Source organism: Bolinopsis microptera, chromosome 3, assembly GCF_026151205.1.
Source record: "Bolinopsis microptera isolate Bmic1 chromosome 3, MBARI_Bmic_1.0, whole genome shotgun sequence".
In the NCBI taxonomy this organism is placed as follows: Eukaryota; Metazoa; Ctenophora; class Tentaculata; order Lobata; family Bolinopsidae; genus Bolinopsis; species Bolinopsis microptera.
The window spans coordinates 15801351-15943279 of record NC_087074.1 but is presented as its reverse complement, the minus strand read 5'-3'; the positions used below and the strand labels follow the sequence as shown (position 1 = coordinate 15943279).

Sequence of the window (141929 nt, the reverse complement as noted above, 5' to 3'; positions counted from 1 at the left end):
CATGGTTCGGATTTCCTCTTTGAACGCATCCCGCTGCTTTCCCATCTCGCTGAAAAACAATCGTACTGTAAGTTATCTCTCAGTTTATTAACAATATAACTAATAATCAGCAGTCAGGTCCCAACTGGTGATTAAATCCAAACTAGCCATCTCCTGACGAAACGTTAGAATACCTCTGGAAACTGAGAGATGGTATTCTGAGTTCTGACCACTTACATCTCGACATCATTTTTCTCTTTGATGAGCTGGTTCCTCTCTTCTGTTAACTTTTCATACCTCTGTACATCCTGCTCTTTTTCTTCCTCTAACTGATGGTTTAAGAAGATAAGACAAATGATTTGTTAAGCCGTAAAAAGGTGATTTAAGGATATCGTATGTTTGAAATACGGCTAAATTCCAAATCAATTGCTAGTAATGAAATTACTAAGTAGAATGTGTGACGAAACACAAATGACCTTTTAAAAATCTGTACTTAGTCTGTGTTAAAACTGAGTTAAAACTGTGTTAACCTGTGTTATCTTCTGATTGAGATGCCCAGAAGTAGCAGTGAGATGCCCCAGCTCTGTGTTGAGGGCGGCTATCTGCTCTGTATTTGTGCTACTAACCTGTTGTCCTCCTCGCTGTGTCTGAAGTTATATCCCAGTTTATTTCCACCAGTGTTGGATATTGATCTACTTGCTCAGGATAAGCCAATCCCTGGCTGCTCACAATTAATTACTCCTTCATAATCGGATCATTTCTGTCAATGGGTTTTCGTAATCTTAAACATCTAAGGATAACATCTAGGATAAGTCTAGGACTTAGGAGTACATTTGTAGAACGTTCTACAGTAAAGTAAACAACTAGACGTTCACACCAGGGACACAATATGTAACAATATGTTTCACACGTGGTTTGGTTTTTAGCTGTATTTTACAGGGGATGAAGAAATGTAGCATGTTAAATATGTTAAATATGTTAAATATGTTAAATATGTTAAATATGTTAAATATGTTAAATATGTTAAATATGTTAAATATGTTAAATATGTTAAATATGCACAGTGGGCTGTGAGTGGGGGTCATGCTAGCATAGGGTATTTTAGACCACCACACATGCCCCTAACTTTGTTTCTAAGGTAATTTGGGTACAAAAATACGATTCCAATCATTTACAGGGCCGAAAATGTCTCAGAAAAAATTTTTGGGCCGATTTTGAGCAATCTTGTAGTCCAAAAATAGGAGGCTGATCCCAGGAAAAGTTGTTTTTTTAGAGGTTTAATCAATTTTAAAGCTCTTTTATGAACTGTAAACGAAGGACAGCTATCTTAGGAACTCGAATCTTTTTGAATTATGAAAAAATATTGATCAGAACAAAAGTTGTGCCCATTTATATGACCAAAATTTTCTGAAACACCAAAATTGTTCCTGTTATTTTCAAAAATTTCGTTTAAAATCACGATTTTTTGGATTTTTATCAATTTTAACTATAATAATTGTGATATTTTGATTTTTCATCCATATGCATCTGGTCTAGGATGCAAAAAATGCCACAAACATGGAGAATAACTAAAATATGTCAATTTAATAGCAAAATTGAGCTCATAAATTATCTAAAAATGCAGCAAATTTTACCCAATTTTTGAGTTTCTTAATTTTGTAAACAGAGTTGCCCAAAAGTTCCCAAAGTGATTCTTATTGCATCTGATAGGGAATTGTCTAAGCTTTCTGATGATACCATGCATTATACCGAACTATTGCAAACCAACAACGATTTCTGTCGTTAAATACCCCAAAAATTGCCTAAAATACACGCCATAAAAAAGGCGCGGTCAAAAATCAGGTGAAAATGTTAAAGTCACACAGTTTTTTTTAGATGGCTGAGTATTCTTAAGTACTATACTATATTTCAATTATTAAAAACTGCCTTGATCAGGCATTTTAGCCCGAAATAATAAATATTAGGCAATTTTTGGCTAAAAAAGGCAAAATTTCTTGACAGTGAAAAATGCTATTTTTTCACGCGACGCCATTTTGGCATCTTGCAAAGTTTTTAATTACGGTTTCTTGCATGAAATCGGGCTAGCGTTTTACAATAAGGAAAGCTTATTTTCAAAGAAATTTAAGAAAGTCGATTTTAGGCCTATGCTAGCATGGTAGCCCACTGTGATATGTTAAATATGTTAAATATGTTAAATATGTTAAATATGTTAAATATGTTAAATATGTTAAATATGTTAAATATGTTAAATATGTTAAATATGTTAAATATGTTAAATATGTTAAATATGTTAAATATGTTAAATATGTTAAATATGTTAAATATGTTAAATATGTTAAATATGTTAAATATGTTAAATATGTTAAATATGTTAAATATGTTAAATATGTTAAATATGTTAAATATGTTAAATATGTTAAATATGTTAAATATGTTAAATATGTTAAATATGTTAAATATGTTAAATATGTTAAATATGTTAAATATGTTAAATATGTTAAATATGTTAAATATGTTAAATATGTTGAATATGTTAAATATGTTAAATATGTTAAATATGTTAAATATGTTGAATATGTTAAATACGTTAAATATGTTAAATATGTTAAATATGTTAAATACGTTAAATATGTTAAATACGTTAAATATGTTGAATACGTTAAATATGTTAAATATGTTAAATACGTTAAATATGTTGAATACGTTAAATATGTTAAATATGTTAAATACGTTAAATATGTTAAATACGTTAAATATGTTAAATACGTTAAATATGTTAAATATGTTGAATATGTTAAATATGTTAAATATGTTAAATATGTTAAATATGTTAAATATGTTGAATATATTAAATACGTTAAATATGTTAAATATGTTAAATATGTTAAATACGTTAAATATGTTAAATACGTTAAATATGTTAAATATGTTAAATATGTTAAATACGTTAAATATGTTAAATATGTTAAATATGTTAAGTATGTTAAATATGTTAAATATGTTAAATATGTTAAATATGTTGAATATGTTAAATACGTTAAATATGTTAAATATGTTAAATATGTTAAATATGTTAAATATGTTAAATATGTTAAATATGTTAAAGCTCGATATGATTGTTGAGTGATTGTTGGGGCCATGTTAGATAACAATATGACAATAATGAAATGACTGCTCTGACCCTGATATGGGAACATGGGTTATAGTGGCTGCTGGGAGTGAGTCGTGACAATGACTGTTGTATGATCAGGACAGCGTATCTGATCACTTCCTGGTAATCTGTCTGAACTTCCTCCAATAACCTTATACTCTCTTCCATAGCGGTCATCTTCTGACTGTTCTCCTCCTTAGATTCAATTATTAGGTTAGTTCATACTCATAGACTGGTGGTATTTCAAAAGTGATCTATTTAAACGAGTGCTACAATCGTTGAAAAGGTGGGTAATATATTGGATATCACTGCTGAAAGTTCCAGACACCTCGGTAGCAGAGATCTTGTTGCCCAATCTTGAGGACAATTCTAGAATCTCTGTTTTGTAGTGCATCGTCAACTCCTCTAATTTGACCTGTTAAAATAACGGAGTATACTGTAAAGGATATATAACTAGACATTTAATAAGTAAAATGTGCAAATACGATACCACAGAGCAATGTTCTGGGTGACCGACCATAGTTCTACCACAGTTGTTATTTGTATGGAACAGAAATTAATGAATTTGATTCTGGTTTTCATAATAGTTAACATTAGGAATGCCTGAGCTTGAGTATTTAACATATTATTAAGACCACCACGATCTGAACAATAGAACTGCTTTATAACGTAGTAGACATGCTGTTGCATACCTTGAGTTCTTGATTTCTGGACTCAATATCACGTATCTCATTCAAATATCGACATTCTCTTCCGCTCCACTTTATCTTTAGATATTAGTATTAGTAACCGAAAGCAAAAATAAGAAAAGATATCATGAAAACATCTCCTCGTATTAAAGTACACATTATAATAAATAGTATACAAATGAATAAAAAATCGTATCTAATAAGACGAAAATCGTTCTTGTACAATGATTCAATTGTATTAAAAATCTAAGGCAACACTTACCTTTTCATTCTCCAAACGCTCATTAACTTTTCTGATATTCAACTCCTGAGCTTCTTGTTTGTTTACAGATTGGTTCAGTTCCTCTCGAGAACTCTCATGTTCGGTCCTGCAATTATTTATAAAATTATTCTAAAAGGAAAGAAACTTCAATGTGATTTTCCAATAATCTACCAATACTCAATAGGGCCTACAAAATTATCCGTGGAATGACATATGAGCCAATATCAGCTGCATTTTTATGAACTTCTAAAGACACACTGAATTGGAATGTCAGAGTATTCCATAACCATGGTAACAGCACGGTAGTTTTGGTAACCATGGTAACAGCGCGGTAGTTGTGGTAACCATGGTAACAGCGCGGTAGTTGTGGTAACCATGGTAACAGCGCGGTAGTTGTGGTAACCATGGTAACAGCGCGGTAGTTGTGGTAACCATGGTAACAGTGCGGTAGTTGTGGTAACCATGGTAACAGCATTGTATGTAGTTGTGGTAACCATGGTAACAGCGCGGTAGTTGTGGTGACCATGGTAACAGCGCGGTAGTTGTGGTAACCATGGTAACAGCGCGGTAGTTGACTGCCAGCTCGAGCGGTAAACAGTACCTATCAAAAGCGCAATGAATTGGACAATTTCTACCAAATAACCGTCTGAACTCTGAAGCAACGTAGATTACCTTTTTTGATTGTTATATGAGACCCGTGTTTTGTTTTTAACTTTCAGCTCCGAGGAGGAGAGAAAGTTATTTGAGGAGAGCCGCTCAGACATGGTCACCGTATTGTGTAAATTATTTAGTTATCTTTATACAATATCTTTGTCGCATTGTAGCGGGGTAGTAAATACAGTGTTTCGTTTCGTTTCGTATCTTAACAGTTTGCGTTAAAAACTTTATCTTAACAAAGTAAAACAAAAGTTCAGTTATTTTTAGAATGAAATGAACTTTTAACATGCCCAGTAATTCCTCAATATATTCCAACTAAAACACAGTAATTACTCAATATATTCCAATTAAAACTATTTTTTGCCAAATAAATTAAAAATTTGCGAAACGAAACAGATCTTTGTCAAGAAATATCAAGTAACCCTCTATTTTATAAACAATATGTGTTTTGTAACCTACAGTTAAACATTTTGAAGCGAATTACGTGCCATGTTTATCGTATTTGGGTCACTGAAAAGAAACATGAACAATGTTAAAATATCATCAAACAAATCATCATTTGTTTAAATTTCAAAAAGCAGACCTTCAACATTATAACTTTCACATTTTCCAAAAACATACTAGTCGTTATCATGACACTGAATCTTAAACAATCAACCAATGATTTCGGCCTAATTAAACCCAAATCCAGTACCCGCTCTTCATTTCAAGTCAATTTGTCCATCTCGGGATTTTAAATTGGGATTTGGGTCATCTTTAAACTCAGTCATTACCCAGTCTGTTTCTATGGGTAATTACTCAGTACCTACGCATATGCATCCTTCTGTTTAAGGATGAAATTACCCTCCTCCGTAAAAGGACGATCTTGAGTGGTTAAAGCTCGATGACTTATCATCCCACCATTTGAGTTAGCGTAGTGGTAAGGGGAACGATTGCTGCCCGATGAGTGGGGGACTTCTATAGGCTTATCATCTGTGCCGTCAGGGTTGTAAAAAATTATGTTATTTCTAGCTGATTTACCTCGATCCAAGCCGAACCATTCCTCCATCACTTCACATTTCTTCAGATAGATCCTTGTTCCCAGACATTCACAAAAGCCCTTACCTTTCCTGCTGTCTAAGTATGCGACGAAAAGAAATTCCAAACAGCATATGGTAAGTGAACACCCAACAGCACCAGCCAGAATGATGAAGAGTCCGGCTAGGAGCTGAGGAGTGAAAGTTGTGTCACTCCCGATCTCGTCAGACTCCACAGGACATGTCTCACCTCCTTCTTCACCACTTTTCCACCTCTCGAATCCTTGAGTGAAATATCCTTCTTCTGTGTAGGTAATGAACATTTTATTTATCGGCTTAAGATATGGTGCATGAAATGGCACTGCGAAAGCCCACTGGTTTTGATACGATGTCGTATCGACCACTATTTTTTCGCAGTCATCCTTGAGTACGAACTCTAGGAGAGTCCTTGGCCCAACGAACACAAATCGTCCCTCCTTTATTTTTTTCGCTGCCACATCTGTTGTAATGATCTTTTTACCTCTAGTGTATATATCCCTATGCTCTTCTTCTGTGCTGTTCTTTAATTGACTTGATAGTAAATCGCCTTCAAGGGCACCCCATTCGTAGTATTCTTGCGAAAGCAACTCATTGAAATTGTTAATTGTCTTTACCGCTGATTCCACTGTCAAGCTGGCGGTAAGATTGGCTGTGTACATGGCAGATATGATCATTATGAAGAGCCACCACGTCAAAAGTAGAATTCTTCCAGATGGAGAAGTCGGGAGAACATCTACCCCTTGTAACACGAACCCTGAAAATAAAGCAATTCAGCTTAGGAACTGCTTATTTTGTCTGAATTAATAAAATATCGAACCTTACTCCTAACGGGTAAACAATCGTTTTTGACTGAGTTTACAAACAACAATAAAATTTGCTCAACATTCCTCTATATTTACTAAACCTGCTGCAATGAGCCAGTTTGAGTTGTAGATAGAGAGGTCGTTCATACCATCGTCCTCCTCACCCTCATCTACCTGGCACTTGACAACCTTTTTTACCCTTCTCCTCAGGACACATTTTTTGCAAGGGCAAGTTTTCATAGCATGGAGTTTCTCACCATATGTTCCGAGGGGGGAAAATTTACTAAAGAAATTAGTAAGAATGGCAATACCAAATATAAGTAGTAAGATAGTTCCCCAGACAGACATCTCAAAAGGGTCAAGAAAAAAGAATATGTTTGCTGATGAAGCGAAACTTCCAATGGCAGGATACATGGCCAAAGCTGCAGAGTCTTCATGGAGTGGAGCTGTGAAGTCGACATGCTTTGCACGGTCATATGTCATGGATATAGGTATTGTGATGTCAGTTTTTCTGTCTATGATATCTCCCATTAATGTTCCGGATCCGCTCCAGGAATCTGATTCGGAGGTGCCACCAACCATTTTTGTAGGTGCTACTGCATAGTCGTATGTAAATTTAAGGTCTTCGGCAAGTCTCGTGAAGATTTCGGGACTCCAGCCATACCAGCACCTTGGTCGAGATGGATCTTTCTCGCACTCTAAAGAGTTAACAAAATAAGTGGTAGGTGGATATTCTACGATGCCGATCCGTAGGTGGTACCCTTCTAAGCTGCCGAGTCCAGTTGGTGGATGTGTATCACTACCAATAAAAGTGAGGTCTTTTCTGCTTCGCCATTTTACCTTTTGGCCGACTGAATCAAGAAGCCCAGTTTCATATGTCCAGAACCCAACTCTTTCAAAACCATCAGACTTGAAATTCATAATTTCGTAAGTCGGAAAATGTTCAATTCCAGTTATACTGCTAATCTGCCTTCCAGAAAAATCTTTCTTCATATTGGAGTACAATTGTTGACCAGCACCCCAGGTGTTTAACTTGCCACATCTAACCTCCTTCAATGTTTCTCTTTCAATATCTCCGAGTCGAAGAAGCGAAAAATGAATAAGTTTGAGACCTTCTGAAACTTTGACAGAAGCCCTCGTTAAATCTGTTGAAAGCCCTCCATTCAACACGTATGCATCCTTTAGATCGCTGTATTCACCAGAGTCTTTACCATAGTGGGGAGTGGTGCCGAATATTCCTTTATAATATGACAGATACGATCTGTCACCATGTGTCAGGGTGTCTGGTCGTGCTGTCACCCCATCTAGTGTGATCCATATGTAATCTTTAGCCATCAATCCCATTTCTTTTGCTTCACTGTAGGATAGTGGCACTGGTTAACGTTTAACTGAAGTTATTGGAAATGTGGAAAGCATTGTGTTAGCCAAACTGCATATTTGATAACTACGCCATATTTTAGAACATATACTTAATCATTATTTTGATAATTTAAGGTTAGTAACTACTAGAAACTTACTATGTACAACTTATCAATGTCATTTTAGAGCACTAGAAAAACATAATTACAAGAAAAGCTAATGAGATTCTTACCTGAAAATCCGTTTGGCAAACCGTCCATGGCAGCTTAGTACGATAACTCTGACAAGAGAATCTTTGATCACTTCCAGTTCTTTTGAAAAAACCTTGACGTCCGAAGGTTGAGACAAGTCTCTCTTTGTATCAAAGTTCTGAATGTCTTTAATGTGGAATTCTATGTCTTGCGATGCGAGATACTGTAATCGAACAGTGCTTCTTATTCCAAAAGAGTCAGAAGACGCAAGAATGGAAAAGTCAAACCATAAAAACTCCTTCAACAGTGCATATACAGCCTCACTTTGATGAACATCGGTCGGGGAGAGTCGTAGCTCCATATTGTTCACATACGGCGTTTCCATGAACGGATTGGTAGCAACTGCTGCGATAAAAGGTATTTGAAATTGACCAATCAGGTTCGATTGTATAGCAGTCGAGGACGAGTCTGAAGCAGATATAATAGCAGCGACATCCTGGTCAATGAGGGAACAAACTCCTCCCATCATACTGAGATACGTCTGGTCGTGATACTGGACCTCCAACTGTAAGGTCCAGTACATGGTAGAGATTGTGAAGTCAGCCAGTCTTTTAATCGCATTTGATTCCGCTTCATCGTTAGAGTCGAGAAGGAGGCCTACTTTGAAGGGGATGAGTTCTGCGATGGAATGAAATGCAAGTTTGAGGACGAGAATATATCTAATCAGCATATCTCAGATTACCAGGTTACCAAGTTACCAGGTTACCAAGTTACCAGAGGCCCTAGGGGGTACAAAATTAGTTGATTGATAATTAGATGCAAAACGTAGCCAAGCAAAATTCAAACGAGAATTACTGCATATTATTCAAAATGGAAACAATTTTTTAGATACAAGGTTTATAATTTATTTACCATTATAGACGAAAAGGAAACAACTACAAGAGCGCAAAGTAATGTTAGCCCAACAGCTTAGAAACTTAATCTACGGTTCCAGTCACTCGCTTTTGTTGTCCTAACCCTGTTCGCTTTGTTTTTAATTCCTCATGAGAAATATCCCACACAACACACACTTAGCTAGGCTACAGAACTGCTTCAATACATCGGTCAAGAGTGTAACACAACGGTACGATATAAGTGGGGTAGGAACCGAGAGTGCCCATTTTCCCACGGTTTGTCACATTTTGTTAATCTTGTTGTATACTGTCATAATATGTTGTCATATATTGTCGTATATTGTCATATGTTGTCAAATATCGTCAAATCTTGTCATATATTGTCATATTATATTTTCGTATATTGTCAAATCTTGTCTTTTATTGTCGAATCTTGTCACATCTTGTCATGTACTGTCATATATTGTCGTATATTGTCATATAATGTCAAATATTGTCGTATATTGTCATATATTGGCACATATTGTCACATCTTGTCACAAATTGTCGTAAAATTGTCATGACATTGGGCACTCTGCCCTAAGCGCGATGGGTGCGAAATCGCTCGATTGACTAAACACCGCAATTAATCGCAACATTGGCCGTTATTCCTTCGATCAGCTTAGTAATTTGGTACTGCTGTGTATAATTAGATAAGATCGACATGTACATAACTTTGGTAAGGGTAAAACCTAGCATGCCTTGGTTGCAGCATCGCTTCACTTATAGGTGCACTAAGGGCCTGATTTAATTGCTATGCCAAATTTACTGGTCATCTGGTGTTTCGGTGTCCCTATTTTTGTTTACACTCAGTCACTTGTTAATAAAAATAGCTACAGTTATGGTATAGTTAGACAATATAAGTATAACAGTTCGCAGGAATTTTACCACACAATGTGTTGGAATCTAATGTTGTAAACTAACAATAGTAACTGAATACTCTGGATCTGCCTCAATTATGCTCATCGGCAGCTCAACTGACCTCATTCATTTTGCCCATCTTATTGTAAAAACTTCAATGAGGATAATTCTAAAATTAAACATCTTGAATCGTTAGGAAAGTTGGTGTAGAATATTGCATTGTGGTATGCAACGTTATAGACAATTGGCGTAATAAAGGAGTTATAAAATAAGATTATAATCCTCGCCGCGCAGTGCACGCATGCAGACAAGAGCAATACCATTGCAGTGCAATCGTAACGAGAAATAATGTGCTTGTATACCGCACATATAATGGTTAGCAACTGACACAAGTGTCGGGTATTAATCAATGTGTCAGACCGATTCGAAATGGTGAAGTGAACATATTTAGCAACAAACAACTGCATAATCTCAAAAAAACAATCTATTATACAGAAAATATCAATTCTGCTGTAGACTACTTACTTCGTAGTTTAGTACTTTAGTAATAGTACGTCTATATTTTATACACTTTGATTTTAGAATTACTTTAGAGACAGGGGATAGACTCATATAAATGATTTATCAGATGCAAATAAGAAGTAGAGATACATTATATTATATATTATTTATGAATAATCCCGATAAAGATGAAATAAGATTTAAGATAGTTTATGATTCTTCGATCGATTTTATGATGTAGTGATCTGACTTCAGTACTGAATTCATTGTAGAGGAAGTTCCCCTATCAAGCTCCCACTTGGAATCACTACTCGGTTCAAAGATCGGTAAGTGCGTTGGTAGAACTACATAATACAACGAGCAAAGATTAACAATACACCACCAAAAATCACTTCAATTGTATCAATATCATACAGGAATTAAAGGAATTTGAACTATTTTCATCCTAATTATAAATAAGATCAACTGCTATCAGCTATGCATCTAATTTCAATGTCATATTGCACAAAATCTATGCAAGATAAATAACATTGGTGATAAGGGCCATGATACTGCCTCACCGTAAACCATAAATGTCGTCAATACTCTTACAAGGAACGTATAGTGTTTCTTCAAACTTAGGTTCTTCTATATTCACAAACTCATACTCCTTTGAGGTCTATATTGAAAGCATAACTATCAGCATGTGATAAAACCTTTAACACTTCAGATAGAAGTATTAGAAATTACCTCTTCCTTATAGTTTCGATCAAACCCGTTTGAATCATGGTCTTCGACCCTTTTGTGACTTCTATGAAACCACTCTTCAATGACTTCACGATATTTATATATTATTCTTCTCCGCAAACATTGCCAGATGCTCTGCCCCTTTTCTATACTGTCTAGGCAGGAAACGTAAAGTATTTCAAATAACACCGTGACAAAGGCTATTACAGCTCCAACACCTAAAATAAGGAACAGTCCCGCTAAAATCGGAATTCCGAATTTAGTATCATTGCCAACCGAAGAAGAACAAGTCGGCATGTTCTCATCAGCAGAGTTATACCATTCGTCAAATTTGGTGGTTAACCAACCCCTCTCACGGTATTGTAGAAACATGTTGTTGATAACTGCTGAATATGGTGAATTTACTTGTGTTCCTAAAGCCCACTGGTTGTTGAATTTGCCTGTTTTCGTAAGTGCAGCTTCGCAGTCTCCCCTGAAATTGTACGTGAGCACAGAGCCTTCATCAATGAAGACAAAACCACCTTTTTTAACTCTTGTGATGCCTTCATCTAAACTTTCCGATCCGACTCCACTGCTAACAATTTTGTTGTATGTTTCATCATCATGATCAGACATCATGTTCTGAATAAAACGATCATTTAAAAGTCCCCACTTATAGTCTCCCTGGTTCAACAGATCGTCTAGTTTGGTAATTTTTGCGGTAGAACGATCCAGCGTCAGATGAGCAGTTAGATTTGCCGTGTACATTGAGGTGAGAATCATGATGAAGAGCCACCACATGAAAAGAAGGAAGCGACCAGACGGTGCTGTAGGAAATTTGTCAGTCCCCTGCAGAACAAAACCTGGGACAAAAAATATATCATAAGCGGTCGTGTTGAATTAAGCATCATGATCATTGCTAGAGTTACAATCAAGTATACAATAGAACAAACTATTTCTCCAGAGTTGAGTTCTAGATTTTATAAAAGTTATGAGTTGAGTATTCTACAATCGAACCTGTTCCAATAAGCCATGTTGAGTTGTAGTAAGAGAGCTCGTTCACCCCATCGTCCTCCTCCACTTTCTCCACCAAACAACTATATTCCTTCGTGTCAACAAATCTACACTTCTTAGCCACTTTTATTTCTCTCCTTAGCACACATTTGGCGCATACACAACTCTGCATAGCGTGGATAGTCCTGCCATATTTTCCGAAAGGAGAGAACTTACTGAAAAATGTGGTCAAAAGAGCGATCACCAGGATTAGGCCAATGATGCTTATCCAAACTAATAAGTCGAAGGGTTCCAGGAAAAAGAACAAGTTCGATGAACTTTTGGAGGCCTTAGTATGAAGAACGAAAGCAGCCTGATCCTCATAGATAGATGCAGTGTAGTCGATGTATTTGGACCGCTCAGTACTTATTGATATAGTTATGGTCAAGTCTGTTTTTCTGTCCAGAATGTCTCTAATCATTCCATTCCATTCTTTTGTTTCTTTGTTCAAGCCACCAAATTTATTATCTGCCGGCTGAACATATTCGTACGTAAAGTTTAGGTCTTCCTGAAGTTTTTGGAAGATATCAGGATTCCAGCCGTACCAGCAGTCAGGACTAGAATTATTACCACACTTCTCGTCGAAATACGCAATCGGTGGATCTGTAACTATGCCAATTCGAAGGTGATAGCCGGTGAGCGTGTTCCCTATTCCACTGGGAGGTGAGTACTTATTGCCACTAAATAGAACATCTTTTCTTTCAACCCACCGTGATATTGTTTCATCCTTACCAAGGTTAACAAGACCCCTGGACTTTTCCCATTTTCCAACCTTCTCAAAGCCTTTTTCTTGGAAGTTCAGTATGTCATACGTTGGAATGACCACCCCAGAATTGTCATATGTTCCGTTTTGGAAATTTTCATCCAATTTGCTGAAGAGTTCTTCACCACCAACCCAGTAAGAAGGTGTTTTACAGCTAATTCTAACTGATGGGGAGTTGTCCCATTCACCTTCATCAAGCTCTTTTAGAGAGAAATGGACGATTTCTAGACCCATAGAAACTTTTACAGATGACATGCGCAAATCCGAGGATCTACCACCACTCATAATGTATGCATTTGCCAGATCGTTGTATTGTGTGGAACCTTTTCCATAGTGAGGCAGCGTTCCTAACAATCCTTGATAGAAAGAAGGGTAGGACAAGTCATCATAGGCCATTGTTTCTGGTTTAGATGTGATCGCATCTGTCGTTATCCAGACAAATGATTCGTCCATCAAGCCCTTTCTTTCGGCTTCCCTGAAAATAAATGATTTTGCTTAATTTAAGTCCAGGTATTCGATCAAACCAAGTAACATTATATTATGTGGTTCAATTGCGAAGTTAAGTTTAGATCTAACAGCCAGCTGATAGACTCTGTGTTTCAGATAAAGGATTCACAAAGAATGCTACAGACGAGCAAATAAACTTAAAGATAGCTCACCTGAATATTATTTTTGCGAACTTTCCATCGCAATTTAGCACAATAACCTTAACTATTGAATCTTTGATCAGTTGAAGCTCTTTTTCAAACAAAGAAGAATTTTCTGAATCTGACAGATCCTTTCTTACATCAAAATGTTGGATGTCCCTAATGCTGAAGTTGTCATCTTGCGAGGCCAGATATTGCAAGTTCACGATGCTGTTAATCCCGTAATCGTCTGCCGATGCCAGAATTGAGAATTGGTACCAATTGTACTCCTTCAACAAGTCGAATATAGCTTGACCCTGATATACGTCTGATGGTGAAAGTCTCAGTTCAAAGTTTTCCTTAGAGTGAGATTCAATGAATGGGTTCGTATCCACTGCAGCAACAAGTGGAACATGAAACTGATTTGCCAAATTCACCTGAATCGCCGTTAAAGTTGAATCGGACCAAGATATGATAGCTACAACATTTTCATCAATAAGTTCACAAACACTGTTCATGAGGTTCAGGTATATCGAGTCATGGTATCGTTCTATCAGTTGCAGTTTGGTGTTGGATTTGTTAAGTTTTGAGATGGTGTATTGGGCGAGGCTTTTGATGGCATTGGACTCATCCTGCTCTTCGGAGTTCAACAAGAGACCAACTTTGTATGGTTGCCCAATCGAGGATAGAATAAAAAAGAGGATATAACGGAGCCCCGCCATAATACCTTAGAGGTAAAAACAAAACTTTAATGGTTTAAAGATATTCAGTAATCATTGGTTCACAACAAATTTTATAATTTGAGGATTTGTGATGCTGCTTAAAGTGAACTGTCCATGACGAAAAGCTGTCTAAGCGGAAAAGATTTAGAAGAAAATTAAACAAAAGCTAATTTCGAACAGAACTGTTTTAAAAGTTTATAGGTTTATAGTGTGCAACTCGAAACGAAGCATTAAGTATGCTAACAAGACATAACGAATACGATTGATTGTTCTCACAAACACAATATTATGTTAGGAATTTTAAGGTATAGTTCTAACCGTTACCTAAGGCTTAGTATTGCTGTACAGCTAAATAGGATAGTTCTAACCGTACGCTAACAATGCTACATTCCAGTCTGTCCCGCTTTTGTTTCCTTACCCTGTTGCTTTGTTTTTAATTCCTCATGGGGAATATCCCTCACAACACACATTTAGCTGGAGACTACAGAGTTTAATTACATCGTTCAAGAGTCAAGAGTGTAAGAACACGTCATCTAGGCGTGATTTAAGTGCGGTGGGTGCGAGATCGCAAGATTGACCACGTATACCATATTATGGCAAGTTGATAAAGCAGCAACTTTTAGTACTATTGATAGTTGATTGATAGTACTATTGATAGTTGATTAAAAAAACCGAAAAAAGGCAAATCTTAGGAAATAAATAACTTGTCAAGCTCGATTGTAATCCCTCAATGGATAAAAATTGAGTCAGACATATTGTAGTTAGATCTATAATAGTCAGACAATATCATAGTTTGCAGGTATTTTATCTAGTATACACACCATATGTTGGAATCTAATGTTGTATTGTATTGTATTGTATCAGATGCCATCGTGGAGTAGGTGGTCTCCTGCACATTTTCCCCCTTGACATAAAAGAAAAAACCTAGACATGCAACCTACAATCCGAAGTTGAAGACTATAAGGTCTTAGGGAAGACTATAAGGTCTTCATGCTTATATAATTAAATGATTTAATGATACATAACGATAACTTGTAAACCCCACAAGTTTCCAGTATCGTCATGAATCCATGACCATATACTCACTGAGCTTGGTGTCACTTGGTCATGAGAAAAAGCTGGGATTGACCGTAAAATTGTAACGAAATAAATTTCCTTCGTAACATTTATTCCTCTGAATTAAAAACGCCATAGCTGTAAAGTATGAACCAGTATGAAATCATACTGTTTTATACTTTATTAAAACGTGGTGTGAAGTAATATGGTGTAAAGATTGCATAATACGAGTTTATAAAAGCATGAAAACAAATATCGTAGAGGCGAACATCACGTGTTGTTGTCACGTGGGAGATACCTACACGTGGTAGCCTATAAAAGATAGAAATGGATCAAAAGAATATATGAAATGAAAGAACGCTGTCAGAATGAGTGCCTCTTAAGATGGCAGAGTGGATCTGCGGTCTGCAACATTGAATCTGTGTGTGAAAGAAGATACATAACTGTAGTCCCAAAGAGGGTTCCCAGGATAGAAGGTTCAGAGCTATTAAATGTTGTAAAACTAAAATTTTCAATAATCTGCCTCAATTATGCTCATCACCAGCTCAACAAGCCGCATTTATACTGCTCATCTAATTGTAAAAACTTCTATGCGGGTAATTCTAGAATTATACATCTAAATTGTAAGGAATGTCAGTGTAAAATATTAGCCTTGTAATTTATTTGTTGTGTTTAACTTGAAACAATCGTGTAACGCAACGTTATTATATATACAGGGGGGCCAAAAGTAACATTACATACGTTGGGTCTTATACCACAGCCGAAGCTGTACCAAATCACAGCTTGGTAACTGGCCGGGTTGCATCCGACCGGATTTAAACCCGGGTCTTCTGCTTGGGAGGCGATCGTTATACCACTACACCACCCGGCCGATAGTTCAGATCACTCCCATATAATATCAAATCACCTATATTTTTATTTTCGAACAAGCTAGTCGCCTAATTTTTGCAGATTATTTGCTGCATGTGATCTGAATAAAAGTTAAGGGATAAAATGGATTTGAAATAACAAAGTTATCAAGCATTTTGTGATTTAGTGTATCTCGTTACCAAAAATCGATTGGGTGATTGTGTGACACGGCACCTTAATTGGGTCCCCTTGCAATTTAACGGGCGTGATCAGGTAATCCAACTACCTGATCACACGTAATGTACAAACTCGTTATGCTACGTATAATGTATTATATCAGTTATCTGAGAAGCTACAACTCTCATTTTTTTAGGACAGGCGTAATTTGAATGACCAAACACAATTCTATAAGATTTGGCTCGATCCGATTATTAAACCTATCAAATAATTAATAAACTATCAAATAAAACCCTCATTCGACAAAATTGAACACATGAATATTATTTCATTTAAAGAGATCATGAAGTGTGAATTTGCGAATTCTTCAAAAATGTTTCTATTGCGGTGCCTGACATTTATGGTACAAAACCACCAATTAAACCACAAACCATCGGCCGATTTTTTAAAAATTTGCTTATTGGCTTCGTCAGAGTTTTGTCGGCACTATACCGAAAAAACCAGTCCCGTAACTCTTACCGTTTATTAAATATAACAGACCGGAAATTACACACGCACAGACAGACAGACAGACGATCAGACACACACACATTCTGGGATTATTAAGGTGATAATTAGGTTTATAACTACACGCTCATAGACATAAACATAAAATGGAAAATGGAAATATTTTAACTCATATTCCTTTGAGGTCTATATTGAAAGGTTAACTATCAGCCTGTGATAAAAATCTCGATACTTCAAATAGAAGTGTTAGAAATTACTTATTGCTTATTGTTTGAAATAAATTCGCATGAATCCTTAACCCATCTTCGACCCTTTTGTGGCTTCTTCCAAACCACTCTTCTGTGACTTCACGATACTTAAACACTATTCTTCTCCACAAACATTGCCAGATACTCTTCCTCATTTTTATACTGTCTAAGCGGGAAACGTACAGTATTTCAAAGATCACAGTGACAAAGGCTATTACAGCTCCAGCACCTAAAATAAGGAACAGTCCTGCTAAAATCGGAATTCCAAATTTAGTATCACTGCCGACCGAAGAAGAACAAGTCGGTGCGTTTTCATCGGCGGAGTTATACCATTCGTCAAATTTGGTGGTTAACCAACCCCTCTCACGGTATTGTAGGAACATGCTGTTGATAACTGCTGAATATGGTGAATTTACTTGTGTCCCCAATGCCCACTGGTTGTTAAACTTGCCTGTTTTCGTAAGTGCAGCTTCACAGTCTCCCTTGAAATTATACGTGAGTACAGAGCTTTCATCAATGAAGACAAAACCACCTTTTTTAACTCTTGCAATGCCTTCATCTAAACTTTCCAATCCGACTCCACTGCTAACAATTTTGTTGTATGTTTCATCATCATGATCAGACATCATGTTCTGAATAAAACGATCATTTAAAAGTCCCCACTTATAGTCTCCCTGGTTCAACAGATCGTCTAGTTTGGTAATTGTTGCAGTAGAACGATCCAGCGTCAGATGAGCAGTTAGATTTGCCGTGTACATCGAGGTGAGAATCATGATGAAGAGCCACCACATGAAAAGAAGGAAGCGACCAGACGGTGCTGTAGGAAATTTGTCAGTCCCCTGCAGAACAAAACCTGAGACAAAAAATATATCATATAAGCGGTCGTGTTGAATTAAGCATCATGATCATTGCTAGAGTTATAATTTAGCTCAAGTTTACTGCAATTTATAAAAGAAGGTTATACAATAGAACAATCTATTACTCCAGAGTTGAGTTCTAGATGTTATAACAATTTGGGTTGACTATTCTACAATCGAACCTGTTCCAATAAGCCATGTTGAGTTGTAGTAAGAGAGCTCGTTCACCCCATCGTCCTCCTCCACTTTCTCCACCAAACAACTATATTCCTTCGTGTCAACAAACCTACACTTCTTAGCCACTTTTATTTCTCTCCTTCGCACACATTTGGCGCATGCACAACTCTGCATAGCGTGGACAGTCCTGCCATATTTCCCGAAAGGAGAGAACTTACTGAAAAATGTGGTCAAAAGAGCGATCACCAGGATTAGGCCAATGATGCTTATCCAAACTAATAAGTCGAAGGGTTCCAGGAAAAAGAACAAGTTCGATGAACTTTTGGTGGCCCTAGTATGGAGAACGAAAGCAGCCTGATCCTCATATACAGACGCAGTGTAGTCGATGTATTTGGACCGCTCAGTACTTATTGATATAGTTATGGTCAAGTCTGTTTTTCTGTCCAGAATGTCTCTAATCATTCCATTCCATTCTTTTGTTTCTTTGTTCAAGCCACCAAATTTATTATCTGCCGGCTGAACATATTCGTACGTAAAGTTTAGGTCTTCCTGAAGTTTTTGGAAGATATCAGGATTCCAGCCGTACCAGCAGTCAGGACTAGAATTATTGCCACACTTCTCGTCGAAATATGCAATCGGTGGATCTGTAACTATGCCAATTCGAAGGTGATAGCCGGTGAGCGTGTTCCCTATTCCACTGGGAGGTGAGTACTTATTGCCACTAAATAGAACATCTTTTCTGTCAACCCACTGTGATATTGTTTCATCCTTACCAAGGTTAACAAGACCCCTGGACTTTTCCCATTTCCCAACCTTCTCAAAGCCTTTTTCTTGGAAGTTCAGTATGTCATACGTTGGAATGACCACCCCAGAATTGTCATATGTTCCGTTTTGGAAATTTTCATCCAATTTGCTGAAGAGTTCATCACCACCGACCCAGTAAGAAGGTGTTTTACAGCTAACTAATGGGGAGTTGTCCCATTCACCTTCATCAAGCTCTTTTAGAGAGAAATGGACGATTTCTAGACCCATAGAAACTTTTACAGATGACATGCGCAAATCCGAGGATCTACCCCCAGTCATAATGTATCCATTTGCCAGATCGTTGTATTTTGTGGAACCTTTTCCATAGTGAGGCAGCGTTCCTATCAATCCTTGATAGAAGGAAGGGTAGGACAAGTCATCATAGGCCATTGTTTCTGGTTTAGATGTGATCGCATCTGTCGTTATCCAGACAAATGATTCGTCCATCAAGCCCTTTCTTTCGGCTTCCCTGAAAATTAATTCGGTAAAACCAAGTAAGATTACATGATATGGTTAAATTTCAAAGTTAAATTTAAATCTACAAGCCAGCTAATAGATTCTGAGTTTCGGATAAAGGATTTTTTTAAAGCAAATAAACTTAAATATAGCTCACCTGAATATGATTTTGGCGAACTTTCCGTCACAGTTTAGGACAATAACCTTAACTATTGAATCTTTGATCAGTTGAAGCTCTTTTTCAAAGAAAGAAGAATTTTCTGAATCTGAAAGATCCTTTCTTACATCAAAATGTTGGATGTCCCTAATGCTGAAGTTGTCATCTTGTGAGGCCAGATATTGCAAGTTCACGATGCTGTTGATCCCGTAATCGTCTGCCGATGCCAGAATTGAGAATTGGTACCAATTGTACTCCTTCAACAAGTCGAATATAGCTTGACTCTGATATACGTCTGATGGTGAAAGTGCCAGTTCAAAGTTTTCCTTAGAGACGGGTTCGAGGAAAGGATTTGTAGCCACCGCAGCAACAAGTGGAACATGAAACTGATTTGCCATATTCACCTGAATCGCCGTTAAAGTTGAATCGGACCCAGATATGATAGCCACAACATTTTCATCGATAAGTTCACAAACACTAGTCATGAGATTCAGGTATACTGAGTCATGGTATCGTTCTACCAGTTGCAGTTTGGTGTTGGATTTGTTTAGTTTGGAGATGGTGTATTGGGCGAGGCTTTTGATGGCATTGGACTCATCCTGCTCTTCGGAGTTCAACAAGAGACCAACTTTGTATGGTTGCCCAATCGAGGTTACTATAAAAAAGAGGATATAACGGAGCCCAGTCATAATACCTGAGAGGTAAAAACAAAACTTTAATGCTTTAAAAGATATTCAGTAATCATTGGTTCACAACAAATTCTATATTTTGAGGATTTGTGATGCTGCTTAAAGTGAACAGTCCATGACGAAAAGCTGTCTAAGCGGAAAATATTTAGAGAACAATTAAACAAAAGTATTGTTTTGCTATATATAGTGTGCAACTCGAAACGAAACATGAGGTATGCTAACTAGATATTATATAATAACGAAAATTACAATTAATTGAATCTTTGCAGAAAGATAATATTACGTAGTTTTTAATCAGAAGGTATAGTGCTAATATCCGGAAATTAAGGGACCGGTCACATATTATTACGAGATCACCTTTTGGACAATTTAAACCTCCTCCCCTTCCCCCTCCGTAATCAGTTTTACACATAGCTATTGTGCCAAAATTACACTAGCATAATCATTCGGAAACCCCCCTCCCCCTTAGGCTGATTACGTAATATGTGAACACTGAACGACCCCTAACAAGCAGTGACAACTGACAAGCTATTTAGTCTTATGTGCGAAATGGCCAACGGACATCTGACAAAATCTTGGCGTCCAGATTCCAGAAGTTGAGACATGTTGAGCCTCTCTTTGTGTCAAAATACTAAGTGTCTTCAATGTGGAATTCTCCTTCAACAGTGCATAATATACACTATGCAGCCTCACTTTGATGAACATCGGTCGGGGAGAGTCGTAGCTCCATATTGTTCACATACGGCGTTTGCATGAACGGATTCGTAGCAACTGTTGCGATAAAAGGTACCGATCATATTCGATTGTACAATATACAGCAGTCAAGGAGAAAAGAACTATAAGAACGCAAAGTAATGCTAGCACAGCACTCAACAGGTTAGAAACTTAATGCTACAATTCAAGCTTTTGTTCCTTGCCCTGTTTGCTTTGTTTTTTAATCAATACCTAGTACCCTCATGAGAAATATCCCCCACAATTATACACACATAGCCACACGGATTCGAAGCAAATGTTGTGATAAAAGGTAGTGAAATTGACCAATCAGATTCGATTGTACAATGTACATCAGTCAAGGAGAAAAGAACTGCTAGCCTAGCAATCAACAGCTTAGAAACTTAATGCTACAATTCAAGTTTTTGTTCCCTTACCCTATATTTGCTTTGTTTTTTAATCAACACCCTCGTGAGAAACATCCCATACAATTATACACACAGACTTCTCGACAGAATGTTCCAATCCATCAGTCAAGAGTATAACCACATACAGGCACACCTAAAGGCTGCAAACTCGGCAAATAGTTAATATAAGCTTAATAACGGCATTTTCTGTCACCAAATTTGCAGCACATACAAAGTTTTGGGCAGGTGCGCACTATTTGCCATATCTGTCAAGGTTACACATTATTTATAGATATATATATCAAGGTTACACATTATTTATTTGCTTCGCTGCGTCACTATCCAAGCATTGGTAAAGTCTATATACATTTTATTTTGGTTGAGATCGAACCTTGAAATCATCAGCATGCAAACATTTGGCGTGATAAAAGACTTCCCATCCTCTATCGTAAACTTGCACATTCTAATCCTTGAAGTGCACGCACACACACAAGAGCAGTACCATTGCAGTGCAAAGATGTTAGCTCTTTATAAATTGAAAGGCATACTGTGAAAAAGTATTTATTGTCAGCATTGTCATTACATCTTAATACTTCCTACATGAACAGATATTTTTATTATATATATTCCAATCAAAAACTCTTTTTAAAGCTAGAGAATCGGTAACATTTTCATAATTTGCATAAATTTCTGTCATGATATGCGATCGGAATATTTACTTCACGAACCCCAGCTGAGTGAAGCGAATAATTTTCAGTCATGTTTTATTATTTCTTGATATTAAGTAAGTTTATTTACTCAGCAAAACAATTCTTGAGGTGACTCAAGCTATTTTAAAACAATAATTATCTTTTTTAACTAAATTACTCTAAATAATATGAATCTAATTAGGTTTACAACTACACACTCAAAAATTTAAATTTAAAAATATAAATATTTTCATCTAAAGGGCTTCACCTAAATATAGATAAGATTAACTGCTTTGACATCTAACCTTAAATGTTATACTGTTATGATCCGCCAACAATTCGGCTTCCTCCCAGTGGGAGGCAGAATCAATTATATTGGTGGCAACATTAGACAAAATGTCGTGTCAACACTCGTCTATACTCTTACAAGGAACGTAGAGTGTTTCTTCAAACTTTGCTAGTTCTTCTATCTTCACAAACTCATACTCCTTTGAGGTCTATATTGTAAGCATAACTTTCAGCGTATGATAACACTTTTAATATTTCAGATAGAAGTGTTAGAAATAACCTCTTCCTTATGGTTTCGATCAAACCCGTTTGAATCATGGCCTTCAACTCTTTTGTGACTTCTATCAAACCACTCTTCGGTGACTTCACGATACTTATATACTATTCTTTTCCACAAACATTGCCAGATACTCTGCCCCTTTTCTATACTGTCTAGGTGAGAAACGTAGAGTATTTCAAGGAAGACAGTGACAAAGGCTATTACAGCTCCAACACCTAAAATAAGGAACAGTCCCCCTAAAATGGGGATACCAAATTTAGCATCACTACCAACCGAAGAAGAGCAAGTCTGTATGTTTTCATCAGCGGAGTTATACCATTCGTCAAATTTGGTGGTAAACCAACCCCTCTCACGGTATTGAAGGAACATGCTGTTGATAACTGCTGAATATGGTGAATTTACTTGTGTCCCCAATGCCCACTGGTTGTTGAATTTGCCTGTTTTCGTAAGTGCAGCTTGACAGTCTCCCCTGAAATTGAAAGTAAGCACAGAGCTGTCATCAATGAAGACAAAATCGCCTTTTTTAACTCTTGTGATGCCTTCATCTAAACTTTCCAATCCAACTCCACTGCTAACTATTTTGTTGTATGTTTCATCCTCATGATCAGACATCATGGTCTGAAGATTACGATCATTTATAAGTCCCCACTTATAGTCTCCCTGGTTCAACAGATCGTCTAGTTTGGTAATTGTTGCGGTAGAACGATCCAGCGTCAGATGAGCAGTTAGATTTGCCGTGTACATTGAGGTGAGAATCATGATGAAGAGCCACCACATGAAAAGAAGGAAGCGTCCAGACGGTGCAGTAGGAAGTGTGTCAGTCCCTTGCAGAACAAAACCTGAAACACAGTTTACATCATAATGATATGCTAAAAACAATATTATACCCATTATAGTGATCCACGCGCACGATCGTGCTGAATTAATTATCAATACCTCAATTACAAACTTGAAGTTCGCTGATCATGTTGAATTATAGAATAAGTAGCCTAAAATCAAACCTGTTCCAATAAGCCATGTTGAGTTGTAGTAAGAGAGCTCGTTCATCTCATCGTCCTCCTCTACTTTCTCCACCAAACAACTATATGTCTTCGTATCAACAAACCTACACTTCTTAGCCACTTTGATTTCTCTCCTCAGCACACATTCGGCGCATGCACAACTCTGCATAGCGTGGATAGTCCTGCCATATTTTCCGAAAGGAGAGAACTTACTGAAAAATGTGGTTAAAAGAGCGATCACCAGGATTAGGCCAATGATACTTATCCACACTGATAACTCGAAGGGTTCCAGGAAAAAGAACATGTTTGATGAACTTTTGGATGTCTTAGTATGAACAATGAACGCAGCCTGATCCTCATAGAAAGAAGCAGTGTAGTCAATGTATTTTGACCGCTCAGTATTTATTGACAGAGCTATGGTCAAGTCTGTTTTTCTGTCCAGAATGTCTCTAATCATTCCATTCCACTCTTTTGTTACCTTGTTGAAGCCACCATATTTATTATCTGCCGGCTGAACATATTCGTACGTGAAGTTTAGGTCTTCCTGGAGTTTTTTGATGATATCGGGATTCCAGCCGTACCAGCAGTCAGGACTTGAATTATTACCACACTTCTCATCGAAATATGCAATCGGTGGTTCTGGAACTATGCCGATTCGAAGGTGATAGCCAGTGAGCGTGTTCCCTATTCCACTGGGAGGTGAATACTTATTGCCACTAAATAGAACATCTTTTCTGTCGACCCACCGTAATATTGTTTCATCCTTACCAAGGTTTACAAGACCACTGGAATTTTCCCATTTCCCAATCTTCTCGAAGCCCTTTTCTTGGAAGTTCAATATGTCATACGTTGGAATGACCACCCCAGAATTGTCATATGCTCCGTTTTGGAAATTCTCATCCATCTTGCTGAAGAGTTCTTCACCACCAACCCAGTAAGAAGGTGTTTTACAGCTAACTGATGGGGAGTTGTCCCATTCACCCTCATCAAGCTCTTTTAGAGAGAAATGGACGATTTCTAGACCCATAGAAACTTTTACAGATGACATGTGCAAATCCGAGGATTTACCACCAGTCATAATGTATCCATCTGCCAGATCTTTGTATTGTTTGGAACCTTTTCCATAGTGAGGCAGCGTTCCTATCAATCCTTGGTAGAAGGAAGGGTAGGACAAGTCATCATAGGCCATTGTTTCTGGTTTAGATGTGATCGCATCTGTCGTTATCCAGACAAATGATTCGTCCATCAAGCCCTTTCTTTCGGCTTCCCTGAAAATAGATAATTGTGCTTAATTTAAATCCAGTTATTCGATAAATATTGCAAAGTTAGGTTTAAATCTACCAGCCAGCTATGAGCCACAAAAAATGCTACAGACGAGCAAACTTAAAGATATCTCACCTGAATATGATTTTGGCGAACTTTCCATCACAATTTAGAACAATAACCTTGGCTATCGAATCTTTGATCAGTTGAAGCTCTTTTTCAAAGAAAGAAGAATTTTCTGAATCTGACAGATCTTTTCTTACATCAAAATGTTGGACGTCCCTAATGCTGAAGTTGTCATCTTGCGAGGCCAGATATTGCAAATGCACGATACTGTTGATCCCGTAATCGTCTGCTGATGCCAGAATCGAAAATTGGTACCAATTGTACTCCTTCAACAAGTCGAATATAGCTTGACTCTGAAATACGTCTGATGGTGAAAGTCTCAGTTCAAAGTTTTCCTTAGAGACGGGTTCGAGGAAAGGATTTGTAGCCACCGCAGCAACAAGTGGAACATGAAACTGATTTGCCATATTCACCTGAATCGCCGTCAAAGTTGAATCTGACCCAGATATGATAGCCACAACATTTTCGTCGATAAGTTCACAAACATTGTTCATGACGTTTAAGTATGTTGAGTCATGGTATCGTTCTACCAGTTGCAGTTTGGTGTTGGATTTGTTTAGTTTGGAGATGGTGTATTGGGCGAGGCTTTTGATGGCATTGGACCCATCCTGCTCTTCGGAGTTCAACAAGAGACCAACTTTGTATGGTTGCCCAATCGAGTATAAAATGAAAAAGAGGATATAATGGAGCCCAGCCATAATACCTGAGAGGTAAAAAAGATATTCAGTAATCATTGGTTCAGAACAAATTCTATATTTTGAGGATTTGTGATGCTGCTAAGAAAAGACGAAGTCGAAAGCTGCCTAAGCGGAGAATATTCAGAAGAAAATTAAGCAAAAGCTAATTTCGAACAGTTCTGTTTTGCTTCATAGTGCAGTGTTCACTGTTCAACTCGAAACGAAAGCCCTCAGCCCACGCATATTTTCGTACGACAAGTGGAAGAGACCAAACAGAGAAACCTGCTTCCGCACTGATATTTGAGGTATTGTTTAAATCAAGTTTGGCGTTTAATATTAAGAATGGCAACTTTTACAGAACAGCAAGTTAATGTCAATTAACAGAAAATTTGGGATATAGCACGCGAAAATAATTTAAAGTATTGTATGCAAGTGAAGCGACGATAAGACCAAAAACTTAAGGATCAAGTTGAGTACAAGCCAAATTATTTAGTATTAATTTGGAAACCAATTAAAGAAAGTTCGTACAGAAAATTCCGCAGCAATTTCATAGGACCGTTCAAAGTTATAAGTCGTATTGCAGGTTATAACTACAAAGTCCTTAATGAAAAAACGGGAAAAATTATGGTCACTAATTTTGAAGCTATGCGACGGTATTCGCCTGATCTACGAAAACCGCTTGATAAACAAACTAAAGATGAACAAAGCCATGCAGTATTAAATAACAGCGAGGATAGTGACAATGAACTTTCTCTTGAATCACCAAAGTTTGAAATTATAAGTCCTCAAATTGGTGAAATTGATGAAACTACAAATTCGGTCGCTGATACACAAATAATATCTGAACAAGTGCCTGATGAAGTTCCTAGCACAAGTAGTAAGTACCAATAATGCTGCTGATAGTAATAACAATAATTCAGGTAGGCCTAAAAGGACCACTAAGCAGCCTGATAGAATGAAAGTTAGTTGGAATACTAAATCGTATTAAATTTAAAAAGTTATGCATATTTTTTTTTTTTTTTTTTTTGTTTTTTTAGAGAAAAAAAAAGAAAAAAAAAATAAAAAAAACAAAAACAAAAAACAAAAAACAAAAAAAAACAAAAAAAAATTTAAAAAAAATTAAAAAAAACAAAAAAACAAAAAAAAAAAGTTATGCATATTGATATACGTAGTAAAATTGTGGTATAATTTAAGTATTGAGAAATAAAAGATGTAATTTCAGGAATAAGTTTAAAGAGAAAATGACGGTGAGATATATCATTCTGCTGTTATTGATTGGAAACAATTTGATTTTTAAATTTGAATGCGTAATGGCGTTCAATGCATAGCAATGTAGCAAAAATCCAGGAAAGATTTTTAAAATCAAAAATGATTTTATTGATTGTCATGACAATAATACAAAGAGGATCGAGCTGATACTTTCTAAACGAAATGTAAAACAGTATGTAAATGATTCACGTGCACTTAAGATAGAGTTATTACACTGTAAAACCACACATTTTTTCTTTGACGCCAAGAAAGAAGAGATATTTACTACTATACCGGATATAACGCAGGAACAATACAAATTAAAAATTTCAACTAGCAAGATAGAAAGGGCACAATATTTAACTAGATTAAGTGTTAGTATAGACCTTTTTGCCGATAGATTGAACAATGAGGCTTATCTTGCGTTAAACAGTTTTAATGAGGTCTGTACTCTTGAAGACAGAATTAAGTTGCCAGGTATTAAAGTATTAAGAATTTATATATCAAAAAAGTGCATCCTTACTATAGAATGTTGGAGATTAATATTGATCTCCAACATTCTATCAACTACATGTTAACGTCCTTAAAATAATTAATCATTACATGTTCCGGATAGGAACATTTTTCTTTTTGAAAATATTGTGCGAACTGCAATAGCGTAGAGTGCAGTTGGGTTTTAAGTTTTGTCGAGATGGCTATGTGGCCATAATCCTATTATTATTATTATTATTATCAGGAAGATGTTGGCATCATCTGCGTACATAATGAAATTGGCTATAGAAAGATAAGTTTTATAGGACACTCACAGATACATTTGATGGGCTACCTCGTCACGATATCAAATTACTGCTCGGCGATTTTAATGCAAAAGTAACATCAGGCAGATATGGAAGTGAAGCGGTCATCGGTGGGGAATCACTCCATAGCTCATCAAATGACAACGGGACAAGACTTGTGGATTTCTGTGCGACGAACCAGCTTGTCATCGGGGGAACTCTCTTCGAGCACAAGAACATTCACAAGGGAACATGGCGGTCCCCCAACGGGCTCACCGTCAATCAGATAGATCATATCTGCATTGGAAAGCGGTTTCGTCAGTCACTTTTTGATGTTAGGGTATGTCGCGGGGCAGACATCGGCTCCGATCATTATCTGGTTCTAGGACTGCTGAAAATCAAACTTCAGTCAGTGACAAAGATCAACGCCAACAGGCCCAATGTGCCTGCCATTGAGCGCCTGAGGGATAGTACTACGGTTTTAGAGTACAATGTGGCTCTTCAAAACCGATTTGCAAGTCTGGATAGTGAGGTCGACCTCGAGGATATGTGGCGTAATCTCAGTCAGACCGTCACTGATGTCTCACTGGAGGTACTAGGCAAAAGACCCCGGAAGGCAAAGGAGCAACACCTGTCACGGAAGACCAAGGATTTATTGACTCAGCGGGCACAGTTTAAGCGCAAAGACCCAAACTCGGACACTAACAGGTCAGAGTATTCTAAACTTAATAAGTTAGTCAAGAAAAGCAGCAAGCTAGACGACAATAACTGGGCAGTTAGAGTAGCTACTGATCTTGAGGAAGCAGCGAGCAAAGGTCAGCAGCGTGAGGTATGGGCAAAGATCAAGAAGATCTCTGGTAAGAACAAGAAGCCTCAAGCATCTTGTGTCCGGGACAAGGACGGTAGGAAGATCACGGATCCCCAACAGCAGAGGGATAGGTGGAAGGAGCACTTTACTGAACTTCTGAACCCCCCATCATCAAGTGTCAACCTTGCCGACCTTGATACAGTACCACCCCAACCCCACTTTAACTCTCTCTCTTGTTCGGATGGACCACCCACCAGAGACGAGATTAGTTATTCCCTGACAAAGCTTAAGAACAACAAAAGCCCAGGAGTGGACGGGATAACTAACGAGCAACTGAAGTATGGTGTGAGTGCTCTAGTTGATCAACTAGAGTGTCTATTCAAGAAAGTGTGGGAAGAAGAGACTGTTCCTGAAGATTGGTTAAAGGGTGTGATCATTGTTATTGGGAAGAAAGGAGACACTTCAGTCTGCGGGAACAACAGAGGGATCACCTTAAGGTCTACAGCATCCAAGCTTTTTCAGATGATTCTTCTTAAGCGGTTACATGCTGGTATGGAGTGTCTCCTCAGGGAGAATCAGTGCGGATTTAGACAGAACCGCTCATGCATTGATCAGATTTATTCTCTCCGAACTATTATTCATAACTGTCTTGAGTTTAACATTCCTCTTTACATTAATTTTGTGGATTTCAAGGCAGCGTTCGATTCTATCAGAAGGGACTTTATTTGGTGCAGTATGAGACACTATGGGCTGCCTGAAAAATATGTCAGAATATTTCAGTCATTTTTTGGGGGTACCATGAGTGCCGTGAGGGTTAATGGGGAGCTGACAGACTGGTTTGATGTTAACTCAGGCACAGGTCAGGGTGACATTCAAGCACCTCCTGTCTTTAATTTCTGCCTAAACTTTTCTGCATTTCTGGCTGAGACCAACAAGATCATCAGTCAAGGCGCAGTGCTGCAGAAAGAGATGAAGACGGTCGAGGAAAAGGTCATTCTGGACACCGATTATGCTGATGACATGGCTATTATGGACAACTCAGGGGAAGGCCTACAGGAATCAACTGATCTATTAGTTCATTACAGCTCCTACGCTGGGCTCAGAATAAATGCAAAGAAGACCCAATGCATGGCTGTAAGCAAGTGCGCCTCCCAGCGACCTTTCATCAAGGATGATTGTATTGAGCTGTCGGTTGAGGGTGAACCCGTCGAGCAGGTTAGCAACTTTGTCTACCTGGGTGCAACTATTAGTGGGGATGGGACAATCAACAGAGACCTGGATGTCCGTATCCAGAAGGCTAATGGCGCCTTTCATCAGCTCTGGAACATTTGGAATAGCAGAACTATAAAGACTCCAACCAAGATCAGGATCTATAGGGCTGCTGTCCTCACCATCTTGTTGTATGGAGCTGAAGTCTGGAACACCACCAAAAAGCAGATGAAACGTTTCGAGGTTTTCCATCAAACCTCCTTGAGAAGGATCCTTAGGATTAAATGGTTCTTTCATGTAACCAACGACGAAGTTCTTAGGAGGGCTGGCATCAAGTCAGTTGAGACTTTCATCAGTGCTGCCAGGCTACGTTGGTATGGACATGTAGTTAGAATGCCAGACTCTACACTACCGAGGTTTCTGTTGAACTGGAAGCCAAACTATGGAAAGAGGTCAAGGGGCAGACCCCGTAAGAACTGGAAGTCCTGCGTACTCGAAGATGCTGCTAAGTTTACAGGTGTTGAAAACATCGACAACGACACAACAGAAGCTTTGGCTACCAACCGAGTACAGTGGAGACATATGTTACGCCGCCAACGCGATGTGTGTGATGCAGGCCACTCCAACGACTAGGAGGAGACCTTACCATGTAACATGTATGTATGTATATCTGATATTTGAGGCAGGTCGTTTATGTAGATTATAAAGAGTAAAGGTCCTAATATTGACCCTTGCGCAACCGGCCACGCCGTATAAAATTTGGTTGGTTGAGGATTTTGACGAGCCAATTGATACAAACTGTTTCCTGTTAGTGAGATATGACTTAAACCAGTTTAAGGCTTGACCCCTTATGCCGTAATGGTCCAGCTTACGCAAGAGTATGGAATGATCCACAAGGTCGAAAGCTTTGCTGAAGTCGATTAAAAGAAGTAAAGTTACCTGCTTTTTAGACATTGAATTAAGAATGGTGTCTTTTGCGTTGAGAAGAGCATGTTCACAAGACCTACCCGGGCGAAAACCGTATTGGTTTTCACATAGTATGCTGTATTTATCTAAAAAATTTATAACTTGGTTATGCATTAGCTTTTCAAATACTTTAGAGAAAGAAGCAAGAAGAGATACTGGTCTGTCAAGCAAGAAGAGATATTGGTCTGTGAAGCAAGAAGAGATATTGGTCTGTGAAGCAAGAAGAGATATTGGTCTGTAGAAGCAAGAAGAGATATTGGTCTGTAGAAGCAAGAAGAGATATTGGTCTGTCAGAAGCAAGAAGAGATATTGGTCTGTAAGACCAATATGATATGAATACGACGAATAAAATTTAAGAGGTTTAAATATGAGCAAGTTAAATCCAGTTGAAATATAAGCACGATGAATCAAGTTCAACAGGTTGAAATATGAGCACCTTGAATTAAGTTAAAGAGGTTGCAATATATGAGCACGGTAAATCAAGTTTAAAAGAATACCATGTGCCAGGTGCCTCATAGGATTGCTCCTTGGTTTATTGTTGGCGACTAACGAGTACACCTAGCGAGTACACCTACACCTAAGAGCTGAGGTGATGTACAGATGACGGCACCCTCCTGTAAGCTAGTCCAACATTGTTAATAAAACTAATATTTTAATAAAACAAATATTTATTTTTACGGCACAATCAAACAATATCAATAATAAATAAATCAGGGGAGGTTTGAAGAGGTTTCAAGTGCCGAAGGCCACTGCTTTAGGATTTGAGAGTGACCTGTGCTTGAAACCCCCTCAACCATCCACTACGTCAATATACATATTATACAAATATAGAAAAATATAATAATCTAAAATTGCTTATTGGTCTAGTTTGGTGACACAGGAGAGCCCAGTTGAGTTTTAGTTTAGGTTTAGGTTTTAAACCATAGTTTTAAATTTAAAAGGTTAGCCATGTTTCATGGCAGAGAGATATATCATGTGTGCAGAGCTGTACCGGATGTAGAATTTGAGATATAATATAGATTAGTTACCATGTATTACGGTCATCTCGATTTTGGAGGGATAGCAAGTGCTTTTTAAGGTTAGATTTAATAATACCTGACGAGGCTGATAAGTCTGAATTTTTGGAAGAACCCGGGATTATTATCCTATCTTCATTAGCATCACATATTTCGAATACTTAGGGGATGAGATCATTCCAAATTTTCGTAGAGGTGTACAAAAAGTTCTGTTGTATTTGGGAGATATCTAACCTCAGTAATGGGACAATCAGACATAGTTCAATTGTGACGTCACAACTCCAAACACCCTGTTATGGGTGGTTAGCTGAGGTGATTGGGTAGTGAGTGGGCACCTCGGCCTACTTGGGGGTGTATATTGCGGTTCCTCTGGTGCTGGGTCTAATTTGAGGAAACGATGTAACAGAGTCGACATATTTTAATGTTGCCATGGGCCATGGGGTGGAAAGTCCCCATACATCGTAGTCCGGTGGTTTCATTGTCTTAATATTGAGAATTATGTGTAGATTTGTTGTTGTTTATTATTATGTGCATATTTTAAATAAAGTTATCCTTTTGCAACAGTTATGTTTCACTGTTCATTTGCCGCCAAAATTCTCTAATAATTCCTCAGGTAGCACGCTAAAAGCATAGCGTTGGGGTACGTGATATCAGATTTACACAGTGGGAATTTTGAAGGTAGCCCAATTAAGGTGTTGTGTCACATAATCACCGAATCAATTTTACTAACAAGATTAACTAAATGCTTGATAACTCATTCATTTTAAATCCGTTTCACATAATTTTTTCAGATCAGATGCAACATTCAATAATCTACCGTCTCTAAAAAAATTAGGCGTCCAGCAAGTTCAGATAAAACAATATAGGTGTTTTAATATTGAATGGGCGTGGTCTATAACATTCGAATTTTCGTATTTTGGCGACGGAATCCTCGAACAAGAAGGTACAGTGCAGTATGCCATCTGCAAAGTAACAGCTCTCAAATATAAAGCACGGCGGAGGTATAAGACCAAACGTTTGCACATTAACTTTTGGCCCACCCTCAGCTCGGGACATATGTATAATTAATTTTAATCTTAATCTTAACAATTAAATAAAAAATTATTAAAAACCGCATTTTTTTCCATTAGTGAGGTTTCTTCACAATCATTTATACAAATACAAAACAGGGAACACCATCAATGCCAGAGAGAAGCTCGATTTTCAATAATCACAATTCCCATGTTGCTCTAAAACACGGTCACATGCCCCATCTAGAAAGATTGAATTTTTAGACTAATGAAGGAATGCGAGTTGGAAACTTGCTCTTGAGAACTAACGGTTTATTTGATGAGGTCCTAAAATATAAATAGAGCTTAGACAGCATCAGCCAATATATAGACAAAACGAATCATCTAGAAAAATCCAATAGCATTTTTATTGCCTATGCACTCGATATACTGCCAATAGTTTATTAATACTTATCTTAACTGGATAAAAGAGCGCGGTTTACCATGCAACGTTAGATAATAACTAATAGCTAGCTTATTGTCCGCCAACAGATTCTTTTAAAAGCCCACATTACAAAAGAAATAGAGTCAAAGAATATGAATTCTGGTTAATCCGAAGCACAAGATTAGAACGTATAAAAATCAGTTTTGTATGGCGTGGGAAGAAGAAGAGTAGTGAAAGTGAGAGTTGGCAAATTGAGTAAAATTAGTTGATGCGCCTGCTGACAGTGGATGTTAGTGCCCAATTAAACTCTCCCTTACCACATCATATGGGAAGTGAACAGGGAGAATGTTAGGTACCAGGGTACCAAACAATATGTAAATCTCCGGGTTAGTGGTGCAGGTATGTTTAAATTCAAACGAAATTGGCACACGAACTTATATATTACAACATTAGTATACTATTGAGTACTGGAGGTGTATGACACGGTTGGTGAACGGAAGTTTAACTGACAATATGATTGCTGATCATATCTCTATAAAACGTGTTAGAAGAAGTAGACAGCACTCGGAGATAATATCTGGCAAACAAACAGGTGTGAAGATCATAACGAAACACAGCTAGGAAACGAGCCTAAAGACCGAGCAAAAGCGTCAGAAGTACTGTCATTAATACCAATTCTGAAAGAACACCGGTAATGATTACCTGGTAAATTTGTTAATGACTGGAAATTGTGATCATCATTAAAAATTCTGATTTTATAAATAGCAAGTTTCTCCATGGTGATATTTAGTGATCTAACAAAACGATCCTTGCGATTACTTAGGCTCAATCATTAGAAGTAGCGACTATTCGTTTTATAAAGTAAAGTTATCGCTCGTTAGGAGTCTGCTTGTTTTTTTTTGTTACGTTGAATACTTTGATAATGGTTTTAATTACCACAATTTTGTTTAATATCAATCCTGGATTGGATCAAATAGTAACTTTGATAATACGTTGTAAGCAAAGCTTTCCGGAGCCGATCTCGAGTAGTTAAAACTCGTGACCATACAGACGACGGGTAAGAAGATAAGCGTATTAAGTAGCTTGATAGTAATATTAACATGTTGAGTTGGTTAGGTTAGTGATGCATTGTGTTAAATAAAATGTCAATTACTAACCTATCCAAGGTTGACCACGAGTAGATTAATCCCACGCGCACGGAGGAAATAAATATCATGTTATAAAGCAAGCATGTTTTAGTTTTGATTTTATGACGTCAATCACAATTACCTTCTGAGGCAACTATGGTTTGGGTCAAACATTTTCCGTGACATAACATAAAAAACATCTGAAAGTCCTCAGATATGATAATGATATGTTTTGTTTGTTAATGAGTTGAGTGCTTTATCAATGTTATCTTTTCACATCTCTTCTTTTGAGCTATATGTTTGCTATGATAAAGTGTGATGAGAGATAAGAATGATCAGGAGCAGCCGTGGAAACGCTCTAGATTAACTGGAGATCTCTATTAACTAACTGCTGAAGGTGCTACTTACCATAAATAACCTGCTAAATTGTCGTTAATTTAACTAAGAATAAAGTGATTATAACGAGAGAGAAATGCGAGACCCTAACTTTATCGCACGAAGAAAAACTCCGACTTTCAACCTCCGCGCCGTGTTCGACATTAACTGAAAATAATAAATTCCATGCCAGTGCTCCTGCCTTATTGTTACTGCGTTTTTAGGGGAGAAAAAAAGATAAAGTGGTAAACAAAATGAGTATCACGCTAGGCAGTGAGAGGTTATCAGTTCTTTTGATAGAGGCCTCACGAGAAGAGAAACACAGTAAGTCTATACTATAGATGAGAGTTGTTGAACCTGTTAGAGGCCTCACGAGAAGAGAAACACAGTAAGTCTATACTATAGATGAGAGTTGTTGAACCTGTTAGAGGCCTCACGAGAAGAGAAACACATTAAGTCTATACTATAGATGAGAGTTGTTGAACCTGTTAGAGGCCTCACGAGAAGAGAAACACAGTAAGTCTATACTATAGATGAGAGTTGTTGAACCTGTTAGAGGCCTCACGAGAAGAGAAACACAGTAAGTCTATACTATAGATGAGAGTTGTTGAACCTGTTAGAGGCCTCACGAGAAGAGAAACACAGTAAGTCTATACTATAGATGAGAGTTGTTGAACCTGTTAGAGGCCTCACGAGAAGAGAAACACATTAAGTCTATACTATAGATGAGAGTTGTTGAACCTGTTAGAGGCCTCACGAGAAGAGAAACACAGTAAGTCTATACTATAGATGAGAGTTGTTGAACCTGTTAGAGGCCTCACGAGAAGAGAAACACATTAAGTCTATACTATAGATGAGAGTTGTTGAACCTGTTAGTTATCATCTGACTGAGATGAGGCAGTATGCGTGGAACTGTTGTTGTCAGTCTAGTCCTTCTCATTAGTACTAAAAGAGAGGCTAAGTACCGGGCAAGTTCTGACATTGGAGATGTGACATCAAATAGTTTATAGTTGTGTGGTCTGAGAAGATTGGTCTGAAATTGCCCCCTCCTCATAGAAGAGTCGTCATTTGCCGCTATTGTATCCTCACTCATGATCTAAACCAGGAACCACCCCTGCAGATTTCGTCGATTTCAGGTGCCGACAGGAACTTAAAAATTAAAAGCAAACTTAAATTTTTTCCCCTAAAATCGAGCGCTTTCTGCGCAAAAAATTGACCTCAACAGAAAAAATTAAACATGGCTTCAAATCCAAATTTGAACCAGAGATTTTTCACTTCCTCTCGATAAACTCAATTTTCAACCCAAAATAAAGTCTCAAAGGGGGAAATTACTCAGGTCAGGATTGTAGGCAATGATTATGCCAAACCATACATTTTTGTAAATTCATTAAACTTTCAATTTAGTCTAAAACACCTCTGGACCCCGCTGGGGGCTGCGCCCCCAGACCCCTGCCACAGCTTGCAGCTTCGCTCGCCGACAGCCCCCCCCCCCCCCCCAAAGAAAAATCCTGGCTACGTGCCTGAGCAAAATATAGGTTTAGGGCTTTTCAGATGATTTGGCTCCTCAACACATACTTACATAACAGTCAATATGTAGTTTAGGTTTACCTGGCCCGTAGGTTACGAATGTGCCCGAGGAGAAAAAAAAGCAAACTTAAGAAGATTTCTCGGGAACTTAAAAGTTCACCTCAAAACGAAATCTGCATCTATGCCAGGAACGTTATTGGCAGGGAAATGGTAAAGAGGCCTACTCAAACAAAACATGATCTATTATTTGGGATTGCATGACTAGTAATATATAAGTTAATATTTAATGAACGACTAAGTGTCTCTGTTTTTAGACTCAGTTTCATGGACAGGAAGTCTACTTAATAAATACTTCAAGTGAGGGATCTGTTAGTGAGATCCAATAGTTGACTAAAGCAAACAGTAGAAGGCACACAACTTTTAACTGTTGAAAAGAAATTATTTGGCTCTATTTCAAGATTATATCATCATTGGTTTTTAAACGTACTTTGGTTGATGGGTAGATTAATTATACTGCAAAACTGAGTTTACTACAGAACACCTTAGATCAGAAGGTTCCTCATTCCCTTTATTTGATAATACTTGATTTATAGCTTAATAATTATTCGTCATCAGTATTATCGGTCTATTTATGATGTGCAGAAAATAATTTATTATATTGTTAAAACTAATGAGTTCATGAAACGATGCTGATAATGATCAGTTAACAATTTAGCGGCGAGCAATCAGCGTTATAAAGGAATGATAACAACAGTGATATTCAACGCTGGAAAGGATAAGAGGCACACAACAGTGATGTTATTAGTGTACTGATATGAATTATGATCTGCGCGATAATATCTTCACATGGAGAGTACACTAATCTGCGGCCCCGGCTATGATCCAGGGAAGGGTGCGACCCTTAGATTCTGCTTTATCAGTCGTTTTGCTCACAACAATTGTAATAGTGGGTAATAGTGGGTAACAGTGGGTAATAGTGGGTAATAGTGGGTAATAGTGGGTAATAGTGGGTAATAGTGGTAATAGTGGGTAATAGTGGGTAATAGTGGGTAATAGTGGGTAATAGTGGTAATAGTGGGTAATAGTGGGTAATAGTGGGTAAAGGTTGGCCTCTTAAGGGGGCAGCGGGGTCTTCATGGAAATTTTCTCAAAATCGATTTTTTAGTTGTTTCTAATAGAGGGGAGTAATATCTATCAGATGCTTTTGATCCCGTGGAAAAATATCGTTCCTAGCCGAAATTATTGCCGGTCAAAGGTCAGCGCGTGTGTGTAATTGTATTGCGCAAGCGATTTTCGATCGCGTGCCCTAAACATCTATCTTCTCCTACATTTTTTGAGCAATCACCCTGATACTTTCAGGATACGTTCTAGGGATAATTTAGAAGAGATGAGTCGGGCAGAATTTTGAGATAGGCCTTTAAAAATTTTTAATTTGATTTTGAAAATCTTGGACCTCGTTTTTTGATGATTTTTCGACGTCCATGATTTTCAAAATCGAATAAAAAATTTTAAAGGCCTATCTCAAAATTCTGCTCGGCTCATCTCTTCTAAATGATCCCTAGAACATATATCTTGAAAGTTTCAGGGTGATTGTTCAAAAAATGTAGGAGAAGATAGATTTTTAAACTCGATTTTCAGGGCACGCGATCAAAAATCGCTTGCGCAATACAATTACACACACGCACTGACCTTTGACCAGCAATAATTTCGACTAGGAACGATATTTTTCCACGGGATCAAAAGCATCTGATAGATATTACTCCCCTCTATTAGAAACAGTTCTAAAAAGTCGATTTTGAGAAAATTTCCATGAAGACCCCCCCCCCCCCCCCCCCCCCTGCCCCCTTAAAAGAGCCCAAATAGAATAACATCAGGATCCTACCTATAAGCGTCAGCCTCCTCACTCAGTCGAGTTATAGTACTTTTGTTGTGTTCAGAATCCACTTTCAGTCTCTCAGCTTGTATCAAGAGTGCGTTGTTTTGTGTCTGTACCGTCTCCAGCTCATTGGTTTTATCGTTTACCTTGTTGTTCAGCAGCTGAATCTGCGTTAAAGTTCATAAGTTTAACAATATAGTTTGGGTATTGTTGTTATACTGCAATATATATATAATAGAGACTTGGGTCAAAGCAAATACAAGCATTTCATTGAGTTTGACTTTAAAACCTGAACCTCAAATAGTTGCATATTAGACTATAATTGTTCAATTAAATGCAATAAGAAATAACACGATTGACGATAATTTCTCGTAATGATTCTCCATTTCGGCGTCACAGGACTCTATTATAATGTTCAGCAGTTTGCTATGTTCATATTTCTCCAGATAAAACTGAACATTGCCTATTTCATATGCATAATAAAAGTTGTTCGGAAAATATTTTTTTATCCGTCAAATTGTTTTGTAATTGCAATTAGTAAAATCGTATGGTAAATTTGACAGGTGCAGTTATTTATCAAGCAATTTGATAAATTGAGAACCAAATATCCAATTATCAGCGATTTTGGAGAAAGCGCCTTGCTTTTGGCACGGTAATTTGTATGAAAATCTGTTTAGATTAAGAGAAAACTGTGCGATAACTGCACAAATAAGAACGAGGTATTGGAAATGTTTCTACACGTGCCGATGGCTCGAGTGATAACAATTTATGATACCTAGCTCTCACGAGTGTTGGTAATTATTGACTCCGTATTTTATGAAGGAGTATTTCTGAACTACGCCAGACATTCTAGCAGCCAACATCCAACAACTACCAACCTTTTTCTGGCAGGTATCCAACTGAGCACCATAACGGTTCTCCATCTCTTCGCGAGACTTCCCTAACTCGAACACTCTATATTCCAGTTCTGAAATGGTAATTAATTAATAATCTAGGGTCACGCTAGGGCCAAGAAGGAACACTATGATTAGGTTTACTAAAATCGGGGGCCAAACTTCGTGAGACAAAATTGAGACCGGAAGAATGTAGTCAGGTTGTGCGAGCACCCACCTAGACGTTGGTGAAGTAAAATTATTGCAAAATACAGAATTAGTGAGATTTTACCTCTATTACACTCAGTGAGGTTCGCAAAATTGGTCTTGAGAGCCTCCCTTTCTTCTTGATATTGAAGTTTTAGACTTAAATTCTCTTGTGAGAGTGCTTCTTTATTTTTATCGATCTCGTTGATTTGGTCCTGAGTGCAGCGGTATTTTATATAAGTGACTTTCGCGAACAAATACATCAAATCCCTTAAAATTATAAATCAAAGCGATAATATTGATAGAAACTGAATGTTTACCTCGAGATTTGAAACTTCCAATTTGAAGTTTTCTATCTCCTTAGTCATTTCCTGCTCTTTCAGTCCCCAATTACCCTGAAATTTAGAAATAAAAACATTTTCTGGCAAATATCACCAAATATATAGGCTGGGCCATCAGTAACGCAATGTTGCCGTATTTTTTAGCGCTGGCAGCAGTTGAAGTTGAGAAGATTTCTCTATTATTTAGTTAACGTACCTTCTCAGTATCCAATGTCTCATTTACCAAGTTCACTCTCCCCTCCACATCCTGATACTCATTTAGTGACTTGTTCAGCTTGTCTTGTAAAGTGGACTTCTGCTCCCTGAGATTATAACATGATAACTGAGAGTAAAGTTAAGCTGGTACCTTCAATAATATAGGTAGTTCATGAATCATGAGGTGTATAATTTAAGAAAAGAGAGATAACAACCACCTAGCCCCCCCCCCCCCCCCTCACCCACCCCCCCCCCCCCCCCCCCCCTCACCAAGTGTTATATACTCGTCTCACCTTGTTAAGGCGACTTGTTCGTTGAGCTTGAGTATGGTTGTGTCAGTCTGACTTGACAGACGTTTGGCTTTGTTACACTTTACCTGTAATCTCTCACGCTCAGTTTCAACAACAGAGAGATGGTGAGACTGTTCACTGAGCTGCTTACTCAGTCCTTCTACCTGAAAATGTTTTATTCACTGATCTATATAATATATCATATATATATGTGCCATAACATATATAAGCATACAATTGTGATTTGTTAATAAATTCAGTGGAACAAAAAGAAGAAAGAACCAATATCCAGGTAAAGGGGATTAACAATGATAACAAAACTGAAACTGTCTGTTAATTGCGACCTGCTCATTAGCTTTTCTGATGTGTATTGAGTAGTTCTGTTCCATATTCTCATTCATCTTCTTTAACTTGCACACCTGATCTTTTAACCCTGAGCCACAAATATTTAGTACAAGCATCAGCTTTAAACTACTATCAACAGTAGAAGATAAGAATTTGTTTTATTGACTCATTTTTCTTGCTAAAAAGTAAGAGTAGGATCACTAAACTCTCGTTAAAACCGGTTACCTGTATTTTGAAATATGAATTTTCGTATCTCTATCAACAGTTTCTCTTTCTCAGTCTCCTTCAGATTTGCTAACATCTCAGCATCTTTTCCTTCACACGTGATGGTTTCTTCCAGTGATTTTGAGTGACTCTGATATTGTGAGTGAGTGAATGTGAACTGAATATGAACTTAATGATTGAAAATATGAGAGATTGATTATGAGGGCATATTATGTAAAAATGTGTTAACATATTTGAGAAGAAGAAGAAGCGTAGTTGCTTCAAACTTGTATTGCTTGTCATTTAGAGCTTATAAAATTAGGAGAGAGGAGGAATATACAAGGTTTACACTGTATACTACATTGTATGAGTACAGTTTAATCGTTTAACTAGGGTCATTACAGGGTAATTACTACAGCGGTATCCATGGTAACGTACACTGGTAGCTATGGAAACACGGAAGTGCCTGCATTATAAGATCTGACTATACATTATCAAACAAAGGATTTAAACCCGACATATTATCCTGTAATGTGGGGATTGGGGGCCTAAATGGGACCTAATTGGGGCATAATTACTTTTACATAATCCACTATCAAACTTACATTAAACACTGAAAATGTTGCAACCAGTAAATTAACAATTTTCAACATAAACTGATAATAGACCTACTGAGAACTGGAAAATTTTAAAAGAACAAACATTTAACAGAGTTATCCACAAATTCTTATAAATTATCATGAGTCGATAAGTCTGAACACTCTGAAGACTCAAACAAGTTAATAAATAGATAGGTTTGTATTAAAATTAAGTAAATAATGAATATAAAAGTAACTAACCTGGGCCTCGTGAAGTAAAGCGCGTGTATTTTCAACGTCTTTCTTCAGAGCACACACTTGAGACTCTAGCTCAGTTGTCTGCTTCTTCAGCTGACTTTCCTTCTCTGTGTAAAGCTCCTGTAGTAAAGCCAATTTAAATTCTGGTTAGCTATCAGTATCACTCCGCTGTTAATCTTAATTAGGTATTTTTAATTAATAATTGATACATTTCACTGAGTCAACCCACTCTCAGTAACAGTTGAGCCTGATAGAAAGTGTACAATAACCTTGAGGTGCTGGATGCTCATTTCTGCTTGCTTGAGGAGGACTGAGTTCTCATCCGCTTCACTCTTCTCCTTCTTGTAAAGCTCGTGTAGCTCCTCCAACTTCTTCTGGGTGTCTACTAATGCTTCTCTGGTGGAAATGGCTTTTAAAACGGGATATTTCACACAGTATTAATATATAGACCCAACCACGTTGTGTTATCATAGCCAATATCTTCCGTCGAGTAAAAAGAACGAATTATGTGTTATGTGATTATTAGTGATTTAAAGAATGGGGCTACAGATTTCTAAGTTTTTTTACTTATTTCTGATGATTATACTCGGTTCCTACTTCCTAGTTATATGTGATTATATCAAATGTTGTATGTTTGTGGTCGATCAATATGATTATATCGTGCCCTACAGTCTACAATCTAGATATAATATTCGTCGAAATTATCTTGTCGAACTTTAGTACGTGTCGAACTAGAGTCCAGGTAGCGCACTTTAGTTCGACAGAGTACGTGTCGAACTTGAGTACGTGTCGAACTTGAGTACGTGTCGAACTTGAGTACGTGTCGAACTAGAGTGCGTGTCGAACTTGAGTACGTGTCGAACTTGAGTGCGTGTCGAACTTGAGTACGTGTCGAACTTGAGTACGTGTCGAACTTGAGTACGTGTCGAACTTGAGTACGTGTCGAACTTGAGTACGTGTACCCATTTAACATACTTTGTATGAGAGTAGTTCAGAGCTAGAGAATCCCTCTCTTTCGTTAGTTGTAGTGTTTCTTCTTTAGATACATTTATAGACTTTGTAAGGGAGCTGCTGTTCATGCTGCTATCGTTCTGAAAGGATGTTAACTTGATAATGTCATTGCCTTTGTGTGGAAGGATCGTGATGTAAAAGAATGTGCTGAAGTATTTCCATTATTATCAAAGAACAACAAGTTCGATTGTAAAAGTATTTTTAAGAATGATAACCTTTAAAGCTAGATGTTCTTGAGCCAGGTTACCGTACTTCTTATCCAACTTCTCACAGATATTCCTGAACTCGTTCACTTGAGATGAGAGTTCCTTGCAGCGATCTTTCAACAACTCGTTGTCTTTCTGAAAATGTTGTCCTTATTTTGGATTTGAATAAAACTTATTCATTTGGATCAAAACACCATTGAAAATCGAAGCGGTCAGCAGCATGCATAATTAAGTTTTTTACAAAGATAAATTTAGTTACTAATTTACTTTCGAACGTTCGCATTGTACGTATAATTACACTAAGATTGTACTGTAGCTGTACCTGAAGACCACTGTTTTCGCCAGAGAGGGCTTGTATGTTACTGGTCTGTTCCTGCATTACCTCCTTCGAGTTCCTGTTCTCATCCTTCAGTTCAGCCAACTGCTCCTCTAGACTCGCTACACCACTCACTACTCCCGCATAATCTGATACAGTGGTATTTTAGTGACATTAGTGATAAATTCCACCATTATCTGAATATCTGATACAGTATTAAGTGAGGTCGTAGATTATGTGATAATTATACTTATGCTTCTAGACAGCGGGTAATTTTGACTAAACAAAATTTACTGTATCACTTTTGATTCTAACAGCATATTAACTGGTATTAAAATTCATCTTAGTTCAATATTATGAATAATCGTCTCAATTATTATCCTCGCTGACCTATTTTAGTTTGGAAAAGTTTAGCCTCGTTCGTTTTGTTCAACTCAGCAATTTCGCGATGTTTCTGGGTCATCTCTTCCAAACTCGCTTTGTTCTTTTTCAGTAACACTGAGGCGAGTTTTCTGTTTTATAATCATTATAAAAAGGAAGCTTTTTTAAAAACCTACTGTAGATTCATAGGAAACAAGATTAAGTTCCAAAGTACAGTCCAGCAATAGGCAAACCTTGGTACTTTTTGGTCTGTTCAGCTTCATTAGTAATTCTTATCTCCCAATCTCTCTTGTCAACATCAGAATCCACTTTGAGCTTGTCGTACGCTAACTTCATCTCAGTCAAATTTTTAACTTTCCTGAAAAATTAATGTATATCTTTACAGAGGACTGACAACTGAGGAGGATAAAACATTTAAAGCTACTTTGAATGTTTTATTATATTAAGTGTTGTACTGTTAATGTCAGCAAGAAAAAATTTTCTCAAAATTACATGATTATATCCTTTATGTAATCTAATTTCAATCTTTGTCTAGGGAAAATGGTAAGTGAACGACATTAACAATGAAGAAATGATAAATAATAAGTAGGGAATGCTGCCAATGAAAATTGACTTACATGTTTGCATCCTTCAAAACATTAAGACCCTTTTCTTTTTCTTTGTTACATTTGAGATACTTTGATTTCCAATGCTTAACCTTTGCTAAAGCACCGTTCAACAAAAGCCCAGTATCTTTGGTTTGACCTGAATAGTTAATTATCAGAAACCATACTATATTTTCAAGTAAAAATTCTTTTTCCAGCTATTGATTTAAATGACTTTTCTGTTTTCCTGTAATCGTCTTACATGTGCACGTATGCACATTGCACAATGAACTGAGCAGCACAACAAACTGAAATTTCCTGTTCCTTGTAAATGGTGGCATTTAATATTGTTAGTTAGCAATAATGTGGTATTGCAAACCAAAAAATTGACATGCAACCCAATTTATAATATGTCGTAGCATGATGTAACACAGACATGTTATATCATGTTTGGAATGTTTAGGAATTAGGGTAGAATAATGATTACCATGTGCAATGTGGGTGTGTGGCTCCTCGTCTGAATCGTATTCACTGTAATCTGTGTCTGACATAATGCTATAATGCTAGGAAGGAATGTTCAACATATTATTTAATATAGATTCAAAAATTTACAGGAGGAGGAAAATGGGGGTGACTCTCTCTTTACCATTCGAAATTGCGTAACGAAATTTAATTTCATGGTCATCTTATATTGTCATAGTTGGTTATAGATTTGGAAAAGCTTTCTAGTACTAGTGTAAATCGATAATCAAGTATGAGGGTTTTTACAGAGAAGAACAGCATGAGATAAGTGACATTTTAACGTAACAATAGTTTTCAACTTTAAAAAGGAGTTGATCATTGTGTAGCACAGAATAGCAACCCTATCAGACGTACTCTGTTAATTCAGCAACTACAACATTAATCATTATGGTTGATTATTATAAGCTGTTTCTCAATATGTCAGTACTCTTGGAACTCTCGGTACTTACACACAGATTTGATTATTTGACCGCTAAATGCAGGAACAAACCGATTTATTACTGCTTGTGACAGTTCGTACGCAATGTTAGGTGAACTCATAAACTATGGAGATGTCAGTTTTTCCCGATCCGCAAGATTGGACAAGTTAGTCACCAACAAAGCACGATCTGTCCTCAAATATCTGCAAGGGGTTCCCTACACATTGCGCACCAACAGTCGTGTTGACTGGCCTTTTGATCAGAAAGACTGAATTGCAAAGCCGGTTTACTGCACAGGTTCCAGAAATCTGGTGAATACAAGGCTTGGTGAAACAATGCCGGACATAGGAGAGGAATATGTGGTGGAGAAGTACATTGATGATTGCTACCAGAGGATAAGTATAGAAGGGTATGTTTGCGGGGAACAAATTGGTATCTTACTGACTTATGATTACATTTATTTCCCAGATGATCCAACTTAAGTTCATTACTTTAGTTTCCCGAGAGCTTCTCACGAAAATTTTAAGTTCAGTTAAACAAAAATTCAGTTAAACAAAAATTCAATTTTATGCCATTTATTACAGAGTAAACAAGTTTACAATAAATCAATTTGATATTTAAAGGAATCCTAATTCAATGTGTAGTATGGTTGTCACTCTTTAAATAGATTAGATATAGGTTGACGGGGCAAAGGAGTGTGCGTGCTGTTCGCTATTGCTCACACCAAACGGCAACCTAGTAAATGTTTTGTATGGACACCGGTCTCCATCACGATACAAAATTAGGATTGTAGAATTTATTGTATAACTTTTAGTGCAGTGGGGGAAGCAGTGTGGTGCATTAATAGAGTGACAGCCTACTGATTTAGAGTTGTTTTTAAGTGAGCATAATGGGTATATTTTTGGACCTAAAGGCTTTACTATGGCAACCTTAAAATTGGTTCTTTTAATCATTTATTAAATATCAATTAAAAAATATATAAATCTGGAATCTGTTCACACTGTGAACCAGTCCTATAAAAAAAACCTCTTAAATCAAATATTTAAAACGTCTCAATAATGGAAATAGTCATACAATTAAGAAATTTACCAAATTCTTAATATCTACCTTAAGAGAAAAATACCTACCTAAGTCAATGTCTACCTGTAATACACTAAATATTAGGTTAAATACATAGGTGGTGGAGTCAGCACACATTTACCAAAATTAAAAATTTTTTAATAGGAGGAACCTGTGGGCCGAGAACACTGGATTAAATTTGTTGAAGGGGATTGTTTTCAAATGACAGCTGCATTATGTCATAATCGCTTGAAGTCCATGCTGAATCATTATAAGCATGTTGCAGCTTTAGAAGTGCCTTTTTCAGGCGACTTTTAGCAAGGCTAATCTTGTAGGAGTAGTCAAAAAGCTTAAGTTTAGGTGCAATTGTGCTCCAAATTTTTTTGGATCTTGATATGAAGTCATTAGATGGGAGTTGTGAAATGAGAGTGGTTTCCTTTCTAGAAGATGGCTGATAATGCTGTTGCAGTGATGCTGGGCACCTTAATTTCAGTATTTTAAAAACTTCCATAAAAGTGTGATATGTATATAAATTTTTGAAAGCCAGGATGTTTTGTTGCTTGAAAAGTGGTTTACAGTGCTCTATACTAGTTGGAAGAATGTATGGTCAAGTGCCTGGTTGTCAAACTCTCTTGTTCTTGCACATGTTAAGAACTTGTTTAGGTATGCCTCTTTATCACCAAAGAGGACCCGTACGCAGTGCTTCTGAGACAACCATATACTTGCTGTCCTAAAGAGTGCTGCATCACCCCAAACTGAGATACAATATGTAAGGTGGGATTCAAATAGTGTGTGGTAGAGGTCTTTATGGAGTTCCTTCGGTACAGAGTCCCTAATTCTATTTAAGGTGGCAGAGGCATAGTTTAACTTTCGTTTAAGTGCTGTTATATGAGGCCCCCAGGAAAGCTGTTCGTCAATAACAACTCCAAGAAACTTTGTTGCTTTGGTTTTTTAATTGGAAAGCCATCAATATAGAGTTGAAGCGAATCTGGAAATTTTACTGGTTTACTAGCCTTTGGTTTAAAATGCATATAACAGCACTTTGACATGTTGATGTGTAGTTTGTTAAGGATCATATACTTTTTTATACAGCTAAGCAATTTGTTGCCTTTCTCATAAGCTTCTTCTACAGTTTTGCCATTAATAAAAATGTTGGTGTCGTCGGCAAATAGTATGAAAGTTCCTAAATCTGAGGAATTGGAAATATCATTTATGTATAGAAGAAAAAGGAGCGGTCCCAAAACAGAGCCTTGTGGAACTCCATATTTAATGATAAGGTTTTCGGATTTTTCATTAAGGACTTCTGTGTACTGTGTTCTATTTGATAAGTAGCTTTTAATGAGACAGTTTGCATTGCCTCTTATTCCATACCTATCTAGTTTTGTTAGGAGTGTACTATGGTCGATTGTATCAAATGCTTTACTCAAATCTATAAATATTCCTAGAACATGGTTTCGTTTTTTTATGCTCTCTTCAATAATTCTAACAGAGTAGTTAACAGCATGGCTAGTAGAATGGGACTTGCGGAAGCCAAATTGGTTTTCATCAAGGATATTTTGTGACAAAGCGAAACTATAGATACGGCTGTATATCACTTTTTCAAATATCTTACCAAATATGGGCAGAGTAGAGACAGGTCTGTAGTTTCCTACATCCTCTTCGTTTCCTTTCTTAAATATAGGAGTAACTTTCCCAACTTTCAAAACATCGGGAAATACCCCGCTCATCATCAGTTTGTTGAAATGTTGGGCTAAAACAGGGCAGATTAGATGAGCTGACTTTTTGATTACACGGATTGGGATATCACTAGATTTGCCATTTTCCAACTTGGAAATTATTTCCATGAGCTCAGTATGTGAACAGTCAGTTAGGAATATAGAGTTATTGTTGGATGGCAGGAGGTAGTCTTCAAATGTTGAAAATTCAGAAGCCTGTATAGGCAGGTCAGCTATTGATTCATTTAGAGTGGAGGCAATGGAGTTAAAGTATTTGTTGAACTCGTTTGCAATAACCCTTCTATCTGTTATTTTTCTGTTGTCTATTATAAATGAGGGTTTGATACTCTTTTTACACTTCCCTCTAAGTTCATTAATGATTTGCCATGTCTTCTTACGGTCGTGCTTATTTTCTATGATTTGGTTGCAAGAGTAAGTATTTTTTGCAGTGTTAATTACAGATTTGAGGATCCTTCGGTATACCTTGAAGGTTTGTTCGAGATCCTGGTTTTCATCAGGGTTTGCCTTAGTTTTAGATGTAATCCAGGCATCTTTTAATTCATGTTTTTTTTCAACGGCTGATGAAATACTATCTGTTATCCAGGGGTTATTGATAGGATTCCGTTTAGTAGTTTTTGGCTTTACAAGTTTGCATGTTGAATCAAGTACATGATCAAAGAATTTAGTAAAATCCGAGAATTCATGAGAAGTGTGGAGCTTTGAGAGGTCAGTGTTCAGTAGGGTTAGGAATTTATTAAGGTTGGCATTACTGAAGTCGTAGTACTGGACATGTTTTTCACTTTTTGGACCAACCTCGAATTCGATGTCAGTGAATTCAAATGTTGGAGCATGGTCACCAATTCTATCTGTTATACAACCTGAGAGAACACAGTTACCAGGGTCATTTGTGAGGATGTTGTCAATACAAGATGGTTTGCAATTTGGTCTCTCATGTGTAGGTATCGAAATAACGGGAGCGAAACCATTTCTAAATAAGCATTCTTCAAAAAGAGTATAGTTGCCATGACCAGAGTCACCATTCACTTTAAGAAGGTCAACATTAAAGTCCCCCATTATACGTACACCAGATTTAGGGAGGAGTTTACATATGTGATCGAATGACTTAAGGAAATTATGAATGTCACCATTTGGAGGGTGATAGATGACCCCTGAGATGAGTGTGAGCTTGCTGGATGATTGAGTGATCTTAACAAAGATTGATTCAATATCAGGCGTGCAGTAGCCAAGATTTTCTATGACTTCTGCATTAAGGTGATTTGCTACATAGAGGGCAACACCAGTCCCTTTCAGCTTGTTTTCCTGAGTGACCTGATAAAAACTGTTGTATTGCGGTATTCTGTATAGTTCTTTAAGAGGTTCATCTGTGTTTGTTTCAGCGATACCAATTACAGAGAAATTTAGTTCAATTCGTTTGAGTTCAACGTTAAGACAATCGAAGTTGGTTTTGTTACCATCTAAGTTGACAAAGTAGGATGTGAATTTTGAGTGTGTGGATGAAAGATTACATGAGTTTTGAAGCTCCTTGACTACCCTATTAAGATCAGCTGTGGAGTAGCTCTGACATTGGTCTAGAACATTCGAAATTTGTTGAATAGTTTCGTCATCACATCCACCTTCATCATCGTAGAATTTATCACCACCATCACTAATCATCCCAGAGAAGGGGTTGTAGCGTGGTATCACGTTCAGTGAACAAACCTTACATACCCATAGACCATTGGTAGGGCAGAAACCTGCTACTTTAAAACATTTAGTATGAATAGCTGTCCGACAGGCTTCACATTCTAGTAGGGGCTGCCCAATGTTGATGGGCCTTGAGCATGGCTCACAGACCTCCTTAATTAATTTCATGATCATAGTAATGTGTCGGTTAGGTTGGACCAGTGGATCCAACCCTCTGTGCTGACTCCCTAGACACCTTTTCTTTCAGAAACACACAGTTTTTCATGTGGCTTACAAACTTAGCTAAACCTCTACTTCCTAAGTGAATCATGTCGTTACCCCTAGTGAACTTAACAGATAATAGCTTATTGTTATCTAAAAAACCATACATACCCTGAAACCAAATATTAGGAAAACAGTTCTTTATCATCTCCTGTACCAAGTTGTTGTAGAGCATTATATTTTTATTCATTTCATGGATTCTTGATGGTAAAACAGGTACAACAAAAATGTTAGTAAGTGGACACAATTGACGTATTTCCGTTAGTTTATTCTTCAGTTGAAAAACATAGAATTCATCAGGGGATTAAAAGAAGAGACTGGATGCAATAACCAAATCATCGACATTGAATTCTTGGTCATGGAAATCAACCCCAGAATATGTTTGATGTGCGTTTGGTCTAGCTATTTATTATGAGAAACTTACTGGAGTTAATTCCTGGGTATTCATGGAGGGGTGAACCACGAGCCAGTTGCTTCACTTTCTACTCTACCAACCACAGTTATGAGATGTACAATCACTGCGAAGTATGAATAGGGTTATCTTTTAATTGACGATGGCAATTCATCGCAGTTCGGCGAGGCACAGTAACGCATCTCGCCGATCTAGCATGAGAAGCCTCATTGAGTGCACGGCGCGGCACAGTAACGCATCGCGCTACAAGGTTATCTTTTGAGGATGCTTTTTTAATTTATTTGAAAACAAATTTTGGTGGTAAGATATTTATATTTTTCCATAATATAATGATTTGATATTTTGTAGACATGTGTGATGATGTTATGTCATAATTTTTACTTTACTTTACTTTTAGGTGTATCAACCTGGAGATGCTATAAAAATAAAACATGATTTTTTACCATGTACGAATTTCAAGAAAACAACAATTTCAAGAAAACAACAATTTTATTTAGTATCAATTAAAGCAGACAAAAATATATTTCATATATATATAACTAGCACGAACTTTAGATCAGATATCTTAGGGGACTTAAAGTAGCAAGAGATTGACTAGAAGGTATATACCTTTTACAAAGATACGTCGAGAAGAATCCAGGGTGATACAGGATCGGAGAGTGCAGACCAAAAGTTTACGCACCCACCTTTGCCTCCTGAGTTCTTGGGTGGATAGAAATTTATGCAAACTTGGTCGTTTATACTCCAAGTCCCTTTCTTAAAAGAAGTAGTATTAACAATGTCTAGAGTTAGCTTCGTTCAATAATAACAATATCAATATAATCAATATCAATACCAGATAAACCTACCGAATAAATTATTAAATATCAATTAATTCATTCCGATGAAAAATTTTATAAATTTAGATATTTAGTATCTAAAAATATTACAACAAATGGTTAAAAAGCGCCCAAAATCGATTTGAAAGATTTTCTGTCTATAGTACAATCATGATAGTAATAGTAAGTGTGTGCCGCTGCAATTAGATTTGATTACTGCAATTTAAAATTGTTTGGAGTCCAAGTATCTTTTAAGTCAGCTGCCTGTGCTTGTATTAATAGTGCTTTGGTTCTCAGTTTTATCAAGCTAATGGACGTTTCTAAGCAATCGCTTGAAGTTAAAATTTTTTTATGAACAGCGTTCCAAAGCTTGGCTGCAAATTAAACAAAAAGGTATTTGATTTATTTAGGAGAATAACCGTGAGACTCGTTGCACGGTTTGAAATGTTGATAGCCTCATAAAGGGAGTATGGGCAGTGGTACTTGATAATCTTAGAGAATTCTAAGATGCAGTGATATTTGTACAAGTTTTGAGCCGTAAGAATTTTTAATCTATTAAAAATGGGTTTTGTATGCTCCTTTTCAAAGTGTTTATGGTCTAGTTTTTGCATACCGTATGGTCTAGTACGTGCACATGTTGATTGTTTTTCTAAATATGAGTCAAGGTCGCCAAAAAGGATCCTTATACAGTGCTTCTGTGTGATGAAAAGACTATCATTGGACCGTTCTTTGAGGACAACACCCCAAACACTTATACCATAACTGAGATGTGATTCAAAAAGAGCGTTATATATTTTCAAATATAGTTCAGAAGGTATCGAGTGCCGAATTCTGCAGATTGCACCAGTCATAGATCGCAGTTTTTTACGGATGTAGTGCATGTGGGCAATCCAGTTTAGCTTACTATCTATAACAACACCTAAGAATTTGGTATCCTTGACTTTAGTAATAACCTTACCATTGATCAATATTGATCTAGATTCATCTAGCAGGATAGCAAATGGTCTGGTCCGTGCACAGGTGTCATCGTATTCAGAGGCAGGTTTAAAATGTATGTAGCAGCATTTGGACATGTTGATATGAAGTAGATTACATTTCATGTAAATCGAGACATGTTTAAGTACTAAGTTGGCTTTTTTGTATGTTGGCTTCTCTAGATGGTCCTGATATGAAGATATTAGTGTCATCAGCATAAAGTACAAATTTCACCTCACTGTCTGAAAAGCAGTTTACTATATCGTTCATATACAATAGGAAGAGTAACGGCCCTAGAATTGACCCTTGTGGTACTCCAAATTTCACGTCCATTGTTTCTGATGGTACATCGTTATACATAACATACTGCTTTCTGTTAGTCAAATAGCTTTTTAGTAAGGTAAGTGCTGTGCCCCTAATACCATAGGAATTTAATTTGCATAAAAGAATATCGTGATCAAGGGTGTCGAAGGCTTTGCTCAAGTCAATGAATATCCCTAAGACATGTTTATTGCTTGCCAGAGACTTAGTAATGGAGTCTATAGATTTGTGTAGAGCATGGGTGGTAGAATGGCCTTTTCTAAATCCAAACTGTGAGTCTGTTAGTACACCTTTAGATGTGAAGAAATTATAGAGGCGTTTATAAATGACGTTCTCGAAGTTCTTTCCAAATAAAGGTAATATTGATACAGGCCGATAATTTTCAATGCATTCCTTATTGTCTTTATTGTAAATAGGAATAACTTTACCAGTTTTAAAAATACTTGGGAATGTACCACTTTGTATACATGTGTTGTAAAGCCTAGCCAAGGTACCAGCAATGAGCTTTGCCGGTTTTTTTACAACAACTATAGGTATGTCACTCGCCTTGCCATTTTGAAAATCTCTGATCACCTCTATAATTTCTTCTTCATTAGTTTCTTCCAGGTATATGGAGTCAGATACCGAATTAGACATAAACTGAGCAAATGATTCTACTGGTTCCAGAGAAATACTATTGTTTGACAGTACATTTTTATTGAGATTACTTGCAAGAGATGTAAAATATTCACAGAATTTGTTAGCAATTATTCGTCTGCAAGTAACTCTTTTGCCATCTATGACAAAATCGTCCTTACATCTAGACAAATTTTTGCCACGGAGTTCATTTATAATTTCCCAAGTCTTTTTTGAGTTCATGCTGTACTTCTCGAATTTTTGAGTATAGCACATAGCCTTTGCCATCTTTATTGAGCTCTTGAGAAACTTGTCGAATTCCTTGTAGTAGATGTGCTTGTTTGGATCCCCATCAGCACTGACTAAGCACTAATTGAAAACTATAGACCTGTATCAACGCTAGCTGTGTTTGGTAAAATATTTGAAAAGATTATATTCAATAGATTATACAGCTTCTTTCATTCACAGAACTCCTTATATGAAAACCAGTACGGATTCCGTAAAAATCACTCGACCAGTTATGCCCTAAATTACTCAGTGAACCACGTAGAATCTTGCCTCAAGAAAAAACAACACGTTCTTGGAATATTTATTGATCTTAGTAAAGCCTTTGATACAATATCACATGAAAAGTTACTGCATAAGTTAGAAAATTATGGAATCCGTGGAAATGCAAATAACCTTATAGCAAGTTACCTGTCGAACAGATACCAGTATGTCTCGGTATTAGGTGAAGAATCCGAGAAACTTCCAGTAGTCTATGGAGTGCCGCAGGGGAGCTGTCTTGGTCCCTTACTTTTTATTATTTATATTAATGACATCCGTAACTCATCAATTATAGGAAAGTTTATACTATTTGCCGACGACACTAACATATTTATAGAAGACACATGTGTCAAAAGACTATACGAAAAAGGAAATGAAGTTCTATCATTTGTGTACAAGTATATGAAACTAAACTTATTACATATTAACATTAAGAAATGTTGTTTTATTCATTTTAAACCCTCACGGGCCAAAGAGGAAGTAGAAAATGACGAGAACATACTAACTTTAAATAATGTAGTTATTAAAAGAGTTCAAGAAGCTAAATTTCTAGGCGTTATTATTGACGACCAACTTAACTGGAAATCACATACGCAGTCACTTAACTCAAAACTTAAATGCGAAGTAGGAAAGCTGTGCAGAATACGACACATTGTCCCAAAGCAGTATTATAAGGATTTATATCATACTCTATTTGAATCACATTTAGGATTTGGAATATCTGTGTGGGGTGGTATTAGCAATAACCGACTTGAACCTATCTTTAAAACACAGAAAAAGTGTATAAGAATTCTGTTTGGGGATAGAGAAGCTTACCTAGAGAAGTTTAAAACGTGTGCCCGGACACGACCTGTTGATAAGCAAAGACTGGGGGTGGACTTTTACCAAAAAGAACACTCCAAGCCCTTGTTTAAAACCCACAGGTTGTTGACGGTCCACAATCTGTACAAGTACACTTGTCTCTTAGAACTATTCAAAATTAATAAGTTAGAGGAACCATTATCACTGTACTCATCATTTAACAGGTCACCACGACGAGAGGATTATTTCATCACATCACAACCATCCTCACAATTCATCTACCAATCATCCTACATGTGGAACAGCTGTCGACAAACATCAAGTAAGATAAGTTTTAATACTCCGACAAACGGGTTTAAGAATATATTGAAAATTGCCTTACGAGAATTGCAATTCAAGCATGATACACTTGATTGGTGTGAGCTTAATTTTGCCACAAATGAGCTCAAGTTCTGATTTATGTGAGTTACTAAAATGACCATATATCTTTTCTCACACATATAACCACTGCACTCCAACCAAAAACATTACTTACACCATACTCCACAAATGATATATATATATATACACAAACACACTAGTACCGAGCAATCGCACTGTAAAACATGCTCACGATACACTCAAAATTGGAAATATTCAACGGCTTGTATATGAAACTTACACTTACACTCAGTGTACACCCAGTGTTAACTAGTATTACACACTGGTAAACTCTACGTAACGCGCGAAAATAATAATTCTATTGCGTTTTCATTGTCACATTTCACGTCGACGGGATTAAACGCGCGCGCGCGTAACATCTTATCTTACTGCTATCTCAACGAATAAACACACAACGACTTTGACAATTGACCGACGACTTAACGATTGTGAGTTATGACGGACTTAACTGTATGGGTCAACTACTAAAACTGCATTGTATACTATCTTAATCATTATACTGGACATGAGATGACGAAGTATCTTGAGCAGCACTTTATACCTCCACTTAGAACTTGATTAGTCACGAACAATAGAATCATTATAAATCAATACAATAAAACATCTTGATCAATAAATGCCTAGCAGCACCAGACAGCAGCCGTGTACCTTTTTCGACTCCACGGAGTCCCTGATGGACTTTTGTTTACTTTTGTTAATAATTTGACCGCAACCTTTCTTTCTCGAAACACAAATCCTACTGTACTTCATTACAGTATTAAGATAATATAATATAAAGCAAATCATGTAAATATATGACTACGAAATAGATTTATAGACTTGTCCATAATATTTAATACCGTATTGATGGTTTTGAATTTTGTATATTGAATTTTAATGTGAAGCGTTTACTCTTCCCCCTCGGCAATTAATTAGAAAGTTAGATTAATGACAATAATTGCCAAATGACGTAGTAGATATATGATATAGATGTTCAATGTTGTAGAGTGATTTCAAGAGTAGTGGTCCACAGGGGCCCGAAAAAGCCGTACAGGCACTTGGGTCCTTATCCTTGTCACTAGTCCCAATTGGATTCACTTTACACAAAACATGAACGTTTACAATTTAGACGTACACATTGGCACGATATTTATTAGAAAGCAAACAGTATAAAATAATACGTGCGTGCGCGGCTTGAGCCGCGCCGCATAACAATTTATGCGTTTAGGGGCTGGAGTACGCGTGTTTACAGATTAATGAATTGTTGCATTGTAAATATTTAAAGTTGACGATATATTATGATTTAATAGTAAATTTTTCAAAGCTGGCTTTGGACTTAGGTAAAATTATAATTTATTTATTTAAAAGAAAAAACCACGGATAGTTTTTAATTTACATAGTCGTATAACTATAATCAAGTTAATCCTGTTTTCAAGAATGCGCGGCTTTGGCGGCCAGTTATTGACTTGTACATAAAATTGAATTTTAAATAGAAATGTGAATGTATTAAAATTTAAAACTTTCAAAACGGAGGCTTATAAATATTATTATATTATGATTGTAAAATAAAGGATAAAATTTTAAATTTGTTTCACTAAAAAATTTGTTTCACTAATTTATGGAAAATATAATTTAGGGCGGTCATGTATAATATGTAAATTATTATTTGATTTTATTTGCACTGTTAACGGGTGATACTCGTAAAACATTCCCAGGAAAAGTTACTGGCTGGTGGTGGTACTAGAATTGGTTTAATTTAAACAGACGGCTCGACCTCGCGCGCGACATGAAGCATGATTTGCACGCGTGGCGCATTCCACTGTTCAAACAGCTAGCACGTGACACAATTCAGCCAATCAGAGTACAGGAATCCGCAAAGTTAAAGCTGTGTACTTTTATAAGGCCCAAAATAAGACTTTTCGCGATAATTCAAAATCTACATTGTTTTGAATTTCCCCCGGGGGGGGGGGGGAAACGTTACTTTTACAAGGCGAACATTTTGTTGAAAACCAGACGTTTCTATCTTTTTTATTTTCGAAGTTAGGCCCCTACCAGTAAGGGTTTCTGGGTTTGTTTCAAATATTTTCTGCCGCAGTTGATTCGTATTTCGACCTACCAGGACCGTCGACGAGTCCAATTTGGCGCGCGTCCTGGTAGGTTATAAAATTACAATTTGCACCATGTATTTATTGTATCACGTCGTGACCCCCATCGTCGTTTCACTATAGTAGAGTTTCTACGCGATACAGGGTGAGTAGCGCACTTGTGCGCGGACGGTCATACAACGTATGACAATGTCAAATGTATTTCGAGTTTTTTAAACTAGAGCTTTTACGCTTGCAATGGCGCGCACCACAAAATCGGTAATCCACAAATAAAAAGGAAAGCGAAGTCCACGAAAGTGTTGACGGATGTTACTCATCTAAATTTCTTCGAAGTAGCGCGCGCCGCTTTCTTCTCGATGGCAAGTGCTACGAAGTAGCGCACGCCGGGCCAACTCATTTACAATGGTCAAACGAAAGCTGCAATCCACAAATAAAAAAGAAAGCAAAAAATACATGCAATGTATGTGGTCATTGGTGTTGGGTGTAGCAAATTACTATTTCTTGCCGAAATCATGCTGTAAAATAACACGAAAAAGTATTGTATCACGTTGTGCATGACCCCCACAGTCGTTTCACTAACATAATATCGAAACTACCTCTGTGATCACATCTTTCTCTGGGTGCAAAATGAATATATATATAGGTTTATTAGTTTTATAGAAATTTAAAAGTTCTATAGAAATTTATTATTATATAAGGATTATAAACAATTTTTTTGTGTGTTTTGTGTTATGCATTTTTATACCTATTTTAGAAGAGATTTTTATAGAATGTTACAAGTGCAGTAGGGTCAGTTTCAGACGAATTAAGCATAAATGACATCATTGCCATGTCTGAAGTGGTTTGTAAATGGGCCATTGTTAGCCCCAAGCGTTTTGGTCCCTCATTCCTGCCACTCAGCATTGCCTACTGTAAAGTAGAAATTTTTCTAAGATAACAGAGAAACTGACCTTGTCTCACTAAATTCAACCACTTACCATAATTAAAATACTAACAACCAAATAAAGTTTTTTAAATAATTATATACAATCACCAAAAATATTTCCTCAAGTTTACTTCTAGCTAACTAATTCGTGGTTTAAGCTCTTATTTTATTTATGATTAAAGGAATGTAAAATAAAACTTTTCGTTTCATTGAAAACTTTTCGTTTCATTGACTATACAGGAGGACTCTCGTGCGCGGCGGGTCATACAACGTATGACAAAAAGGTAATGTTTTTTATAGTCGAAAGTTGGAGAATGATCATTATATTATGTTTTGATTTCATATGATTTTGGTACTACATGCATTTATATATTATTACTTGGATATTCTGGGCAGAATTTGATGTTTGTTTTATGAAACATGAAATATGTACGAGTTTCCTGTGCAGTTTTAAACGATCTTCATACATCACAATTAAATTAATTGCTTATAAATTAGTAATAAATAAATAAAAGTAAATTATCAACAGTATAGTTTCACTAAATGTTATCTCTTGGTACTATACTGGCGCCTCTTTTGTTAATTTTTCCCTTATATTATACAATAAACTTTGAATAAATTTTTTTTGAGATTGTCAATAAAATGTTTACCAGTGTCCTGACTGCTCACATGCATAGTAGTTGTCATATGTTGTATGACCTGCCGCGCACGAAGTGCGCGGCTCCCCCTGTATCGTCGAAGTGAAGCAACAGTGGGGGTCACCACGTGATACAACATAGTAGAGGCTGTTACGGGGATTTTTTGCTCAATACCCTAGAATCATCAGACCCATCTTAAAAAGATGTATTTTTGACTGCTGAATCGAAAGTGTTTTAAATGGGAATAACCTGGTTTAATTTGGAAAAACCGGTTTTTTCGGTACACTGAATTTGATGTTTTTCTAGATAGTGAATGTAACTATTCTTGAAAAGCTTGCTTGACATCAGGGTTCCAGTTTCTAAGCCTTACTGTAAAGGATATCAAGCTAACAAGAAATGCAGTTGCCTTTCTTTTGAGGGAACGACAGGAATAAACCGTGCACTAGATACACAATACATAATGATACGCAGGGTTGGAGATTGCCAGATTTTAATTCAATTATTGCCTTGCTACCATGGTAGATCATAAAATTATCTCGATTGATTTCTAACCCACTATAAATTTCTTTTTGAGCCTTCTGCTCAACTCATTGTTTCACTGGATAAACTAATTGTAATCCCTTATTAGTTCAAAAATCGATGTGAGAGTAAGAATGTCTTCTTGCTCTGATGATGAAGGAGCAACAATCGTTTTCGACATTGGATCTCACTGTGCTAGAGCAGGGGTTGCTGGAGATGATGAGCCATCAGTAAATATAAAATATGTAGATTGTCCTGAGTTCAAAGAAAAGTATTGTAATCAGAGATATAAGCTCTATTACCCTGATGATAAATGCGACATAGATGTTCTAGATGAGGTCATTTCGAAATGTATTGGCTCAATCAGCAATTATGCAGAAGACTATTCACTGAAGGATAATGGCATTTTGCTCACAGAGAATTTTCACGACTGTCCCTCAAAAAGAGAAAAATTGACAGAGCTTTTGTTTGAAAAATATGAAGTTGCTAGCTTATACATGGCCCCATCACCAGTATTGTCCCTCTACAGCTCTGGTAGAGGAAGTGGAATAGTAGTCGAGTCTGGTAATTCTGTTACACAAACTGCTGTTATTTATGAGGGATTCATGTTCGCCAACTCAGTTTTGCGTAAAGATGGTGCAGGAGATGACATCACTGATAATTTGAGAAATTATTGTAAAATGGATTGTAGGAATGAAAAGGTAAATTACATTTTCTCTGATTCTGATTATGTTCATATAAAAGAAAAATATAGCTCTTGTTTCGAAGCTCCAACAACGAAAGTTGAGTTACCTGATGGGACCACTCATAGTATAAAGAGTACATATCTGAGCGACTGTACTGAGTATTTTAGTACAGAAACTCTACCCAACATGGTTTATAAGTCTATCATGGCTTCAAATATTCATACCAGGAAACATTTGTTTTCAAGTATCATCTTATCTGGAGGCAACACAAAGATCAATGGACTACCTGAGAAGTTAAGAAACAGACTAGATGAAATCGTTGGTAAACGTCACAAAGGTTTGAATATAAAAGTTGTTGCACCACCTGAACGTCTCTACTCTCCCTGGATTGGAGGTTCAATTATTGGATCACTTTCATGTTTTATGGGTAAGGATTTATCCAGGGAAATGTATCAAGAATGTGGTCCAAAAGCTATTCATGAGAGGTGCATTAATCCAGCAGACTCAATCCAAAGTTAACATCCATTACCTAAAACTGACTTTAAGCTGAAAGAAGAGGGAATGAAACGAGTGATTGATGATTATTTTTGATATTTTTTCCAAAATACAGCACTTTTTTGTATTTATGTAGCTTTCTTCAAAACAATTAACATTTTATACAGTAATGTAAATTTAACAATTGATATGAGATGACTGGGGTGTAGATTTTCTGTAAAATATGAATGAACCATTGTGTTTTAGTGTAATAATTCTGACTTTCACTATAGATATTTTGTATCATTATTATATTATCGAGGCTTGTAAGAAACAATAAATTAATTTATTACAACTAAGACTTAATCATTTTCGGTTTCATTTTTGCACTAAAACCATATTAAAACCATATTATCTAACATTTGACAGCATTTAACGATGACATGATAGAAAAGCCACGACTGCAGTTACCAGCTGCAGCTGTAACTATTCAAAGACTAGCTGTTTACGAAACTAAATCCACTTTCTACATCGTTGGAAATGACAATGAAAACTCTGTTTTTCGTCTTTTGAAGGTATTTACAAGTACAGGGTGGGCCAAAAGTCAGTACCCATACGTTGGCCTTAATAGCCCCGCCGTGTTTTATATTTGAGAGCTGTTGCTTTGCAGATGGCATACTTTACCTACTGGTTCGAGGATTCCGTCGTCAAAATTTGAAAATTCGAATATTTTAGACCACGCCCATTCAATATTAAAACACCTATATTGTTTTCTCTGAACATGCTGAACGCCTAATTTTTTCAGAGACGGTAGATTATCAAATGTTGCATATGATCTCCAAACATGAGGCAAAACGGATTAGAAATGACGAAGTAATCAAGCATTTTCTGTATCTCGTTAACAAAATTGACTGGGTGATTATGTGACACCGTGACACGACACCTTAATTGGGCACCCTTAACAATTCCCATAATGTTTAACGGGGTAGTTAACGGGGTCACCTTATCACGTGATTAGGTAAACCAATCACCTGATCACACGTAATGAATAAACTCGTTATGCTTCATATCTCGGTCATCTGAGAAGCTACAGTTCTAATTCTTTCAGGACAAACGCAATTCGAATGGCCAAACACAATTCAATAATATTGAGCTTGATCCGACTATCCAAACTATCAAATAAATATGAAAATGAACCTCCATTTGAAAAAAATGAACGCGAATATTTTTCGAGTTGACAAATTCCTCGAACCAGTGGTGGTACTAAGTCATACCAGAAAGAAGTATTTAAATTGGGCACTCAGTGACTGAGCTATTAAGGCCAACGTATGGGTACTGACTTTTGGCCCACCCTGTACATTAATAAACTGACCCTAACGAAAACGTTTGCCTGATCAAAAATAATATCATAGCTCTTTAATATCATACTATATTTATTTCCATATTCCTAACACTATGTTTTCTGCCAGATAAGTCGGTTGAACCCAAAGGAGCTGACCATTGACCATGATGGTAAACAGTACAGTAAGTCTGAAATGCAGACTATACTAAATGCAGTGGACGGTGATCCCAAAAAGAAAGTATCCAAGACGCCCCAGCTAAAGAAGTTGTTGATGGCGTTTGGGTTGCTGGGTTTTGTGAAGTTCACACAAGGTTACTACATGGTTCTTATCACACGGAGAAGGAAAGTTGCTCAGATTGGTGGGCATATTATCTATAAGGTAAGATTCAACTCTTTACTCACTCTTCAAAGTTTTAAATTTCAGTAGTTGAGTCGTTAAATTCTCGCTATATTTCAATTTGACTCCGAAATGTAGGTGGCTCGGTTTTAATTTGATCCTGAGTCGCTGTGATTTTAATGATTACAGCGACTCAGGATTGAGTTTTGAGTTTAACTGCCTGTAGATAGAAGACATAGCACTGACTGAACTGTCCCCGGAAAAAACTCAATCGAACAACAGTGCCGAGGAAAACAGATACATCAAATACTTTAACAGTCTCGACTTCTCAAGCAACTTCTATTTCTGCTACACCCTGGATATTACAAGGTGACGTCTTGTTTTTACTTTTCATTGTTGACAGCAATTAGGTATAGATTACTGTTATTTTGTACACCAAATGTTTGATATCTATGAAAGTAAACACTACTCAATTCACTGTGAGAAGAAATCATCTGGATTTAATTGAAACTAAGGCTCGATCTGAGAAACAAATCCAATATTTCTGAATATTCTCACTTATTGTAGATATTCCCAATATTTCAGGACAATACAGCAGAACATGGTCCCTGTACCGGTGGGTTGTGGGTCCTGTACAGACAGCTCCTGTGATCTGTGTTTGGTTGGAACGCGCTGTTATTCTAACTTTAATGAGAAGTTTGTGTGGAACATGCACATGCTTAGAGGTGAGGTTTACTTAAACTTTATAACTTAGAGGTGAGGTTTACCTAAAGTTGATAACTTAGAGGTGAGGTTTACTTAAACTTTATAACTTAGAGGTGAGGTTTACTTAAAGTTGATAACTTAGAGGTGAGGTTTACTTAAACTTTATAACTTAGAGGTGAGGTTTCCCTAAAATTGATAACTTAGAGGTGAGGTTTACTAGCAGATCTCTTAAACTCGATAAGGATTTAAGGAATTGTGGCATTTATGTTTGTTTGGAATTTTAAAAAATGTCATCCCTCAACTCAAATTGAAAATTTCAACATATTTATACTTATCCTGATTACTCACGTTACAAGTTATGTTAATTTGTTTACCAGGTGGAGGGTATATAGACAAAGTGGCTCGAGAGTGGCTAGTTCCACTTGTCTACGGTTTTATAAGCCAATCAAACATCTCGGTCTTTGGGAAGAGCATCTACCTGACTCTTATAGCTAGGCGATCCTCTAAATACGCTGGAACTCGCTTTTTAAAGAGAGGTTCGTGTGTGGCTACCAGATCTCTCTCTCTCTCTCTCATTTATTGTACTAGACTTTTTGTTAAATATTCTAAATGCCTTGGCATGGTACCAGAATGATAGCAGATGTTATTCTATTGTTTTACAGGTATGAACGAGTCAGGTGATGTAGCAAATGAGGTAGAGACAGAACAAGTGGTGCATGATGCTAGCTACACCAACCACAGGTACTTATTATCACACATGTTGTATAGTAGTGTATTATAGTAGTGTTGCGCTATTAGCTTATTCTAATTTATAATTGTTTGACATTTTTAGTATAATTTGCAGTACTGATCGTGAATTTAAAATATAACATTTCATGTCAGATGATTCATATCAATTTATCTGACATTTAAATAACTTTTTTAACACCAGGTTCCTAAAGATAACAGCTTACGTACAGTTGAGAGGTTCAGTACCTGCTTTCTGGCATCAGGATACTAGCACCATGGTAATTACATCAATATTATTTCAGTTTTATTACAGCCACTTTGAGTGTATAACTATTGGGAATTATATAATATTCATCTATAAGTACTTGATAACATTATGAAGTCTGATTTACACATTTATTTTGAAAGCTCCTGCTTAATAAACATTTCGTATCTCGTATACTGTTATATGTTTTAGACAACCCCTCCAGGTCCCGAAGCCGCCGATAGTGATCAGCCGGTCAGACCCGTACTTCAGCATTGCGGCGATGCACTTCAACACGCTCATGTCCCAGTACGGGAGTCCTATCTACATCTTCAACTTGGTGAAGAGTAAAGAGAAGAAGAACCACGAGAGACAGCTGACTCAGGTGCTGACTCAGACTGTTGGTTACCTCAACCAGTTCCTTCCAATCAAGTTAGTAACCTCAACCAGTTCCTTCCAATCAAGTTAGTAACCTCAACCAGTTCCTTCCAATCAAGTTAGTAACCTCAACCAGTTCCTTCCAATCAAGTTAGTAACCTCAACCAGTTCCTTCCAATCAAGTTAGTAGCCTCAACCAGTTCCTTCCAATCAAGTTAGTTACCTCAATCAAGTTTAGTTACCTCAACCGTGTGTGTAGTGTGTGTAGCTTACGTTGCAATTATCGAGCTCTCTTATCTTTTGTAACTTAGCGATAAGTTCAGTCTGCTGCTACCGCGTAGTTAGCCTTTGCGTGTGTACTTGTACATTATTATACAAGTACACCATGGAGGATGATCTGAATTTGACCCGATCTTAGAAGAAAATCAAGGATTTCAACTACGAAGAAAAGGAAGATGTAGAGGGCTGTGCTGATAGATGGTTCACTTCGATGGCAAGAGAACTGAAATTAGACAACTTCGAAATTCGTGGAGATATGGACCAAGAAATACTCATGTCTCCGTCTATCTATAAAAGGTATATGGCAAACTGGGTTATGCAAGCAGCAGACCTCGTACGACGGCAGAGTAGTCAGATGAGCGCTATGATGGAAATCGTTGAGTGCCTCAAGACGGAAGCACTAGCAGACAAGGAAAAGATGGTCAGGTTGCAGGACCAGTTGCTAGTGCAGAAGGACGAACAACTACAGTTGTTTAAGACGTCAGTTGAAGAGACAGTACAAACAACGGTGGAGACAGGGATTAAGAGCTACAGTGCAGCTGTACAAAAGAACAGCACAAGTGGCGCGGTCTGCAACAGTAAAATTCTGAAGAATGTAATGAAGAGTGTGGCTGCAGAGGAGGACAGGAGCAAGAATCTGATAGTGTTTGGACTGAAAGAAGAGGATGAAGAACAGCTTCCAGCTCTGGTAACCGCACTATTGGAGGAGATCGGGGAGAAACCTCATTTTGAAGCGACTAGAGTCGGCTGGAAGAGGCCAGGTATCACGGCTATCCGACCAGTCAAGATCACCGTCCCAAGCTCAACAGCAGTTCATCAGATTCTGATGAAAACAGGGAGACTGAAGATGGCTGATGCACACAAAAATGTATGGATCTGTCCTGATAGATCCAGTGAAGAGCGTGCAGCAAGGAAGAACGTGGTAACTGACCTGAAGAAGAAGAGGGCTGAACAGACTCATCTCGACCACTACATCCGTAACGGGAAGGTCTGTAGCCGGGTTAAGAAGGCACCATGATGACGTAATTCATGTTTCTCGGACACTGATCAGTATAATATGTACTTGTAGGGGTATTTTAAGAGTTTACGGACGTTATCTGTATTTGAGAGACAATTATATTATATACATACATTATTATTTGATTGTTTCACACTTTTCACATTTCATAATTTCATTACTAGGTGGAGGTGATGTTATTGAGACTTTGGGCGGCCAAAAAACTCCTGTTCCGAAAGTTGTCCTCTGTACTTGTTTCACTGACCCACGCTTTTTAGCATTTATACATTTCGGCCCATTTTATATGTTTGTTCGAATTGCTGTACATTTGTATACTTGCTATTTTGTAAAAGTTTCAAATCAAATCAGTTCCTTCCAATCAAGTTAGTAACCTCAACCAGTTCCTTCCAATCAAGTTAGTAACCTCAACCAGTTCCTTCCAATCAAGTTAGTAACCTCAACCATTTCCTTCCAATCAAGTTAGTAACCTCAACCAGTTCCTTCCAATCAAGTTAATAACCTCAACCAGTTCCTTCCAATCAAGTTAGTTACCTCAACCAGTTCCTTCCAATCAAGTTAGTTACCTCAACCAGTTCCTTCCAATCAAGTTAGTTACCTCAACCAGTTCCTTCCAATCAAGTTAGTTACCTCAACCAGTTCCTTCCAATCAAGTTAGTTACCTCAACCAGTTCCTTCCAATCAAGTTAGTTACCTCAACCAGTTCCTTCCAATCAAGTTAGTTACCTCAACCAGTTCCTTCCAATCAAGTTAGTTACCTCAACCAGTTCCTTCCAATCAAGTTAGTTTGAAACTTTATATCGCATTTTAAATACCAGTATCTGTAATATTGTGTAATATATATAATTTAGTTTTACAGTCACCGAATTATCAGCAAATGATAGACTATACAACTAATTTAAACTAATCTATGATACTCAGACACAAGATAAGGTACTGTGGGTTTGACATGTCCAAGTACTCTAAAACTAAAGATAAGAGACACAACGTGATGGAGAAGCTGGAGGAGATCGCCAAGAACACCTTCAAGAACACAGGATTCTTCCACAATGTCAACATAGACTCTTACCCTGATCAGATAAGAGGTTTTTTGGACGGAGTGGGACAGGACAAGTATGCAGAGACTGCTAAAGGGGCTTATCAGACAGGTAGGAATGTGCTAGGACGCTAAAACACCGTGTATAGTCCTTCAACTATCTTAAACGTAGTATAGTAGTAGTATCTTAAACGCTCGCTAATTTATATACTTGGCTAATATTAAGACGTCTCCTTATGATTAAAACATGACATCTCCTTACTTTTACGATATCTCCTAATTTTCAGGAGCAGTAATACCTTCTCATTTTCAGGGGCAGTAATATCTCCTAATTTTCAGGGGGAGTAATACCTCCTAATTTTTAGGGGCAGTAATATCTCCTAATTTTCAGGAGCAGTAATACCTCCTCATTTTCAGGAGCAGTAATACCTCTTCATTTTCAGGAGCAGTAATACGTCCTCATTTTCAGGAGCACTAATACCTCCTTATTTTCAGGAGCAGTAAGAACGAACTGTGTGGATTGTCTTGACAGGACTAACACGGCTCAGTTTGTGTTGGGGAAGGTAGCACTGGGACATCAGCTAATGGTACTAGGAGTTATTATCTCACCGGAACTGGACGATAACACTCCTTGTATACACTCACTAGAAGTAATTATAACACTCCTTGTATACACTCACTAGAAGTAATTATAACACTCCTTGTATACACTCACTAGAAGTAATTATAACACTCCTTGTATACACTCACTAGAAGTAAGTATAACACTCCTTGTATACACTCACTAGAAGTAATTATAACACTCCTTGTATACACTCACTAGAAGTAATTATAACACTCCTTGTATACACTCACTAGAAGTAATTATAACACTCCTTGTATAAACTCACTAGAAGTAATTATAACACTCCTTGTATACACTCACTAGAAGTAATTATAACACTCCTTGTATAAACTCACTAGAAGTAATTATAACACTCCTTGTATACACTCACTAGAAGTAATTATAACACTCCTTGTATACACTCACTAGAAGTAATTATAACACTCCTTGTATACACTCACTAGAAGTAATTATAACACTCCTTGTATACACTCACTAGAAGTAATTATAACACTCCTTGTATAAACTCACTAGAAGTAATTATAACACTCCTTGTATAAACTCACTAGAAGTAATTATAACACTCCTTGTATACACTCACTAGAAGTAATTATAACACTCCTTGTATAAACTCACTAGAAGTAATTATAACACTCCTTGTATACACTCACTAGAAGTAATTATAACATGATAGACGTAATTGAAAAGTTTGAGTCCACCATAGAGACTTCTCCGAGTTTGTCGTCTACCTCTAACACCGACACGACAAGTACAACGGAGACCTCCAACCAGGATAGAAACACCGGCAAAAGACTATTCAGTTATGTTAAAAGATCAGGCGCATCTTTGCGGAGAAGACTCCTCAACCCACAATTGCACGCAGAGGATAACACTGTAACAAAAACAGAACCTTGCCACCAAAGAAATTGTAAGTGTTGTGCAATGATAGGAAGTGAAAAGTGTTATTGTATTAATGGAGTCAAGATAAGACAAGCTCCAGGGACCTGTTCTAGCTACAACATAGTCTATATATTCATTTGTAAATTATGTCCATCTCCTTTCTGCTATGTTGGACGTACCATTAGGACTTTGCATGAAAGAGTAACCGAACATAGAGCTAACTATTATAAATTATTGAAAGACCCTTCCTTAAAACATAGTGATGATTTTTTATCTGATGATAGTGACACTTACAGTTTAGCAGCTCACCTAATAGACTCACATAACCTTTCCAATAGACCTGATTTTGATGCTTCTTATAATGTTTTTATCCTAAAGAATTCTAGTCCTAGTAATTTAGAAGTTAACGAACATCTACTTATACAAAAACTCAGAACCTTGAAACCTTATGGTATTAATTCATGTGATCCTTTTGGTATGCCACTTTTATTTGAGAATAAAACTTTTGATAATGGTCCTTAAATTATTTCACCCTTAATGCAGGGACTAGTATATTTTTTCCGACTAGTTGGGGCCTCACAACCCCCCATACCCGAGTGCTTCCCATTCCATTTTTGAGAGTTTGGCTTCTTTTTACAGCTAACATCCTTTAGTTCAAATTAAAATTTTCTGATATAATTGGAGTATTAACCCTTATCTTTATTAGGTACTGAAGATGTCCGAAAATGTTTTACCAATGATGTTATAAAGATTTTGTTGGAATTTTTAAACTCATTCGTTGTCTGACTGTGGGAACTATTGATTCTTGATCTGAGTAATTATAACACTCCTTGTATACACTCACTAGAAGTAATTATAACACTCCTTGTATAAACTCACTAGAAGTAATTATAACACTCCTTGTATACACTCACTAGAAGTAATTATAACACTCCTTGTATACACTCACTAGAAGTAATTATAACACTACTTTTATAACATGTTCTACCGGTAGGGCATATTTAAAATTTCTATTGCATCAAAGTTTTCTCCGGATATTCTGCTTCCAGTACCTTGATGGCGACTTGTGTCACTCTCATCGACCTCACTGATTGGTCACTGGTCAAATTTTCAGTCAAAATTGCGAAATTTTGGTCAAGGGGACGGCAGAAAAGCTCCTCTTCAAAAATCTTCCAAAATCTCTTTTTATATTCTGATGATTTTCAGTTTATCAAAGCTTTCTTTGGGAATTCAACTTTGGAGATGGTGAACTTCTTATCCGTATATTTGCCTTCAAGCAGCCCCCTCCCCACCCCCCCCCCCCCCCCCCCCCCCCCCTCCCCCCCCAACTATAACACTCCCTTCAGGAGATATATGAGGATCACGGGGACACAATGGCTCTACAATACGGGGGTTCACAGCTAGTTCACAGAATACGAGGGTACCGCAAAGACAACCCCTGGACCTCTCACTCATACGATATACTCAACACAGTGTCCCGTTATTACCGCAACGCTTTTACAGACTACGAGAAACAGAACGCTATCAACTTGTTCTTAGGTTAATGCAGTAAATGTAGTGTTAGGTTAATGTAGTTCACTTTATTACTCGTTCTTAGGTTTTAAATGTAGTTCACTTTATATTACTAATTTTTCACTTTATTACTAATTTTTAGAGCGAAAAAAGATTATTAATTTTTCATTTAATAATAATTTAAAATTAGGTGTATCTATTTATTTAGTGGTATGTTCTAATGGTATGTAAACTAGCCATTTAACCCATGGAATGTTACAGGTATGTATGAAGTGGGAAAGTCAGCAATGTCTCTGTGGGACCTAACTTCAGACCACTACTTACACCACCTTCCTAATCTGCACTCTTCCAATCCTTACACTTCATGGTGGGACCAGGGTGTCTGGGTTAGTGCTTATTGTTATTATATCCTATATACACGTGATGTCCATATAAGGAGCGGGTACTTGGAGTGGTGAGGCGGTGCTCAGACAGCAGTATACCAGGCAAGGAGGTTGTATATTTCTGGAACCTAACCAAAAGCTCAATTATGTAGTCCTTTAAGACATAAACCATCCATTGAAGTGATTGTGATAAGTTAGTAGTACTGTTAGTTTGATCTATTACCCTTGTCAGGAGAGTTTGCCACTAGCCTCAACCATAACGAGCTGGCACAAGACCCTGAGTGTAATTGACACACAGTACAGAACGTTAAAAGAGAGTGAAGCTGATATGGAGCTAGTTGCACGTGATGCCCATATATGGAATGAAGCTGACATGGAGCTTCCTCTTAAGACAGTTACCAGCCACTTCTTTGACGAGCTGTACAGGTAATATAATAATAAAGTAACACTAATTGTAGTCTTACTGCTAGTATTCAGGTAGTCTGGGATAGAGAGCGGTCCTTATATGGGCATCACGTGGTGAGAATACCCGTGAAGATATAAGATGGTGCTCTCAAATTCCTGGAATTTGATAGATACTACATACATATAGTATTTACTTGGTACTATAAATTCGTGTGAATTGAAACTCGTATCACGTATGATGACACTTCAGAACTATTAAATAATTCAAATTGCAAGTGTGCGCTAATTGATCACGTGACTACTGTATATTATGAACGTATCTCTTATGTACGTGATGTTAAATGTGGTCACATGACTAAATGATCGTGTATGTGTCACGTGACTAACAAACTCTAATTAAGTCATACTCATATCTTTAGAAATCATTAAAACGTCATCCCTAATATCATTCACACTCAACTATCTTGAGTTAACAATAAACATCCTAAAGATATTATAAGTCTACAACGAAGATCAGTAAAACATATTAAATGGCAATTACTTAAATACTAAAACATAAAACGTGTTTATACATATCTTTAGTACATAAACATAATATACTTGAACTATATTTTATACATAATTAAAATAATTTTCTCCATAAAATACGATTCAAGGCAATATGTCTCAGTTCAGTCAAATCTTTTGCATTATTTAATTTTTTACTTCTTTTATTAAGGTCACTCAAAATAGTTTTTAAAAGTTTACTTTTACTGCCAATACTACCCTTCATAGTTAGCATATTACTAACAGCAAAGGCAAGAGCTAACTAGTAACTGCCTTTGCTGTGTTTATAAATGTTTATAAACACAAATGTGTCTCACAGTGATGGAGTTCTGCATCTTTTTCCAGGGTATTCATTCAATGAGGCTGATCGTTTCTGATTCTGAAATGGTGATTTTATTTTTTAGTGACATATTATATTTGGTATATATAATATATATGGTTCTATATATATAATACTACATAGTTTCTGGTAATCAGCAAAGTTAATGTTAAGAATGCAAAAGTAAATTTGATAACAGTCAAATTACAAATAAGTTAAACAATAACAATGTGTGTATCAACAGTTGAAGGATTTTTCAGGAATTCAGAAAAATAGAAGAACACAGGATATCATAAAAGTACTTTAAAAAGTGGACATTTTTTCTAACCTTAAATTCTCAATAATTGGTTGCCAACATTCGTATAGTCTTTTTGCAGCATCGTGTTTGTTCCTGGGGTTGGTTATTATTAGATTTAATTTAGGATACATTATCATTTGACGTTTTCAAGATCTTCTCGCTTTTGCCATTTGAACTGGAAAGCGCCAGATTTCTGGTAGGTTTCTAATATTTGCTTGACTATATTATCAAGTGTTAATGTTGTTAGATTGAGCTGGATTCTACCTACGTCACCTCACAATAGTATTAAGTGTACCAACTCAAATTAATAATAGGTACCTACCGTAATTGTAGTACCTGAAAATAGGGTAAAAAACGAACACAAAGAAGTTCGCTTTTGTGTTATGGCTGGGTTAATTTCAACAGCTTAAAATATATAAGCCTGTATATAATGTTAATATTTATTGGATATTGATTGAACAGTTTTGTTTAAATAAGTCAACAAAAAGAATATTCTTCCGCTTTTTGTACCCCCACCTTAGTGCCCTATTAGTGCCCACTGCCCTCAGCTCATCAAACACTTCACATCGTGTCTTGTCAGTTCAACAGTTCGTTCCCGCTGCGCTAGGGTCTGAATTCTGAAATAAATTGCTTTACTATTAGAGCTTTTCATTATAAATAAAAACGAGGTCTCCATGTTATAATAACATTGCATTAAAACTTTGTTAAATCTTTGATTTTAAATTGATTTTAAATTCTATTTTGCTTTTTCAAATGAACCTGAATAAAGAAATTAGGTTGTTACTGTTCCCTGTGTTGAGATCTCAGGGCAGGTTACCTCGATAACTTTTCCGGAGGCTTCTGGAGACTGAATTTCTGTCGTCATACTTATTCACTAAGGACACTCTGGTGTAAATTAACTTATTAAGATATCTAAGTTAGAATGCCGTATCGTCATCAGCTGTAGTTTTTATTCAATTAGTCTTCTATAGTAATGGACTCTTCCCCCTATTTTATTTTTCCCCCCTTAGCTTTCGTCGGTTCTGATGAGATCTTTTGCCTGGCTGTATGAAATATAAAGGGTTTAGTAATCCTTTTGTGGTGATGCTATGGTTATTTAGCATTTTTACTGTTTCAATACCTGGATGTAGACACTCGGGTTCTTTAAATTGGAAAATAAATTCCGTTCCTGAGTTGCAGGTCACCTCGCTGCTCCCTTTATTGAGAGCTCCAGAGTCCGAGCATGTCACTTCCACCACAGTTCCTGGGATTACTGGGAACTGTGTTGTTGTTCTGATCGTAGTTGACCACTCATCTTTCAGTCCCGTGCAGCTCACTGTAGATATATCATATTGAATCACGTTGACCTGATTAATTTGGTTGTGTGATACAATAATTATAACCGTTATTTTAACAGTTCTATCCGGCACGATTATATTTCCTTTCCCAACCCGAACCCTTTCAAGCAACCAGCTCTAACATAACTATACCATTGCTTGCTCAGGGGTCCGAGTCTCAAATACTGTGTAACAATAGTATAAGCTTCTAAGTTATCTTACCACAGGCAGTTTTGTCAGTGTTTGATGTCCGTCCTGCGTCACATGTGTCACATCTTGTCATATCTTTGTTCTTGTAGCTTCCAGCTGGACACTCAGCTGAAAAATAAGGAAGTAGTTAGAACATAATGTGATATAAAATATAGAAATATAAATAATACAGAATGCCCTAAATTACCCCCTGGTCCTTAGATAAGAATCCTTACCACACGCAGTCCTCCCTAAGTTTCGTTCCTGGCCAGGGTCACAAGCTGTACACAAGGCTGCTCCTTCTGAACTGATCATATTATCAGGACATTCTACACACGTGTTCATGTCAATATTCTTGTAGCTTCCAGGTGGACATGATTCTGAAGAAATTGGAAATCTTTAAACAGCAGATCGTTTGAATCACCATATTGAAAAGTTATTTTAAGTACAATTTATATTCTCGATTTTTGAACAAGTGAAGCTCCTATTCTTTTAACATGTACGGCGTACGCACAATCATGATTGTTAAAGGGGTCACAATTTTGAGTATGTATCATATTCATATTTCATAGTTTTAACAACTATACGAACAAGTTTTTAACTAACCCTTTCGGCTTTCAAGCAACCAGCTCTAACATATCATAATGTGATATAAAATATAGAAATATAAATAATACAGAATGCCCTAAATTACCCCCTGGTCCTTAGATAAGAATCCTTACCACACGCAGTCCTCCCTAAGTTTCGTTCCTGGCCAGGGTCACAAGTTGTACACGAGGCTGCTCCTTCTGAACTGATCATATTATCAGGACATTCTTCACACGTGTTCATATCAATATTCTTGTAGCTTCCAGGTGGACATGATTCTGAAGAAATTGGAAATCTTTAAACAGCAATTCGTTTGAATCACCATATTGAAAAGTTATTTTAAGTACAATTTATATTCTCGATTTTTGAACAAGTGAAGCTCCTATTCTTTTAACATGTACGGCGTACGCACAATCATGATTGTTAAAGGGGTCACAATTTTGAGTATGTATCATATTCATATTTCATAGTTTTAACAACTATACGAACAAGTTTTTAACTAACCCTTTCGGTTTTCAAGCAACCAGCTCTAACATATCATAATGTGATATAAAATATAGAAATATAAATAATACAGAATGCCCTGAATTATCCCCTGGGCCTAAGATAAGAATCCTTACCACACGCAGTCCTCCCTAAGTTTCGTTCCTGGCCATGTTCACAAGTTGTACACAATGCTGCTCCTTCTGAACTGATCATATTATCAGGACATTCTTCACACGTGTTCATGTCAATATTCTTGTAGCTTCCAGGTGGACATGACTCTGAAGAAATTGGAAATCTTTTAGCAGCAGATCGTTTGAATCACCATATTGAAAAGTTATTTTAAGTACAATTTATACCCTCGCCTCGGCTTTTGAACAAGTGAAGCTCCTATTCTTTTTACATGTACACACACTCATGATTGTTAAAGGGGTGACAATTTTGAGTATGTATCATATTCATATTTTTTTTAATGTACAAACAAGTTTTTAACTAACCCTTTCAAGCAACCAGCTCTAACATAACTATGCCATTGCTTGCTCGGGGGTCCGAGTCTCAAATACTGTGTAACAATAGTATAAGCTTCTAAGTTATCTTACCACAGGCAGTTTTGTCAGTGTTTGATGTCCGTCCTGCGTCACATGTGTCACAGCTTGTCATATCTTTGTTCTTGTAGCTTCCAGCTGGACACTCAGCTGAAAAAACACAGATTGAGAAGTTTTCATGGCTTGAAGCCATTTTCAAAGTGGCTGACTTCAACAAGTCCAACAATTGGTTTCTATGACTAATAATCATATCACTAGTACAATCCACCCGGTTCTGAATTGACTCAGATTTAAGGACCCCATCGTAACCCTTACCCCAATCTCACACTTGCCGGGTCTTGACAAGAATACTTACCACAAGCACAATCTGAGTTTGATTCTTTGCTAATGTTACATCGTTCGCAGAACTTTTAAAAAAAGTATGTGCGGCTATAGTTGTCATTTTAAAATTGTAATATATTACTTTGCCGAACTTTATTTGAACGGACATTGATTGGACGCTGGAGGCCCTAGCTTTTATTTTAATGTCCGTTCAAATAAAATGTGTACAAGTCAAACTTCTTTAACAGTTTTCCCAAAAGTGTTCCACTACGAACTTATTGTCCAGAACATGACTACATTTAAAACTTAACAATAGTATAAGCTTCCAAGTTATCTTACCACAGGCAGTTTTGTCAGTATTTGTTGTCCATCCTGCGTCACATGTGTCACAGCTTGTCATAGCACCATCCCGATATGTTCCTTCTCCACACAGCTCTGAAATTATAACGGTACAAATTGCACTGGTTTCTGGACGATAAGGAAATCGTTATATAAGTACATTTCAGTCGTGATACAGAACTGAAAAATAAGGAATAGAAGTAGTTAGAACATAATGAGCTATAAAATATAGAAATATGAATAATACAGAATGCCCTGAATTTAATAAAACAAAAGTTAGTAAAGCAAAAGTTAAATTTATTACCAATTATTCAATCAATACATATCATAAATTCTAATATATTGGAAACACAATGCAGAATGGATGTCTTAAACTACCCCCTGGGCCTAAGATAAGAATCCTTACCACACGCAGTCCTCCCTAAGTTTCGTTCCTGGCCAGGGTCACAAGTTGTACACAATGCTGCTCCTTCTGAACTGATTGTGTTATCAGGACATTCTTCACACGTGTTCATATCAATATTCTTGTAGCTTCCAAGTGGACATGACTCTGAAGAAATTGGAAATCTTTTAGCAACAATTCGTTTAAACTACCTTATTAAGAAGTTATTGTGAGTACCAATATCATCGGTTTTCATTTTATAGCTCATTTAATTCAAATTTAAAACATAACAATAATATTAAATGTAAGCTTTAAAGTTATCTTACCACAGGCTGTTTTGTCAGAGTTTGGTGTCAATCCAGCGTCACATGTCTCACAGCTTGTCATAGCATTATTCCGATATGTTCCTTCTCCACACGGCTCTGGAATTATAACATTACAACTGCCAAATCGTAGTTGAAGATAAGAAAATCGTTATTATCTTACTTATAATTCAGAGAATTCTTTTTGTAGAATGTATGTCTGTTCGACCGCCCACGTGCAAATCAGACGAGAAATAGGAAGTTGCGTAGTTACCATGGTAACGATGATTGTTACACGCACGTGCACGTGCAATGATTGTTTTAACGTCATTTTGATCAGTTTTGTTGATATTACGCTGTGTTTAGTACTTTAGTACGAGCAACATTTCAATTGGCTGTATCTTCGGTTGTGTAGGATATTTTTTGATGCGATTTAAACTTACTAACAAAAAATACTATCAATATTAGCTTCCTCCCTGTGACCACGGGTTTTCTAGTAATTATATAATATAAGTACTAAAGAACAGTTCAGATGTGTTACAATAACATTAGATTTAAAACAATATGTGAAAATAGAATTATTACCAAATACCACCCAGACTCTTATGGTTCTTGTATTTTCGTACCACAAATTTGCCTTCTTGATTCTAAGCCCAATACTAATTCAAATTGTTATCAGTCATTAGGGTTATCGCTAAAAATTCGCCTCATCAACAAACTATGAAGCACATTGCACAATGCACATACTGTTTAAACTCTGCAAAATAAATATTGAACCAAACCAGTTTTGAGTTTGTTTGGTAAAATACCTTACTGTTTATGTTCAAGATGTTTTGTAAAAACATCAGTTTTCAATTGACAATTGTTTTAACCTTTAGTAGCTGAAAATTAAATGACTTTAAGAAATTAAATGGCTTCAAAATTAAATGGCTTCAAAATTAAATGGCTTGTTTTCATGATGCAATGTCTACTACGAAATATGCAATATTTCTAAATTATAGTTAGCTATTTTGCAATCTGCTATCGCCAATATGATTATAACTCTGCCTTCAGTGAAAGAATGTGATTTTATCTCATTCGGAGAACAGTAATTGATAACATTTTGACCACTTCATTGAGTTACTAGAAAACCCGAGGTCACAGGGAGGAAGCTAATAGTATTTTTTGTTAGTAAGTTTAAAAACGCGTCAAAAAATATTCTACACAAGTACACAACTGAAGATACAGCCAATTAAAATGTTGCTCGTACTTAACACAGCGTAATATCAACAAAACCGATCAAAAGGACGTTACAATAATCATTGTACGTGCACGTGCGTGTAATAACCCTCGTTACCCTGGTTACTACGCAAATTCATATTTTTCGTTTGATTTGCACGTGGGCGGTCGTACATAATTATAAATAATTCTCTGAATTATAGTAGAGATAAGATGAATAACAATATGCTAACTATCCTATATCCCATATCCTATATATTATGTGTTATATTATGCTAAATAACACACTTGAAATTTAGACAGAAAACACGTAATCACGAGCTTACGAGAGAATCAGCAAGTTAGTTTATTTATAAATTAAAGTTTAAATTGTTACTTTGTTAAACCAATGCTTGTTGTTATTAGTCACCTGGTTGTGGTCGGTAGTAATCAGATGCTGTGTCGGCGTTTAAGAACTCTATTTTTGTCACGTCTCTGTTCCAGTACGTGCTCCACTTACTGTCACTACACGTTGCTTGAGAGAGCAGTTTGTTGAGCACCTCCACGTCGTTACAGTGTATCACTACTCTAACACCTGCAGTTCTGGTTAGAGTGATACGCCACACATTGTCAGAAGCAGAGGGGGGATTAACAGGGAGGATAGTGTAGGACATGCTGCACCAGTTGAGATAGTATTGTGGAGTAGAGCCGGCGAAGTAGAGCCAGACTGCTCCTGCTCCTACATTCTCTCCCCCAGCAGAGTCGAACGACACATACACCCTATCGCCATCCCCCTGCACACTATTAGTTTTTACTTCTAAAGGTGTCGACTCAAGATCCCACTCTATTTTCACCCCACGTTCGACTGATAACCAACCTGTTAATTGTACATATGTTTAACTCATAACTACTGAGCAACGATTTATGAATATCATGAATTTAAAGAAGAGGTGTTCTAGCAAAATTGTAAAGGAATTGTAAGACATAGTTTATTCTCAGAATTTAAGGGCCCGACTATATTATGACTGTTGTCACCACGACTGTTGTCACCATGACTGTTGTCATAGTGCGGTCAGATGTAATCCCAACAGGCACGACAGTCATGACCAGAGGCACGTAGTGTGTTTAGAGGGCGTGCCAAGGATACGTGACAACTCCTCAGGCACGTCGGGCACGTTTTTTCAAAAGCCGTGCCTAGCTAAAAATCCGTGCCTGACGTGACTGTAGGCACAGTTTGTTCAGTACTCGTGCCAACTGTCATGAGATAATAATTCTTATAATTATCAACTTAATTTTTGGCGGCTATGACTTTAATAAAGGCCCTACGGTTTACTTTTTTTACAAGATGGTTTGTACAGTGGGGAGACGTATATTATCTTATATTGGTTCTTTTTGTCAAGAAACTGAGAAAAATTACACTTTTAACTACATCCGATTTAGCATAGTACTTATCATGTTTCTTCTTGTGGATTGACAATTTCATGACCTTCTCAGTCTGTGCTGGAGCAATACCGGCCATAATACTACATATTAATGCTTTTCATACAAAGTTACAACGAATTCTTCGAGTAGTGCATCCTGGGTTTGGACAGGATATGCCCGCTTAAAATATTTCCATTACGTTACATTACATAATTCTCAATAAATATAATAGATTTGTAGTGCTGCAATTAGTTTAAAACTATAGTACCAACGGCCCGAAACGACAATTTTTGAATTTTTAAATCAGTGATCCGGATGCAAAGTTTTGGTAAAATTAAAATTATTGGTTAAAGACTGTTTGTGCTGTTTTACAAATTAAAATTGCCAATATATATTATATATGGCACCCCACTGTACTATATTTAAATTTTTGTTAGGACAATCCTTGTTGTCATGATTTAACTATTTGTGGTCTGGTTTTTTGACGATTTTTCGAGGTCTAAGATTTTTAAAATAGAATAATAAATCCCTGATATTTGGGTTAATTCTAACTCTCCAGAATAATAAATGTTTAAAGGCCTATCTCAAAATTTTGCCAAGACAATCTCTCATAATTTATCCTTAGAACATATCCTAAAAGTTTGAGAATGATTGCTCAAAAAATGTAGGAGAAGATAGATTTTTAGACTCGAATTTCAGGGCACGAGATCAAAAATTGCTCGGGAATACAATTACACACAAGCGCTGAAGCGCTGACCTTTTACCAGCGATAATTTCTGCTAGGAGGAATATTTTTCTATCGGATTAAATGCATCTGATAGATATCACTCCCCTCTAGGAAATGCCGAGAAGGAAATGGCTCTACGCTGTAAATAGGACATCTGAAGGCGGCGCCCCTGTCTGTAGTCAATAGCTGTAGAGTTGAACAAGGGCTCAAGGGGCAATAATTTGCAAAATCACGCTTATCCAATTTATTATAACTTTGCACTTTATAGTTATACTTAACTTACCATTTTCGTCAACAGCAGAGGCTCCCCCAATGAACACAGTCATGATCAAGATGGTCAAGATGTCCTTGGTGCTGACCAGCTGTGAACGTTTTGGGAACCCAATGGTTCACCTTCATCTTGTAAACGAATAAAGTAGGCTTTCGCACGCCTTCTTCGGTTGAGCTATTGAATTGGACGCAAAAGCAAAGGGTTGAACTAAGTTGTGGTGACCTTAGACAGAGCTTGCTCTCAGTATCACGGCTAATGGACCGCAGATCGTTCGCATTAGTCCTGGACACGTACTAGCAATCCACCAATTATTGCTACGATGGGCTAATGTTCGACTAACTATTACGCAGAAGGTTAGTTCCTAAAATGCTAATGCTATTCAAAGAGGACGCTAGTAGCCAGATCATAGTTTTAAGCATCTATTTCTAGAAAACAACGTACCCAAGAGCTCTCAGCTTAGGACAATATTGTCGGGACGGCGCCAAACTCTCTCTCCACCGAATTAAAGATCGATGTTTAAGAAAGAATTATAAGCCTATTGTCAAGAACTAAACGGAGGCTTTAACACGGCTTCATCGGCCGTCTGGTCAAATAATATAGTGTGGAGCTGCTGAATTGAACGTCTAGACAAACGGTTGATCCAAGATGACGTGGTGATCGTATAAGAGAGCTTGCCCTCATGGCTAATAATATTGGCTAATGCTACAGCAGATGCTAATCGGATATTTACTAACTATTGCCCTGAGCCAATCCTTGTCTTCTTAACTCTGAGAGCCCTGGTTGGTGGGATGGCTCTATTTTAAGGTACGATATGGGCTAATGGTAGACTAACTCTGCAAGGAAGAGATGTAAGAAAATGACAAGTGTTGCGTCCCTAAAGCTGTGATGTTACTCAGTAAGGTCACCAGTAACAAGGTCATAGTTTTAAGCTTATATTTTAAGTAAATGATAACAGCAAAATATGCACCCACACGCTCTCAGGTCAGACGTTTCTAAGCATACAGATCAGACTTTGAGCAAAGATGCCATAGCAAGGAATACAAGGAATACAAGGAATACAAATTAAGATAATAACAATATCATAAGATTTAGATTTAATTATTAATATAATTTACTAAAAAGAAAAAGAAAGATTTTGAAAATAAATATTTTGTTTACAGTTCCCTTGTTAATGCTTGTGCCAGGCCTTTGCACTCGTTGTTGCGCGAAAATACGCCAAGAAACTAATGTATTACTGTTACAGTGTTTAGTGAAAGCAAATACAAAATGAATTGGTACAAGATAGCGCTGGTACAGTAATTTTCATGTACTGGCCAGAGAGTCGACGAATTTCTTGCGGTTGTTAATACACGTAGTAACAAATCTAGCAACGACTCTCGTGAGGTGGACTTGACTTTCGTTCGTGATTAATTCAATGATTTCACTGTAGTTGCTGATGAGTTTGTGGACGTTTGCTCCAGGGACGACAGTGTGAAGAGGATAAGATGTCGCAGATGGTGTGTTTGGATTTGATATGATTGACTGGATCTTGTCTAGGACTTTTCGCCTCGATGTAGCGTTACGATCACAATGGAATATGGATAAGGAAGTGATCTTCATTTTTAATGATACCAGAACATGAATAATGTTATAGTCTGTGAAGCCTGAGACATCTTAAAATGTCATGAGTATAACTTACTCCAACAATAATACTTTGTATCATGATATCAGAATATTGACTTCACAAGCCACAGCTGAGTGGAGCAAATAAATTTCAATCAGGTTTCATAATTTCATGATATTTTGTACGTTTATTTACTCAGCAAAACAACTCTTGAGATGACTCAAGCTATTTTAAAACAATCATTATCTTTTTTAACCATATTATACTATAATTTAACTACACACTCATAAACAGAAATTGAGAACTACAAATATTTTCATCCGAGGAGCTTCACCTAAATATAGATAAAATTAACCACTTTTACATCTGATCTTAAATGTCATGTTATGAACCACCAACTTTTCGGCTTCCTCCCAGTTGGAGGTAGGATGCATTATATTGGTGGAAAAATTGAATCCTCAAAATGTCTTCCATACTCTATATTGTAAGCCTAACTATCAGCGTTCAATAAAACTCTCAATACTTCAGATAGAAATGTTGGGAATTATCTCTTCCTTATGAAGAAGGCAATTGCTTACAAGTTACAATTATTTTCGAATCATGGTCTTCAACCCTTTTGTGGCTTCTTCCAAACCACTCTTCGATGACTTCACGATACTTATATACTATTCTTCTCCACAAACATTGCCAGATACTCTTCCTCATTTTTATACTGTCTAAGCGGGAAACGTACAGTATTTCAAATAACACCGTGACAAAAGCTATTACAGCTCCAACACCTAAAATAAGGAACAGTCCCGCTAAAATGGGGATACCAAATTTAGCATCACTGCCAACCGAAGAAGAACAAGTCGATATGTTCTCATCAGCGGAGTTATACCATTCGTCAAATTTGGTGGTAAACCAACCTTTCTCACGGTATTGTAGGAACATGCTGTTGATGAGTGCTGAATATGGTGAATTTACTTGTGTTCCAAATGCCCACTGGTTGTTGAACTTGCCTGTTTTCGTAAGTGCAGCTTGACAGTCTCCCCTGAAATTGAAAGTAAGCACAGAGCTGTCATCAATGAAGACAAAACCACCTTTTTTAACTCTTGCAATGCCTTCATCTAGATTTTCCAATCCGACTCCACTGGTCACAATTTTATTGTATGTGTTATCCTCATGATCAGACATCATGGTCTGAAGATTGCGATCATTTATAAGTCCCCACTTATAGTCTCCCTGGTTCAACAGATCGTTTAGTTTGGTAATTGTTGCGGTAGAACGATCCAGCGTCAGATGGGCAGTTAGATTTGCCGTGTACATTGAGGTGAGAATCATGATGAAGAGCCACCACATGAAAAGAAGGAAGCGTCCAGACGGTGCAGTAGGAAGTGTGTCAGTCCCCTGCAGAACAAAACCTGAAAAACAGTGTACATCATAATAATATGCTACATATTATAGCGGTCTATGGTCGTGCTGAATTATTTATTGATACCACTAATACAAAGTTGAAGTTCTCTGATCATGTTGAATCATAAGTTGAGTATTCTACAATCGAACCTGTTCCAATAAGCCATGTTGAGTTGTAGTAAGAGAGCTCGTTCATCTCATCGTCCTTCTCCACTTTTTCCACCAAACAACTATATTTCTTCGTGTCAACAAACCTACACTTCTCAGCCACTTTTATTTCTCTCCTTAGCACACATTTGGCACATGGACAACTCTGCATAGCGTGGATAGTCCTGCCATATTTTCCGAAAGGAGAGAACTTACTGAAAAATGTGGTTAAAAGAGCGATCACCAGGATTAGGCCAATGATACTTATCCACACTGATAACTCGAAGGGTTCCAGGAAAAAGAACATGTTCGATGAACTTTTGGAAGTCTTAGTATGAACAATGAACGCAGCCTGATCCTCATAGAAAGAAGCAGTGTAGTCAATGTATTTTGACCGCTCAGTATTTATTGACACAGCTATGGTCAAGTCTGTTTTTCTGTCCAGAATGTCTCTAATCATTCCATTCCATTCTTTTGTTTCCTTGTTCCAGCCACCAAATTTATTATCTGCCGGCTGAACATATTCGTACGTGAAGTTTAGGTCTTCCTGAAGTTTTTGGAAGATATCAGGATTCCAGCCGTACCAGCAGTCAGGACTAGAATTATTACCACATTTCTCGTCGAAAAACGCAATCGGTGGTTCTGGAACTATGCCGATTCGAAGGTGATAGCCAGTGAGCATGTTCCCTATTCCACTGGGAGGTGAGTACTTACCGCCACTAAATAGAACATCTTGTCTGTCAACCCAACGTGATACTGTTTCGTCTTTACCAAGGTTAACAAGACCACTGGAATTTTCCCATTTCCCAATCTTCTCAAAGCCCTTTTCTTGGAAGTTCAATATGTCATACGTCGGAATGACCACCCCAGAGTTGTCATATGCTCCGTTTTGGAAATTCTCATCAATCTTGCTGAAGAGTTCTTCACCACCAACCCAGTAAGAAGGTGATTTACAGCTAACAGACGGAGAGTTGTCCCATTCACCTTCATCAAGCTCTTTTAGAGAGGAATGGACGATTTCTAGACCCATAGAAACTTTCACCGATGACATGCGCAAATCCGAGGATCTACCACCACTCATAATGTATGCATTTGCCAGATCGTTGTATTGTGTGGAACCTTTTCCATAGTGAGGCAGCGTTCCTATCAATCCTTGATAGAAGGAAGGGTAGGACAAGTCATCATAGGCCATTGTTTCTGGTTTAGATGTGATCGCATCTGTCGTTATCCAGACAAATGATTCCTCCATCAAGCCCTTTCTTTCGGCTTCCCTGAAAATAGATAATTGTGCTTAATTTAGATTCAGTTATTCGATCAAACAAGTAAAATTATATTATGTGGTTCAATTATTGCAAAGTTAAGTTTAAATCTACCAGCCTGCTGATAGACTCTCAGTTTCGGCTAAAAAGGATTCACAAAAAATGTTACATACAAGCAAATAAGCCAAAAAGTATCTCACCTAAATATAATTTTTGCGAACTTTCCATCACAGTTTAGGACAATAACCTTGGCTATCGAATCTTTGATCAGTTGAAGCTCTTTTTCAAAGAAAGAAGAATTTTCTGAATCTGACAGATCCTTTCTTACATCAAAATGTTGGATGTCCCTAATGCTGAAGTTGTCATCTTGTGAAGCCAGATATTGCAAGTTCACGATGCTGTTAATCCCGTAATCGTCTGCCGATGCCAGAATTGAGAATTGGTACCAATTGTACTCCTTCAACAAGTCGAATATAGCTTGACTCTGATATACGTCTGATGGTGAAAGTGCCAGTTCAAAGTTTTCCTTAGAGGGAGATTTGAGAAAAGGATTCGTAGCCACCGCAGCAACAAGTGGAACATGAAACTGACTTGCCAAATTCACCTGAATCGCCGTTAAAGTTGAATCGGACCCAGATATGATAGCCACAACATTTTCATCAATAAGTTCACAAACACTGTTCATGAGGTTCAGGTATATCGAGTCATGGTATCGTTCTACCAGTTGCAGTTTGGTGTTGGATTTGTTTTGTTTTGAGATGGTGTATTGGGCGAGGCTTTTGATGGCATTGGACTCATCCTGCTCTTCGGAGTTCAACAAGAGACCAACTTTGTATGGTTGCCCAATCGAGGTTACTATAAAAAATAGGATATAACGAAGAAGCCCAGACATAACTCCTGTAGAAATACAGATATAACAACTATTAGCTGGTAATGGGTGATCAACCGTGTTGATGAGATAATATACAATATCTGGATATCTGAATTCTAGTGGGGGATGAGCCATATTTCCTGACACGTGACAATTATTCATGGGTTTTATTGGCCAAGTGTGGAAGATGATTTATTGCTGTCGAGTGTCGCGTGATCTAGATAGTTAATTACAGTAGAGAATCACAGATAACTACTGCTGGTTATCGTTCGTTCTATTGATAAATGAAATGGTGACGACTTAAAACAAAAGATTAAAACAATATTTAATCAAAATCATTCAATTAGCTAATTACAATATCCGGGTTGAAGTTGACTGGAACATTCCAATCCACAGCTTGTTATTTTACACCGACAGTAAACTGAATCTATAGTAAACTATGCAAACTAATAAAGTTTACAATTTATAAAATGTTAAGCCTCATCTCGGAGAACACTGAGGAGACTGCAAATGTTCCAATGTAATGTTGAGATTTCCTAATTTTTCAATATTTGGCACGTTATCAATTCATTATCATAATATCAAAATCTTGTTTTCTTTTTTCAGAACCATTTCAGACAGTTACTCAGCAAAATAATTCTTGAAGTAACTCATATGACTTATTATAACAATCATTGTTTGTTTTGACCGAATATTCTAAAAAATATAATTCTCATTTAATTAGGTTTACAACTACTCATAAAAATAACAATGTAGCAACATCAGACGTGTTACAAGTTTCAATACATGGTATCAAAACACACGAATTAGTGTTGAACTATCTATCAAATTCCTTCCGGGATATTACCAACGGCTCTATCAGTCTATACCGCGACCGTATCCCGGCTAGTTTCATTCAATATCTGGGATTATGACGTCATAATCACCAAACATTGAGCTAAAACAGTTTTTTATCTTTAACTTTGGAAATTATAACCGAATTTTATATTTCAGGCCGACAATGCTGACCTCGTTCGAGGAGCATTATTGTCTTTTCATGCCGTCTACTGCAAAGGAAGCTGGCCTCTGTTCTCCTTTTAGTGTAAGTAACTTACTTCTTTCTTGATTTTTAGCTGGATTAAATATTTTCTTACTCTGTTAATGCAGGTTCTTACACCACCTTTGTCAGTTTGTTGTCACGTGTTCAGACGACCCACCAGTTTGTCCGGTTTAATCTCCCCCCTCCGCCCAAATGACCTGTACAAATCCCCTTTTCAGCAAGTCCGACCTAAAGTGATGTCAAGAAGTCTGAGTGTCCGAACAAAGCCAGTATCATCCTATCTTAACAAACAGAACAATACCGACTCTGACTCCACCAGCGACTCTGATTTCTCTGGTAATTTTAATGAAATTAATGTGCTTGTATAGTGTAATTATAAATTATAATCCATATGGATAGAAACCGTGTGCCAGAGAACCATATTACAGCGGTTCTCAACGGTGGAAATATTCAGCAAAAAAAACAACTCATTTCACCTCAAAAACAGATCTTTTCAGAAAATATCATTTCTTTTATATATGTAGGAATCATAGGAAGTTTTATTGATATATAACACCTTGTTAATCAGATGAAGAAGAGTCGTTGGGAGTTGTTAGTGAGACAGCAGAAACAGAAAGCTCGTCAAGTCCGACCCCCAACATTCTGCCAGTTCTAATAATTCCGGCTCCAAATCATTACGATAAGGAATTGTACCGACAGTATTCTGCTGACAGCACCTACTTGCAGCGGGGGCTAGGTAAATTATTTTATTAATTTATAATTCATTTTCGAATTTATTTCTAAATTGATTTACTTATTGATTTGTAAGTTATTTTCTGTAAGGATGGTATATAATTATTGCTTTATTGTCTATTATGAAATTTCTCCGCCTTCCTACCATTTTGTCCATACTGGTCCACCGAGGATGTGTTTGTTTATACCTTCGGCTAAAATCATAATATATTACAGGGAATTTTAGTTTGTCGGCTCCGTCGTTGGTGCGCAATGACTATCGCAAAGCACGGATACGCCCCGCACCTGTAGCAGACTCTTACATCTCTCCCAACACTCGACTACTATACGCCAAACAAACACGTGACATCTCTTTAGCCAGTGATACTGCGCAGTTCTATTCCAAATATTGCTCCTTTGACACTAGCACTTTGGTCGCTTAGAGAAACCGCTACTTATAGTTCAGTGAAACTATAAATTTCTAGAAAATGTAGAGTAAAATTGTGATTTCTGTGAACAATCCTTGGTCTTAGTGAAGCCTTGGAACCTTTGACCTTTCTTCAGATATTGAGCAATATATCTTAAAACTTGGTATGTAATTTGAAAGCAGTAATTGTCTGATTCTGAATATAGTAGAGTGTTATTCATTTTATTGGTAGAAACTTCATTTAGTTTTTGATTTTACTATATCTAAAGAATTTAAGTTTATCTATTTATTGGTTAAACTGCTGGCAGTTTTCACTCTTTGAAGGACACAATATACTGGTGTTTTATTTGCCGCACAGATCTTTTTATTTCAGATTTTTGTGAGTGACTTTGATTTTTGTGTAAATTTATCCTGTATTTAACAATTTCTTGGATTTAATATCGTGATGAAACATATTGTCTTCTTTGTTAACTGGTCTTTGAGTACTAGCCACTAGGACATCTAATTTACAGCAACTTATTAATTTGTCTTATACCGTAGACACTGTCCTCGGTTATTCTTGATAAATTTACACTTTTAGGATCATGTCAAATTACAGAAGTATCGACTTCAAAGTATTTGGAAGAGTACAGGGGGTAAGTAGCAGCAGTAAAACCCTGATTTACCGTGGAGTTTGGGAGACAGCAAAAAGCCGCGGTAAATCGGGGTTTGCGGTAAATCGGGGTTTGCGATAAATCGGGGTTTGCGATAAATCGGGGTTTTACTGTAGTAAGGCGGGGTAATACATTTCTACTTTATCATATTCGTCGTGATAACTAATAGCTGTAACATGTGGTGCCATCTGAAAACAAGTTAAATCTTACGGAATATCTTTGTTGATAATTATATTTTGATAATAACGGGTGTTTGAGTTGCTTTTTTTCATTCATTGGACAGTACTCTCCTTTGAATGAAATGCTGGAATCGTGCCAGGTTTCAGACACAGCGATTCGAATACATCAACGGACTCCGTATTTACCATCTCCAATAAAAAGTGAGCATGATGACATACCAGCAGAATGTACGGAGTTTAAAGAACAAATTGACAGTTGCTATGAGGAAATTGTACACTGGAAAAAGAATATTTTTGAGCCCCCAACATGTAAGATAGGGAGGGAATTTGTAAAGGAATTATCTACGTGGCTTGAACATTTTAATATAGGATCAGTTTATCAGTGTTCATCAATCAAAACATTTATTGTCCTTCCTGCTCTGCTTCTGCAAAAGCCATCCGCAAAAAGTAAAAAAGCTGAACATAAAGTCCTGTTGAAAAAACGGTTAGAATTATGGAGGCAGGGGAATATTTCTGCACTTATGAGGGAAGCAAGAACTATACAACGACAACTAGCGAGGAGCTCTCGGAAGCAAGAAAAGGATTGTGCGAGAACATTTGCCAACCTCATGTTTGAAGGGAAAGTCAGCTCTGCGGTGCGCATGTTGTGTGATAACGATAACAAAGGAATACTAGAAATGTCTACAGAGACTATGGACCAGCTATTGAAGAAGCATCCAGAACCAATGCCTATAGTGGAGAATAGTTTACTTTTTGGACCGATCGAAGAAATAGAAGAATCGTTGTTTTATAATATAGACGAGACAATGGTATTTAGGGCGGCAAAATTTACTAACGGTTCTGCTGGACCATCACAAACTGATGCTGATTTTTTTAGATTCATTTTGACGCATAAGAATTTTAAAGAAGAGGGAAAGAAACTGAGAGATGAGATTGCTAAGTTTGCAAGGTTGATCGCGTCAAAACCGTATAATCCTGATCTGTTGGACTCCTACGTTAACAGTAGACTCATCCCGCTTAACAAGTGCCCAGGGGTGAGGCCAATAGGAATAGGGGAAACTTTTAGACGAATAGTGGGAAAATGTTTGAGTTGGGAATTGAAAACAGCGATCCAAGTTGCTGCTGGACCACTGCAGGTTTGTACAGGACTAAAAAGTGGATCGGAAGCGGCAGTACATTACATGCGGGAGCAATTCGAAACAGAATCTGCAGAAGCAGTGATTTTAGTTGACGCCAGTAATGCTTTTAATTCTGTTAACAGACAAGCTCTCTTACACAACGTGAGAGTACTATGCCCGGAGTTAAGCTTGATTGCAATCAACATGTACCGGAAACCATGCCGGCTATTTGTTGGGGGAGCTGAAATCCCGAGTCGGGAGGGTACAACCCAGGGCGATAACCTGGCAATGTCGCTTTTTGCCATTGCAACTCTACCAGTACTACGGAAATTAGAAGATCACGAAAAAGTGGCACAAGTATGGTTAGCAGATGACGCCACAGGAGTGGGTACTCTTCACGCACTTTTAGGATGGTGGAAAGATATCATTGAAGAAGGACTTAAGTATGGCTACTTCGTGAACCAGGAGAAATCTTGCTTAATCCTGAAAAATCCTGAACATTTACATACAGCTCAGGAAATATTTTCCGATTGCAATATAGATATCAGAATAGATGGTCAAAGGCATTTAGGAGCTGTGCTGGGGACGCCTGAATTCAAGGATACCTACATTAACAACCTTGTAGTTGAGTGGAGTGATATGCTAAAAAAGTTAGTACAGTTTGCCAAATCACAGCCTCAGGCAGCCTACGCTTGTTTTACGCACGGTGTCCGCCACAAATTTACATATTTTATGAGGACACTAGATATCAGCTCTTATATGGGCCCTCTTGACAAAATAATCACTCATGAGCTTATTCCAACTATATTTGGTTGTCCAGTATCTCCTATACACCGAGAGCTTATGTCATTACCATTAAAGAACGGAGGTATGGGAATGCCACAGTTGGAGTATCTAGCGAAAAGAGAACATGCTGCATCGCTTTTGGTAACCCGGGGACTGGTAAATTCCATGAAAGGAAAATCTCTTGCTACAACTGACACGGAATCGAGAGATGAGCTTCAAGATATGTTAAAACAGCGTGTTTTGGAATATAAAGAACAACAAGAGGAGATACTTAAAAAGGTTGACAAGAAGACTGCAAGGGTTTTGGAGCAGATTAGCGAACCAGGGAGCTCAAATTGGCTCTCATGTCTACCACTAAGAAAACATGGTTTCGTTCTAAATAAATCTGAATTTAGGGATTCTATCAGATTGCGATACAACTTAGATCTGGATCGTTTACCTTCACACTGTCCATGTGGAAAAACGTTTGATGTGAACCATTCTCTAAATTGCCATCTTGGTGGCTACATCATTATCAGACACAACGAGATTAGGGATTTTTTAGCTGGCTTGCTGAAGAGTGTTTGCTCGGACGTGGAAGTTGAACCTCAGCTTCAAGAACTAGAAGGAGAGCAGTTCACGAGGTCATCAACACTTACGGGTGACCAGGCAAGACCCGATATTAGAGCTCGTGGTTTCTATAGGCCGGGCCAAATGGCTTTTTTCGATGTTAAGGTAATTAATCCTAATTCTAATTCCTACCTTCAACATTCGACAAAGAAGACCATGGAGAACGCCGAGAAACAGAAATCACGATGCTACAACGAGAGAATACTTAATGTAGAGCACGGATCATTCGCTCCATTAATTTATTCAGTAACTGGTGGCATGGGACCTCAAGCCAGGACATTTGAGAAACTGCTTTGCAACAAACTTGCTTATAAGAAAAAGCAGAATTACAACGATATTATAAATTTTTATCGGTGTAAATTATCATTTTTAATTAGGAAATTAATTTTATTGTGTATTAGAGGATCAAGAAATACCTCAAACAAAACTTACGAATTATCTAACATGGATGATTTAGAATTTAACTCTTTCGAATCGAAAGTCAACTAATTTTTTCAGTCCCATGGACTGGGTTTTATTTTTGCAATGATGATTTTCATAATATATAACCTGTAATACTATTTTGTATATATTTAATTTCGTTTTCCAAAAAAAAAAAATAAAATAAGATCTCGTTCCAGGTATTCTTCAGAAAGTTTACAAAGGAGCAAGCAGACAAGCTGAAGTTGGTCGGTTGGTGCAAAAATGAACCAGACAAAACTGTGATAGGTATGTAGCAGTCATAACGTTACCTCCCCCTCCCCTCCCCTTCTATCCTTTCATGTATAGTGAGATCAGCTGGGCCTTTTGTTACGCCACTGGTATGTAGGAGGGAGGGTGAGGTAAGGAATGTACATGTTTTATTTGCAAATATTTGGATCGTTCGACATTTTATTTTGGTAATTGACAGTTGTTATTACAGCTATCCAATGTGCCCCTTATTTAGGGAATGAGTTATAAAGGGTATAAATCATGTCAATTTTTGCATAAATATTTGTTTTGCATACACTGGCACATTTTCGGACTAGACCAAAAAGGTCTACTAAGGCGGAGAGCTGGAACGCGCGTCATAAAAATTGAGATAATGATGGCGCGCACGTATTGTAGGGACTATAATATATACTAGCTTATACCGGTGGGAGATGAATAATTGAGAATCCAACAGGATCTTGTTCTCTTCATTGTGCTGATTCCGGGAAGCATTCGTTTTACGCTCTAATCCTATTAAAAATCGAGATATAATCGGTCATTGAAAAATGAGTAATTATAGGCCTGTCAATTTCGAAAACTTAACTAAAGTACTAGCAAAACTGCGCGTTTTGCTCTAGATACACACTTTTTTAGAGATTTTACCGGCGTATTCTCTAAAATCACAATTTGTTAAATTTTAGGGAGGGACACCAAAAGGGGAGGGGCGCCAACAGGGGGGCGCATTTTTCGGCAGGGGGGCGCCAACAGGCAACGTTACGCCACTGATTCAGTTGCAGCTACTTGTGCCATATAAGGGATGACTGAAGTCACGTGACCGCCAATCCTATCACGTGACCTTGATTCGTAAATCCTTGGTCACGTGATCACATTCGTAACGTGTCGAATGCTGACTAGGATATCTCGTGACGTCAACAGAGCTCAAGCTTCCTGACCAGGCCTTATATGGAATAATATAGTGTATTACGTGTAATTGGATCCAATTAAGATGAGCTGCGCAATTATCGCAGCATCTCGATCTGGTATCACCTTCTGAAACCCAGCAGGCAGCTGGGCCAGAGATTTTAAAATAGAAGGATTTTTTGTTAATGAAAATCGAAGCGAAAATCACGTAACCCTATGTTTCCGAGGACGCCGAACACGATAAAACTGGTTATAATTATCATGCTCAAGGGCAAATTACTTTAAAATGCACTTGAATGTCATAGATGTTATTATAAGCTAAGCGCCTGAGCGGCTTATCGGGTGGCACTGCAGTCTATCTGCCGAATCTCAGTAATTGTAAACAACGACGCTACTAGTTCTCAGCTAATAATCGGGCTTATGAAGGAAAGATCTTAAGTTCAGAAGACTATTAATAAATACGGATTTCAACCAATATCGAAAAGGACTACCAAGGATTGTATCGGAACTTCTATAAGCGGTATTTCAAGTCTTCATAACGGTTTAAGGATGAACTAACGGTATTTTAGGATTGTGCTAGGGCTACTTACGGATAGGTTGACGCTCCTGTTATGAGAATGGTCCCCTTCCTATCCGTTGTACACTATACTCATTACCTTCTGGCTCAAATTTAAAGTTAACCTTACCTTTTACCTATCATATGTAGTTAATATTACCTTGTATCTTACAATTAGAGTTAACCTTACCTTTTACTTAGCATATGTAGTTAATATTACCTTGTATCTTATAATTTGAGTTACCATTTACTTGTGCCTTACAATTAGAGTTAATGTACATTATACCTTATATATGGAGTTAACGTTACATTATACATTACATCTAGAGTTAACATTACATTATACCGTACATCTAGAGTTAACGTTACATTATACCGTTAACGTTACATTATACCTCACATCGTGATTCGTGAGTTAACATTACCTTCCACCCCACATGTAAAGTTAAGATTATCGTATACATTACTTCAGAGTTAACTGTAACATTACATTATACCTTATATTGTATCCAGAGTTCTTCTTCTTTTTATTGGTTGGTGTTGACTGTAAGCCTGCCTGAACGGCGGCTTTCTCGACGCGTCCCCACCTCTCCAACTCCTGCTGCTGGAGAGGGACTCCCAAAGTGTATATTCATATTAATCAATAATCATACAGATTAAATTGAATAAGCTTCCTGGAGTCTTGAAGCTCTGTTACCAATGCACCGCCTCTATTGCAATCCCGTCGGTTTAGGACGTAGAGACAGGGACTTTCAGGAGCGGTTGTGGCCTACTATTTGCAACTCGTATACGCTTGCAATGCTACTGGTGGGTGTTAGTTGTTTCTTTTGATTCGACATGGAACTTTCGTCAGATCCTGGAACTAAATAACTATTCTCGATTATTCTCTAAAGCTTTAATGAAGTCAGTAGGTTCTGATATGGGTAGACTTGGTTTTCGGATCTTCATATCCTCAGAAGAATGCCATAAGGGATTTGGTTACCAGATGAGTATATTTGTTGAACGAGTATATTAACGAGGTATTCATTGATTTCTTCACAACTCTTCGCTGACAGAATCAGCATTAACGAGGTCGAATAATAACTTCATAGTTCGTAACTGACAGGATCAGTATTAATGAGGTCGAATGATTACTTCATAGCTCGTCACTAACTGGATCCTTATCGACTAACGAGGTCCAGTGATTTCTTGGTAATACGTCAAAAGAAAGGTAAGAAAATAACATGAATGTATAATGTTATGTACGGTGTAATGTAACGTTAACTCTAGATGTACGGTATAATGTAACGTTAACTATAGATGAAAGGTATAGTGTAACGTTAACTCTAGATGAAAGGTATAATGTAACGTTATAACTCTAGATGAAAGGTATAATGTAACGTTAACTCTAAATGTAAGGCACAAGTTAATGGTAACTCAAATTGTAAGATACAAGGTAATATTAACTACATATTATGGTATTAATAGGTAAAAGGTTAAGGTTAAAGGTAAGGTTAACTTTAAATTTGAGGCAGAAGGTAATGAGTAATGTACAACGGATAGGAAGGGGACCATTCTCATAACAGGAGCGTCAACCTAGCCTATCAGTAAGTAGCCCTAGCACAATCCTGAAATACCGTTAGTTCATCCTTAAACCGTTATGAAGACTTGAAATACCGCTTATAGAAGTTCCGATACAATCCTTGGTAGTGCTTTTCGATATTGGTTGAAATCCGTATTCGTTAATAGTCTTCTGAACTTAAGATCTTTCCTTCATAAGCCCGATTATTAGCTGAGAACTAGTAGCGTCGTTGTTTACAATTACTGAGATTCGGCAGATAGACTGCAGTGCCACCCGATAAGCCGCTCAGGCGCTTAGCTTATAATAACATCTATGACATTCAAGTGCATTTTAAAGTAATTTGCCCTTGAGCATGATAATTATAACCAGTTTTATCGTGTTCGGCGTCCTCGGAAACATAGGGTTACGTGATTTTCGCTTCGATTTTCATTAACAAAAAATCCTTCTATTTTAAAATCTCTGGCCCAGCTGCCTGCTGGGTTTCAGAAGGTGATACCAGATCGAGATGCTGCGATAATTGCGCAGCTCATCTTAATTGGATCCAATTACACGTGATACACTATATTATTCCATATAAGGCCTGGTCAGGAAGCTTGAGCTCTGGTGACGTCACGAAATATCCTAGTCAGCATTCGACACGTTACGAATGTGATCACGTGACCAAGGATTTACTAATCAAGGTCACGTGATAGGATTGGCGGTCACGTGACTTCAGTTATCCCTTATATGGCATAAGTAGCTGCAACTGATCAGCTCTTAATTGGGCTGCAATCATTGACAGGCCTATAATTACTCATTTTTCAATGACCGATATCTCGATTTTTAATAGGATTAGAGCGTAAAACGAATGCTTCCCGGAATCAGCACAATGAAGAGAACAAGATCCTGTTGGATTTTCAATTATTCATCTCCCACCGGTGGTCCCTAGAAATATGTTTGGCACGGTTAAATTGTCCACGAGAAATACTAAATACTAACAATACGTCAGTGACGTATTGTTATGTAAATAAATTGTGCAATTCAATGAACAACAAACAAGGCTGCAACACATACATCCGAGAGGGGCCGATACGAGTGGAAATTTCTTGGAGAAAATGGAGATGGTTCTTAAACTGCGAGCCAGCCCTCACAAACTGCCTGGGTCATATGGTTTTTCGATTTAGCCTGTTTCCATCGATGATCTAACAATTATCAAGATGTTAGATATACCGTTTCCAATCTAGCTTACTCATATGTAACCGTGTTATAACAAATTTAACCATCTTCCTGATTCCAGGAGTAGCACAAGGTCTGTCCCCTGCTATTGACACCATGAAGAGTTGGCTGAACAAGACTGGTAGTCCTCAGAGCCGTATTGACTCTTGCAGCTTTTCTAACGATCGTAGTGTTGAGAAAATGGAGTTCGGAGAGTTCGCTATCCGTAGGAAGAGGAAATGAGTTTTGGGAGTTTGAGAAACTGGCTGTATATTTTGTACAAATATTTGATACTTACAATGTGTTAGATTTAGGGGTGATGAAGGATTTCGTAATTTAATTGTGAGATATGCGATTATTGGTTATAAACATTATACACAGGAAGCGTTACACGAAACTATCAAAAGTAAAACCATGGATTGATAATGATGCTAGAAGGTTATGATAATAATGCTAAGGTAATGATAATTAAGATATAAGTTGGTAACCTTTAATGAATAACCAGTAGTCTGACTATTAAATATGTAAAATTCCTTGCGCCGTGTATATTCGTGTCTCCACAGTTTTATACTTGCAATCATGCAAACTTAATCAATGATACATCAGGTCTATGATTGTCCTGCTCAGTTCATTCTTTTGGTTTGTTCCATCTTTAGCATAGGCCGCACTATGACGAACCAGATTTTACTTACCTGAGGACCTCAGGCTTATTTCTGTTTAAGATATGTCGGAGTCAGATGCTGTCCAGATTCTTTTTCCGGTTCTGTGGTCCCTTTGTTCAATTTTCAGTTGAGATCTTGTAATTTACACCTAGTCCGTGCAATATGACGTATTCGTTCTGATGGTGTAGCCTGAGAGTTAAGATTAATTGTTTTGAACTTCCAGAATGTTCCTTTTAAGGCTGGATCTCCATATCGGCATCATCTTGCGAGTTTATGTCCCAAAGTCCTATCAAAAGTTTAGTTAAATGCGTCATTGTTTCTTTGGAAGGTTTCAGTGCGTTTGTAACGACCCTTCCCCACCACGAAAAAGCAAGATAATCCCAGAGTCCGACGAGAACTTCTTTAGTGTATTTGAATATTCCTTGGGGAGTCTTTGAGGTTTTAGCAACATTCTTTTCCCACCACGCGGAGAAGTTTGTATCGTGAGTTAGATCCTCGCTAAGAATAACCCTCGATAACTCCTCTGCCGTAAGGTTTGATGTAGATGTTTTGGACAGGTTCGGGAAAGCACAAAACCTTAGGATGACTGGACTAGTAACAACGTTTTCATGAGAACTCCTTATCATTTCTCTGACGAGATCCTCGGTTACTGCTCCTTGCTCTGCTTTTGTCGTAAAAACACTCCTTATCTGCTGTCCATCATTTTCATTCAAGTCGGATACTTCTACTATCAACACAAAATCTTCTCCGATCAGAACGAAATCACTCCCTCCTTTCTCATTATCCAGTTCGTTCTCATCACACGGGAAGTCTGTTTTGTTGGGTTTGAACAACGCGAATTGTTCGTTGGTGTATTGTAGTCCGTGTAAGACCAACATTTTCTTCTTCGAACTTTTAAATGTGTGATAGACTTTAACATGACTTTCAGCACCCATGTTTAGAATGGGTGGCAGCATAGTTGGTTGGTTGGGTGTTTTGTAGCAGTACGTGGTGTGCAGGAGTTGTCCTGATTCTTCTATTCTCTGTAACATACCTCTATCTTTACCTGGGAAAATGTCGTTATCTAGTGAGCTTTTACACAACAGCAACAAAAACAGGAAACCCATTTCATATTTAAAAAGTCATTTTGGCGATTAAATCAAGATAAATTTGTCTCACTTTTATCTTCTGAGCTTGGGTAAATTTTTTCGTCATTTTGCTGTTCTTTTGCTTTCCTTCTTTTAGGATCGGGATCATCCGTCTCCGTGCTGTCTCTATGCCTTTGATATGAATAATGTTATGGCTAGTAAGAATTAATTGAAAAATTAATCGTATTTTAAATGAAGATTGATTATAACCTTTTTGTACTGAAGTACTGAACATTTTTTTTTAAAGCTAAAGATTATTTTAATGTTTTACTGAGCCGAAATCTACAGTTGTAACATTTTATAGTTAAGTTGGCACTTGGCACCCTGCTATTATGCAAGCGGTTTCAGCTGGTGATAGTTATTCAGAACCACTATTATTATAATTACCTTTTGGACAGCGGCGGCTCATCAGGAATTTGCGGTCCATTCACCGCGAGAGGTTTATCTGCTGACTGACAGGGCTGTGGTGCTTTTTCAACCTCGCAACTTTGCGGATCATTGGCTGTTTGATCTCCAGTCTCAGAATTAGGCAGTTCTTCTACTATTTCTGAGGAAGGAAGTTCTGCTACCATTTCTGAAATAGGCGGTTCTTCTACCATTTCTGAAGTTGGTGGTTCTTCTACTATTTCTGAAGTAGGCATTTCTTCTACCATTTCTGAAGTAGGCGGTTCTTCTGCCATTTCTGAAGTTGGTGGTTCTTCTACTATTTCTGAAGTAGGCAGTTCTTCTACTATTTCTAAAGTAGGTGGTTCTTCTACTATTTCTGAAATAGGCAGTTCTTCTACCATTTCTGAAATAGGCGGTTCTTCTACTATTTCTGAAGTAGGCGGTTCTTCTACTATTTCTGAAGTAGGTGGTTCTTCTACTATTTCTGAAATAGGCAGTTCTTCTACCATTTCTGAAATAGGCGGTTCTTCTACCATTTCTGAAGTTGGTGGTTCTTCTACTATTTCTGAAGTAGGCAGTTCTTCTACCATTTCTGAAGTAAGCAGTTCTTCTACCATTTTTGAAGTTGGCGGTTCTTCTACTATTTCTGGAGAAGGCGGTTCTTCTATTATTTCTGAAGTTGGCGGTTCTTCAACTATTTCAGAGGTAAGCGGTTCTTCTACTATTTCTGAAGTAGGCGGTTCTTCTACTATTTCTGAGGTAGGCGGTTTTTCTACTATTTCTGAAGTAGGCGGTTCATTTTCGATTTCTGGAACAAGCGTTTTATAAACGATATCCGAGATTTGCGACTCATCAACGGGTTCAGAAGCTGTCGATGTATCTTCATTGGCAATCTGAGAAATTTGCTCTTCAGATTTAGTAATTAATTCATCTATCCAGTTTGAGATGATAGACTCTTCAGCTTGGGATGCATATGAAGGTTTTTCATCTGCTCTAGCAGTAGTTGCTATTTCATCGCCATTTTCAGATGCGGAAAATTCAAGACTACTACCAAAGATATGCGGTTCGTCGGCCTGATTTCTTTCCGCTACGCGGTCTGTGATTTCCCTTTTTCTGAAAGTGAAAATTATCGTTAAATAGAAATTAGTTTTAACGATCGTATTCGAATTTTAAGAAATAGTGTCCATATACGTTTATATTAAGAAATCTGTTTAATTTCTTTCTGAATTAAGAAGTTAAGATAAAACGGTCACATTCTTTTGGTAAAAGTTTGATCGTGATTCGTAAAATTTTGCACAAGAGCTCCTAAAACCAACCTTTGCAAAGAGGAAATATCGTAAACGCTTTCGAATATTGGTTTCTCAGCAATAGCACTTGGTTCAACAATAGCACGTGGTTCAACAATAGCACGTGGTTCAACAATAGCACGTGGTTCAACAATAGCACGTGGTTCAACAATAGCACGTGGTTCAACAATAGCACGTGGTTCAACAATAGCACGTGGTTCAACAATAGCACGTGGTTCAAAAATAGCACGTGGTTCAACAATAGCACGTGTTTCATCACGTCTACTAGTTGATCGTTCAACATTGTCCTCCGGAGTTGCTGGATAAACCGTAACATCTCTGAAAGTATATAACCCGCTAGAGGTAGGCTGTTTCTGTTCCCGGTGTGGAGTTGGTACTCTCTGCAGTTTCTGTTTAGTTGGTGGGTTTACCGCAGCTTCAGATTGTGGAGTATGAGGTTGAAAAACTTGTGTGGTTCTGAATGACGATTCATTAGTAGTCGGTGGCTTTTCAGATCTTATCGGTCTAGCAGCTACAATCTTTATCTTTTCAGAAGCTGGCGGGGTTTTTACTTTAGAAGTGTACCTAGCTGGTTCCTTTACTTTGGCAGACTTGGGAACACTACTTGAGGTTGAGAGCTGATCTGCTCTGAAGTAACTCGGCAGTTCATCAGCCCTCCCTGGGGGGACAGGGGCACCGAATATCCCCCCTGAAGGGTGAGGTTTATACCCTTGATCGGGTATTCTGGAGACTGAGAGTTGGTTCCCTCTACCAGCTGTGGGATTAAGAAGCTGGTCTATTCTACCGGATAATTGGAGTTGTTCCATTCTCCCTGATCCAGGACTCAGCAGTTGGTCTATTATTGCTGCATTTTGAAGTTGATTTATTGTCTCTGGGCTGTTCTGTCCATACAGTCCCATGGAGGTTGGTGGTTTATACACGCTCCAAAAGTCGGTGGGTTGATTGGTACTCCCTGGGTTGGGTGCTCCATACGCATTCCACGACAATGCTGGTGCGGGGGAGGGCTGTCTCAGTGCGGGGGAGGGCTGTCTCGGTGCGGGGGAGGGCTGTCTCGGTGCTTTGGGTCTCTTGGGTGCGTTACTTGTTCCCCTACCTCTTCTACCCCTACAAATATTTAATATGTTACGAATGACTGTTGAGCTTAAAATGGAGAAATGGTAAACATTACTATTTTTCCACAAGGGAGAATGGAATTGAGTTGGACTATCTTGACTGTGGTAAGTGGTTCAACTGTTGTAAGTCACTCTGTGTTAAAGTCGCATATCTTACCGTTTAGCAGCCTCCTCCCTCCCACCAGTCGTGTAGTTTATCTGTGGTTCATTGTATCTGTCAACGTCTATTGGTTCTCCGACCCCACCACTTGCTGGAGGTTTGTTCGCTCTCCGCTTTCTGGGCGCTGTAGTGTTTGCTTTCTTGTTCTTTCTATTCCTGAGCGAGGATATTACAGGCTGGCCCAGAAGTAACTGCCCACAAGCAACCTTTTAATAACTCACGTAATTCGTGTCAAAATTGCACACAAATTTCAGAGAATATAGATATAACAGTATAAGTCAAACTAGATTTCCTGAAAGTTTCGTAAAATTTCATTGATAAAAAAGTGGCGTGCCACACCCTTTTTGCGTGTGGGCAGTTACTTCTGGGCCACCCTGTATAAAAGACTAAGGCTGCACGTTGTACAAAAGCTACCAATTATGCTTCTTGCACAATGCACATAGCATACTCAGTACTCACGAACTGAGAAACATTCTTCATTTTGTATTATTTGTTAAACTAAGTTAAACTCACTTTTTTGAGGATGGATCATCTACTTTTTCTGAGGTTGACGGTTCATAGTTGTACGGTCCTCCTGATTTCCGAGGGTCGTCCATTTAAGCCATGTCTCACTAAACTAAAGATGTGGTTAACCTTTCAAAAAGAGTCAAAATACTTTATTTTTCACGTTATTTAGCCAATAAAACGGGCTAGTTTAAAAACGTGAGTATCGCAAATCGTAGAAGTCAGTGGGACATTGTCTCCAGTGGGACAGTGTCTCCAGTGGGACAGTGTCTCCAGTGGGACAGTGTCTCCAGTGGGACAGTGTCTCCAGTGGGACATTGTCTCCAGTGGGACATTGTCTCCAGTGGGACATTGTCTCCAGTGGGACAGTCTCTCCAGTGGGACAGTGTCTCCAGTGGGACAGTCTCTCCAGTGGGACAGTGTCTCCAGTGGGACAGTCTCTCCAGTGGGACAGTGTCCCCAGTGGGACAGTGTCCCCAGTGGGACAGTGTCCCCAGTGGGACAGTGTCTCCAGTGGGACAGTGTCTCCAGTGGGACATTGTCTCCAGTGCAAGTGGGACATTGTCTCCAGTGGGACATTGTCTCCAGTGGGACATTGTCTCCAGTGGGACATTGTCTCCAGTGGGACATTGTCTCCAGTGGGACATTGTCTCCAGTGGGACATTGTCTCCAGTGGGACATTGTCTCCAGTGGGACATTGTCTCCAGTGGGACATTGTATTGTCTCCAGTGGGACATTGTCTCCAGTGGGACATTGTCTCCAGTGGGACATTGTCTCCAGTGGGACATTGTCTCCAGTGGGACATTGTCTCCAGTGGGACATTGTCTCCAGTGGGACATTGTCTCCAGTGGGACATTGTCTCCAGTGGGACATTGTCTCCAGTGGGACATTGTCTCCAGTGGGACATTGTCTCCAGTGGGACATTGTCTCCAGTGGGACATTGTCTCCAGTGGGACATTGTCTCCAGTGGGACATTGTCTCCAGTGGGACATTGTCTCCAGTGGGACATTGTCTCCAGTGGGACATTGTCTCCAGTGGGACATTGTCTCCAGTGGGACAGTGTCTCCAGTGGGACATTGTTTCCAGTGGGACATTGTCTCCAGTGGGACAGTGTCTCCAGTGGGACATTGTCTCCAGTGGGACAGTGTCTCCAGTGGGACATTGTCTCCAGTGGGACATTGTCTCCAGTGGGACATTGTCTCCAGTGGGACATTGTCTCCAGTGGGACAGTGTCTCCAGTGGGACAGTGTCTCCAGTGGGACAGTGTCTCCAGTGGGACAGTGTCTCCAGTGGGACAGTGTCTCCAGTGGGTTAGTGTCTCCAGTGGAACAGTGTCTCCAATGGAAATTGGGACAGTGTGTCTCCAGTGGAACAGTGTCTCCAATGGGAATTTGGACAGTGTGTCTTCAGTGGAACAATGTCTCAAGTGAGAGTGTGTTTTGATCAAAACGTTTTATCGCAGAAAGAAATACTACTCACAACTAAACAGTAAACAGTGCACTTTATCACGACAAGTGACAACTCTACAAGACCAGAGCAAACTGTGCGTAATAACAGTGTAGTTACTAGTTACATAGCATATAGTATAATATACGCATTGAACCTAACCTTTGGCAACTCTCCAAATCCTAAAAGTAATACACGCTAATTGCAACACTGAGCTACACAAACTCCAACGACAGCAGCTTTACTCATACCTAAACGTTTAAACACATAACAAGGCAAGGAACAGTGCTAACAGGGATAAACACATACCTGCCTCGTTGCGCTCTCTCGGTATCAAATATGGCGGTACGTTACGCATCCACATATTTCGTACGGTCATCAAATTAAATCATTAGTATCGTGATTAGGACCGGTAAAATGAATGTTATTGTCTGTGGAGAAAGAAACATTGGATAACTCTCGAGAGCGGCCGGCCTGAAGAGAACTGTACATTTTAACAAAATGTCACGTACTATACCAGACTACATTCCCAGTAATTACTGCGGAGGTAGCTTGGTAACTGCTGAGTGTTAGTCTTGTATTTTGGAAATGGTCTGGGTATACGTATAAATCTACTTATATTATAGTAGTATGTAATAGTACCTTGTTCGAACTGTGATTGGAAAAGTTTGCTTAAAGTTAAATGAGGTTTAGCGTAAAACTGAATGTTTAGTTGTTAAATTTAAATTTTTCTCACTTGGAAGGCAGCTAACATTGAACATCTATTGATATTCCATTCTCTGCTGACAGTCGTGAGACAAGATTACATTATATTGATAAATTCCTGATCCCATGATCCGAGCGATATGCAAGTGCAACAAAGGTAACTTAGTTAAAGTTGCAAACAGAAAAATGTAGTCGTGATTAGTGATATTGCATAAATCATCTGGAATTTTATTTTTACCCCAACTTCTGAGCAGCTGAGCTGTAGAACTAGAACTAGAAATTCATTCAAAGTTTTACTGCGATATTTATTTTTTAAATTTATTATTAAAAATATGTAATATAAAACCGAATAGCCTAAGAAATAATTTATCGTACCGAATTATTTGAACCTTTATTTTTGGGTGCACAATGTACACTGTACAGTGCACGCCCTTGCCTTTTAAAATTCAATCTAAGCTAATAATAAATATTACATCACGTGAACGATGAGACCAGTATACAGTAACACTCAACAAAATACCCCCAGGACAGGGTCGTAATTCCTTTTTCAAACTTGGGGAATCATGGCCGACTGCCGAGCAAAGCGAGCCCGGCTCCGGTTTGTCCACTGGAGCGAAGCGGTGGCAGGGGTTTTCGGGCGGAGCCCCCTGAATTTTTTTAACTTTTTGAGTTAAAATTATGACTATGAGTTTTTAATAAAAATGTTAGTAACAAGGTCTGATCGTCATCTTCATACAGCGTTCTGTGTGAAGGTAAAATGGTGACATCCTCTGGATCAGGCAGACTGCAGCAGAGGTCGAGTATTATTATATTGGGATTCCGGATTACTTCTGTACTTTTAGTAGTAAGTGTAACCATAAAGTTGCTTAATCAACTGTCAACGGTGTCCAAAAATTCCACGGGTATCTATAATAAGTGCAAGATGCAATGATTTCTAATTACTAACATTTTTGTAGTAGTTGTACAGCAAAACTAAGGTAATGGGACTAGACTACTGCGGACCCTCTACCGGCCAAATCTTGTTAACAAAGCCGCAGTAAAGGTTCGGTGAACGGTATTTAAAAGCGCTTAAGGGACATCAGTCAAACTGGTAGAGCAACATCATGTTGATGTAGCTATGTATTATAGTAGTGGACATCTTGAGAAATGAGTAGTAGGTAAAATGTAAGCTAAGGATGCTCCTTCATAAATCGTATTTTTCTCCGATAATAAATTGACATCAAGTCTTTAAAATTATTCGAGAAGAATTTCTCAAGATGTCCACAACATGATGTTGCTCAACCACTTTGACTTATCTCCCTTAAGGCTAAGCGCTTTTACATTTTAACAACCGTTCACCGAACCTTGACTGCGGCTTTGTTAACAAGGTTTTGCCGGTAGAGGGTCCGCAGTAGTCCCATTACCTTAGTATTGCTGTACAACTACTACAAAAATGTTAGTAATTAGAAATCATTGCAGGATGATGATTAATCACTCTACACTCGACTGTCACGTGACTTTTTCAACCCGTTCTCTAGCTGGCCCTGAAAGACTATTCGAAACCCTAAAGTATATGCTGAAACCCTAACCCTAACGAGAAATTAGACTAACTTCCTTATACGGTCATATCACGTGATCGAGACAGTTTTCGCCAATATGTCATGGGGGGTGATTCGGAATCAGCGTCCGAAAATACATCGATTGAAGTTGGTTTCAACTGTCGGGGGCCCTTTTAGAACAGTCTCGAAGATCGACTGTAGAGTGATTTAGCACGCTCGTTGACACACTCAATATAATATCTAAATCCCACAAATCATTATCAAGAAATTACAGCAATCAATATTTCATATATCACTTCTGAGCAGATCCAGGTAAGTCAAGACATCATCTTCGTAAGAGTGGTAGTTCTGCACGATGCGGTGAATCCTCCTGTCCTTGTCGCTGTGAGCTTTCTTCCTCTTCGGTGGGTTCTCTCCGAGGTGGTGAGTCCCTGGATCCATGTCGTCTGGAAGTAGGCGAGGAGGTCGTCGATGTCCAAGGTCGGTGGCATCTGGTCCAGGATACTGAAGAAGGCGTCCGGGACGTCCGCTGTAGGGATGTAGGCGAGGATCATCAGTCTGCGTATCCAGATCCGGGTAGGAGTGTAGGTTTTCTGACCAGTAGTGAGATCCGTCGTAACTCGCTCGTACTGCTCCTTGTAGCCAAGTCGCTGGACAGCCCGCATCACCGCTTGGCACAGATGGAAGTAGCAGCTGTCAACTTGCGCGGAAGGGAAGGTGGCAGATAAGGCATTCCGGAGAGCTAGCTCGTAGTCCACCATGATGTTGTCTGGAGAGAAGTTGTCAAGACTGCCGAGTCTTGGCAGCTTCCTTGTAGACGGGGGTATCCTTGTGGGTGAGGAGGATGTAGATGCAAGGGAAGACCCAGGTAGCGTCCTCGTTAAAGTTGACCATCTCAGCGTGAATGGTGAGGAGTTGGTAGAAGAGCTGAGGAGAAGAGGAGAAGGTCGCGTCCACGTACCAAGAGCTGCTGTCCTCCAGGGCTCGCAGGTTCTTCTCCGTCCCAAAGATGATAACTCGTCGCTCGTCGTCTTTGTTATCAAACTGGAGCATAGGTTCGCCAGCCAGAGACATGCAGTCGTCCTCCTCCAGTTCAAGGTCTGCCAGGTTCGTCGGAGCTCTAGGGACAGGGTTCTCCTTCCGGCGGGCTCTCTGAGCTTGCTTCTTCACCGCTTGTTCACTGGGGAGGAGGAAGCGAGCAGCCTGGGACAGCGAGCCAGTAACGGAGCAGTAGATTCTGTGGTTCTGAGTAATCGTAGTCGCAGCCAGATCGTGGACTTGGGAGAGGGCTTCTCGGACTTCGCAGTCAGCTATGTCGGCACTGTGGTTGTGAGGCTGGGTGACTGACACCAGGGATCCGTTGAGGGTGTACAGTCGTCCCTTGCATCTGTCGTTCTTCTTCACGCACCTCCATGCTCCAAGCCTGTCGTCCATCCAGAGTCGGCTTTCCATCTTTGGAGTAGCGGAAACCACGGTGTAGAAGGTTCTGACTGTTAGCAGTTCTCCCTCTGACCACCTTCACCGTATCTTCATCGAACATCGTTGTAGCTGTTGTACACAAGTTGTAGTGTTGCAGTACTGGAGATGGTAGTTGGTAGTGCTAATAAGATACTCTCCTCAACTTTGATCCACTTTATATACTGTTTGCCTCTATCATAATCTACGTTTCATTGAGCAACCTCTCTTCTTGGCTACGGTTGATCAGATTCCTGGATGCGATCCCTCGTGACGTGTTCTCATGCCCTTGTTATTACCCATTGCATCTCGGCGCAGTGATATGAGATCTCACTGTAACAAGCTCATCATGCACTCGCTTAACCACCGTTGTGCAGACCGGACGCGATCTGATACGAACCAAAAAGTGGAACAATAACTGTTCTTAGCAATCACAATGTATATGTTAAACTTTATCCAATTTAATTTTAATTAAAATTAATTTCGAAGTAACATAGAGGAAAATAGAACTTTTTAAAGCTAATCGATTTTGTTATATTAGCAGTGCTAGGTCTATTTTATAGGTACAGTTTCTAGTGCCGCCGTACTGTCCAAAGTAACTGTAAAGTGGGTGTCATGTGATCCGCCGTTCCGTCCAACCTTTTTGGAAAGTACCGCCGTACCGGCCTCTGCTGTACCGTCCTCCGCCGGACTGTACACCGCCGCAGTGACTTCCGCCACTGAGTCCTATACCCAAATATTTTACGAGTGCCCAGGAAACCTTATTGGTAGGGGCCTAACTTCGGAAGTAAAAGTTCTGCTTTTCAACAAAATGTCCGTCTCGTAAAACTTAAGTTAGCTCCCCAGGAGCACAATTTGGGACAACGTAGATTTTGAATTATCCTGAAAAGTCTTATTTTGGGCCTTATAAAAGTGCGCAGCTTTAACTTTTGACTTTGCGGATTTTTGTTCTCTGATATTGCAGAAATTTGTTCTGAAATTCAGCATGGAGCATTCAGACAACAATCGTTGATAAAGTTTTTTTCTGACAGAGACCCTTGTCCGAAAACATTAATTTCGGATTTGGACAAAATTGAAAATACAAAAGCCGCTCATCGCTGTCAGTGTCAATAACCAATGAGTGTCATATTGCATATGTTGGACAAAAGTCGCTCAATCTCTTTGCACAACAATTATTGAAACAGTCCGTCAGTCCAACTGCTTGATTCACGATGTCAATCCTTCGCAGCTCGGTGAGGCACAGTGGTGCATCTCGCCGATCTACCGAAGTGGTTGCGAGAAGCATTATTTGATGCGCGCGCGACCCAGTAGTGCATCGCGCTACAATCCAACTGCCAATGCAGTTTTTTTGTCTTTTGCTTTCCTTGATTATGTTATACACTTGACACTGCACTGTTGAGTTTTTAAATTTTCATATGTGATGTGTTATAGCATATTTGATATTGATATAGTATTACTATTAGTATTAATATTATATTACTAGGCGGTGCACGATAAAAAATAAACTTGCTCGGATTTTCAAAATTTTTGTACCATCGTTTTTTAGAGACTGTGAGAATTTTCACAGTACCAAATTTATCGTACCTTTTTGGAATGATCAGTGAGTTTCGCCTAGGTGCCATATTTGATGGTGCGCGGCTTTTGGAGCAAAATTAGCTGTAAAAGTCGCGTAATTTGACGAAATTCGTTGATTTTTGTCGTATTATTCTGTCATATCTTCGGTTCCTGAACATGAATCATGCTGAAAATTTGTCAGAACCTTCCAATCATACTTAACTACCGAACCTAACTTAGTTGGGAGAGATTGGCCTTGATTAAGAGGTCTAAAAATGACAAAGTATGTATAAATTCGTTGATAACTCAAATTCTGAGCATCGAAATTGCTCAAACTAAATTAGGTTCAGTAGAACATAAGTGTTTACGTAAGCTGACCAAATGTCAACAAAATTGTTATATGGGAAGTATTATAACTTTTCGATTGTTTCCAAAATAATGTGCTGGCCGAAATAAGAGCTAAAAACCATTCAATGGTCAGCGCGCGCGTCTTATTGTCGATGGCGCACTGCCTAATATTACATAAACATTGAACATAAACTATAAAATTTTTGACGTATATTGACGCTATGTAAATTGTAAATGGTAAAATTAAAAATCAAAGATACACATTGTTGGTTTTACATCGTCGATCAAACCACAAACCACAAACAACAAACGTAAAATGTAAAAGCTTTTTAAAAAAACCATTCTGCATTGTGCATTCTCAATTCCTAATTTCAAATTTCACAATTACCATTTCACACTTCACACTTGCGGTTAAATAAATTATAAGATGTGAATATTATGCCATCTAGCTGGACAAATGGTTAATGTAAAATTAAAAATGCAAATTGCTTAATGGTGAACCGGCATGCAATGACGAATACAAAATAAAATTAACGAAGCTAAAATTTAAATGTTTGAATCATGAATGCGCGGCGCAAAATTTCAACCTTATTCTCCATACCACTTTAGTGACTTTAAGTTGTAACAAATGAATAATAATAAAATTTAAATGATGTTAGGGTTTCAGGATTTACTAAAAGATCAGTTTAGATTATGGAAACATCAATTCAAAATTTGATACTCGAATGTGGAGGGAAGCGTCGAAATTTCGCGCCGCGCACTTGAACATTTAAATTTTAGAATAATGAATCGAGCGCTCTCAGAAAACCTTCCTTCTCTTCGCGCCGCGGTCTGAAATTGTTCTGCCCGCGGGAGGTTCACGCAACGTAACGGTCACTACTAGAATTGGATTCGTTCTTTTTTACTCTCGAACGCACTTAACACTGATCACTTTAGTGACTTTTTCACTGATTACTCTAATTTGATACCGAGGACGGATACGCATGTCGTTTTACCAGCCCCACTCATGTCAGGGTAAACGTATAATACTTCGCACCCAATCGCTGCTAGTGCTGTCATTCTTGTGTGGCGATCGTTGAACTTCCATCTGAATGAGCACCGGAAGCTTTGTTTCGCAACATCGGGAGCTGCTCGAATTTGTGCTAAGTTCTACCAACGTCCAAGATGGAATGTTAACCCATTTAGTTGTTATCTTTTGATAAAGATCTTGCTTAACTTACATTTCAGTACAAAATCACTTTCTAATCATGAAATTCATCCCAATTCATGTCAGAATAGCAGTTACGTCCAACCCCCCCCTTTGTCATTAGAACAAATAAGTCTAAGTCTAAATCTTAATCTGTTGCGAGATAAATTGTCTTCAAATCTCGGACTCTACTATTGTTCAAATCTCATTCGACGTTTTATACTTTTAAACTCTAACCCTCCACTTCCTGTAGCTTGAACAATGGTGGCCCACAAACCCAGAAACTCCATGCTCCCAGGAGGAGTCCCCAAACTGAGCCGATCAGCTGTTTACAAGAAACGAGCTCTTTACAAGAGACAGAAAGTCCAGGTCAAACCCGCTGTTGAGGAGAAAGCTACTCACAAGACTAAAACAGTTCAGGGAGAGAAGAACGGAGGAACCCGAGAGGTGCCCCTTCAGAGACAGGTTAGGGTTCAAATTAATTGAGATTTGTATACCCTTGTCTTCTTGAGCTTAACTTAATTTTGTCATTAAGTGATGGTTGCCTGTCAAACCTTCAATTGTGTGAAACCCCTGCCATTACAATATCCCTGGTGGTGATGTTTCCTGTTTAGATAGAACCAAAGATTGATTTGTGTAATGTTGACATAAGTAAAACAACCATATCACAATTTAAGAGTTTAATGTGAAACAATACTTTGTCGTATCTGTATTGTAATTTCATTGTTAAAATTCAAGCCACCACAAAAAGCCACACACAATGTTGAGACTCACTGTGTACTATTTCAGCCCCGATTCTACCCTACTGAGGACTCCAAGAAGCCCCTGAACAACAGAAGGAAGGTGAAGCCCACCAAACTGAGGTCCACTATCGTCCCCGGATCCGTCGTCATCATGTTGGCTGGTTCCCACCGAGGAAAGAGGGCTGTTGTCCTGAAGCAGTTGCCATCTGGTCTTCTTCTCGTAACTGGTGCGTACCAAAACTCGATTCTACATTTGTATATCTTGATATATTACTAGAGGCAATCTTGTCCGTTGTTCAAACATTTAAATTCCGTTGGTGTGATAGATCGTGTACTGTAGTGTAGTGTAGTGTAGTGACTCATTAATAGTCATGTTAGGATGAGTAGGCAGTTAAATGTATCGTTAGATATCAGGGCAAATAACAGCAATGATGCAGATTTACGTTTACTTGTAATTGCGGCTCTAGAATAATGGAGGGGAGGGAGAAGAGTTTTCCATTGCTGGACACGAGAAAACACCTTAAAGCCCCACATTGTTATGTTGAATTGTTACACGTCTAGAAATTGTTTTCATCTTTCTAAAATGAAATACAATCTTTGTTTAAACAAACCCAGTTTAAAATTTCTAAATTATCTATCTTTCTTGTCCGGCGAGTTGGCTTGTCCAACATTGGCCGATATATGAGATTCTACCCCGTAAATCAGACCAAACCCAGGACCCTACAAGATCAACGGAGTACCTCTGAGGCGAGTTGACCAAGCTTACGTTATTGCTACCTCCACCTCCGTAGAGCTCCCAGCTCTTCCTGACACCCTCACCGATGCTTTGTTCAAGAGGAAAGCCAAGCCTACCAAGAACGAGAAAGAGATGTTTGTTGAAAATACTGCCGAGGTTTGTTTAAATATAGCTATTAGACTTTCTTTCTTAACCTTTGGACAATGAGGCATTTTGATTCGGGCTGGGCTGTTTTTGTGAGTTTCCAAAACGTTTGAAAGGAATGTTTTCAAGGAACCCAGCAGATGCAATGTTAAAAGAAGTGATAAGATTGTGCTCAATTCACGTGAATATTCTGGTCCCTCACTTTCTAGAACTAAATATATTATTTTCCAGGAACCTAAGATCTCCGCTGAGAAGATCGCCCTTCAGAAAGAAGTTGATGCTCTTGTAGTGCCAGCTGTTAAGAGTGTTGATATGTTACAGTCTTATCTCAGAAGCGTATTTACCCTCAGAAAGGGACAATACCCCCACGAAATGAAGTTCTAAGTTCAAAAGATTTATTTAGGTTTTTATTTATCGAAAACCGGCTGTTTTACTGAGTCAAAATCAAATCTTTTACAAATCTCAAATACTGTAGTGTTTATTATTGATAATCATTGACAGACTACTTTGTTTGAACTGCATAAAACCGTTCTGAATAAACTATTATCATCTTATTTAATGCCAAAATAAATAACTGAAAATGGAGGACTATATCTCAGAAATCTAACCACATATCCGTTATTAGCTGCCATGGCGTCCTGGAACAAGTCGGGTGATGGTGACGATGTAGAGTTGATTCTGAGGAAACTGTTCGTCGGAGGAATAAAACCAGACACTTCAGATGATCAGTTCAGAAACTACTTCGCTAAGTTCGGGGATATTGAGGTAAGATCGGCCGCTTTTTCTGCTAGATTAAAATCAGTAACAGACTACTTACTAGCACGTTACTGAACCGTAGATCAGAGTTAGCTGATTCTGTACCCGATATTATCTAAACACAAATACTATATTCCGTATTGAGAGTGGATTCCCTTTCAACTTGTAGATGAAAAGAATCTTTATCCTCCCTCTTCCCCAGGACTACGTTCACATAAGAAACAAACAGACCGGTCAGTCTAAAGGGTTCGGTTTCGTGACGTACAGCGACCCTACCAGCGTCGACAAATGTCTGGCTGCTAAACCACACACCATTAACCAGAAAGATGTAAGTGTTTCCTTATTCAATTATTTAATGATTTTATCCTTGTGGACAAATTTTAAAACTTTTGTAAACCACAGCTAAATGCAGTGTACATTATATGCTTAATTACGTGTACATTTTCTGCAACTTGAATTCTAGATTATTTGCCCTCATGATTTCTGATATAACTAGAAATAAGTACATTGTAACTGTGTAGTTACTTTGTAGTTACTGTGTAGTTACTGTGTAGTTACTGTGTAGTTACTGTGTAGTTACTTTGTAGTTACTGTGTAGTTACTGTGTAGTTACTGTGTAGTTACTGTGTAGTTACTGTGTAGTTACTGTGTAGTTACTGTGTAGTTACTTTGTAGTTACTGTGTAGTTACTGTGTAGTTACTGTGTAGTTACTGTGTAGTTACTGTGTAGTTACTGTGTAGTTACTGTGTAGTTACTGTGTAGTTACTGTGTAGTTACTGTGTAGTTACTGTGTAGTTACTGTGTAGTTACTGTGTAGTTACTGTGTAGTTACTGTGTAGTTACTGTGTAGTTACTGTGTAGTTACTGTGTAGTTACTGTGTAGTTACTGTGTAGTTACTGTGTAGTTACTGTGTAGTTACTGAAAGCAGTATTAATGACATTCTCACTTTTCAGAACTAAGTGCCTAATATAATTAAGATAGAACATCTAAACAGTTTTATTCCTGTTCCATATGATCGAGGATAGTCAGGGCTACAAAACCTGACCAAGTTTAGCTAAATCCAGTACTGCGCGTTCAAGATATGAGGTTAAATATACCAAAAATAGAGGTTTTCTGGTGTGACATCATTGTAAATTATTTGGAGTATAACCTCAATATCTCACAAACTATACATTTGTGGTCTTTCTGAGTTACACTATCTGTTTCCTTTGGCAATTTCGGTTCAGAGTCAATTAAGTTTGAAACAAAATCTCAGTATATGTGAAAGGACTGAGGATATCAAGTTTGTAAAAGCGCGCGCGCGCGCGCGCGCGCACACACATATAATGACCTCATATCTTCCACATTTAACGATTTTTTATAGAAATTCTTTCACCATCCTGTAGCACTCATGTGCTGAGTAGGATAGCATTCAAATCATGTCTTTAAAAGATTTAGATAGATACTGAGGGAGAAAATTCATGTTTGTAAAAGCGCGCGCGCGCGCGCGCGCGCGCATGGCCCAGACTATATCAATGGACGGCCACGGGAGGATAAAAGTACTTTCATACACACCAGCATGCTCATTGATGGCTTAAAATGAAGCTGAGACATACTCCTATCAGATCCACCATAAGTTAGATACCATAATAATCATTAAATGTGTCTAAAATGAGGAAGCTTTGACAAGTGCGAGTGGTTTTGGCAAATTTTGGTATAAAATGGGCCCTGAGATCATATTTTTCTCATTAAAATCACATATATCACGAATATTTATGTGTGTTGGGTGTATCCTCATTGGTATCAACCATTTCAATCATCTAGAGCAGCTTTCCTGATTCTTTATCTCATGAAAATGGGCAAAAAAGCTCATAAATAGTCCAAAATCGGTCATTTTCGCCCCTTTAATAACCTCATTCCTGGCACCCAGAACACTTTGGGTACTCAAAACATGATTTTTCGGATACCTCAGACCCCTAACTAGCACATGGAGCCAGAAAGAACAGCATGTAGGGACTTCTAAATTTCCATGGTTGAGAACCCAATGTCACACTATTCGTTCATTAATCCTGCTTTCACTGTACTGTGTAGTTACTGTGTAGTTACTGTGTAGTTACTGTGTAGTTACTGTGTAGTTACTGTGTAGTTACTGTGTAGTTACTGTGTAGTTACTGTGTAGTTACTGTGTAGTTACTGTGTAGTTACTGTGTAGTTACTGTGTAGGTACTGTGTAGTTACTGTGTAGTTACTGTGTAGTTACTGTGTAGTTACTGTGTAGTTACTGTGTAGTTACTGTGTAGTTACTGTGTAGTTACTGTGTAGTTACTGTGTAGTTACTGTGTAGTTACTGTGTAGTTACTGTGTAGTTACTGTGTAGTTACTGTGTAGTTACTGTGTAGTTACTGTGTAGTTACTGTGTAGTTACTGTGTAGTTACTGTGTAGTTACTGTGTAGTTACTGTGTAGTTACTGTGTAGTTACTGTGTAGTTACTGTGTAGTTACTGTGTAGTTACTGTGTAGTTACTGTGTAGTTACTGTGTAGTTACTGTGTAGTTACTGTGTAGTTACTGTGTAGTTACTGTGTAGTTACTGTGTAGTTACTGTGTAGTTACTGTGTAGTTACTGTGTAGTTACTGTGTAGTTACTGTGTAGTTACTGTGTAGTTACTGTGTAGTTCACAGTGGGCTACCATGCTAGCATAGGCCTAAAATCGACTTTCTTAAATTTCTTTGTAAATAAGCTTTCCTTATTGTAAAAGGCTAGCCCGATTTCATGCAAAAAACCGTAATTAAAAACTTTGCAAGATGCCAAAATGGCGTCGCGTGAAAAAATAGCATTTTTCACTGTCAAGAAATTTTGCCTTTTTTAGCCAAAAATTGCCTAATATTTATTATTTTGGGCTAAAATGCTTGATCAAGGCAGTTTTTAATAATTGAAATACAGTATAGTACTTAAGAATACTCAGCCATCTAAAAAAAACTGTGTGACTTTAACATTTTCACCTGATTTTTGACCGCGCCTTTTTTATGGCGTGTATTTTAGGCAATTTTTGGGGTATTTAACGACAGAAATCGTTGTTGGTTTGCAATAGTTCGGTATAATGCATGGTATCATCAGAAAGCTTAGACAATTCCCTATCAGATGCAATAAGAATCACTTTGGGCAGTTTTGGGCAACTCTGTTTACAAAATTAAGAAACTCAAAAATTGGGTAAAATTTGCTGCATTTTTAGATAATTTATGAGCTCAATTTTGCTATTAAATTGACATACATACATTACATGTTACATGGCGAGATCTCCATCCAAAAGGATTAGTCTGCGTCATCTGCGTCATTACTTTGTATTATACAACTTCGGCGGGTAATATTTCTCCATCCTTTTCGATCTGCAGCCAATCTTCTCATACAATCAATCGTGAGTCCATTACGATCCAATCTCTGCTCAGCATCTTCAATAAATACATCATTTAAGCTCTTCCTAGGCCTGCCTCTTGATCGTTTCCCATGCTTGGGTTTCCATTCAAGTAGATAGTTAGGTAACCGATCTTCAGGCATTCTACTGACATGTCCAAACCAACGTAGCCGTTTTGTTGCTATTATGTCAGTAAGAGCAGTTATTGAAGCCCTTCTTAAAACATCTTCATTTCTTACTCGATGGAACCACCTCACTCTCAGGATTCTGCGTAAGCAGTACTGATGGAAAGACTCTAATCTTCTTGTCTGCACTTGAGTCGTGTTCCATATCTCACTTCCATAGGTCAGAATGGTAAGAACAGCTGCGATGTAGATTCGCACTTTGTTGTTAATGCTTATGTTCTTATTCTTCCAAATGTTATTGAGTTGGTTAAAAGCTCCGGTTGCTTTTCCAATCCTGACACTTATTTCTTTATCGATCTTGCCATCCGATGTAATTTTGGCACCCAAATAAGTGAATTGAGTGACCTGCTTTGCAGAGTTTCCATCGACAGTAATATCTATGGTCCTATTCTCTGGGAGTGGGTGCTGCGACGTATCTTTCCCAATTACCATGATCTCTGTTTTCTTTGCGTTCATCTTTAAACCCCCAAGCCCACAGTATTTCGCAATATTGTCCGTTGTTTCTTGCAGTCCCTCGACAGTGTCATCCATGCCTGCTATGTCATCAGCATAGTCCAAATCAATGACACATTTTTCCGGTTGTCTGGAACTTTGTCTGTACTGAAGAGTAAAACCACGCGATATATTTTTAAACTTCTCGGCAAGTTCTAATCCCCAGTTAAGTACAAGGTTGAAAATGGGAGGCCCTTGCACATCACCTTGTCCAGTCCCCGAATCGACATCAAACCATCTTGTCAAATTGACATATTTTAGTTATTCTCCATGTTTGTGGCATTTTTTGCACCCTAGACCAGATGCATATGGATGAAAAATCAAAATATCACAATTATTATAGTTAAAATTGATAAAAATCCAAAAAATCGTGATTTTAAACGAAATTTTTGAAAATAACAGGAACAATTTTGGTGTTTCAGAAAATTTTGGTCATATAAATAGGCACAACTTTTGTTCTGATCAATATTTTTTCATAATTCAAAAAGATTTGAGTTCCTAAGATAGCTGTCCTTCGTTTACAGTTCATAAAAGAGCTTTAAAATTGATTAAACCTCTAAAAAAACAACTTTTCCTGGGATCAGCCTCCTATTTTTGTACTACAAGATTGCTCAAAATCGGCCCAAAATTTTTTTTCTGAGACATTTTCGGCCCTGTAAATGATTGGAATCGTATTTTTGTACCCAAATTACCTTAGAAACAAAGTTATGGGCATGTGTGATGGTCTAAAATACCCTATGCTAGCATGACCCCCACTCACAGCCCACTGTGTAGTTACTGTGTAGTTACTGTGTAGTTACTGTGTAGTTACTGTGTAGTTACTGTGTAGTTACTGTGTAGTTACTGTGTAGTTACTGTGTAGTTACTGTGTAGTTACTGTGTAGTTACTGTGTAGTTACTGTGTAGTTACTGTGTAGTTACTTTGTAGTTACTGTGTAGTTACTGTGTAGTTACTGTGTAGTTACTGTGTAGTTACTGTGTAGTTACTGTGTAGTTACTGTGTAGTTACTGTGTAGTTACTGTGTAGTTACTGTGTAGTTACTGTGTAGTTACTGTGTAGTTACTGTGTAGTTACTGTGTAGTTACTGTGTAGTTACTGTGTAGTTACTGTGTAGTTACTGTGTAGTTACTGTGTAGTTACTGTGTAGTTACTGTGTAGTTACTGTGTAGTTACTGTGTAGTTACTGTGTAGTTACTGTGTAGTTACTGTGTAGTTACTGTGTAGTTACTGTGTAGTTACTGTGTAGTTACTGTGTAGTTACTGTGTAGTTACATTGTAACTATGTAGTACATCACATTATGATATTCTGTTCATTATAGTAGTTGCATCCTCTTTTACCAGAATAACTAACTATTGTTGATCAGGTGGACGTAAAGAGAGCGGTACCCAAGGACCAGCCACAAGAGAGATGTCACAAAATCTTTGTAGGAGGATTACCCGAAACTAACGAGGCAGAACTCAAAGCTTTCTTTGAGAAGCACGGCAAAGTTACCCAGTGCCAGTTCAAGAGAGATCAGAATACTGGAAGAGGCAGAGGATTCGGCTTCGTATCTTTTGAGGACAGTGATACTGTGGACAAACTGGTCATTCTCAAGGTATGTCCTGACCAGTTTTAAAATTGATTAATCTTTTCAAGAATTGAATGTTTCATGACACCACAATTGATGGATTAGGGCTGAATTAATATTATCATATTTCAGCACATAGAATTCAACGGCAAGACAATCGAATGTAAGAAAGCACTGGATGTGAAAGATAAGCAACATATGGGAGGACACCAGGGAGGACACAATCAGAACCCCTCTGTGTACGGTGCACCTCCTGCAGCTGCTGGATACGGCCCCCCTCCCGGCTACCCTGCCCCTCCCATGCCTGCTTACGGAGCATACCCACCCTACGGTGGATACGGAGGAGCTCCAGCCCAACAAGCTCCTACAGCTCCAGGATACTCGGCCCCTGCTGCAGCTCCCTCCTACCCTGCCTACCCTGGTTATCCAGCACAGCCCGCCTACCCTCAGCCAGCTCCTGGATACCCTCCTGCTCCGGCTGCTAACCCTTACTACCCACAGGTTAGTCAGACAGGGAGGGAACTTGATTTAGTGTCCTATACAGGTGCTGTCTGGTACACAATACTTGTGCAGTGTATAGTAAGGACTACACTAATGCTAGATACAACACGTGCAATGTTAGGAGTTATCTGTGCACGTGCAATCAGGTTTCACCTGCACCATTCCTCCTGGCCCTGTGTGTGGGGTATCACAGCTGCTTGCTGACATTTTACCAGTTCTTCTGAGCCCTGAACCACTGTAAATAACAGTCATCACAGTTATATGATTCCAGCTTATCTTTAAATCTCACTTTTAACGTTGTAACTTTTTATAACTTATATCTTTACAGCAGCAACCGGCTGGACAGTACAACCAAGCTCCAAGCTCTTACGGGGCCCAGAAAAACACGTACGCGTCCAACACGTACGGGAGTTCCAGAAGTGCTAACTACAAACCCTACTAAGAGGTACGTTGTGGTGGGTTAATTAGTTAATTAATTAATTGTAAAGATTATACTAATTATACCCTGATAGAATTAACTATCATTCATTAAATTGTGATTTTGTATAACTAATAACTAATTAATTTACCTTAATCCCAGGTTTATTTCATGTAAAACAGTTATCATTAACATTAGACGTAAAGTTAACTCTCCGCCCCCGGTTTCTAGTACTCCAGGAACTATTAATGTTAATTGTTAACTGTACGCTGAACATTTTGAGCTGACTTTGTGAACCTTTTACATGATCTTTGATTTATTTTACAACTGACAAACAACCTTGTTCACAACTATATCAACCGCCCAGTACCGATTTGAATTTTCGAAAGTTTCGTTTATTTTATTATCACCACCCGGTAAATGTATTTTAATGTAATATTTAAAATTTAAATTAACTTGATGTTAAATTGTTCTTTACATTCGTATTACTTAAGTACTTAAAATGTGTATTTAATTTAATGTAAACTTTAAAACTGGTAATAAGCCATGGTAAAATAAAGTAAATAATTAGCGGTTTTTCTTAAATACCAAATCGAAATATGAAGTTAAATAGGTATTATTAAGTAAACTCATCCACATAAACAATTTTATCACTTATTTTCGATCTAGCAGCATAGGATTTAGAAAATAATTTAACCCTAGAACTCTTTAAAAATAAGTACATAAGTTTAGAATGTGACAGTAGAAAATTTAGCCCGATTTTTGGGGTCGTTGTGCCTGGGACATTGTTAAACTGATTTTAGGGCCGCGCGTAGCACTTAATCTTTAGTAACTAGCAAAAATGTGCGCGCCTCGCGTACAGAGGGTGACTTTTCAGCATCATTAAAGCAAACTTGACCTCTCAAAAGTTGTCCGCTTGCAACGCGTTAGTAGCAACGCATCCCTTGGTATAGCCTATAAACGAATTCATCAGTTATATTTTGAGTGTACATTTACATTTGTTTCTCATCGGAACTTCACTTAACTTCGATCATTTTCACACACGACCCTTCTGACTTGAGCTTTTGCTTCCAGGCCAAAGTCTATGACATGGTGTCGACGATGCTTGCTTATACCCAATGGTAAGTCCTAGCTCACTACATTCCCGTTTATTTATTATAGTCTTGCCCATATCTAAATGAGGACACACTTGTTGGTAACAACTTTCAGTTTTGACCGCATCTATACGCTATTCTGAACAGATTTTGCACAGTAAATTTTATCGTAGTCTCTCGTTACCAGTCTCACCTAGTTGCTTCTCAGGGCCAACTCTCCAAACTCCGGTACTTGGCTCTGCAATCACGAACACAATTCAACCTTGAGAGACACATCTGACCTCCTGATCAGGTAATTACACACAAGTTTACTTCTGAATTAAGCCAACTCCCTGCTAGAGCAAACTAAATCTGTGTTAGTTTGTGTATTTTGAGGAGTACATTAACTTGACAACCCCACTTTGACTGTGAGCATCACGCTCATTGTCCATTTATGGTTTTCACAGACACTTAAGTCCCAATTAAATTTAGTTTCTCCAACATATTGAGATAGTAACGGATCTGTTTTGCAGGGAGAAAAGTTTTGAAGTCTCTAGTACTCTTCTCTACATTGGACAACAAGTCTTTGAATTTGAAATCAGGTACGTAGTAGATCTTGCAGTTCACTACATAATACAGTTTTGTTTGAGTGATGATACAATTGGAGACCTGTAATGATTTCCGTGATTAATTCCTTAGCTGACAAACCATTCCAAACATGAGAAGTAACCTTTGGGATTTTATTAAATGCTAATACGTAATAATTGTTTCAGATCTTCCGTTTGCAAAAGCTTAGCGAACCAATGAACCTATTACTCTAAGAGTGGTAAGTTAAATCAAGCACAATCTAAATTTTCCGCTGCAATCATGAATGATGAATTTTGACAAGCATATATCTGACTTTTCTGAGGATATTATCGTTCTGACTATCTTAAGAAACTTTCTGTTGTAGTCTTAATCTATGTTCCCGCCTTAACAGTCTCTCACTTCAGATACGATATTCAATGATGTGAAAACTAACTCTACTCTAACTTAACTTAACTACTCTAATAATCCTAATGTAAGTAATATTATATATTAAATAACCTGTCCTCGAAGCCATGTAGTTCGTATAGCTTTGTGGTAAACGTACAGGAAAAGTTAATTCTACGGTTAAACGTGTTGTGTTGCTCTTGTGCGACCCTGCCCCGTGCTTTAGATACACCTTATTTTTCTTATTATATTTATTGTACATCTCATCCTGAGTTCGTATTATTGACCTTAACCCTTTCTTTAGTGGATCGAATATAAAGAAACAAAGTGAATGAAGGACGTTCATGCCAGCAGATCCCGCTTTCCAGACATGTAAGTTTACCTCTCGATTAATTTACCATTTTCCAAACATCAAAGTGATGATAACTTAGTTCAACTGAAACTGATAATGTCGATTTACTGCATTCTTTCGCTCCTATCTGATGTTTTCTCAGAAATATCTGTCACAAATCTTGAAAATTCTGTACTTGACGACTCCTTACTTTCAGCTTCTGCAACTCCGAACTTAAAAGAAATCTACACACTAATGGTAGGCCCATCGTTAATCTACTTTACAACTTTAAGACTATTTGTTAATGATGAGTTATAAATCTTTGATAGGAATTGCCGGCTGATTTTATTGATGCTAATTAACACTCTGAATTAATACAATTCTTCTTGCACCATTATTTCTGTAAACTTAATTCTAAAACATCTTCTCTTCAGTTTTCAATCGGTCCAAAGGGGCTCTCTAACATCCGCAATTACTACCGTCCTCTAATGCTGAAACATCTCTGAAGGTAAGATGACTTTCCCTTACGACACGAGTATTTAAACTAATTTAACTGATGATCCTCTTGACCATATTCTCCGTGAAGGTTACAAACTGATTTAATGAGTCTGACAATATATCCTAAGTAAGCTTATCTTCGTAGTTCATTTGTATCTAATAAACTGACTCTCTCAGATGAAGCTCCGAAAATGCTTCTTCGACCGAAGATGAACAAGTTCTAAAACAACTGAAGACGCTGCTTCAAACATGGCTCCTCTCTAGAAAGTAAGTCTTGTTAACTTTAGTAAACAGTTTGCTTCCAGAAAGCCCCAGCTAGGCTCTACGTGCTTAGTTGGTCGTCAGCGTAGCTATATTACTTCGTCTGGTTCAGTGAGACGTTTTCTTCATAGTTCCCGTCTCTAACCCAAACCAAACCAGATATAGTCTAATTATTTCACATCTGTTGCATTCTAGTGAGCTGTCTAAGCCTAGTAACTAACTTGAATTTACCAGCCTATTCTTCAGGTTTTTTGTAGTGACTGAATGCCTGAGAGAAACCCATCGGCTGACCTAACACCTGTATATCGTAAGTCTGCTTCAAAGCTTTTAATTGCTGATTCTTTTACTTTCTGTTTCCTTGATGCACCAGCTAAGCCGGGGGATCGTTCACACACTATTTTGTGAACATGTTGGTACTTGAATATACTGATATCTCCACATGCCGGTATGTGAACGCTCCCTTTACTTGCTACTTGGCTGCCCCTCACTGAAACTACATCACATGGTCTGGTTTAGTGGGACATTACTTTCTAGTCCTCGTCTCAATCCGATCAGATACAGGTCTTCTAGAACTCTAATCTAACTTACGTTAATTTGTCTTAATCAAAGATAAACATATTGAATTTTCAGGTTATAGGAATCTATCTGGAGAGATTCAAAACAACAGACTGCCTTGACTACATAATCTACTGCATTCTCTTAGTAAGTGTCTCAAAGATATTTAAATTCTGCAGTAGAAACCACATTTAATGAAGAGATTGTAAATTACACGAGTTTTCGAACAGTGAGGACACCTTAATTTCCGCCGTATCTGATCTTAGACGCAAACTTCTGTTTCAATGATAACTTCTGACATGATCATAACATAATGTTATTTCAGCTAAGAGAGACGTTTACCTGACGACCCAGTCTCCCTTGCACCCAGAAAGGTAAGACTATCCTCTTAATTATATACCACTGAAAATATATTTAAGTATATGATGAACACAAGTTATCCCTGTCATACCCTAAATGTGGTGATAAAAACTAGGTAACACCTGATCTTAACTTCAACTCTTTGTAGAATATTGTTTGTATTTATCGATCCTAACCAGCTTCTCTCTCGCAGTTATCGAGAAAACTAACAAGGAACAAGCTGGAGAATAAAACCTCTTCTCTACACTTCTGTTAAATTAAGGTAAGTTTCATATTTCTTGTATAAATGAATTTCGTTCTACCACAGCTGATTTTTAAACAGCAATTTTAAGCTTCCCTCTGAAAGTAAATGATGAACACAAGTTATCCCTGTCTTACACACCATGGTGAAAACACCTAGGTAACACCTGATCTCAACTTGAAAGTCTCTAATTATCTTTCATGCAACATCGGTTCTAACAAAACTCTTCGCAGTTTCCTGGAAATCAACCAACTCTGCCGAGAAAATTATCTCAAAACCTTTTGTTCCTGATCATTCTCTAAGGTAAGTTAATTATTGAGATTGTACACACAATGTTTACACAACTTGACTTGATGAGAGAGACTGCCTACTCTAATGTGAGGACTATTCTATACTCCTACCACCCATAAACTGATCATTTTACCTTTCTGTTAACCTTCCTGTTGTTATGGTGATCACATGCTGTAACACTTAACTGCTTCAGGAGCCGCGTTTCCAGTCTTAGGGCAAGAATTCTCAGAAGGTAAATAAAGAACTGCTTTAAAATTAGCATTGATTCTTATCTTTAAATGATGAAAAACCCCAACATCGCAGTTTCCACTGATTCTGATGAAGTTTTACTTTCTTGGATGTCTGATTTATTATTCTCTTCTAAAATTTAATTCGTTTTATTTCTCCACATAACTAGACCCTTTTTTCAGGTTTTAACTAATCTTCTAAGAAAAAGAAAAGCAGTCACGGACAAAATCCTCTCTTATCTAATAAGGTGAGCAAATATTTCTGGTATATAAGCATTAAATATTACAAAAAAGCCTGATGACCATAACCTACATTGTCTGAATACAGTGATAGAAAAAACTATATTGATCTGACTTCTATCTTATATCATGCTTGTACTGCTTAAACCTTGTGTTCTTAGTAGCAAACATCTCCATTTTCAGATTGTACGAGTTTGTGGCAACTAATAGACTATGAGAACCTTTCCCAACTCTACTTGTAAGTACAATTCTCTGTTCGTTCAACCCTTACCAGTTCACAATTCTATTAAATGATGCTTATCTTTCGGGTCTGATTAACATGAGGACACCACTACCCTGACTATATTTAGCATAAGATCTATTTTAAACTGTGTACTGTTTAACTTACTGAACTGTTATTACTTTCAGATTCCCATGCATTGTTACCGCCCAACTGAATTCGTCAGAAATCTGAGATTTGGAACGACAACAAAGATCGATGCCAAGGTAAACACCATTCCTTGGACATAAGAATTATTCTTGATATTACTAGTGATGATCCAACCATGACATTAATGCTCGATTACAGCTGAGAAGCTGAAATGAGGACAATTTCTTCACCTGAACGTGTCTCATCCTAAATATTGTTACACTTAGCTTTGTTGTTATTGTAAAACATAAATCTTTCAGGCGTGACGCTATGCTCCATCTCTCTCAATCAGAGTTTCTCCACTCAGCTGCGAAAGTTGGAATAACATCGGTAAGTTTACCTCAGACAGAGTATTTTATAATAGATAGGCTGATATAATGATGTATGAAATTACATGAGCTCTGCCAGTGAAGAGAATAATTTCCCGCTGATTCTGATAATATATCTCGTCCTATTGTGCTTCGCACATGGGGACTGTTAAGCTGTTACTAATCGATAACTTATCTCAGATTCAACAGTGGATGAACAAAACAACTGAACAAACCAGAACGAACACATTTATAGACTATCTTCTTGACTGTAAGTACAACCTAGATATTTTACAATAGCTACCTCGTTAAGGATATAATGATGTATGAAATTACATGAGCTCTGCCAGTGAAGAGAATAATTTCCCGCTGATTCTGATAATATCAATTTAATCTCCTCGTTCTCGTTTAATTGTGTGATGAATGAGACTTCAATCAGTAATAATTCTCAGAGTCTTACAAGAATGTCAGGAGATCGTTGCTTAAAAGTCTAGAAGTATCTGAGGAAGTCTTACTTCGCTTAACTGGTAAGCAAAAAATGTAACTGTTAGGTCAATGAATGAAACTCTGAAACAAATGATGATCACAACAGACCTGTTCAGAAAAATACTGAATGACAACAAACCTCATACCTGATGTCCACATTGAAAACTCTGTCCTCTCTCGATGTCTAAGAATTCACTAACTCTAAATAATTTCAGTGTATTTGTGTTGCAAGAGGAAATCAAGAGTTACATCATCTTCCGGTACTCTTTCTAGAGGTAATTTTTTAAACCAATCAGTGTACATAAGTTCTCAAAAACTGTGTACTGTGATGACGTAATTTGCGTCTGATGTCATTTGAATGGGGCCTGCCAGCCCACTAAACGTTCTCTTGATTGCTTGCAGATAATTCCCGAATCTGACACTTCACCTGAAATTATTAAGTTCTCAGATTGTATATCTCAAATTAACACTCCTAATCTTCAGCTTGAGTGAAACTATGCGTAGAAGAGGGATCCTGATCTCTACTCCTGGTAGGTTAATCGCTAAAGATGTTGTCCACACTCTACATACTGTGCAATGTGATGATTATTCAGACCTGTTCTGAAACTCTTGATGACAAATCGAATTCCTCGTATCTGATTCAACCTCTCCATTACTTATATATTTACCAAATAATCTCATCCGTAGTTTAAAACCTCTGTCTTTTTCAGGGAATTGAAGAATGTGACATTCAAGTAAAAGACATTCTTACTAGAATCACGGTACGTTAACATTATTCAAACTATAACCTCTTACTTACGAACTGAGACCCCATGCACCACTCCGAAAAATGATGTGGACATTCTTTCCAGAACATCTAAGACTGATATGTATCGTCAAATGTATTTAACTTTTTAGTAAACTAGCTAAAAAATTCCTAACTTGCTATTCATTTTCAGATACAAGATTGGACTTCAGCAACTGCTAAAATGGATAACTCCACAGAAATAAACGACAGGTGAATAAAGATTCATTTTAAATATCCTAAATTCGGTAACCATCGTTACTAATGTAAAATGATGACACACCCAGCTCTCTTGTACTGTTGAATGAAGACAAACTTTCCCAAGGTTCTGATTTTACTCACAACAACATGATAATATCTTATACCATGAAATAACATCTGACACAAATTAACCTCAGGACCAGCTAAAAGTAATCAGATACTCAAGAATCGACGATTGACATTATCTGGAACATACTATCTCCGAATGGTAAGGACCATCTCTGAAAATAATCCTATTTATACTGAGGCTGTTTAATTGATGATATCTGGCATTTGGATTGACGGGTCCGCTTTTAATTCTTGAAACATGTTTTTTGTTTCTTGGATTGCTTGAGTAGACGCGACATGATGTTAATTTTTCTCACTGAATTTCAATTCTAAGAATAAGATTAAACTATAAACAAAATCATTATTCAAACCTTAATCATTTCAGCCGTTGATCTGTCTTTCTCCTTAACTGCGTGTCTATCTCTCAACTAATCTGAACATCTAGGTAAGTGACTGGCTCACGTCCCATCTATAAAATATACCATCATTGAATGATGACGACACGGTCCGTGTTTCTGAATCCATGTGAAGCCAAACTGACCACCTGACTTTAAAGAGACATTTTCGCGACAACCTTGATTAAGCCTTTGTTAAATAGAACTCATTTCAGGTCTGTGTTTTTGCTCGACTGAAACCTTCTCCTCCTATATGGACCTGCATTCAAAGGTAATTATTACAATCATAATCGTAAAACTTAATCTTATATTAGTACTATGATGAGAATGACTTGCCCTGTAAGAACCACACTAGCTTCCTGCTTTTGTTTGTGTTTACCCTATTGTTCCTTCTGAAATTACATGCAAATTGTACGTCTCATCACTAGCTATATTAGTTGACTAACTAACCTCATTATTATCAGGTCGATACCACAACTGACTAGATCAGATCTCATCTAAGGTGAAGGCCTATAAAACGTTCTCAACTATCATTTTATGGTAGTTTCTGACAACCAAATTAAGTTATTGTTAAGAAAGCTAATACAGCTAGATGGAGAAATTCTTGATAGAATCCTGTTTATTCAAGTACTATGATGAGAATGACTTGCCCTGTAAGAACCACACTAGCTTCCTGCTTGTGTTTGTGTTTACCCTATTGTTCCTTCTGAAATTACACCAAAAGTTAACCTGACTTGTTCAAGCTTTCTCCTTTGACTTATAAGTTTAACTATTACCAGGGAGGTTCCACAACTGAAGTTGACTCCAACATAACAATTGCTCCTGTGCAACATGACAGTGCTCACACAGAGAGAGACCCAACAAGCGCCTTACCCGGAAGGTATGCACTTAACAAACTACTCTCTTAAAGTTCTTATCTTATCACCCAATGATGATTAGCTTCGTGCGTTTCAGTGAGATTTATCTATGATATTGACCTTCCTTGGACTGAGTGGTGATGTTAAAAAAGTTTACTTGCTGTAGTTCCGTTATTTTAGTTCTTAAACCTTTTCTTTCTTCAGGAGTTTGTACACATTCTTCTGCTACTCAAATGGATCGTTCCTACATGAAAAGTAAGTTTGGAAAAGATGTTGGATGAATTTTCTCAGTATGCTTCATCTTTAAATGATGTTTTATTGGAATTACCGTCTGACCTTTCTGAGTTGACACCTTTATAATAAGCCTGATATAAAATAATCTAGATGCAATAAGTTCGTATAATATTTAAAAATGCTAACCTTCATTTTTACTCAGGAAAACACCGGAACATCTGAGGAGCTAGTTGAAGAAGCCCTGGAATATCATAAATTGCAGGTGAGATAGGCAAATGAATAGTTCTGTACTTTTTCTAGAAAGCTGGAAACCATACTCTTAAAATGATGTTTTATTGGAATTACCGTCTGACCCCTCTGAGTTGACACCATTATAATAATCCTGATTTGAAGTAAACAAAACCATTTTATATGTGGCGCCTGGACCATAAACATCGTTTTCATGTTATACTTTGCCAAGGTCCCGACCTGAAGAAACCACTCTCCAAGATCAAGACTCATCCGGAGCCAAATATAAGAAGGTGGGTTTTTATAAAACTAATAAGAAATTATTGCTGCATTATGATGTTATGATGAAACCAATTCAGTTTCGCGACTGTTCTGATTGCCTATGATATGACACCCTTGGCTGTCTGAAAACATCAAATAGCTATCAATTGTGTAGTTCATTAACAGTAGCAGTTGTCTAATCTACTTAATCCCCAGTTTAAGGAAGACTCACCACCTCTGAACCATAACTACAGTCTAACAGAACTCTTCTAGATTAAAGGTAAGACTCTGTAATGGTAGAGAACATCATACAACTTCAAGCGTTATGATTTAACTTGACCAGCCGACGTCTGTACACGGTATATTATGCATAACCAGTGTACCTAAATTCCTATATACCTATTATTACTTATTATTACTATGGCCTTGTACAGGCAATATGACGGAATGATTATGAGAGATGAACGCTACAAAATAACAATTTACCCTGCTTGAAACATTCATGTTATGGGCGAATTATGATGTTAATAAATCTGGGTTTTCAACGGTACTGAACTGTTTTATAAACTGTCAACATTCCTTCAGTACTGGTGTTAGCAGAGATTCAACATTGAAACCGAAGCTTATTCAACCAGGTTCGTTCATTTCTTTGTATGAAACTAAACTCTCGAAATTGTAGCTCATAATATGATGAAAAACCCCAACATCGCAGTTTCCACTGATTCTGATGAAGTTTTACTTTCTTGGATGTCTGATAATTTAGTTCCCATAGGAGTTTAATTTGATTTGTTCAACACTAGAGTAAACCCCTAATAATTTTATTGATTTCAGGACCAGCTTCGCTCATTAAAAATCGACGAAGAGATCTACTAGGACGATCACGTGAATCCCCTAACTTCAATCTCATAGTGGTAAGTTTGTTCTGCCCAGAATAGAAAAGATTAGGGAAATAAGCCCCTGATAATTTTATTGAAGTTGAATGAGGAAATTTTCCCCGACTGACCTAGTCTAGATAGCTGGATCATGTTGATAAAACTATTTTTATAATCTGATAACACAAGTTAAACTCTACCTTAATGTCTCTTCTCTGAACGTATTTTCTAACGATGTAAATCTTACCAGGTCCAGTTGGGTGAAACAGGAAGAATGAAGACATCGAAACTCTTCTAGGTAATTTCTCTTAATTTAGTTATTCTCTTAGATCGTTCATATTCCGTGCACAATACCGTATTCTCGCAACTGGGTGTTCCCGTCAGTTTGACCGCTGTGCGGGCAGCCCGATGGTGTTTGGACCCGTTCTCCTGTGGACATGTCCTCCGTACTGTTGCAAAACAAGAGCCACTAACCTCGTGTTCGGTGGTTCCATTGCATATTCCTTGTGCCTCGTGGAGACCCTAGTGCTCAGTTACCACGGGGATAAACCATGCAAATGACAAACCTAACAATAAAATTGATAGGCTTGTTAGATCACTTTAGACCTTAAAAATAACACGTGTCTTTATTTCAGATTTGACAAGTGTCAGGAATGAGTTCACTGAATAATGGACAACATCAACTGCAACATTCTTACCAGGTAAGAAAACTAGTGATAAAGCAACTGATTTCTTATTCTAAATGATACAATGATGAGACCCCATGCACCACTCTGAACAATGATGTGGACATTCTTTCCAGAACATCTAAGACTGATATGTATCGTCAGATATAACGAACTCTCGAGTAAACTTTCTCATCATTTTCCTAACTTACTATTCATTTTCAGATAGCAGAGACTAGCAAATGCTTAGATACACAACTTCGCTCAAAAGATATCACAGGTAATTTAATGTCTCAATTGACAACGTTGTGAATCTAGTTACCATAGTTACCAAAGTAAAATGATGACACACCCAGCTCTCTTGTACTGTTGAATGAAGACAAACTTTCCCAAGGTTCTGATTTTACTTTTCATAAAATATGTTATCATGAAGTACCTTTTTCAATACTAACAAATTCTTTCATCTTCAGGCATTGTGGAAATGTAACACTGCCGTTTCTGTGACATATTTTCTGAAATAGGTCAGTTCTTACAAAGTTTTGCTCAATTTTAGTTTCTCCTCAATAATGATGACACTTACACACCAATTGAGACAAGTCTATGAAACTTCAAAGAGCTTTTTAAATCTGAATCATGCTACCAAATTGTTCATCGGCCTCCGAACACATTTCATACGATTGTAACAATCAATTATTTCAGAACTCACAAATATCTTGCAATTGTCCCAAGACCTCAACATTCTACTCCTTATTTTCAAGGTTGGTTTTCTTAAACATTTTTGTCTTGTCAATTTCCTATGAACAAATCTGATGAAGCAAATTTCTTATGAATCACACGTGTTTATAGAAAACTACAATTCTCTGACACTTCCCCTTAAGTTTTATTAACAAACACAATTTGTCCCACATTAAATTTGATGTTTTCCAGGAACGTTGCAACCTTTTCACTCCACCCTCCTCTTTACTAATCACTGCTTGCATCAAGCTAAATCGTAAGCTGATGAGGATCCGAACCTGAAATTGTTAACCACAACTTGTACTTTTCTTAACTAAGGTAAAGACTTCAAATGATGATAAGCACCCTTTTGTCACCTGAAAATTCATGACAGATACTTGGTGCTGCCTTCCTTCTGATATAGCAGTATCTTTTAAATATAATTAGTTGTGTCAAACTGAAATTTAACTGTGTTAACCTTGCAGGTGATCATATTGGCTATCATACTGCGAACATCTTCAACTACAGTCTTACAGGGTAAGTCTTAATATTTCAACTGTTCTTAATAAAATTATCTAAGAGTTAAATGATGATAACAAGATGACGAATCTTATTGTTAGTGCAGATAAAACCAGGCTACCACCTTAACTGATATTATTAACTCACCCTTAATTATATCGTAATTAATGTGGGATTCTTGCAGATATTTAAACTTAGTTAATGTTTCAGGGACTCTCATTTGACATTGGACCATTCTAAAAGTCAACAAACTGAAATTAACAACAAAGAGAACAATCTCAGGTAAGCATCCTAAATTTTAACTCTTTTAACCTTCAACGATACTTAATATGATGATAACAAGATGACGAATCTTATTGTTAGTGCAGATAAAACCAGGCTACCACCTAAACTGAAATTTCTCTTTGAAAAAGGGAAGATAATTCCTACATTGAACCATGCTTCTGACACAAATATTTTTCAGAGGACTAAACAGCCACCAGATAACGTCAAGCAAAAGAAGAACGGCCAAATGCTGCCACTACTAAAATAGTAAGTCTAATCAAGTGATTTCGGCCAACTTAACATTCTCGCAGAATGATGATCAATTTATCATGTTTGATTTGTTCAAGCACAGTTTTTGTGTAAGTTCAATAATAATGAGAATATTATAGTTACTCTGACTGTTTTTAACATAAACACTGATCTCAAGTTACCGAATTCTCTAACCAAGCATTTTCTTCAGATCTCCAGAGTCGAACTGAACAGGCAAATTTCACAAGACCTCCACCGGCTCTAATACCTGGAGTAGCTTACGTCTATCATGTGCAGCCGAAGGAACAAGAAGAAACTTATCCAAATGGACATTTTTATAGAACAATGTTGTTTCTAACATAGTAACTATTGAATGTTTTATTTTCCTCTGTTATCCAAGTCCTTCAATTTGTTCATATTACCACTCAACTGACCTCGAAATCCCGTAGTCAATGACTCAGAAAATGCATTACTTTCCTCTATTCTGTCCACAAATCTTCCAAAATCCAAACTTATTCTGGATCTACAATACCCAGTGACAAAAAATAAGTTAACCATAGATGTTTTGGGGCCAATTTGGACTAATTTGATGGAAATTTTGTCAAGATGATAGGGTATGGTGTGGAACCGAATTGGTACTAGAATGAATTGGAAAAAACCATATTGATTTAATTGCCCCAATCTGCCCCGTTTTCGAAGATGAAATTTCCAAGGTCGAAATTTCACACTTCTGACTGAATTTCTCTCCAGCAACAAATTAGTCAGTTAACTATTATATACATGATATAGATGGCATGTGACACTATTGAGGTGCTGGGAGTTTGATTCCGGTCGGAGGAAGCATATTACAGGAATCTTCACGAAACGAAAATTCATAATTTGCCATTTCTGTCCCAATTTGATGGAAATTTTGGTCAGTGACCAATCAATCCGTTAACTGAGGATGGTATGGGACCAAATTTGGGTACTCTAAGGTCAAAGTCTGGAATGAATTTGAAAAAACCATATTGATTTAATTGCCCCAATCTGTCTCATTTTCGGTTTTCGAAGATGAAATTCCAAAGGTCGAAATTTCACACTTCTGATTGAATTTCTCTCCAGTAACAAATTAGTCAGATAACTATAGATGGCATGTGACACTATTGAGGTGCTGGGAGTTTGATTCCGGTCGGAGGAAGTATTATACAGGAAGGGGGGGGGGTCAACCTCATTTTACCTCATGAGGCCAGCCAAAAAAGGCAAAATTGGGATGAGGTAAAATGAGGTAAAATGAGGTAAATAAATCTAGTTTTCTAAGCCTTTTTTTAGAGACAAAAAAGGTTTATTCGAAGTCATTATACTATAATTCGAGGCTGTGCATGGTCTCCCATGATATTTAATGGTTTATTAGGGGTGATGTGGTCCCTGGGAAGGGGCATTCCCAGTTTAAACTACTTACTCTCCAAACTTGGGGTAAATAAAACTTCGCATTATAATTATTATTTATGAAAAGAAAATTGAGTATTTCAATCTCCATGATCCATTAGGATATTGTAAATAGCACTTGCTAAGTTTTGTAAAGGAATTAGCAATAACTTTAGTGTCATTTAAATAATATCTTAATTTGATTTTGCGATTATCGAGTCACTCTGAAACAAATTGTGTCTAACTAGACCAAATGTAAACAACAGTTGTGCATGGAATTGGATTGGATATCTACATGAATTTAGTCGAAATTGCATAGTGAAAGGTAATTTTATAATAAATTACTCATATAAACTCATACTTCATACAATTCTAAGTTCTTATGTACATGTTCAATGTTCATGATTCGCTGTAGAATAAAGGGCGGTTCAGAAAACCACCTTTCGTTTAAATAATTAGATATCACCTCTAATTAGTTGCTCTATAGGGTCGGGAACAACCAACAAAATTTTTGTGTCTCTACGGTTTCGTATAATACTGACTTGGGCCACGCCCATATTTTTCACCAATTTTTAACAGGTAAAATTCTCTAAATCGTCAATTTAGTCACGAAGGAGTATGGAAGGAGTTCTAAATGTGTGCTCCTCTAATATAAACAGTAGGAAATGGTTAACTTTAGTCGAGGTTTCAGGTCTCTACAATGTCGGGAAGTTCCTGCAGGAATTTGCGCATTGCGCTGAAGCGCAAGATTCACAGCGCCAAAAGCGAAGGTCGTAGAGACATGAGACCTTGATTAAAGTTAACCATTTCATACCATTGCTATGAGAGTATGCCACTTTCAGAGTCCTGAACACACTCCTACAGCTCTTAATCGTCAATTATATGAATTTTACCTGTTAAAATATATCATCTTTAACTGATATCAATTTAGTTTAACACTGTTAATTTTTTTTTTAAACATAATACTTCACACCAAACTAACGCACAATATGATAATATAAAAAAGGAAGGTTTTCCTTGAATTCCAAATTCAACTTTGATTATATCCTGGCACTGATTATCATTTCTCGATTGTTCTCTATTTTCCAATGCAGTCAGCAAGTTCCAATTAAGGTAGACTAGGTTTTCGAATCTTCATATTATGTTCAGAAGCAGGCCAGAAGGGGTTGTTACCAGAGGAATATCTTCTTGGAACAAGGGAATTAATGAGGTCTTCATTTATTTCTTCATAACTCGTCAGTGACAGTCCGGACAGAATGAGCATTGACGAGATCCACTGATTACTTCATAGCTCGTCATTGATAGGATCAGTATTAAATGAGGTCGAATGATTACTTCATAGCTCGTCACTAACTGGATCAGCATAACATGACTAACAACTAACGAGGTCCAGTGATCTCTTGCTGATACGTCAAGACAAGATCAGTAAATAGCTAAAAATATCGAAAAAAATTAGCTTAGGAATTACAGAGTACAATTGCCTTCTTCACAACTTACTCTTCGGCCTGATCTTTTTAAATCACTCATTCCCTCTGAAACAAGATAATGCTTAGGACTAGGAGGAACTTAGTTAACTTCTTGTATGATTCGGTAAGAGGAAAATTCCTTAGTAAGCTAACATTCTTTTGTAGGATGTTACCACTTATCATGGTAACATCTGTTATCCAGCATAATCCCACAACTAGACCCTCTTATTCTTGAGTCTTGACAATGACAGTAGCAATGTACACTATTTTGATGCTCGATCCAGGTCTCCAAGAAAACCTTCCTTTTTATATTCTCATATTGTGTGTTAGTTTGGTGTGAAGTATTATTTTCTTTTTTAAAACTAACAGTGTTAAACTAAAATGATAATTCATATAATTGACGATTAAGAGATATGGGAGTGTGTTCAGGACTCTGAAAGTGGAATACTCTTATAGCAATGGTATGAAATGGTTAACTTTAGTCAAGGTCTCATGTCTCTACGACCTTCGCTTTTGGCGCTGTGAATCTTGCGCTTCATGCGCAATGCGCAAATTCCTGCAGGAACTTCCCGACATTGTAGAGACCTGAGACCTCGACTAAAGTTAACCATTTCTTACTGTTTATATTAGAGGAGCACACATTTAGAACTCCTTCCATACTCCTTCGTGACTAAATTGACGATTTAGAGAATTTTACCTGTTAAAATTTTTGCCGAGATTTACCTCATTTTACCTCATGAGGCCAGCCAAAAAAGGCAAAATTGGGATGAGGTAAAATGAGGTAAAATGAGGTTGACCCCCCCCCTACAGGAATCTTCACGAAACGAAAATTCATAATTTGCCATTTCTGTCCCATTTTCAGATATGACATTTTCCTAACAGAAATGTGACTAATTTGATGGAAATTTTGGCCAGTGACCAATCAATCAGTTAACTGAGGATGGTGTGGGACCAAATTTGGATGATAATTAATCACTCTACAGTCGAATGTCACGTGACGAAAACGCCGTGATTTCATTGGTTAACCTAATAACGCGCCGCAGATCTCTATAAACACAAATTATTCATCGCGCGTGCAGTAAACTCAAATTAAGTCCTAATTTGTTACCGAAATTTGGCAACTATCAACATCATGGCACAATTAAGTCGCATGCCCAGTAAATTGCTAATCAAATGTACGGCCCTTATACAGTCTACAGTGTATGAATTCATGAACGAATTTATTAAGGCAGATTGGTAGAAAAACGATCGTAAATGCTAATTTGTATTAACAGTGGAAAGTGTTCTTATAAGGGAGACTGTTGTGCAGCTGCATGCCGGTCGAGTTATAAAACACGTCATTAAAAACACTTTCCAAGAATTCCAACTACAAAACTTAACCACAAAACCAGCTCTGACCACTATTTCTAGGTTCTCAAACGACTAAATGATGCGAATTATAAATCCTCAGAGCTGATCCCACTCTACATTAAAAACACTTTCCAGCTACAAAACTTAACGACAAAACCAGCTCTGAGCACTATTTCTAGGTTCTCAAACGACTAAATGATGCGAATTATAAATCCTCAGAGCTGATCCCACTCAACATTAAAAACACTTTCCAGCTACAAAACTTAACCACAAAACCAGCTCAGAGCACTATTTCTAGATTCTCAAACGACTAAATGATGCGAATTATAAATCCTCAGAGCTGATCCCACTCTACATTAAAAACACTTTTCAGCTACAAAACTTAACCACAAAACCAGCTCAGAGCACTATTTCTAGGTTCTGAAACGACTAAATGATGCGAATTATAAATCCTCAGAGCTGATCCCACTCTACATTAAAAACACTTTCCAGCTACAAAACTTAACCACAAAACCAGCTCTGACCACTATTTCTAGGTTCTCAAGCGACTAAATGATGCGAATTATAAATCCTCAGAGCTGATCCCACTCTACATTTAAAACACTTTCCAGCTACAAAACTTAACCACAAAACCAGCTCAGAGCACTATTTCTAGGTTCTGAAACGACTAAATGATGCGAATTATAAATCCTCAGAGCTGATCCCACTCTACATTAAAAACACTTTCCAGCTACAAAACTTAACCACAAAACCAGCTCTGACCACTATTTCTAGGTTCTCAAGCGACTAAATGATGCGAATTATAAATCCTCAGAGCTGATCCCACTCTACATTAAAAACACTTTCCAGCTACAAAACTTAACCACAAAACAAGCTCTGAGCACTATTTCTAGGTTCTGAAACGACTAAATGATGCGAATTATAAATCCTCAGAGCTCCCACTGCGTAAGATTTTTTATAGCCGGTAAACTAATTAACCGGCTAAAAATGCTGAGACGGCTATTATGTATTATCGTAACGACATGATCACGGCTGTTAAAATGGCTATTTATAGTTGACTGTTCATAACAGCTGCTCTATATTTGTGTGCTCTATCATAAGGTTGTTTCAGAGCTGCTAAACTCCAGCTAATATAACAAGTCTTTTTATATAGCCATTTAAGAAGGAAAAATATTTAGCACTTTACAACCAACAATCACTCATGTTTTAAACCTTTATAGCGAGTCGGCATATTACAATTTTACCGAAGTAAATTATTTGTACTTGAAAAGTATAAGAGTTAAGACTGCAGAATCTTTAGTATTATAAGTATAAAAAGCAGAAAAACACGCCACATGAGGTCTCAAAATATAGATAACAGTAAGATTTTTAATCTGCCTGCACGACGCACGTGTGATGGGGGAATGTTTTTTATTCTTCTTCTTTGCAAGAAGTGGTAACCTGTTTTTATAGTCCCTCTATCTAGTTCTTTTTGTTGTTACGCCACTGCTTGTTGTATTTCCTGCTACCACTGCTTGTGTGTTCCGGCCCTGTTAGGGTTCTTGGTCAGCCAGGACTGTTTTTTCTTTACTCCTGATAAGATATTTATGAAAAATAAAATAAGGAGGAAAGGAATCATTCAACGTTTCAATATGACAACATCGTAATCAAACGTGGAATCAACAGAAATGTTACCCTCATAAATAATATTAAATTCAGATTTCACATAATAGAATAAGTAGCGGTAACTCGGTAATCTGCCGATGCACATCTGGGGCACACCTCGGGCACACCTGGGGCACAAACTCGGGCACACCTGGGGCACACCTCGGGCACACCTGGGGCACAAAGCACACCTCGGGCAGAACCACCTGGGGCACACCTCGGGCACATCTCGGGCACATCTCGGGCAAAATTCGGGCATGGTAATTGGGAAACCTTGGGAAAAGAACCTGGGCACACCCGGGGCACATCTCGGGCACATCTCGGGCACACCTCGGGCACATCTCGGGCAAAACCACCTGGGGCACGGTCATTCGGGCAATATGAATTATTATTTAATACTATGATGATAGATATCATTATTTATATTACTTATATTGGTGACAGTATTAAACTATATGTATGAGCAATATAATTTTCAGGGACTCAATTTTATTATTTAAAAAATGTATTTATTAACGAGCAATTGAAAAATACGATTGATCTGTTCATAATGTATCTAATAAATTTAATAGGTAAGTAATATTATATTATTAAAGTATCAATCGGAACATCTCATAACCATTAAAAACTATAAGTATTACTGTAATTACAAAATAAATCAGTATATCCTCTTGGGAGGGAGTGCTTCTCCTGAAGCGTGGAGTGTGCGAAGCACAGAAAGGTTCCGGTTGCAGATATCCCTGGCCACTGGTAGAAGGTTTTTTAGCGTGGGATTTATCAGCTGGAGGAGTCCATATCGGAGAGAATTTAGGTCAATCCTCGCTGCCTCTGCTATGCAGCGCTTCCTGCCGAAAAAGGACTCAGATATCCCCTCTGCAGCGAGTGCCTCCTTCTTCGTAGCACCATTCCGGACACGTGCCAGGATCCTGTCGTACTTTGAAACTTCTCCGTCGATAGTGAAGGTGCGGCTCGAACCAGGATAAGGGGCCGGAACAGGACCGGTGGGAGCTGTAGCGGGAGCCGGAACAGGAGCGGCAGCCGGAACAGCAGCAGGAACAGTAGCCAGAGCTGGAACAGTAGCCGGAGCCGGAGCGGGAACTGGAACATGTGCTGAGGTTACCGGAACGACAGGTCGAGGAAGAGGAGGAGGAAGAACCACAGGTGCTGTAGGAGCCCGAGGTATGCTTTGTGCCCCAGGTGTGCCCGAGGTGTGCCCCAGGTGTGCCCGAGTATGTGCCCCAGGTGTGCCCGAGGTGTGCCCCAGATGTGCATCGGCAGATTACCAAGTTTCAGTTGTATATCTTTTACGGTTTTGCGGAAAGTCGCATATATAATATTCCCAAAGGCCAGTCTTATGGTATATTTATTAATCAGTTAGTTCGTTTAGCTCGTATTAATAGTTCTTTTAACAGTTTTATTTTGGATTGTAAAAAGTTAGTTCGTAAACTTGCACGACAAAGTCTCAATATTGCTGCCTTGCGCAAACGGTTTGAAATCTTTGTCGACAAGTATTTTAACATTTGGGGAAAATTTGGGATTAATCTTACTTCGGAATATGTATTTTAGCATGACGTGTCATTCTTTTTGTTAGTTCAGTTCGTTTTCAATTTTTTTCCCTGCTCTTGCCGAAGGCAAAAAGATCGTAGGGAATAAGTAATCGGGTTTGGATATATGAGGTGGCCCGACGGTCCTGCGATGTCGACAAAAGTCTGCTCCTTCGCAATATAGACCACTCCCCTATAATTATGAGTATAGGAAGCGTCTGTTATGCTGCGCGCGACGCTCGGCATGTGTTAGTTAATTGCAGTATCCAACGCGAATTTCAATTGTCAAACGATGCCGTTCAAATTAAATTAGCCCAAAATTTGTGCGCGGCGTACTAAATATTCGAGTACATGCAATCCTGCACGCGCACAATGACAAATTACGATGAAAATATTGCAACTTTTTAACAACAAAATAATCCAATATCTAATTTTTATTAATCGATAAAATTAACTTTTCGTTGCAAATATTAAGCAGGGAAAATTAATCGTGCGTGGTGTAACCGCGGCGAAATTCTTGTTAATCTTAATTTTAATTTTCAGTAAATATCATTTTTTAGCTAGCAGAATGGTTTTCAGAGGGCATTAATGAAATGTACTATGAGCTGGTCCCAAGTCCAGACGCCATTTTATTCTTTGTAATTTTCAATAACCCTGTCTAGTCATTGACTGCTGATTATACATGGAAACATATGTGGTAATAAGCTATCTATATTATACATTGCACATCGTTTATTAATTGTATTTAAAGCAAGTCATCGAATGTTTTATCTGGCAACAGTAATGGTGTGCACTGGGTAGGAAGGAATGTGAGTGTGCATTTTTTGTAGCTCGCTAAATGGTGAATCTTAACGTAGGCCAATTTGTATTTTAGAGATATCAATTATTTCATAGCCAAACTGGGGAAGGTTTTCATAGTCAACTTAAACAAGTTGTGATTACATTACATTAGCTGATATTGGTTATCTTTCTTAGCTCTTATGAGTAGGTCAATCATATAGTTTGATATTTTTTGTTATTAGTTCAAACTAATTACAACACTATACAAATCTATTACCTTTATTGAGCTATGTAAGTTATTGTAACGTCCTGTCCATGACAAAGGCGTGTTGCCGAAACGTCGACAGCTAATATGTTTTGAAACAAAGAGTGGAGGATCCAACTTCGTCACCAACTATTAAAGTTTAAACTATAAATAGATTAGCTGATAATAGGAATTTTTCGTAAATATAGAGTGGATGTTACCATGGAAACATGATCATTTTACCATGGAAACATGTAGTCATTAGCCATCTATATTATACAATATACATTGCACATCGTTTATTAATTGTAATTAAAGCAAGTCGTTGAATGTTTTATCTGGCAACAGTTATAGTGTGCACTGTGTAGGAATGTGCATTTTTTGTACTTATTTACGGTGAATCTTAACGTGGGCTGATTTTATTTGGTGATTTCAATTATTTCATAGCCAAACTGTTGTCTATGAAAACCTTCCCCATGGGGAAGGTTTGCATAGTCAACTAAAACAAATTGTAATTAAATTAAATTAGCTGATAGTAGGAACTTTTTGTTAATAAAGAGTGAACAGTGAACACATATAATTTGAGAGAGAATTGATTCGTTCAGCGGACACATACATTATACTGTCCAGAGATATTCTGGGAGGTTCAAGCTTATTAAAAGATTCTTTGAACTTTTTAAAAGTAGCAAAATTTGAGATAAATTGATAACCTAGGACCGGGAGTTGGTTTAAACATTATATAAGTAATACGACATGTTTTATTTAGCAGAATTATACAATATGCATATGTAATCGTCTTTAATTGGGGATGATGGGGCGAAGACGTGATTATATATGATAAAGTGCCAGGTGGTGACAATAATTGAGGGTGTGTAAGTGTGAGGATGAAGAATCAGTCTTGATGCAGCTAGGAGGGTGAAGGATGTAAAAATATGTACAGTACAATATCATAGAAACTAAGAACAAAAATCCTCTTACATCAGTAAAAACCGATATGCTTGCCTTCAATTAAAAACCTTGCTTTAAAAATGATAATATTATTATTCAAGTTAAAAGCCTTCGAAGTTTTGTAATAATCTATCGCATGATATTGTATATCAATCAAATTGCAATTCTTAAGTTAACTTGTTGTTAAATTATATTATTGAATCACAGCTGAACAAATGTATAAGTACGCGTACCTAATATTCGGCGGTTGATCAACTTTTCCCATATTTTACATAATGCTGCTGAACCTGATAATGAAAATATTCGCTGTAAATATCTATAATATAATATTCACACTAGATTCTAGAAGGCAAAGTTCAAATGAACCAAACATCATATTAATATATTGACCAACAAATATATATGGATTCCTATAGAATATTTCGAATTGCAGTCGGGGACGTGTTCAAACCTGGTTGGTGGTTTTGTTTCATTTTTCCCACTCATTACTTCTGGGCCCCCAGATTGAAATCTGTAACATTTAAAAAAAAACTGAAACTACTGACAAAAACTAGACCCTTTGACTGAGGGCACCCTTGAATCAGAATTTGTGTAACATATTCAGGTCCTGAGATATAGCAGTTTAGTTGGGGGCCCTGGATATTGAATTTTGTAACACATTTCTATGTTACACTTTTTCAATGGGTTTTTAGAGAAGCTTCTTGATAGTTTTTCAAGTTCAGACCAGTTTTTCTAGGTCACAAAGGGTTCCATCAACCATATTCTTGACCAAATTTTGTACTTGGGCCCAAAACATTGAATTCTGTAACATATTTATGTTTTCACTGCCAAGGTCATATCTGGAATATTCAATATATTTTTGTATTGGTAACACGGTTTTTAGATTCTCATACAAAATTCGGAAGCAATCCTTATTCATATAATTTGATAAAATGGCTGCGGAACTTGAATTATGTAACATTAGAAAGTAAGTGTATAGAGTATGTACCCTAGTGTGAGGGGTGTTAGGTAAGCTATATTATAGTTTAATTGAAGTTCAGACCAGTTTTTCCAGGTCACAAAGGATTCCATCAACCATATTCTTGACCAAATTTTGTAATTGGGCCCAAAACATTGAATTTTGTAACATATTTATGTTTTGACTACAAAGCTCATATATATCTGGAATGTTCAATATATTCTTGTACTGGTAACATGGTTTTTAGATTCTCATACAGAATTGTAAAGCAATCCTTATTCGTATAATTTGATAAAATGGCTGCGGAACTTGAATAATGTAACATTAGAAAGTAAATGTATAGACTATAGAGTATAGTATATAGTATGTATCCTAATGTGAGGGGTGTTAGGCAAGCTATATTATAGTTTTTGAAGTTCAGACCAGTTTGCCTAGGTCATAAGGGTTCCATCAACCATATTATTGACCATATTTTGTACTTGGGCCCAAAACATTGAATTCCATAGATGGACATGGAACTCTGCCATTTCAGTGGATAAACTCGTGACCTGGCATTTTATTGTTACAAATTTCAATATATAGGGCCCAATTTCTATTTTCTATACAATTTGATATATAAATTAAAAGTTTTTAAATATCCAACCTTTAATCTAATTAGCTATATTCATTTGATTAAATTTACCGCGTTCTGTCGCGGATTGTCAATTTAAATTACATTACATTTAAATTGTTACAAAATTCAATAATTTGGTCCCAATTATCATTTTTTTTAATTTGTTAAGTTGTTTCATGTCTTTTTTTAATGCATCAACCAACTTAAAACCAATACTAGATCAAACAACTCTGTATAACATACTCATGTGTAACCATGTTACGTTATTCAAAGAAATGGGCCTTTTATTGATTATGAACCATATACCAAGATTGTGGTAATGCCTTTATACAAGAATTGCTGCACTTATAACCTGGTTTGAGAGTTAAATACATATCCTACACTAGCTGTGGTTGTAACAAACTATAAAGATAGATTCATGAAAACAAGATGTTACAAAATGTCCATTTTGGGCCTTTTTATGTAACCAAAAGTGGGCCTTTTTTCATTCCACAGCTAAGCAAATACCTAAAGTTCATTTTTATGAAGCAAGAATCTTTATAATTTAATAATTGGCTGAGCCATTGAAAAGTGTAACCAAATGTTACATTTTTCAACATAACTGGGCCATTTTACAATATTATTCATAGCCGATGACCTGAGACTATTTGTTATCACAATTTTAATCATCTCTGAAAGTTTCAAGACCATCGAGTAATTATTAATGGAGTTATTGTAAAAATGAGAAAATCGCCCATTTTGGCAGTGAAACAAAACCACCAACCAGGTTTGAACATGTCCTCGGAACTGCAGACGTACATTTTGTTAGTTTACTAAATTAACTGGTCGAAACACTTCTATGGAAATAAAATAAAGTTATACAATAAATGTATACTCTATAAACTACACGGTAATAGTATATATCATAAAGATAACAATAATGTCAGTTTCGGCTGCTCAGGTCACAATCCGAAAATATATCATTTTTTGCAGCCTAGATTTAGGAATTATTTATTATAATGTCAGAAATTAATGATTCAAATAAGAAGCTCAGTGATTCTAAAGTGAGCAGCATTTTAGACCGTAAACGTTTACAATAGCTGGGTCAGCTGGCTTAAGGAACAACAATAGATGCTCTTCGTATTTAAAAGAAACACCATTAAAACGAATGTAAAATTTGCGATTCTAGGATCACACAATTAGCGCAAACGTGGATAATACTGGATATTATAAGTTCGTAATGTTATAATTACATATAACATCTGATTGATCATTGACAAATGGACACGATATCAAAAATATGTTTAAATAGGACTCAAGCAATCATATCAGGCTTAACCTAA

The 141929-nt window shown here is 37.5% G+C and overlaps 12 protein-coding genes and 1 non-coding gene across 19 annotated transcripts in view; 5 read left to right on the top strand and 8 right to left on the bottom strand.

The window, feature by feature from the left end:
• Positions 1-44437, bottom strand: part of LOC134812636 (uncharacterized) — a 55615-nt gene extending 11178 nt beyond the window's left edge. Inside the window, exons 1-24 of the mRNA XM_063820123.1 lie at positions 44366-44437; positions 43912-44038; positions 43528-43652; positions 43304-43411; positions 42920-43062; positions 42607-42732; positions 42356-42471; positions 41650-41776; positions 41384-41500; positions 40566-40695; positions 40340-40428; positions 39999-40159; positions 39707-39812; positions 39490-39564; positions 39255-39384; positions 38969-39057; positions 38097-38257; positions 4082-4187; positions 3823-3897; positions 3459-3545; positions 3161-3325; positions 510-626; positions 217-308; positions 1-49 (exon numbers count right to left, since the gene is read on the bottom strand). The exon at positions 1-49 is cut by the window's left edge and continues 36 nt beyond it. Of these exons, the coding sequence (XP_063676193.1) occupies positions 1-49; positions 217-308; positions 510-626; positions 3161-3325; positions 3459-3545; positions 3823-3897; positions 4082-4187; positions 38097-38257; positions 38969-39057; positions 39255-39384; positions 39490-39564; positions 39707-39812; positions 39999-40159; positions 40340-40428; positions 40566-40695; positions 41384-41500; positions 41650-41776; positions 42356-42471; positions 42607-42732; positions 42920-43062; positions 43304-43411; positions 43528-43652; positions 43912-44038; positions 44366-44429 (2685 nt within the window). The 5' untranslated portion in view covers positions 44430-44437. The remainder of the gene's footprint in view (positions 50-216; positions 309-509; positions 627-3160; positions 3326-3458; positions 3546-3822; positions 3898-4081; positions 4188-38096; positions 38258-38968; positions 39058-39254; positions 39385-39489; positions 39565-39706; positions 39813-39998; positions 40160-40339; positions 40429-40565; positions 40696-41383; positions 41501-41649; positions 41777-42355; positions 42472-42606; positions 42733-42919; positions 43063-43303; positions 43412-43527; positions 43653-43911; positions 44039-44365) is intronic.
• LOC134812637 (glutamate receptor ionotropic, kainate 2-like) lies at positions 4993-9152 on the bottom strand. The gene is made up of 4 exons (XM_063820124.1): positions 9059-9152; positions 8188-8928; positions 6698-7953; positions 4993-6547 (listed from the first exon to the last, which is right to left on the bottom strand). The coding sequence occupies exons 2-4, from the start codon at positions 8874-8876 to the stop codon at positions 5544-5546; spliced, it is 2949 nt and encodes a 982-aa protein (XP_063676194.1). The 5' UTR covers positions 8877-8928; positions 9059-9152; the 3' UTR covers positions 4993-5543.
• LOC134812901 (glutamate receptor ionotropic, kainate 2-like) lies at positions 10407-14379 on the bottom strand. Its single transcript, XM_063820506.1, has 3 exons — positions 13621-14379; positions 12163-13436; positions 10407-12008 (listed from the first exon to the last, which is right to left on the bottom strand). Exons 1-3 carry the CDS (start codon positions 14307-14309, stop codon positions 11146-11148), a joined length of 2826 nt encoding a protein of 941 aa, XP_063676576.1. The 5' UTR covers positions 14310-14379; the 3' UTR covers positions 10407-11145.
• On the bottom strand, positions 16692-20287 carry LOC134812900 (glutamate receptor ionotropic, kainate 2-like). The gene is made up of 3 exons (XM_063820505.1): positions 19598-20287; positions 18186-19453; positions 16692-17999 (listed from the first exon to the last, which is right to left on the bottom strand). Exons 1-3 carry the CDS (start codon positions 20284-20286, stop codon positions 17152-17154), a joined length of 2805 nt encoding a protein of 934 aa, XP_063676575.1. The 5' UTR covers position 20287; the 3' UTR covers positions 16692-17151.
• Positions 21743-25750, bottom strand: LOC134812222 (glutamate receptor ionotropic, kainate 2-like). Its single transcript, XM_063819485.1, has 3 exons — positions 25061-25750; positions 23663-24930; positions 21743-23500 (listed from the first exon to the last, which is right to left on the bottom strand). Exons 1-3 carry the CDS (start codon positions 25747-25749, stop codon positions 22638-22640), a joined length of 2820 nt encoding a protein of 939 aa, XP_063675555.1. The 5' UTR covers position 25750; the 3' UTR covers positions 21743-22637.
• Positions 44438-60239: 15802 nt separating the features above from the next.
• Positions 60240-86830, top strand: LOC134812195 (polyphosphoinositide phosphatase-like). Its single transcript, XM_063819437.1, has 17 exons — positions 60240-60388; positions 61283-61534; positions 61719-61861; positions 62078-62217; positions 62575-62733; positions 62860-62938; positions 63129-63204; positions 63397-63602; positions 65764-65990; positions 66374-66528; positions 68729-68921; positions 69156-69280; positions 69510-69703; positions 85196-85283; positions 85460-85577; positions 85810-85977; positions 86190-86830. Exons 1-17 carry the CDS (start codon positions 60257-60259, stop codon positions 86393-86395), a joined length of 2661 nt encoding a protein of 886 aa, XP_063675507.1. The 5' UTR covers positions 60240-60256; the 3' UTR covers positions 86396-86830.
• Positions 71582-84338, bottom strand: LOC134812383 (glutamate receptor ionotropic, kainate 2-like). The gene is made up of 7 exons (XM_063819779.1): positions 83532-84338; positions 82076-83343; positions 81214-81933; positions 76938-77384; positions 72384-72479; positions 71966-72160; positions 71582-71604 (listed from the first exon to the last, which is right to left on the bottom strand). The coding sequence occupies exons 1-7, from the start codon at positions 84335-84337 to the stop codon at positions 71582-71584; spliced, it is 3555 nt and encodes a 1184-aa protein (XP_063675849.1). The 5' UTR covers position 84338.
• A 129-nt stretch (positions 86831-86959) lies between the features above and the next one.
• On the top strand, positions 86960-95070 carry LOC134812826 (acylphosphatase-2-like). The gene is made up of 3 exons (XM_063820402.1): positions 86960-87014; positions 90345-90432; positions 94708-95070. Exons 1-3 carry the CDS (start codon positions 86964-86966, stop codon positions 94866-94868), a joined length of 300 nt encoding a protein of 99 aa, XP_063676472.1. The 5' UTR covers positions 86960-86963; the 3' UTR covers positions 94869-95070.
• Positions 95045-99995, bottom strand: LOC134812825 (lysine-specific demethylase 9-like). The gene is made up of 6 exons (XM_063820401.1): positions 99894-99995; positions 99378-99536; positions 98118-99212; positions 96802-97914; positions 96446-96546; positions 95045-96332 (listed from the first exon to the last, which is right to left on the bottom strand). The coding sequence occupies exons 1-6, from the start codon at positions 99974-99976 to the stop codon at positions 95521-95523; spliced, it is 3363 nt and encodes a 1120-aa protein (XP_063676471.1). The 5' UTR covers positions 99977-99995; the 3' UTR covers positions 95045-95520.
• A 110-nt stretch (positions 99996-100105) lies between these two features.
• On the bottom strand, positions 100106-101080 carry LOC134813241 (uncharacterized). The gene has a single exon (XM_063820928.1). The coding sequence runs from the start codon at positions 101078-101080 to the stop codon at positions 100106-100108; it is 975 nt and encodes a 324-aa protein (XP_063676998.1).
• A 7292-nt stretch (positions 101081-108372) lies between these two features.
• Positions 108373-110160, top strand: LOC134812198 (large ribosomal subunit protein eL6-like). The gene is made up of 4 exons (XM_063819440.1): positions 108373-108581; positions 108906-109086; positions 109576-109751; positions 109971-110160. The coding sequence occupies exons 1-4, from the start codon at positions 108378-108380 to the stop codon at positions 110121-110123; spliced, it is 714 nt and encodes a 237-aa protein (XP_063675510.1). The 5' UTR covers positions 108373-108377; the 3' UTR covers positions 110124-110160.
• Positions 110161-110368: 208 nt separating this feature from the next.
• LOC134812196 (heterogeneous nuclear ribonucleoprotein A1-like) lies at positions 110369-130050 on the top strand. Of its 7 annotated transcripts, none has more exons than XR_010159904.1 (51): positions 110369-110504; positions 110698-110823; positions 115931-116161; positions 116267-116635; positions 116967-117080; positions 118128-118174; positions 118356-118439; positions 118660-118728; positions 118900-118952; positions 119119-119186; positions 119403-119470; positions 119647-119687; positions 119864-119937; positions 120105-120194; positions 120435-120495; positions 120819-120890; positions 121069-121117; positions 121297-121365; positions 121578-121647; positions 121829-121867; positions 122046-122110; positions 122286-122340; positions 122511-122588; positions 122772-122841; positions 123021-123090; positions 123272-123346; positions 123521-123580; positions 123789-123835; positions 124016-124066; positions 124244-124302; positions 124488-124558; positions 124784-124843; positions 125009-125064; positions 125258-125295; positions 125573-125673; positions 125855-125905; positions 126087-126146; positions 126345-126405; positions 126590-126653; positions 126959-127008; positions 127205-127284; positions 127496-127543; positions 127881-127946; positions 128136-128190; positions 128381-128431; positions 128610-128668; positions 128838-128963; positions 129110-129161; positions 129354-129425; positions 129607-129674; positions 129868-130050. XR_010159904.1 is itself a non-coding variant. In XM_063819439.1 (6 exons), the coding sequence occupies exons 1-5, from the start codon at positions 110370-110372 to the stop codon at positions 117075-117077; spliced, it is 972 nt and encodes a 323-aa protein (XP_063675509.1). In that variant the 5' UTR covers position 110369; the 3' UTR covers positions 117078-117080; positions 117216-117528. The 7 variants fall into 7 exon arrangements, 2 of the variants coding, with proteins under 2 accessions (XP_063675509.1, XP_063675508.1); XR_010159903.1 differs by having other exon boundaries at positions 116964-117080; positions 128838-128901; XR_010159901.1 differs by having other exon boundaries at positions 116964-117080.
• LOC134813657 (small nucleolar RNA snR60/Z15/Z230/Z193/J17) lies at positions 119505-119589 on the top strand. Its single transcript, XR_010160052.1, has one exon. It is a non-coding gene; the product is annotated as a small nucleolar RNA snR60/Z15/Z230/Z193/J17 (small nucleolar RNA).
• Positions 130051-141929: the final 11879 nt, after the last annotated feature.

What these genes read in the sequence shown, in the direction of transcription:
- LOC134813241 (XM_063820928.1), bottom strand. Translation starts at nt 101,080, where the DNA reads ATGTCCCACTGGAGACAATGTCCCACTGGAGACAATGTCCCACTGGAG.
- LOC134812637 (XM_063820124.1), bottom strand. Translation starts at nt 8,876, where the DNA reads ATGCTGATTAGATATATTCTCGTCCTCAAACTTGCATTTCATTCCATC. An exon ending in TTTGCCAAACGGATTTTCAG is followed by an intron (nt 7,954 to 8,187) that starts GTAAGAATCTCA and finishes ACTATCCTACAG; the next exon opens with TGAAGCAAAAGAAATGGGAT. An exon ending in AAACTGGCTCATTGCAGCAG is followed by an intron (nt 6,548 to 6,697) that starts GTTTAGTAAATA and finishes CTTTATTTTCAG; the next exon opens with GGTTCGTGTTACAAGGGGTA.
- LOC134812383 (XM_063819779.1), bottom strand. Translation starts at nt 84,337, where the DNA reads ATGGCTCATCCCCCACTAGAATTCAGATATCCAGATATTGTATATTAT. An exon ending in TTCGCAAAAATTATATTTAG is followed by an intron (nt 83,344 to 83,531) that starts GTGAGATACTTT and finishes ATCTATTTTCAG; the next exon opens with GGAAGCCGAAAGAAAGGGCT. An exon ending in GAGGAAGAGTATCTGGCAAT is followed by an intron (nt 77,385 to 81,213) that starts GTTTGTGGAGAA and finishes TACAATTAACAG; the next exon opens with GTTGGTTATCAGTCGAACGT.
- LOC134812196 (XM_063819438.1), top strand. Translation starts at nt 110,370, where the DNA reads ATGGCGTCCTGGAACAAGTCGGGTGATGGTGACGATGTAGAGTTGATT. An exon ending in ACACCATTAACCAGAAAGAT is followed by an intron (nt 110,824 to 115,930) that starts GTAAGTGTTTCC and finishes ATTGTTGATCAG; the next exon opens with GTGGACGTAAAGAGAGCGGT. An exon ending in ACAAACTGGTCATTCTCAAG is followed by an intron (nt 116,162 to 116,266) that starts GTATGTCCTGAC and finishes ATCATATTTCAG; the next exon opens with CACATAGAATTCAACGGCAA.
- LOC134812825 (XM_063820401.1), bottom strand. Translation starts at nt 99,976, where the DNA reads ATGGACGACCCTCGGAAATCAGGAGGACCGTACAACTATGAACCGTCA. An exon ending in GAGCCGCCGCTGTCCAAAAG is followed by an intron (nt 96,547 to 96,801) that starts GTAATTATAATA and finishes TTCATATCAAAG; the next exon opens with GCATAGAGACAGCACGGAGA. An exon ending in CCCAAGCTCAGAAGATAAAA is followed by an intron (nt 96,333 to 96,445) that starts GTGAGACAAATT and finishes ACATTTTCCCAG; the next exon opens with GTAAAGATAGAGGTATGTTA.
- LOC134812826 (XM_063820402.1), top strand. Translation starts at nt 86,964, where the DNA reads ATGTCAAATTACAGAAGTATCGACTTCAAAGTATTTGGAAGAGTACAG. An exon ending in TATTTGGAAGAGTACAGGGG is followed by an intron (nt 87,015 to 90,344) that starts GTAAGTAGCAGC and finishes ATCTCGTTCCAG; the next exon opens with GTATTCTTCAGAAAGTTTAC. An exon ending in ACCAGACAAAACTGTGATAG is followed by an intron (nt 90,433 to 94,707) that starts GTATGTAGCAGT and finishes TCCTGATTCCAG; the next exon opens with GAGTAGCACAAGGTCTGTCC.
- LOC134812198 (XM_063819440.1), top strand. Translation starts at nt 108,378, where the DNA reads ATGGTGGCCCACAAACCCAGAAACTCCATGCTCCCAGGAGGAGTCCCC. An exon ending in AGGTGCCCCTTCAGAGACAG is followed by an intron (nt 108,582 to 108,905) that starts GTTAGGGTTCAA and finishes GTACTATTTCAG; the next exon opens with CCCCGATTCTACCCTACTGA. An exon ending in TTGTTGAAAATACTGCCGAG is followed by an intron (nt 109,752 to 109,970) that starts GTTTGTTTAAAT and finishes ATTATTTTCCAG; the next exon opens with GAACCTAAGATCTCCGCTGA.
- LOC134812195 (XM_063819437.1), top strand. Translation starts at nt 60,257, where the DNA reads ATGATAGAAAAGCCACGACTGCAGTTACCAGCTGCAGCTGTAACTATT. An exon ending in CTGTTTTTCGTCTTTTGAAG is followed by an intron (nt 60,389 to 61,282) that starts GTATTTACAAGT and finishes GTTTTCTGCCAG; the next exon opens with ATAAGTCGGTTGAACCCAAA. An exon ending in ATCAGGATACTAGCACCATG is followed by an intron (nt 63,205 to 63,396) that starts GTAATTACATCA and finishes CAACCCCTCCAG; the next exon opens with GTCCCGAAGCCGCCGATAGT.
- LOC134812901 (XM_063820506.1), bottom strand. Translation starts at nt 14,309, where the DNA reads ATGGCGGGGCTCCGTTATATCCTCTTTTTTATTCTATCCTCGATTGGG. An exon ending in TTCGCAAAAATAATATTCAG is followed by an intron (nt 13,437 to 13,620) that starts GTGAGCTATCTT and finishes ATTTATTTTCAG; the next exon opens with GGAAGCCGAAAGAAAGGGCT. An exon ending in AACATGGCTTATTGGAACAG is followed by an intron (nt 12,009 to 12,162) that starts GTTCGATTGTAG and finishes TTTTTGTCCCAG; the next exon opens with GTTTTGTTCTGCAGGGGACT.
- LOC134812900 (XM_063820505.1), bottom strand. Translation starts at nt 20,286, where the DNA reads ATGACTGGGCTCCGTTATATCCTCTTTTTTATAGTAACCTCGATTGGG. An exon ending in TTCGCCAAAATCATATTCAG is followed by an intron (nt 19,454 to 19,597) that starts GTGAGCTATATT and finishes ATTAATTTTCAG; the next exon opens with GGAAGCCGAAAGAAAGGGCT. An exon ending in AACATGGCTTATTGGAACAG is followed by an intron (nt 18,000 to 18,185) that starts GTTCGATTGTAG and finishes TTTTTGTCTCAG; the next exon opens with GTTTTGTTCTGCAGGGGACT.
- LOC134812222 (XM_063819485.1), bottom strand. Translation starts at nt 25,749, where the DNA reads ATGGCTGGGCTCCATTATATCCTCTTTTTCATTTTATACTCGATTGGG. An exon ending in TTCGCCAAAATCATATTCAG is followed by an intron (nt 24,931 to 25,060) that starts GTGAGATATCTT and finishes ATCTATTTTCAG; the next exon opens with GGAAGCCGAAAGAAAGGGCT. An exon ending in AACATGGCTTATTGGAACAG is followed by an intron (nt 23,501 to 23,662) that starts GTTTGATTTTAG and finishes ACTGTGTTTCAG; the next exon opens with GTTTTGTTCTGCAAGGGACT.